This window comes from Sceloporus occidentalis, unplaced genomic scaffold (assembly GCF_023333645.1).
Source record: "Sceloporus occidentalis isolate IW3139 unplaced genomic scaffold, rSceOcc1.0.p SCAF_41, whole genome shotgun sequence".
Taxonomy (NCBI): Eukaryota; Metazoa; Chordata; class Lepidosauria; order Squamata; family Phrynosomatidae; genus Sceloporus; species Sceloporus occidentalis.
The window spans coordinates 6,913,411-7,023,126 of record NW_028317021.1 but is presented as its reverse complement, the minus strand read 5'-3'; the positions used below and the strand labels follow the sequence as shown (position 1 = coordinate 7,023,126).

General features: G+C 47.9%; 1 protein-coding gene across 4 annotated transcripts; it reads right to left on the bottom strand.

The window, feature by feature from the left end:
- Positions 1 to 27,488: 27,488 nt before the first annotated feature.
- Positions 27,489 to 88,875, bottom strand: LOC149290087 (rabphilin-3A-like). 4 transcript variants are annotated; one of them, XM_089489851.1, is made up of 22 exons: positions 88,569 to 88,875; positions 80,410 to 80,486; positions 65,720 to 65,815; positions 65,271 to 65,282; positions 57,829 to 57,972; positions 50,979 to 51,108; positions 49,239 to 49,325; positions 46,206 to 46,362; positions 45,829 to 45,870; positions 41,588 to 41,749; positions 40,904 to 40,996; positions 40,393 to 40,440; positions 38,801 to 39,031; positions 38,469 to 38,548; positions 37,995 to 38,069; positions 35,062 to 35,171; positions 34,382 to 34,508; positions 31,400 to 31,456; positions 30,420 to 30,571; positions 30,021 to 30,102; positions 29,614 to 29,710; positions 27,489 to 28,885 (listed from the first exon to the last, which is right to left on the bottom strand). In XM_089489851.1, exons 3-22 carry the CDS (start codon positions 65,794 to 65,796, stop codon positions 28,755 to 28,757), a joined length of 2,094 nt encoding a protein of 697 aa, XP_089345977.1. In that variant the 5' UTR covers positions 65,797 to 65,815; positions 80,410 to 80,486; positions 88,569 to 88,875; the 3' UTR covers positions 27,489 to 28,754. The 4 variants fall into 4 exon arrangements, with proteins under 4 accessions (XP_089345977.1, XP_089345981.1, XP_089345980.1 ...); XM_089489855.1 differs by lacking the exon at positions 45,829 to 45,870; XM_089489854.1 differs by lacking the exon at positions 65,271 to 65,282.
- Positions 88,876 to 109,716: the final 20,841 nt, after the last annotated feature.

The following is a 109,716-nucleotide window of genomic DNA, read 5'->3' as shown; positions in this document are numbered from 1 at the left end:
TGGTTTCAAGAGAAAGAGGCCTAAGAAGGGACTGAGAGCCACCATGGTAAATGTCAGCTTCTATGCCAGTAAGGTGGCAAATCTGCTCTGGGCTTCAGTCTGAACTTGAAAAGAACTGTTTAAGGTATTGAATCATAACCTCCAAATATGTTAGTTCCTTTCAATCAGTCCTTTAAAGTTTAGACTAAAATCCAGAACGGGTTTGGAGTAAAACTCAGTGCTGGCATGGGAGCCACCAGCCACCTTAGGAAATTGCCCATTGGTGGTTGGCACTTGGACACAGATGGTGCAGCGGGCATGCCAGTCACCTGGCCAGAGTCTCCTTTCCCACTGGACAGAAATGTACAGCATTTCTACTGAAATATAGTTCATTTGTTCCAAAATGGGCATCTGCTTTCCAAGGAGCCGGTGCCCCTATTAGACGCCACATTGGTGAGGGTCATTACTTGCAGTCATGGCCACGGCGGCCAACCAACGTTCTCTTGGCACCATGCCTCCCTGGGCACAGTTGGCTTGGAGAAGCAAAGATGGAGAGGTGCTCCCATAGTATGAACTTTAAATAATCTGAAGGGATATCAAAGGGAAGAAGACCGAGCAAGTTTCTTTTCTGCTGCTCCAGAGTCTAGGACACAGAGCCAAGGATTCAAATGGCAAGAAAAGAGATGCCACCTTGACATGAGGAAGAACGTCTGGACTGTAAAGAACGGTTCGACAGTGGAATAGACCTCTTTGGTGGACCCTCCATCTTTGGAGGTCTTTCAGCAGAAGTTGGATGGCTATGTTTCGGGAGGGCTTCAATGGTGGCATTCCTGCATGGCAAGGGTTGAACTAGATGCCCCTTGAGGCCCCGTCCCTCTCTATTAGATGATTCTGTGCCAGGACAATTGCATTGGATTTTCTAGCGTGGACTCAAAGAACAAACCTATCTGGGGTGGGGTTCTTTTTTAAAAACAAATAATAAAGCAGTCAGACCTAAAGATTCATAAACTATCCAATCCAAGAAATGCCAACACGGAATGACTGAAATTCGATTTGATATATGCAGGGGCAGCCCAGGGAGGGGGCCAGCCTTGGCGCCAGCGGAAGGAAATTCCAAAGGCTGGAAGCAGCCACCAAAAAGGCCCTTCGTCCTCACTAAACAGACATCTAGGAAAAAAGCCCTTTTCAGAGGATCGGAAGACTTAAGGAGGGACAATAGTCTTTCAGATAGTCAGATGGGCATAACTATGATGTTGGCACTCCATTTCAATAGTCGCAATGACAAGGGAGGATTGAAGCCCACAAACTTTTCTTTCCAGAATATTTCTCCTGCAATATTCGAATGCTGGGAGAAACTTGTGTCAAATTCTCACCCATCTGTTAGGTTTCCCAACTGCCAGGACACTTGTTTTTCAGCCTGGTCATGACTATTTGCACCTAGCCTTCTCCTCCGTATCTGGAGGCACGTTTCAAGAGCGTGGCTGGCAGCCAAGGCGAGGCCGGTGCCCGCTGGGAGAGCAGTCTTTGGGCTGAACTTGGCCCCGGCCATTTCCATCTCATCCGATTCCATTTAATTGACCGGCCACCTAACCTCCCTTCTGCAAATGGGATCCGCTTTTAATCGGATCCCCAGAGACACCTGTCTACCCAGACCGGGCAGGATTACCCAGCCCTGTAATGCTCTCACCGTTTGCCCTTTGGCAAAGTGTCACCCAGGGACCTTCCGGCATCCTTAATCGACATTAATTAATTAAGCTCCCAAGAGCCCTTGGCCAAGGAGGCTCATCTCACTCCTGCGGGCAAAGGAGAGATGGAGAGCAGCGGCAGCAGCGGCAAGGGACAGGCCCAAGGGCACACTGGGCACCTGGGGCAGCAAAAGCCAAAGCGGGCATCCTGTGAGAGGAGCAGGCCAGCCATGGCATGGCTCCTGGCAAGGCGGGGAGGGGGGGTTGCCAAGTCCCATGTCAAGGGGCAGGGCCTCTGTGTCAAGGTTTGGCAATTGATTGATCAGTTGATTGATTGACTGATTGATCATTCTCCCAGCCCAGGTTCCCAGGCAACTTGTGTACCTTCAAGGCGTTTCTGACTTATGGTGACCCTATCACTGGGTTTTCTTGGCAAGCTTTGCCCCCAGAAACCTGTCCATTGGCTTCCCCTGAGGCTGAGAGGCTGAGAGAGTGTGACTTGGCCCAGGTCACCCAATCGGTTTCATGGCTGAACGGGGATTCGAACCCTCCTCTCCAGAGTCATAGTCCAAGGCGCACACCATTATGCCATGCTGACTCTGCCCAAGGCAATTTACAACCGATTCTAACAGTGATTCCCAAACTCGGGTCCTCCAGGTGTTTTGGAACTTCATCTTCCAGAAGCCTCCTCCATCTTGGATGACGGTCTGGGATTCTGGGAGCTGCAGTCCAAAACAGCTGGAAGGACACTGTTTGGGAACTGCTGGTTGAAAAGCAAGTGCAACAACAGCCTCACACCAAATTTGTTGTCGTTGTGCCTTCACGTCATTTCCAGCCTGCACCACCCTGAGATGAACCTATCCCAGGGTTTTCCTGGCAAGGTTTGCTCAGAGAGGGGTTGCCCTTGCTTCCCCTGAGGCTGAGAGAGTGTGACTTGCCCAAGGTCACCCAGTGGTTGTTATGGCCGAGCCGGGAATTGAACCCAGGTCTCCAGAGTCGTAGTCCAACACAACCCTTTAAAAACAATTTAAAAGAAGGCAGAGGACAGAAGGGAACATCTTGTTTCAATAGATCCCCGAATTAAAAAGAAACGCACTTGAGAATGAGAATAACGTATGGCCCTTGGTGCCATGCAATCCTGGGAGTTATAGTTGGAATAGATCCGTAGACTTCTCAGCCAGAGAACTATTGTCCCGTGAACTTGTGTTCTCTAGTAGTGATCCATAGTCTGCTAAACTACAAATCCCAGAATTCTATAGGAGGGGGCCATGGCGGTTGCAGTGGTAACCAACTTCAAGGGCCATGAGTGTGAATCCCGATGTAGGCCTTGCTGTTTGTATGTAGGGGACACTGGAGGACATTTCAGACCAACCCAATCATTAGAGTGATGGTTGTTGCCTTTGTCCATATTGACTGCTATTGTTTGAGCAAAGGAGGGATCAAAACCAGAGGAACCTGGAAGATTAATGCCAGAAGCAAGAGGATTAAACGCTTAAAGGGGAAAAGAGTGCAGGGAATGTTGGCCGGCATCGAGGAGAAGGGGTTCCCTTCCCTTTCACAAAAAAGTCCCTTTGGGGTTTTCTTCTGGTCTTCTCATCTTTTTCAGGAAATCCAAGGAGAATCATAAAATTGGAAGGAACCTCCAAGGGTCATCTAGTCTGACCCTCTGCCAAGTAGGGATACACAGCTCATACTCTCCTGAGAAGTGGGTGTTCAACCTCTGTGTAAAAACCCCCGGAGTCTTACAATCAAGAAGATCTTTCCAACGGTTTAGGTAGAATCTCTTTTCCTGTCCGTTGAGTCCACTGGTACATGTTCTGTTCTCTGGAGCAAGGCCAGACAAGCGGGTGCCATCTCCTGCACGGCATCCCTTCAGAGGTTTAAAGATGGCCATCAGACAGCTGCATCTGCACTGTGGAAATGATGCAGTTTGACATTGCTTTAACTGCCATGGCTCAATGCCATGCAATTCTGGGGGTTTGCAGTCTGGTGAGCCATTTCACCTTCTCAGGCAGAGAGCCCTGGTGCCCCACCAAAGGACAAGTCCCAAGATGCCGTCGCATAGAGCCACAGCAGTTAAAGCAGTATCGAGCTGCAACATTTCTGCAGTGTAGATGAGCCTCCATCTTCTCTTCTCCCAGCTAAACATCCCCAGCTGCCTAAGTCAGTCCTCATTATGGCCGTTGGTTTCCAAACCACTGACTGTTTTGCTCGCCCTTGCTTAGCTCTAGTTGGGCAATGCCAGGTTGGACCCCTGGTGACTCCAGTCAAAGGAAGGCATGTGTTGCCAGCCATGGCCAGGAAAGACCCTTCTCCTTCAGAGACCCAGAAGGAGGGCTGCCAAAGGAGACCCCATCCTGAGGAAGGGATGAAGGATCTGGCTCTTTGAACCGTCGAAGGAGAGCCGGTGCCAAGGTCTGGCGGAGGCTTTCCTTCCAGAGATGGTTGGCTGGCATCTGCTTTGATAGAACTTCGGCTGCACACTACAAAGGCAACAATGCAGTGTGCACGCCCAAGATTACCAAAAACCATTTGGTTAAAAAAAACACAAGCTGTGTGGGAAAGACAGCTGTTCACCTGGGGTTGCCATAACTACCATACCACCCTGTGCTGATTTACACCCACTGCCTTCCTCCCAAGTTGGCACCAGAACAGTAGGAGGCATACACACACACACACACACACACACACCTCCCTGTTTACAAGCCCCCAGTGGCACCACTAGAGTTGGCGTGCAGGAGTGGATTTTCCTGTCCACACCTGGAAATACCCGGGGAGTTGAATGAGTAAATGGGCTACCTCCCCTGCCTGCCTGCCTGGCCAAACCCAGAAAGACCTGGGCAGGTGGGTAGGTGGCAAACTGCCCTGCCTTCCCTTTGCGGGAGGGTAGGGAGACGATGCCAATGCTCTACAAGGGGGGCATCCTCTCCCCTTTTGCAGAGGTGCCCTGGCTGGTGGCAACGGGCAGTGATATAGGGCCGAGACGATGAGAAGTGATCGCCCCACTGGGCGTTAACCTGGTGCAATCCTCACCCCTCTCACGCCACTAGTAATGCCCCTGTGAGCCCCATAAGGTGAGAGATGGCACTCGGGTGAGTGAGAGTGGCAAAGGCATCCGCACTGCAAAATTAACACAGGATCCTGCGAGTTGCGTCTTCATAAGTGGACTTGCATGAGACTTGATCCCTAGGATGGATCTCCCTTCTGCTTTAGATGGTCCACTCCATTTGATTGTAACCGATCAGACTTTTAACTGTGAATTTTATTAATTTAAGGTGGGGAGGGTTAGGGGATTTAGTTTAGTTATTATTATTTTATTGTATTTTATCTCTGTTAAAATCCCACCTCGATCCCCAGGGAGAGGTGGGAAAAATATAAATAATAAATTATTATTACTATAATAATGTCAACTTATTAGAATTCATTGTAAAAATAAAGACACACCTCATTATTATTGCATATATCATATTGTTAAAATTAAAGACAAGACGAGACAGTTAGAAAAGATATAAAGACAATAATGCAGATATAAGACTTCAAACAGAAATAATTCCAAGGGCTAAATTTTCAGGACTAATAGAGAATAAAGTTATAGATGCATGCGTCAAAATATGGATAGATGTACAGCTACGTGTAAATAGTGTAAATAAGGATATATAACCTAATGCACCATTAAACCTATGCTAATAATATTAAGCGCATTTAAAAGTCAATAACCTCAAATATAAGAATTAACAGAAAAGAGAGGAAGTGATATTTGAGGATTATATGTTGCGTGTTCGTATGTTATGTTACTGATTTGTTTGTCTTAAAGTATTTAATTAAAGTATTTAAATTACATTTTATGAGTTTACGGATTGTAAAGGTAATCTAGTGATAAATTTGGAAATATTTCTGATATTGATTAATAGAGTTATCAAATCTGATTGTGCAATCAATAATAATAATAATAATAATAATAATAATAATAATAATAATGGACTGGCATGCACAGGAATGAGAATTGCAAAGATGCCCAGTGTCTGTTTTCAGCACGCATCTCTATCTATATTTATATATAAATATAGATATAGTTCTGGAAAGAGTCACTAAAAAATAATAAAAATAGAATAATTAAAAAACAAACAAACCCACACTTAAAATCATCACTTCAAATTATTGAAGCATCATACAAAGTTTCAAAAGCAAGATAAAACATCCCAATAAAAAAGACGTTGGCATATAAGCTCTCCACTCAAAGTGCCATGGCTTTCCTTTAAGAAATCCTGGGATTTGTAGCCTACGAAGAGGTTTCAACTTCTCTGCTCAAGGAAGTAAGAAAGAAAGTTTCTTATTTGGTCTGCTGGGGTTCTGGAGTCCAGGTGAGTGTCACATTATTATTATTATTATTATTATTATTATTATTATTATTATTATGTTTTATTTATATAATGCTGATTTGCACAGCGCTGTACATACACCTTGTTCTGAGTCAAAACCGAGGCCCACTGGGTGAGAGTTTCCCCCAAATAGTCAAAGTCCATCTTGTCTTTCGGGCTGAGATGCAGATCTCCTCATTTTTGTAAGCACACTCGCTTGCATCTATCTGTGCAGAGTCCCTCAGCTTCATCCATAACACATGGTTACAAAAAATCAATGTGCTCCTTAAAGAGAGGGAAGGCAACCCTGGTGAGAGGAGGAGGAGAGAGAAATGATGGCCCTAGTTCGCCGTATGTTTTTATTAATCCTAAAAGCTTCCAATTGTTTCTTCTCAGCTCTCAGGCGCTTAATCGATACGATATAACGGATCGCAGCTTACATGCAGCAGGAGAAGGAAGCATGGCGGCAATAATGCCTCTCTCGCACTTTGTCCGAGCTTCATCCTGCGTAGAGCTATGGAGGTGCACTGATATTCTGCACCAACTGCTTAGTTCTGAATGCATCGCTACCTAATGTCTCCTGGTCGGACCCCCAAAGCCCACCTTAGCCGGCAGCTGCATCGAGCAAAGTTGGTCTGGGTAGCTGCCAATTGATGTGCAAGAAGAATGACCTTCCCAGGAGTCCATCGCAATTCCTTGTTGCAGACTCATTCACCAATGGCTGGAGACTGGAGACATCCTCCACCATTCACCCTGGTCACCAGCAGAACAGACCTCCTCCGTCCTGTGAAGGTGGGCTTGGGAGGGACATATGATCATCCCTACATAGGCTTACTGAACACAGAGCAGGTACGGATCCCTAACTCTCGGTTACAAATCCGTAACTGCAAGGAGATCACAGCAACATAAACATTGCTACATAGTCTTACTGAACATGGAGCAGGTATGGATCCATAATTCTTGGTTACGAATCCGTAACTGCAAGGAAATCACAACAACATAAACATTGCTACATAGTCTTACTGAACATGGAGCGGTTATGAATCTCTAACTCTTGGTTACGAATCCATAATTGCAAGGACATCACTACCACATGAACATCACTACATAGTCTAACTGAACATGGAGCGGTTACGGATCAGTAACCTGTAAGGACAAATGACTACTGTCATTTTCTCCCCACTTTGGGAGAAAACAAATATAGTATTTGTGTGCAGTATTCTCCCTGTATTTGACAAGCTCCCCGGGATGTTTTAGAGGATCTTTCGGTGCAGATAAACACTTGGCTTTTTGCGCACGCACACAAATTCCTGGGGCACAGACAACATTTTCTGTATAGACAAGGTGGGCTTTGGCACCTAAAAAGCCACATGTACCTCCGCATAGGAAAATCCTTCTGAATACTTTGGGACTCTTGAATACTGGAAGACAGTCTTCCCAATGAAGAAACCCAATTGTCAACTAGGAAATGGTTAACAGAGAATAATAATAATAATAATAATAATAATAATAATAATAATAATAATAATGTATTTATATCCTACCTCTCCAACAGGACCGAGGGGGCATACAGAATATTTGTTGCCTCCTTAGCATGCACACAGGCATACGCACCATTTGTGATTGATAAGGAGGCAAAGGCAGACCGAGAGTATGCCATCCTCAGAGATGCCCCGATGCTGCCCATCATGCAAATGGAACATTTTGAGGACCTTGTTTGGCTCAATTATGAGACTAAAATCACCCCAGAATCACACCCAAAGCCTCTCAGACATGCGCAAACATCTGAAAATACCCCCAGCCACCCAAGACAGTCTCCGTATACTGTTTGTTTCCTCCACAACCCTGCCAAAATTGCAGCCAGAAGTGAGGCGGTGCCATTTTGGCTGAACCGCAGAGGGAAAAGTGAGCATTGGGGTTTGTTTGGGAGCAAATGTGGTCCACGCGGGGGCCAGGGTGATCTCCGTTTCCAGCAGAATGGTCTATCTGAGCCACCGTGAGACTCTGCTTTAGGGTTAGCTTTGTTGGTCCCTAAGGTTTCAGCCTGATGTGCCCCAACTGCTGCCGGGTCGAAAAAGTCTTCACGTGTCCTCAAGGGCTCCTGTTGCCTTTGGCCTTCCTCATCCAGAGGGACCGTCTCTCCAAAGGCACATGGATCGCCTCGTGACCAATCGCTGCTCCAATGCCCGGCCCAAAAAAATCAATTAATTTGTTTCTGTCCAAGTGGAGCATCCCTGTGGTTGACCTGACGCAGCCCTCTCAACTCTTCCTCCTCCTCTTCCTGCTCCTCTCTCACCATCCTCCCCAGCCTCCATCATGGCAGCCTGGTTTTACGTGGCTTTCAGCTGATCAATACAGATCTCATTGATAATGACTGGCAATAACCCACAGCCACCACTGGATGCCGTTTAATAAGGTAATCACTCATCACGCCTCGCCTGGCTTTTTTTATTGGGCAGGGAAGATCATATTTCACAGCCAGGACATTCCTCGCAGTACATAACTCTGGTCTATTATTACTTTTGAGGGGGAGTGTGGGTTTCGCAGTAGCCATGGATTCCCTCCGCAGGGAGAGGAGACGAATGAGCCACCTTCGGCACGTCTGAGAAAAACAGGCACACCCCAAAAGAGGGCAGGAATGAGAAGGGCATGCACAAATATCTCTCAAGATGCCAGCCACAGATGATGGCGAAGTGTCACGAATAAACCCTTCCAGAACACGGACACAGAGCCCCAAACCCCCACAAAAAGCTACAAATATATATAGATAAAGGTTGAAAAATGTGTTTCTCGAGAGCTGGGCGACCCTACCAAGAAGAATCCTGGGTGAATGAGAATCTTTGCAACTTGAGGTTTATTCTATGCAAAGTTTACACTATGGAACTGTGGTATCGTAACGTTGGAAAGGGCCCCTCTTGAAGACATTCAGAGAAAGAGACCGCAATGCATCATTGGTTCCTCTGCCAAACTGGGCTAACCCTCAAGAAGTCCCTTCTGATGTTCCATCGAAATTCTATGAAATCTACTCGCCGGTAACTTAAAACCATTAGGCCTGGTCCTCCCTTCTGGAGCAGCAGCGAACAAAGTTGCGCCTTCCTATCTATGGCAGCCCTTGAGATATTTAAAGAGTGTAAATCAGAGAGGCCAAAATAAAGCTGCTTTGGGTCACTTTGGAGGTATGCTGTTCAAATGCTGCATGCGTCCTAAGAGGCCGAAAGCCACGCCAAAGCCATGCTCCAGCCCTAAGGACCGGAGCACAGCTTTAGCGCAACTTCTGGCCGCTTAGGATGTGTGTGCCATTTAAACAGCATACCTCCAAAGTGACCCGAAGCAGCTTTATTTTGGCCCGTCTGTTTAGGCCCATATTTAAGCATCCTCATTCGAAGACCATCCTGTGGAAACCTGAGCCGCACATCACTGATGCCCCTACTACTCTATGTATTTAGTATCTATGCCCCATTATCACCAATCAGTTATTACTTAATGGGCTTAAAAATTGCAATTCGACGGTTTCTCCAAATCTGCGCCTCACATCGCCACTAATTGCCTCCAAACTTATTTGGGGAATCTTAATGAAAATGCAAATGCCGGAGCATTAATCAAACAATTATTTCTTAACCACAAGACAGGCAATGCTCAACCTAATTAAGAAATAAACAAAGTTAATCAGGGAGCCGACAACACCAGTTAATCGTAGGTATGTGGCGTGAAAAGGAATATTACATGATGATTTATTAAAGCGAGAAGGGAGCGCCCCATCTGTTCTCGCACGGTAATGCCAAATTGCGTGCCACGGATTCAAGGGAGCAGAACGCTCACTTGGGTTATTCATAAGACATTTCTCCTTTTTGAGGTTCTGCTGGCCACCCGAGAAGAAAAGGATCACAATCCCAACATTTAGTGGGGTAAGCCCCAGGTTGCGGAAGCAAAGGTAATTTGCATCTCGGTCTCGCCAAAATCCAATATATTGTGTCGTTTAATATAGAATCATAGAATCATAGAGTTGGAAGAGACCGCAAGGGCCATCCAGTCCAACCTCATTCTGCCATGCACGAAATCCAAATCAAAGCATCCCCATTGACAGATGTCCATCCAGCCTCTGTTTAAAGACCTCCAAGGAGGGAGATTCCACTACACTCCAAGGAAGGAGTGTGTTCCACTGTCAAGAAGTTCCTCCTAATTTTGAGGTGGAATCTCTTTTGCTGTAGCTTGCATCCATTGTTCCGGGTCCTAGTCTCTGGAGCAGCAGAAAACAAGCTTGCTCCCACCTCAATGTGACATCTTTTCAAATATTTAAACAGGGCTATCATATCACCTCTTAATCTTATTTTCTCCAGGCTAAACATCCCCAGCTCCCTAAGTCGTTCCTCGTAGGGTATGGCTTCCAGACCCTTCACCATTTTAGTCGCTCGCCTTTGGACATGCTCCAGTTTCTCAACATCCTTTTTAAATTGTGGTGCCCAGAACTGGACACAATATTCCAGGTGGGGCCTGACCAGAGCAGAATATAGTGGCACTATTAGTTCCCTTGATCTAGACACTATACTTCTATTGATGCAGCCTAAAATCGCATTGGCCTTGTTAGCTGCCGCGTCGCACTGTTGACTCATATTCAATTTATGGTCTACTTGGACTCCTAGATCCCTTTCACACGTAGTTTCATTCAGCCAGGTGTCGCCCATCCTATATCTGTGCATTTCATTTTTCCGCCCTAAGTGCAGTATCTTACATTTCTTTGTGTTGAATTTCATTTTGTTAGCTTTGGCCCAGCTTTCTAGTCTATTCAGGTCATTTTGAATTTTGATCCTGTCCTCTGGGGTATTAGCTACTCCCCCTAGTTTGGTGTTATCTGCAAATTTGATAAGTATGCCCCCAATTTTGTCCTCCAAGTCATTGATAAAGACGTTGAATAGCACTGGGCCCAGGACAGAGCCCTGTGGGACCCCACTGGGCACTTCTCTCCAGGATGAAAAGGAGCCATTGTTGAGCACACTTTGGCTTCGGTCAGTCAAACAATTACAAATATGCAAGAGATTGGCATTATTTGAACGCATGGATTCATAAATGGATCTGAGTTATATCAACTCCAAGTAGAGCTGGGAGAACCATGGCCAGTCACTGGAGTTTGGAAAAGATCCATTTTTGCCTTACGGTTCCTAGAATATTCCAGCCAACCTAGACCATGGCGCATTTCTTTCTCATGGCTTATTCTTTGGCCTACAACTTCCATAATCCTCCAACCAACATAGTCTATGGCTCATCTTTTTCATGGCCTATTTTTTGGCCTATCACTCCCAGACTCCCCCAACCCACGTGGCGTATTGCACATTTTTAATGGACTATTCTTTGGTCTACAAATGCCCACAATTCTCCCCAGCCAGTGTGGCCTACATTTCCCAGGATCCCCCCAGCCAGTTGGCAGGGGGATTCTGGGCGTTGTAGGCTTTGGGAGTTGTGGGCCAAACAAATGCCTTTTCCAAACTCTGGTAACATTGAGTAAACGGAGCTCAGCTTCTGAAGCTGCCAGACAATCTTTAAGCTGCCAAGTAATTCCTATTTTGCAGGGGTCTTTTAGCCCTCTGTTCTTCTCTGTAATGGAAATACAGTCGAGACAAGATGGTGGCCAACAAGGCTGGGCCAAGAGCAGCCATGAGCAGGAGCCATTTGAAGACCTCCTGGGGCGACAGCAGAAAAGTAAAGGAAGGCTTGATCCCCGTCCCACCCGTTTGGTTGAATTGCCGTCTCCTTCTCAAGCCACGCACAGACTAGGAACCTGCCGAGGAAAAACCGTCTCTCCTGATTCTTGACGCTTCAGTGATGGTGGATAGTGGCGGATCCCAGAGCCTGCGATTCCAGGATCCCAACGCATGTCCCTTTCCTCTCCTTCTGACACATGTTCAGTGTTTTACACCGTCGGTGCCATGTCTGATCATCTCTCTACGAAAGGAAGCAGAGTGTGTGCACCATGATTCAACGCAATGGAGCGGAATCACCAACCGAGTTCCCATTTCCAAAGGTACAGCCCTCCATCCAGGGGCAGAAATTAATAAAAGCAGAAGTCGATATCTGACCATTTCTTCATGCTCAAACCTTGCCCCACTTTTTTAAATGTTGGCATAGCCTGCCATGGGTCCCAGGGGTGGAAAACCGAACCCTGGAACCCGCCCAACCCTATTATAGCTCCCGTGGTGGCGCTGCCACATTTTGGGTATCAGATTTGGCTTCATGGAAGGGATAGAGAAATGCCCCATCCTCTGTTTTTTCTCAAAGTCTCGATTGGGCTGTGCATGGCCCAAGCATTACAAAACCCCAGTAAGCATGCCAGAAAACCATAGATAGATAGATAGATAGATAGATAGATAGATAGATAGATATCATCAAGGAACAAATAAATTTGAATGCTCCCAGGGTGAAGGGATGACTGAAACTAATCTAAAAATTGGTCAGCTTTGGAAGCACAGCAGCTGTTCTCAGCTTCGCTGGGCGGATTTGCGAGTCCGTCCGTGACAGGTTACGGAGCCCTTGAAAACAGGCTCAGAGGAGCCGAAATGAAGCGAGAAATGACCCCTGCAAGCAATGATTTGATCAGTCCACTCGACCCCATGAAGGCCTGGGCCCAATCCACATCATGGCCTCCTCCCGCCCATTCAAGGGAACCTGGTTTGCCCAAGTGCAGGGACTGATAGGAAACCATGAAAGATTTGCCCTTTCCCAGGTTAGGATGGTGGAAAGAGACACAGAGGTGGAGGGGCAGAAAAGAGTCATCCGGGCATCTTCCACCTCGACCATCCACTGAGGCCTACCGGAGCCAATGCTATCTTGATAGGGGCTTACTAGGGATGGAAATTGCTGTCCAAATTCCTCTTGTCCCAGGGAATAGGCTGACTGTTCTCCCTGCGGGTGAAGTGTGAGAAAGTTAAAATATTTCCGGTCTCTCACACAGAGCAGAGCTCACCCAGTCCAACTAGGAGCAGGAACTGGCAAAGAAAAACTTTGATCGGTCACCATAAGTCAAAAATAGGGTCGCCATAAGTCGGAAATAGGGTTGCCATAATTCAGAAATGACTTGAAGGCACACATCAAAAACCACAAAGCTCGACCCAGGCTAGAGACAGACTCAAGTGCACCCCTGCTGCTTAGCTGCTCCACTTAGTATTGAGGCAATAAAACCATAAAACCATCCAGAACATCAAATTTCAAAGGGACATTCTTGCCCATTCCTTTGTTTGCAAATGAAGCATCTAAAGATGCTCACACCTGGCCTGTGAAGGAGGCACATTTCTTGGCTTGGAAATATAAATTTAAAAGGGGGGGTGGGGGTTGAAAGGAAAAATCTGCATGTTTACCAAACTGCCACGCATGATTGTCTCATCCCTAGCTCTTAGTGATGCAGGTCAGGGCTCTGTGGAAAGGTTAACCCTGATCAATATCTCTTTGCAGTTAATGGGACAGTGGCCGTTCCTTCAGAACGGAAGCGCAGTCTCCCAGTATTGCATAACTCCATCCAATTGATCCATCGCCATTAAATGTTCCATTTTGAGGATTAACCAGGCTTGGTAGGGAATAATTCCCCAAGAATCGTTAACCTAATGAGAGAGAGGCTTTCCATAAACGGCTTAGCCAGGTTGGGGCAGGGAGGGATGGGTTTAATGAATAGCGAGTAAAGTGGGGGGGGGAGAGGGGAAAGTGTCAGAGCTCACCAGCGCCACCATATGGCACACTCTGTCATTGCAAATTCTCTGAGAAGAACCTTCTGGACCAACTCGGATTGGCCATGGGCTCTTCTTGGGCAAGAAAGAGTCAGATGCCTGCCTGTCTCAGGCTGCATCCGCACTGCGCAAACTACAGTTCTCAGAATTCCATCGCATTGAGCCAGGGCACTTAAAGCGGTGTCAAACTGGATTATTTCTGCAGTGCAGATGCAGCCTCAGTGGAACTTTCATTGGTCAAGTCATTCTCTCGGTGCTCTGGTGTGTTGTGTGTTTCCAGTCCTGTTCATTGGACCTGTCCAAAGCTTGGGAAAGTTACCTGACAATGCTGGCCAGGAGGGACTGGGACATGAAATCCACAAAATCTGGAGTGCCAACAGTTTACTCACCCCTGCTAAAGACAAATTCTTCATGCCATAGGATCCTAGAGATGGAAACAACTACAAGGGCTGCCTAGACCGACCCCTGGCCAGGCAGGAACACACCACTGAAGCACTCCTGAGAGATGCCCATCTGTTGCATGATCTCCAACGAAGGGAGGTGTCATGTCTGACCAATGCTCCCCACTCAACCATGGAAACCCAGGGGGTGACCATGGGCAATTCACACTCTCTCAGCCTTGGAGGACGGCAATGTCAAACCCCCTCTAAAAATGTGCCAAGAGAATCCTGTGTACAGGTCCGCCTTGGGATCGCCATAAGTTGGAAACAACCTGAAGACAAGCAGCAACAATAACAGTCCCAAGTAGAATGCCAACTTTCTTTCATATTTTTTTTCTATCCCTAGTGTATGGTTCTAATAAGATTTCAGCCCCATCTTCAGAGAAGGACCCCAAAATCTGCCTGCTCTTCTTGCTTGCTCTCTCTCTCTCCAAAAGGGATCTTCTCCCCCGGAGTTGAAAGGATCCAAAAGCAATCTCCAGCTCCAGCTCAGTGTTCTCAGCCAGGGAAGCGATCAGCTGTTCAGCTTGGCTTAAAACCACCTTTAATGACTAAAGCCAAGGCTTAGATCCTTAATAAGGACAAGCTGGGGGTAAAGCCCTAGCCCTCCCATCTCTGACCATCAATCCGAACAGCGCTCCCATTTAATTATTCCGATGGAAGAGAGATGGAGGAAATGGGATTGCAGATGGCTTAGAGATTTTGCGCAATCCAAAAAGACAGAGACGGAGGCCCTTCCTGAAGGTCACGCAGAACACTCCTCCAAAGCAGAATGAAAGGCAAGGCTGGGACATTCACAGAGGCTGCAGAAAGAGTTTGGTTTGACCCCGCTTTAACTGCCACGGCTCAAGGCTATGGAATTCCGGATTCCTTCCAGGATGCCATAGCCTTGGGCTGTGGCAGTTAAAGCGGTGTCAAACCAGATTATATTCTGCAGTGTGGATGCCTCAAAGGAGGGATGGAGCAGCTTTTGCAGATGGGATGGGCAAAGCTGGGGGGGCCCATTTTATTTCTGGTTTTTTACTTCCTGCTCACTTCCTGCGGCTGAAACAGTTCACAAAAATGGTCCAAGGGGGCACAAATGTGGCAAAAATGCCCCTCTAGGACATTCAGGGAAGGTCCAGAACTTTTTGGAAAGAAAAACAATACCCAGGACCTTGAGGGCCACAAACACAGCCTACATATGGCCAACGGGCCACACTTTTTGCCCACCCTGGTTTATGACAGTCTATTCTCTGATTTCCCAAATAATGGAGTAGTTATAACGTAAGATACAAAAAGAAGGAAGGGAGAGAAGAAAGGGAATGCAGCGGCACCTTTAAGACTAGCTGGTTTTTATTTCAGCATGAGTTTTTGTGGATTTGAACCCACTTTTCCAGATGCAATGCAGAGCGATATTAAAGCCTCTTGTTATTTGTACATTCTCTGAAGGTGCCAGCCACAGAGGCTGGCAAAACATCAGGAATAAGCTCTTCTAGAACATGGCCACATCGCCTGAAAAACCCACAAAAAGATATGGATGCCGGCCATGAAAGCATTCGACTTCACATATTTTATACAGTTGTGGGAGTGGGATAGAAGGTCATTGGATCCTAAAGGATGCAAATAATGTCCCGCAACCTAAATTTTCCCCCAAATGGACAAGATGATACAGGTCTTTCCGATTTTGGCTGTGGCCAGTTAGTGTCGGTGTGAGAAAGCAATCCACTTGCTTTCCAAAAAATCAGTTTGCCGGGGTTCCAAAAGCTCTCTATTGCTTTCTACCCCACTCCTGAAATGGTACAAATGCTCCAGGAGACTAACACGGCTGCTTCTTTGATCAGCAGTAAACCCTGCTGATGCCAATTGGGTTTATTGCCTGGCAAGGGGACATCAAAATCGCAGTCCATATATAACCACCAGCACACAGAGGCATGCACGCTCTCTTGAAATATGAAAGCATAAAACGTTTATCGCCTTCAGAAACCTGGCTGGGGGGGAGGGGGGGGACATTTTTCTGTCGCTCCTTTTTTTACAGCTCGGTCTTTTTCATTTCATTTTTCCCACACACAGAAACACACACACACACAAAACCAACCTCCCATTTGCCTTTTAAAAATTAATACCTAAATTGACTTTGTCCTCACTGGCCCCTCTCTCAGCAAGAAGGCTGGAGGGCTGAATTATTTAATGGACAGTCGAGAGACAGAGGTGGAAAAAAGGGAACCTGTTCTCGTACAGATGTGAGCCAAGGTTTTTTTGCCAGAGAGGCGATGGTGGCGGTGGGTGCCTGGCCCCCCTGTTGTCAAAGGGGGGCTCAGAAGATTTTAAAAAACCCACAAACACACACACACAAATACACACACACCCTTCCTAGAACCATCTGATGCTGAAACACCATTGCTTTCTGAGGAAGACCAAAGAAGAAGGACTGGGGAGGGGGATGATGGGAAGAGAGCATCTTTCCTCCTCAAAGCAGGAAGCAGGGGAGCACGCGATTGGCTGTTGCTGAGCAACGACTGAGAAGTTTCCATCTCCGATGGACCAGATGCAAGAGAGACCCTCTGAAGACAGCTCTGGAGATGGGAAGAACTTTGCTGGCTGCAGCTTCCTTTGCCTCTCCAGCTGTCGGGTGGGACAAGAGACGGGCCCATCGAAATCATTCTCAGTCACTGGTTGCTAGCCCATATATATATATATATATATCTCCCTTTGCCTCTGATTGAACTTTGATCTCAGACTCCATCCTGGAAAGCATGCTTTGTCACATAGGCCTGGAAAAAGCACCTCGGGGCAACATTGGGTTCCGTCTGCATGGCAGCAATGATCCAGGTTGGCACTACTTTAACCGCCATGGCTCGAGGCTACGGAATTGTGGGAACCGCATTTGGCTGTGGCACCAGACAGAGAAAGCTAGATGTCTCACAAAACTACACATCCCAAAATTCCACAGCACTGAGCCATGGCACTGACAGTGGTGGCAACCAGGATTATTTCTGCGGTGTGGATGCAGCCTCAGCCAGCAAGTGCTAAGGCAACAGAAAGGTATCCTTTGAAATTCAGATCTGTTCTTCTGATTTCAGAGGCATAGGTGGCTTTGGGGCTTGTCAGCCATATGGAAATCAAAGGGACAGTTTCATTTAGGATAGCTACATTTTGATAATAATAATAATAATAATAATAATAATAAACTGTTTATTTTTATACCGCTTTTCCTTGAGATCAAAGCGGTATACATCTACAAGAGCTATCACATACAATATAAAAACAGTTAAAAACATTTCAATAGTAATCACAATTATTCAATAAAATTATCTAAAAACAGCTATAAAATATCGATTAATCTAACTGGAAATAAGTTCTCTACAGTGAGTCGGGAGGGTATGCTTGCTGGAAAAGATAAGTTTTTAACACCTTTTTGAAGTCTTCCAGTGTACTGCTGAGGGGGATCTCTTCAGGAAGTGCATTCCAAAGAGTAGGAGCTATCGCTGAGTAAGCTCTTTGATGGGTTGTTACCAGTCGTACCTTAGGGTGTTCGAGTAACAATTTCCCCGATGTTCTCAAAGTGCAGGGCGGATTATGTAGGGAGAGGCGTTCCCTCAAGTAACTCGGGCCCAAGCCATGTAGGGCTTTAAAGGTAATAACCAACACTTTGTACTGGGACTGGAAGCAAATTGGCAGCCAGTGGAGAGATTTTAATACGGGAGTTATATGATCCGATTTAGATGTGCCCGTGACCAGTCTGGCTGCAGCATTTTGAATCAGCTGAAGTTTCCAAACCTAGTACAAAGGTAGCCCCATGTAGAGCGAGTTACAGAAATCCAAACGAGAGGTTACCAGTGCATGTACTACATTTTCTAGGTCTTTTCAATCCAGACAGTTGGCGTATCAGCCGAAGCTGGTACCAAGCACTCTTGCCCATCGCATCTACTTGAGATGATAATTGTAGAGATGGATCCAAGAGTACTCCCAAACTGTGAACTTTGTCCTTTAGGGGAAGTGTAACCCCGTCCAGGACAGGATGACAAATTTCCCTATCAGGATTCGGAGCACCTATCACAAGTACCTCTGTTTTCTCTGGATTCAGCTTGAGTTTGTTTTTCCTCATCCAGCCCATTACTGACCCCAGGCAGGCATCCAGAGGAGAGATGCCATCCTTAGTCACTATCAGTCGGAGCCATAGAGAGGTAGATCTGGGTGTCATCAGCGTACTGATAACACCGAGCTCCATGATTCTGGATGATCTCTCCCAGCGGCTTCATGTAAATGTTAAATAGCATGGGGGACAGGATGGCGCCTTGTGGGACGCCAGATATAAGCTCTCTTTTACGAGAGCAGCTGTCCCCCAGCCTCACCATCTGGAATCTTCCTGAGAGATAGAACCGGAACCACTGGAGCGCAGTGCCCCCGATACCTAAATCTCTCAGGCGTTCCAGGATACTATGGTCGATGGTATCGAAGGCCGCTGAGATGTCCAAGAGCACCAACAGGGTTACACTTCCCCTGTCAGTGGCCAGACGGAGATCATCGACTAAGGAGACCATGGCAGTCTCAACTCCGTAGCCCACCCTGAAGCCAGTTTGAAATGGGTCCAGATAATCAGTGTCATCCAAGACAGCTTGGAGCTGAAAAGCGACTGCCCTCTCGATCACCTTGCCCAAGAATGGTAATAAGGAGACTGGCCTATAATTACACATTAAAAGGGGATCAAGAGAAGGTTTCTTCAAAAGAGGCTTTACCATTGCCTGTTTCAGAGATGATGGAACAGTACCTTCTCGAAGAGATGCATTTATTATTAGATGGAGTGCAGTTTTTATAGCATCTCCTCCCTGAGCGGTCAGCCAAGAAGGGCAAGGGTCAAGAGGGCATGTCATCTTTTTCACACAACCAAGGAGCTTGGCTCCAGGGTTTTGCTTTTTCCTTCTTCTGGACAATTCCACCTCCAGTTTCTAAGGTTCTGCCCCCAAAAGCAGAAAAGGGAGCTATTGACTACCCTGCCCTGTCCATTTTAATAATTTTGACATTATTGTTTTATTGTTATGGTTTACAATTATGATTTATTGGTTATGGTGGGTGGGTCTCTGGGACAATGTGTTTTAATGATTTAATGTTGTTAGCCGCCTCAATCTTAATGGAGAGGCGGGGTATAAATAATATTATTATTATTATTATTATTATTATTATTATTATTATTTGCTCTTTGTCTTTGGTTTTCAATGAAGTCGGGCAGTTGGATTTCCTCTAAAATCCCTCTGAGTTGCAAGCCTCTTTACATTGCTGGCACTTCTGCAAGATTTGGAATCCTAACTTCTGGAGTCAGGTAAGCATTGGCATTTCTTGGCCTTCTTTTTTCCAGGCCTGTGGCACAAGGCCTTGCAACATCTCTATCCAATTTAATCTGCCATTATTTCATTCGCTCTGGTATGAGTGCGAGCGCCTGCTTTGTGGGAATGTTGCAAGCCTGTTGCTGTATCAATAAAAGTAGATTTGGGCCTTGCACGCTGGAGTTCTAGTTGCTGGACCTGGTAACTAGAACTCCAGTTTATAAAAGTGACCCGACTTTTAAACTGACCCAAACCTTTCTCACTGCTCCCTTGCGCTAATAAATTATTTCCCCTATCATCATCCATTGTGAAACAATTTAGGTAACATACCTTCTCTTCTTTCCCCCCCATCAGATTTGCTAGTGTTTCGTGGCAAAACTGTTGAGGCTGTATGAAGTCGAAGGCTTTCATGGCTGGCATCCATAGTTTTTTGTGGGCGAAGCATCAGGACTCTTCTAGAACATCGCCACAGAGCCAGAAAAACCCATAAAAAACTATGTTGAGGCTGTAATTTAGGAAAGGTAAGGAGTATCTTTTGCACCTGGGATTCCCAAACTTTGGTCCTCCAAGTATTTTGGACTTGAGATCCCAGAAGCCCCAGCCAGCTTGGTCAACAGTTCAATCCAATGAAACCTAACCACCCCGTGTTGATGTCTTGAAGACCTACTTCTAAGTTTGGACTAAAACCCAGAATGGATTCGCTGCCTCTGGAAGCCACTAACCATGGCTGGGGGAGCCCAGGGATGTAAATCTTTGTAAATATCCTGATTTTCCCCCTCCTTGCCAAAAAAAACATAATGAAATATGTGCCGTTTTCAAATGTGGTTTGCCATTTGGGAACTTCTTGTTGCTGCTGTTGTTGTTGTTGTTGTTAGAATCATAGAATCGTAGAGTTGGAAGAGACCACTAGGGCCATCCAGTTGTGTGTCTTCAAGTTGTTTCCGACTTTTGGCGACCCTAAGATGAAGCTGGCATGGGGTTTTCTTGGCGGGATTTGTTCAGAGAAGTTTTGCCATTGCCCTCCCCTGAGGCTGAGAGAGTGTGACTTGATCAAGGCCACCCAATGGGTTTCATGGCTGAGCGGGGATTCGAACCCTGGCCTCCAGAATCGTAGTCCAAGACTCAAACCGATACGCCTCATCCAGGAACTATTCTGTGCAAAAATTAATAAATCCATAAATAAATAATCACATGGTGATTTTCTGGGCAGAAAATGTTGCTTTCCGGGCAGGAAATATAATGTTTTGGGTGCAAAATTGTGCATTTTTTGACAGAATGTGTCCAAGGGGTGAAGATTCTCACCCGTCCAGAATATTCCCCATCAGGGTTTCCCAACATTCCCGAATCCTGTTTTTTCACCATTTTTTAAAACGGTGCCCTAGCAGTGCCTCTAGACCCATTCTGGAATTCTTCACGGTGGCAAAACAGGTGTTTCCCTGTCCATGTTCATTGACAAAGTGAAGTGAAGAGCACAGAAATACGTGCAGAATGGTGGCTTTCCTCCAAAGGATCTATGGCTCATATTTCCCCCCTTCTCTTTGTTTTGCAGGGGAAAATACTGCACCTGCAAAGACGCAATGTTTTGCAGCCCTTAACCAGAGATCAACATTGGCATTTCATTCCCCTAAGCCACTCTGCTCCCCAGAGGTCTGCAAAGTGTTCTTCAGAAATCCTGGGATTCGTAGTTTGTTGAGGCACCAGCACTCTCTGACAGGCCAGGCTGAATCCTTCACCAAATCCCAAGATTCCAGAGCATGGAACCATGGCGGTTCAAGCAGTGTCAAACTGCATCAATTCTGCAGTGCAGATGCCGCCAGAGAGCGAAAGATAGAAATATGGCAAACATCAGCATATTTGCTGCACATTTGGTAGTTAACTGGAGACATGGGGGAACAAGACGGCGGCGAGCACATGCTCTTCCGAATATATTTCCAATTGAATCAGCAGAATGTTAATATTCAGTTAATATTCAGGGCCCAGTTAAACCAAAGATGCGCTCGGCCTCCCTCCTGGCCCACACACCTCTCTGTGTTTGCTGCTCACCTTCAACTCCAGCAGCGCTGCTTATAAACGCATATGGAGTCAATTGGAAAATGGGATTTATGAGAGCAGCTGTAGGCTACAGTCTCTGGGGGTAATAACTTATTTTTCTCTGTGCATTGCTTTGAGGTCTCTTCCCCCACAATGCATATATATATATATATATATATATATATATGAAATACAGCCTTCCTATTATATATTCTCCGAGCGCCTGAAAAATTCATGGAGATTTGCTTGGCTATTAAATAACTGTGAGGCTATTTCGCATCCTTGGCGGGGTGGCTCTCTTCCCCCCAAACCCACAGCTTGGGCCATCAAGCACAATTGGAGAAAGGAGAGCATCCATGTGGAGGCATTTCTCTTGGGGAGCCAGCCTCTGCCGCCCACATTTTGCCCCCAGTTCTGGCTGCTGTTTGCTTCTGGGTGCCATCCCAGACCAGCCTGAAAATGGGCTTTCCTTGCCAAGCAGCTGGCCTGTGGTTCTCCTCCTCTCCCCACAGCACCACGCTCCTGCCTTTGCACCTTCTCAGCAAAGAGCAAATCCGTATTGATTTTGGAGGGACCAAAGCTGTAAATTATTGGCCGTGATGAGGAGCTTGGCTGGTTCCAAGATGAGAATCGATCGATGGAGGCAAAGGGCCAAATCTCATTAGTGGGCAAAGCAACCTTTGGAGCAGCAAGTCAAGCGCTGGAGGGAGCTGCTTTCATTTGAGGAGGGAGAACAGCGGCCCCTGCTGGGAAGTAGCTGGAAACGCACCCGCCAGACAATGTGAAGCGGAGGCTTCCAGGCAGACACCAGCTAACCAACAAAGCAATAGCAGCACAGGAGCAAACCCCGAATCTAGAGCCCTAGGATTTGCCGATTCAAACGCTGAGCAGTTGGACTGCAGAGGAGGGAAGGCTCTTTGCTTATGCCTAGAGGCTGCCCTGTTTGTAACTTTACGTTAGATGTTCCTCATCTGATTCCCGGCATGAAAATACAAGTCCAAGGATGAGCTGTGGGAGCCCTAGTCCAAAGGAGGACAATCTTCCAAGCGCCAAAGACCAGGCTCAAATTGAAAACTTGATCTCTCCTATCATGTGCAACTTGGGAAAGGCCTGGATCAGGGAAGAGAATATGGCGTCTCCCACATCTGTATCCAAAGCATTCCTTACTTCCAATGGCAGTACATGAGCATCGTGATGCAAAGCCATATCCCAAGATGTTTTCGGATTACTTGCTGCACTGAGGCCCTGATCTGGCCAAAAAGAAGGAGAAAGTCCCCCTCCCTCACCAAACGTGACTGCATTTGCTGGGAAGGACTGCTGCCGTCTTTGGATGAGTATTGCCATCTACTGTGCAGTCAGAGCATTTCAACCTGATCCTGGTTTTCCTAGTGCAGTCCTGTAATTCATGGGCCATGCCAGCTGGGGGATTTTGGAAGCCGCCCAGAAAAGCAGTTTTGCAAGCCCTAGTTTGATTACAGCAGTTGTGCAGAAATGGATTTTTCCCAACACTTCTCCAAGCTTTTTGGGGGGTGTGTGTGTAAAGGTTGTATCCAACAAATGAAAGTATAAGCAGAGTCACACATATGGGGACTGATATTCACGCAGCAGGGCATTAAAATACAAGGTGAATGTCCACGGCCTTTGCATTTTTGTGCATCGCAATTGCATAATAGACTGTCAGCCATGTGCATGATCTACATCCATGTTGGCATTCAGTATTTTAACTCGTATAACTCTGCTAATGGATATTTCCGTTAGGTTGAGACAATGTAAGCTCTTGGGCCAGTTCATGAACTGCCACCTAAGGATGCACCTTCATTGGAGAAATAATGCCATTTAAGTGTTGCAACACCATCCTAGAGAATCCTGGGACTTGTCATCTTACAAAGTCTTTAGCCTTTTCGGCCAAAGACTGCTGGCGCCTCACCAAACCAATAAATCCCGTGATTCTATAGGACGGAGCCATGGCAGTTAAAGTGGTCCCAAACTGCACTGCGGTTGGCCCTCCACATTTGCAGCTTTGACCTTTGCAGGTTTGATTATTTGCGGTTTTGACTAATATGTTCGCTCTAGGACTCTCTAGGTCCTCCAGCGCAACTCCGCCGGAGGTTGACCATAGAGTTGTGCTGGAGAACCTAGACATTCCTAGAGAAAAGGCTTCTCTAGGCATTTGTAGGTCCTCCATCATGATTCTATGATCACTTTCTGGAAGACGTTGAGCATAGACTTGCATTGGAGGACCTGGACATTCCTAGAGAGGTGTTCCCTTAAGTAAGAAGAGTATTGCTTTTTTATTGGTGTTTTTTCCACGTTCCCGGGGGTCCTTCACCCCAACCCCAGCAAATGTGGAGGGACCTCTGTATTTCCACACCCCTGGCATACATTAAGTTACATAACATACACCGTAATAAGAGGATTCTGGCCAATGTTCTTTGAATATTTTCAAATATTCTTCCCATTCCTATTGGAGTGCTTCAGCCCCACCTGCCTCCTCCTTGTCCAGCTCATTTTAAACCGTATTTACCCTATGGCCTCTGGATGGTCCCAAGTCCAATGTCCATGGCCCATGCGTGCCTGTTCCAGCCATGCCAACGAATGAAAAGAATGCAGACATTGGAAGGAGGTTTGCCCCCTTTGTTCTCACTTTTATTAAGGTATGACATGAAGAAACGGGGGAGTTACACCTGCATGCAGCGGAAGACCAGCTGGGTTTTTGGAGTCTTACTGGTAACATTGGCTGTTAGATAGTTATAAACAGTCAGATAGTTATTTACTTCTGTGAAGTCATTGCATGCTTAACAGAATGCAATTGTCAAGAGGAGGCAAAGACGGGAGGCGGATCGGGGCTGCTGCACCATTCCCGATCCAGACGTGCATGCGTTATTTACAAAGAAAGAAGAAGGAGGAGGAGTTGGAGGTCAAACAGTCACAAATCGCCAAGGGAGGGAGGGAGGAAGGAAGGGGAGAAACTTAGGCTGCATCTGCACTGCTGAAATAATCCATAGAATCACAGTTGGAAAAGACCCCCAAGAAGGGCCATCCAGTCCAACCCCATTCTGCCATGCAGGAACTCTCCATCAAAGCATCCCCGCCGACTGTCATGGCTCAAGGCTATGGAATGCTGGGAATGGTCGCTCCCAGAATTCCATCGCCTTGAGCCATGGCAGCAAAAGTGGCATCAAACCAGGTTATTTCTGCGGTGCAGATGCAGCCCCGGTCTCAAAAAGGGTCAAAGGGTTTCTTTTCTTCTTCTTTTTTTCAGATGAGAACTTTCACACCGAGTTTACAAAACTGTATCGAAAAACAACAAGACTTCTGAGAAAAGAGAGGACTCGCTCCAAGAGAATGCCTCCAATGGACACAGAAGGTGGGGCAGAAAGGAAACATTGAAAAGAGAGAGGCGGTCCTATTGGGGAGCAGGGGCCTCTCCCCCTGCTAGGTCTAGAGGGAGAAATATCCTCAGCCAAGACCCACGACTGGGGAACAGATTTCTCTCCAAAGGTATCTTTTGGGAACCAAAGGGACGGTGGGAACCAAGAGGAAAGGGCAGTTCCGGTGCCCATCCATGCCTGGATCCGTTCTTATCATCCAATGCCAGCCAATGCAATCCCCATTACTCAGAATGCCATGGAGAGAGCCCTGGCAGAATGGAGAGATGTAGCTATGGGAAACCACAATACAGGCATTGCCCCCTCAAATCAGCATCGACCCCCAAGCCATTTTCCTCCCGTCCCCACATTTCTAGCATGACAAGCGCTTCAACCTTCCATGGAGCCTTTAGAAAATAATGTTTGAGGCATCCAAAGAACAGGGCCAGAGAAAGCCAACCCAGCAAACGGAAAGAGTCCCGCGTGCCAATGGTTTCCAGCATCTCTGGGATGCTAAAAAAAATTGGGGTGGGAAGGCAAATGTCACTTGGTGGAGCAGAATTTTTGTGAAGAGGGGTCAACGTTCTCATATTGTGCCCTCCCCCAGCTATGCACCTAAACAGTTTTAAATGTGAAACAGTTTTAAAGTTGAGCGCATGAAACCAACAGTCCAGCCCAGTGACATCAGCTTAAGGATGCTGACTATGCACCATACCTAGGGCCTTTTTAAAACAACCGCAAGTGACACAGAAGTCACTTCCTTCTCTCTCCCTTTTTTTAGACTCCCTGGTCCATTTTAGACCCAGAACAGGCCCTTTTTAAAATAATAAATAAATAAATAAATAAATAAATAAATAAATAAATAGAAGCAAACAATGACGTTTGGGTCACTTCCTGCTCACTTCTTGTTTTTTTTTAAGGCCTGCTCTGGGCCTATAATGGACCAAAGAGTCTCAAAACCATGGTGGAAATGTCCACCACAACATCTAGAAGGGATGGGGGGGGCAACAATTTGGCTCCTGTTGACCCAGAGTGGCACAAAAATCAGCCCTAGGGGGCCGCATGCAAACCACGGGCCTCACTTTGCCCAGCCTGAACTAGTAGATCCTGAGGATACACCAGATCAAGAACTCTACACTGGTATCTTCTTGGCCTAAGTGAGAATAAAGTACTGCTTTGGCTGTTGACCAAATTTCCCAATGGCTTTTTAAAATTAAATCCCAGAAACTTGCTTTCAGCACAAATATATCTAACCTATTTCACAAAGAACCAAGGAGCTGTAATAAAAAACAAAATGGCCCAACAGTTGGGTTGTGCCCTGGACCCAACGGCTGGGTGACAAAAGAAAGGGTTTACTGAGGTTCTGCAGTTGAGCAAAGCACTTAGTCGACTTTTTTCAGCAAGTGGAACAGAAATGGAATTGCAACAAGGCCAAGGTGGGTAAAGAGATTCAAGGTGCTCCACGTCCTTCTTGGAAGCACACCACCGTCATGCAGTCGAGAAGCATAGAGGACTCTCTCATGAAACTTTTACCCAGGACAAGTTGGGCCAGCAAGGCCATCCGTTCATAAAGGTGCCCTTCTCCAAAAACTAGCAGAATTATATCTTGGTTGATGAAGAAGAGGAGAGCTAGGAGGTCATCTGTGGAAACACCACCAGAACAACCAGGAACTTGCTTTACATAGCTACACCTTGGAATAGATCACAGCACCCTGAAGCTGAGGGTGAACCATGATGTTTCATCCATCCATCCATTGGTTTGCTCATCACTCTCCCTCTCTCCATAGTAGTAAGTGCATTTGTGCTGTATGTGGAAGATTCCTAGGTTCAATCTTTGGCATCACCAGTTCCAAAAGCCTCACAGAGAAAGTGATGGGCAAGACCAGAGCTTGGAAGAGTGCCTTTGTTGAACGACAATGCACAGAATCCCCCAGCCAGCATGGGGATTCTGGGAGTCATCATTCAACGAAAGCACTCTTTCGAAGTTCTGGGAAAGAACCTCTCTCTGCCTGAGAACCGGGAAGGATGCAGCCAGTCAAAAGAGAAAGGCCACTGGACCAGAGGAGCAAAGAGCCAGACTGGACTGAGGCATCTTCCTCTGTTTTTCTGAAGTGGGCATTCACCATCTCTGCCCACCTGGGTTGCCCAGTTGAAAGGCACCAGATCAGATGGCTCTTGTAGGAGAATGAACTAAAAATCCTGTGGGCATGGCTTGGTCCCACCATCCAAAGGAATGCATGCATGTTTAAATGCATGTAAGACCTGAAGCCACAGGAAATCCTGAAGGACTTGTCCTGTTTCATGTATGTGGTGGTTAGACTGAGCAGCAAAAACCACATGCCTCTCTGCCTCCAGAAGAAAGGCAAGTACAGTAGTGCGGAAACCTACTGAACCCACACGAGGGACTATTCTTCAGTTCAGTTAGAAGGTAGACATGAAAGGGGTTATGGAAGTGCCATCCCAAGGAAGAAAACCAGACTTAGTTGTTCCCCTCCCCTACTGTTGATATTGGTTTTCTTTCCTAAGTTCCCTCATGTCACCAGGAAGCACTGCCTGGGAGCTATTGGCTGGGATTGAAAGTAGGCTATTTTTCTTGCTACCAAGGTCTAGCTAAAGGAGAGAACTTTGGGGAGACCAACAAGGAAGCCATCTGATCACCCATAGACCAGAGCAGGCCAGGTAATCCTCCCTGACTTTCACTGAATCATCTGTCTCAGGTGTTGCCACCAACCGTTCTACACATGTGGTGGGAAAGGAACACACAGACACCCCGGCCATGTTCCCACTTCATGCCCCTCTGGTCAGTCTGATCACTGGAAGACCTTCCTGAATTTTGGGAGAATGGTGGACCTCCATTTTGTTGAGAGAATCCATAAACAATAGAGTGCAACCCATGGAAAATGCTTCGTAGACACAAAAATAGGCCTTGCCCAACAACAGGTAAGGGCAAGTGGAAGATCACAGTTTGGTTGAGATTGGCCCTGAAACCCATATAGTTGCCGACCAGGAAAAGAAGAAGCTTGGCCTTTGCTGCTTCATGGGTTGAAGTGAGGGGTTATGAAGGACCACATTGATGGGGCCACTCAGCAATGGAAGGTGGCGTTCTCTGAATTACTTCCAACAGCCGAAGGCTAGAGACCCCATGACTGAAAAAGACGGGATGAAGTGATGCTATAAATCGGAAAGATTCCCCGCCCGCCCCCACCCCAAGCGGAAACTGTTCTTTTTGCTTATGACAGCCTAGGCGTTGGTTTCGAAAGACTTGCGTGATCTGGCTGTTGTCGTCGTTTTGATTGGCTGCCCCCATGCTTAAAGCAGCCTGAGTCAAGAACCGTAGCCGTGCATTTTCCATTCGCAATGCTCAAAATATTCTCAAGGTTGCAAAGAGGAGGAGGAGGAGGGCCGGAGTGGGGCCTGAAGGAAGGTCCGCATGCAGAGATGGAAACCAGAAGAGGGGGAATCAGATATTCAAGGACACTTCAAGAACAAATGCCTTTGGCAGATAGGAGAAAGCACACTGGCATCAGTAGGGGAGAAAAGGAGGGTGATCTTTTGCTGCCAAAAAGCAGAGGCCAAACTCATGAAGTTTCAGTGCTGGGCTATTGCTTGAAAAACCTGTACATGAATGCACCCATGGTGGGAGATGGTGGGGGAAATGGGTGATGAAACAAACCATAAAGGAGAATCGGGTCAGATCCTTGGGTGGGAATGGCAAAGGAGGGGGCAGAAGAGAAAAACGCTGCTGCCATGACAGAGGCAGGAGATGGGGGGGGGGGGGGAGTTACCCCCAGGAGTAAAAGAAACATAAATGCGTTGGAAGACGGGATGCTTGGAATTCTACAGGAAAGGAAGTGGAGGATGGCGGACTCGTGGGGCATCTCCTAATCACTAGAGACATGGTTCTCGTTCTGTAAGGCGTGCCAGCGCTCAATTTTCTTATCCTTGTTCTTCAGACACTCGTACCAGTGTTTCAAGCGTTCGCCTTTGGCTGTGATGCCCAGTTGGCAGCCACCTGCAAGAGGACAAAGAGAACACAGAAGGTAGAAGGCGGCTCTCGCTCAGGGTGCGCCTGCAGTGACTGAACATCAGCGGCTGCCGCCCTCGGATCCTCCAGATGTTTGGGACTTTGATTCCCAGAAGTCCCAACTGTGATGGCTAAGGGGGAAAGGATTCTGGGGATGAGAGGATGAAAACTACAATGGTCCATATTGCTAGGTATGGACCTCTTTGTCAATTTCATTCTCAAGGGCCTGAACGAAAACTTTTATCATTTTAGTCCTCACTGAGAGAAAGTTGTTAAAACCAGTGAGGTTTTCAAAGGCTATTTGGAGTGCATGACTTATTCTGTGCAATATATATGCAACTCTCCCCGGATAGATAGATAGATAGATAGATAGATAGATAGATAGATAGATAGATAGATATCCGGGGAGAGTTGCATAGAAACCAGCATTTTCTCGACAGAACAGCAGTTTTCTTTCCCAAAAATGCTGCTTTCTGACGCTTCATTTTCTGCACAGAAAAAAACCTGCATGTATTTTTGTGCAGAAAAAGAACCGAACTGTAAAGAGTCTTGCTTGTTTAGGATTATCCTCACCAGGGTTTCCCAACCCGCAAGAAACCTGTTTTCCAACCATTTCAAATTCTTGTTTAATATTCTTTCCATCCCTACCTGTTGCTTATGAATTGGGCAGCCGCTGCCTGCGAACACGTCCAGACATTGTAAGCATAAGGACTCACCAATATAATCGTTGGATTTGCCAATGTCATAATCCCAAACCGATATATCGAGTGATTTCTTGGCTAGATCGCTGTGCTTGATGTCATAGAAAAATTCCTATCACAAAAATAAAAAGGCAAAGCACTCTTAGGACCTTGGACAATGTGCTTCCAGGATGGGATGGCTGGAGTATTCTCTCACAAGGGGCTAGTTGGCACTTATGTGCATTGTCTGAATTGCGGTGGATTTTCACACATTAGCATTGATGCTTAATTGTCTTCACTTTCCTGCATGAATGTGCATCTGTTCATCTCCCTCTGCCGAAAATGCACAGCTACCTATCCGGATCCCCGGTTCTGACAAAATGTCAGGCCACAGGGTCCACAGAAGGGCCATGCGACAGACAAGAAGAAGCCATGGGACTTACCTCATTGAACTCTGGGTTCAAGGTCTTCTTTTTAATCTGCGTCTTCTGCTTGGCTTTCTTCCCCATGTCAGGTTTCAAGCAACTGAGAAGGAGAAAGGGGGAAAGTGGCTTTGGTACTCAGGTGATTAAAGGTTGCATCCACACTGCAGAAATAAGCCAGTCTGACACCGCTTTGACTGCCACAGCTCAGTGCTATGGAATCTATACCAGACTGCCACGGCTCAGTGCTATGGAATTCTGGGACTTGGAGCGTGTTGTGGCCTCAAGGAAGGAAGGAAGGAAGGAAGCTCCTTGCCAATATTTTGAACCAGAGCCCTTGGGAAATGGACAAGCCCCTCCTGACGCTTCTTTGAGAAAGAGCATTCTGAGCAGAGCTGAGGGACACTTATGTTCACATACATTTTCACAAATGGATCCGAGTAGCCGTTGGCATCCATAGCGGCAAGATGGACACAACGGACAATGCCAACGATGAGACCTCCTTTCTGGGTGTTGTACATGAGCGAGACCAGAATCTTTCCTCGTTCCTCAACATCCCCTCCTTGGTCCATCTGTGGAAGACAGAAGGGGAGATGAGGGACAGACAGAGAGAGTCTGTGATTTGGCCAGAAAAATACACCTACCTTCCAGCTCCAGAGAAATCCTGGTGTGTAGAGGTGGCCCTCCAAGGTCCCATGGAAGGCTAGGGTGGCTGCCATCACCTACCAGGTGCCCAGCCTGGCTTGAGGGTAGAGGTGGACAGTGGTCAGAGTCCAGGGGGCCGTATGAATACCCCGGGAAACCTTGGAGAGCTGCACCCACCACCATCACATCCCTGCCACACCAACATTAAAATGCCACTAATGCCCCCCATTTTGCCAAGTTTGGGGGCTGGTCAATTTTCCCCACACTCCCTAGGGGACATTTGGGCATGTTTTGGGATAAAAATATGACTCCCAGGGGAAACAAAAAGACCCCTGGGCACAGCTTGCAACCTGCAAACTACACTATGGCTACCCTGGTTTAGAGGTCGATTCATACTTTCTTTCCTAACTCTGGGCAGTCCCTTGCCAGAGAGCATGGGTAGGGAATGTGTGCGGCCCTCCAGTTTTGATATATTGATTAACTCCTCCTCCCATCATCCCTGACCAGTGCCCCAGCTGGCTGGAGCTGATGGGAATTTGAATGCACCAACACCCAGAGGCCTGTCAGTCCCTTGGCTCTGTTGTGTCATGTCTGAACCTCACAATCCAGTCAAAGCAACGAAAGGAATATACTGAGCATTATAAGAGAGTGTCAACATGTTAAAAGTACCATCTTTCACATTGCCCTTTGACAGCTTATCCCTGGCCATGGAAAGTCCAACAAGACCCATCGGCAGGAACCGGGTGAGGGCTCACCTCATCTTCGTACAAGGCCATTCCACGTGAGGATCCAGTCGTTCCACCCCGTTTCATCTTGGCATTAGCATGGCATGAAAGGGAGAAAGGGTGTCATTTAATATCACAGAACCTCAGAATGGGAAGGTATCTCAAAGACCATCCAGATCAACCAGGTCAGGGAATCCCCCACAAAAGCAGCCATGAGGTTTTAAAGCAAGAGATTTTAAAAACCTCTTTTTAGAAACCTCCATGGATACAGAGTACACCACCTTCAGAGAGAGTCCTGTTCTATTGTTGAACCACTCTTGCTTCATTTTTACTTACAGCTAATAAAATATCCACCTTGGAACATAATACATTCTACAAAATTTTGTTGAAATCTCAACCAGGGGGAAGTTTAAGAATCCCTGGGGCCATTCAGACTACAATTTAACCCGGTTCCGGATTTGAATTTTGCACGTGAAGTTCATATTGAGCCCGATTCCGTCACAATCCATGTCAAGGCTTGCACAAGGAAATGCCCCTTACCCCGGGGTATCCAGATTCGGGCTAAAATCCGTCTTTTCCCAAAAGACCCGGGTTCCGCGAAATATGAACTTGCCCTTGATCATGTTCGGGGCAAATTCAGGAAGGGATTAGGGTCGGAGGGTGGGCTGAGGGCAGAGCATTCCCTCCCCTGATCCAAGGGGAGGGGGAGGAAGAGGAGGAGGAGGAAAGAGCCGAAGGACTGGAGGCTGAGAGGAGGCAAAAGGGGAAATCAGGATGACTGACGGGGGCTGCAAAGGGCTGTAAGAGGGAGGGGGAGTGGAGAAAGTGATGATGGAGGAGGAGGAGGAGGAGGAGGAGGAAGGAGCCCTGGGAATAAGGGAGCCATGGAGGGCATCCTATAATGGAGCAGGAGGAGGAGGAGGAGGTGGAAGGAGCCAGGGCAGCTTGGGAGGGGAAGGTTGGAAGAAAAGAGGAGGAGGAGGATTGCCCAGGGAAATAGGGCTGGAGGATGTAGGGAAATGGATGCAGCAGAAGCAGCCTCTTTTGACAAGTTATGCGCATGATTTTTTGGGTGACATGTCTGTGTGCTTGCTTGTGCTTTATTTCCTCTTGCTCCTGGATTATTATTATTATTATTATTATTATTAGTGTTATATGCGGATGCTACAGTCAGAATGCCTGTGCTGCATTTCCCTTTTATTCCCAATTGATTCCATGGGTTAAGCATTCCCTTCCCTCATCGGAGGGCAGGGAGAGGAGGAAAGAGCCCAAGGAAAAAGGGGAATCTGGATGCAAAGGGTGACAGGAGGCAAAAGGGAACTGGGCTGCAAAGGGCTGGCCGGGGGGGGGGGAGATGGAGAAAGTGATGGAGGAGGAGGAGGAGGAGGATTGCCCAGGCTGGGGGATGTAGGGAAATGGATGCAGCAGAAGCAGCCTCTTTTGACAATTTATGCGCATGATTTTTTGGGTGCTTGCTTTCCTCTTGCTCCTGGAACTTAAGAGCCATTATTATTATTATTATTATTATTATTATTATTATTATTATTATTAGTGTTATATGCGGAAGCTACAGTCAGAATGCCTGTGCTGCATTTCCCCTTTATTCCCAATTGATTCCATGGGTTAGAGCATTCCCTTCCCTCATCGGAGGGCAGGGAGAGGAGGAAAGAGCCCAAGGAAAAAGGGGAATCTGGATGCAAAGGGTGACAGGAGGCAAAAGGGAACTGGGCTGCAAAGGGCTGGCGGGGGGGGGGGGAGATGGAGAAAGTGATGGAGGAGGAGGAGGAGGAGGATTGCCCAGGCTGGGGGATGTAGGGAAATGGATGCAGCAGAAGCAGCCTCTTTTGACAATTTATGCGCATGATTTTTTGGGTGCTTGCTTTCCTCTTGCTCCTGGAATTTAAGAGCCATTATTATTATTATTATTATTATTATTATTATTATTAGTGTTATATGCGGAAGCTACAGTCAGAATGCCTGTGCTGCATTTCCCTTTTATTCCCAATTGATTCCATGGGTCAGTTGGAACTGACAGGTCACTCTGTCTCAGCCTCAGTGGAAGGCAATGGCAAAGTGTAAGCAGGAGGAAAGGGGTCAGTTCAGGTCAGGTCAAAGGCAGGGCCTGAACGGAGCTCCCATCAGGCACTTTCCTCCCTTTTTTTATTTTTTTAAAATTAATTTTGACAAAATATGCACATGTTTTGTTTTTTCTTGTGGCAGATATATATACAGATAGAACGTGGCTGGCAGGTTGTTCCCTTTCCCTTTCATTTGCTGGCTTCCAGCAAAGAATGTTGCAAATGGGCTAGCCTTTTTTTCCTTTGCGAATCAATCCAAAAATGCGAATGTTACATTTGTTGCTCTTGTCAATTAGGCAACTGGCAAAATGATACATGCTTTTGCAAGGAATTCAGGGGCAGCCCTCAATTGCTTTTAAAAGCAAAAAAGAATGCAAGGCAATTGCATCCTTTTCTGGCAATTCCGAGGTGAGGAATTTATTATTATTATTATTATTATTATTATTATTACATGTGTAAGAGGCAATCTGGGGTGGCAAGGAGTGGGGGATACAGGATGCATTAACTTGCATTTTGGGGTTGAAAATGGGGCCAAGAGATGATCATACCCTGCACTCACCCAAATGCCCCCCCCCCCCCACACACACACAAAAGAGATTTTAAATTGACAAAAGGTGCGCACTTTGGGGCATTTTGTGCATGGCTCTTTAAAAAAAAGGGGGGGAGAACACTTCCGATGCCCCTGCAAACGTCACCTATGACGATTGCTTGATTGACAGCAGGAGCCCTCAAGTTAAACCCGATAAGGCATTCGGTTTAAAATGCTCCTCAATCGTAGTGGGCACTCGCTCACGGAGAGATTCAGGGGAGGGGCATCCGGATCTACCCAGTTCCACCCACATTAACTGGGCCAGTGGGAATGGGGCTTCTGTGGACCCAATCCAACTTAAAGCTGGTTGTGACGGAAGCGACAAGAAGAGATGCAGCGATTTACCGGAATGACTCTTTCCAGGCAGATATTAAAATTCTTTTTCTGATTTGGCTTCACTTTCTTCAGGGCCACTCTGGTCTCGCCAATGAACTCATTGTGGCCGAACTTGTCCTCATCGCACACAGAGATCCTGAAAGGGGAAAGGGACAACCCAAAATCCATATGAGCCTGCCTAAGTTTCAAGATCTTCAGTGGCAGGCTTATGCTCAGTCCCACTGTGATGCCAAAGGTTTGTATGTGAAAATGTTGTTTGATTTATTGACTGTGTATTACAGTAAGAGGTAAGCAGTTGTTCGGAACAGCGAGAGAATGAAATATTTGAGGAGATTTGCACAAGCAGGTGAATAACAGTTGGGAATTCAGTTAGAATTGGAAATTAGTAAGCCTAGGGTTTGAGACAAGTGTAGTTAGAAAAGGCTTTGAGTTAGACTAGGGTTGGAGGAAAAAAAAGAGAGAACTATGCTTCATCTTGGCAATGCAGAATCAAGGCCATTCTGTTTCAAAAAATAAACATCCTGCTCAGCCATGGAAACCCACTGGGTAACCTTGGGCCAGTCACACTCTCTCATCCTCAGGGAAGGCAAAGGCAAACCCTCCTCCGAACAAATGTTGCCAAGATAGGGTTGCCCTAAGTCAAAAATGCCTTCAGGGTACACAGCAGCAGCAGCAACCACAAAACATGCCTTAGCGTCTTTCTCTGCATGTCTTCATCCGTGATGCCGTGATACACCAAGGTCTCGTTCCAAACAGGGTTCCGGGTGTTTCTCAATGTCTTGGTCCTCAGTTTGTTTGACTGCCAAAACACCACCCCCGCAAAGATAAAAGAGTTAAAACAGAGAGTGATACAAATGCCTACATCCAGACATGGATATATTCTATCCCGGGGCGTTTCCACACTGTACAATTACAGCACATTGATACTGCTTTCACTGTCTTGGGATTTGTCACTTGGGGATTGATAGGATTCCTTAGTGTGGTGCTTCTCACACTCAGGATCCAGAGATGTTTGGGACTTCAGCTCCCAGAATTCCTGACCATGGGTCAAACAGCCTGGGATTTCTGGGAGGTGAAGTCTAAAATACCAAAACAACAAAATGTAAGCATCAGGGCTTTTGCATTCACCACTGTTTTGCAATTTCCACTTTCATCAACAGCCAACCCAGGAATGACATGACTGCAATTCCTTGAAGGAGGAAAAAACACAATTTCGCTTAGCCTTGGAGGCTGAAATAGTTCTGACTATCTGCAGGTCTATTGCCGAGAATTTGCTGCCAGTTCTCCTGCAGGAGAGAGCTGCTCTTTGACTCAGCCGGGAGGAAGGGTTGAGTCACCCAGCAGTGCAAGCGCCTTCTTTGGCTATGGTCATCAATTAGACCAGGGGTCGGCAACCCCCGGCCCGCGGGCCATATGCGGCCCGCGGAGGCGGCAAGACCGGCCCCAGCCCGCTCCTGCTGCTGTCGCCACCGCTGCCGAGGCCACCTCCTCCTCCTCCTCCTGGGCAGTGCGCGGGGCTAGGACGGAGGAGCTCGTCCCCTTTGGCCAGCCAGCTATTGGCCAGCTGGCCAAAGGGGACGGGCTCCTCTTGAGCGCGCCACCCGGGAGGAGGAGGAGGAGGAGGACTTCCGCGGGCTCCTTCTCGGCCCATGAGGCCCCAGGCCTCTCCCTCTGGAGGGAGACCTGGGGCCGCAAGGGCCGAAATGGAGCCCTCAGAAGCAGCCTGCCACCTCCGCGGGCTCCCCCCAGGGCCCTTGCGGCCCCAGGCCTCTCCCTCCAGAGGGAGGCCTGGGGCTGCAAGGGCCGAAATGGAGCCCGTGGAAGCGTCCTGCCGCCTCCGCGGGCTCCCCCCAAGGCCCTTGCGGCCCCAAGACTCTCTCTCCGGAGGGAGGCCTGATGGGCCGCAAAGGGGCCCGCGGAAGTGGCCTGCCTGGGCTCCTCCACAGCCCTTGGAGCCCTTTTGGCCAAAGGGAAGAGCCGAAGGGAAGGGCCTGGGATGGGTGCCCAAGCCCTTCCCTTCGGCCTCCCTCCCCTTCGGATGAAAGGGCCCCTTGGAGCCCGTTCGGCCGAAGGGAAGGGCCTGGGACGATTGCCCAAGCCCTTCCCTTCGGCCTCCCTCCCCTTCGGATGAAAGGGCCCCTTGGAGCCCGTTCGGCCGAAGGAAGGGACCGAGGAGGAGAGGGCGGGCACACGCCTCCTCCTCCCCACGGGGCTTCGGTGGAAGCTTTGCCCCCGATGTGCGGCTCCACCCCCCCCCCCCGGCTTCGGCCCCCCAGTTGTCTTGAGGGACAGCAACCCAGCCCCTGGCTCAAAAAGGTTGCCTACCCCTGAATTAGACCATGCTAAAATCTTCAAAGCAAACGGACCTTTAAAGCCTCTAGGAACAATCAGACTTGCTGCCACATGCTTCACCTGCTGCTCACAATGCCACCTGTCTGGCAAGTCCCTCTTGGCTGGCTAGCGGTCCCACTTCCCATCCCAAAAGTGCGGCTTACATGCTTTGGCAAAGCCTGTGAATAATCCAACTCCAAAGATGTTCTCGGAAGGAAGGGAAAGGCTGTGTGTCATTTGTTTTAACTATTAACCCAAAGAGGAAGATATTCTGGATTAATTGACCTAGGTCATGTCTACATGGGCCATTGAAACCAATTTCCCTCTGCCCTCATGGTGCCCAGTCTTCATGATGCAGGGCCAAAATCCCGATTCAAGTGTGGACTGTCTTCACGACAGAAAGCCAGTTCTGCACTAAATTCATCCAATCTCTGCCTTAAAATGAATGAAAAAGGCTTACCTTATGCTCCAGATTTTTCAGGTGAACCCAGAGCACTCCGGTGCAATGCCAAGTGGCTGTCCGCACATGTATCCCATTATGCCAGCCAGGGCCATGGATGAAGTCTCTACCTCTGGATGTCTTGTTTCTGACTTCAGGGGGAGCAACTCATGCTGGCAACACCAGGTGGCACAATGGGATGCATGTGTAGACAGTCACTTGGCATTGCTCCGGAGCACAGAGGTAAAGGGTGGAATGCAAGCCAGCTTCAGGACCAAGATACTCCAGAAGCAACTGAGCCAGTCTAGATGCACCCATAGAATCCAAGGGTGTCTTCTTAAGAGTAGAATACCACCTCCTCTTACTTTCCCCCTTTATCCTCATCTTCCTTCAGTGGCTGCAAACTGCATTCAAAAGGCAAAAATAGTTTGCCCTCAACTTAGCAGGAGAGAGAAAGACAGGATGGAACTGCCCTTCCCAGGAGGCTCAGGCAAAAGCAAACTGATGCGACCTCTCCCAGCTTGTGTTTTTTCTCATTCATAACTTTTGCCATCTTGACCACATTGTTGCTTGTCTACACATGTCCTGGGTTTCAGGTGTGGGAGAGAAGTGGAAGGAGGAAAGAGAATCCAGGAGACGTTCAAAGCAGCCAAGAAAGCGGGAAGGCAGAGGATTAAGTGGGACTGTCCCTGTCAGATTGGGACATTTGGACAATATGTTCATTTTAAGTGAACTAGAACATGGCACTTCCCTGAAGAACTTCATTCCATTCTTCTGATACTGAACTTTGCTTCTTATCAGAGAGAGATGAAGAATGCAAGGAGGCCAAAGAATGGAATCTCATGACCTTACCTTACTGGCGCCCGGCAAAAGATGGAGTTTCACATAAGGATCTGCCAGCCCATTGGAGTCCATTGGTTTCAGGCCCTGGGCAGGAAGAAAAGCAGAATGGATTCATTGATCTCTCCAGCTAGGGGTGAAACTTCCTGAGATAGATGGAGGGCAGGTTGGGAAAAGATGCCAGGAAGATGGATTCAGAGCAGGAGCACTTCCACCCAAAGGGCAACAGTGGATCTCCTGGCCATTCCTGGTTTGTCAGAAGTGACTAGAGATGCTTGGATTTAGTCTGAGACCCATCCCGTTGGCCAATGGTTCTCCACCAGTGGTCCTTCAGTGTTTTGAAGGACTTCATCTCCCAGAATTCTTGATCATTGGTTTTGCTGGCTGGGACCTTTGAAATTTGAAGTTCAAAACTCCAAAGGACCAAAGACTGAGAAGCACTGCTTGAGGCCCGCTCATCTTCCATCTCCCAAAGGTAGGACTCACCTTTGCCTTGATGAGGGTGCAGTGCAAGGAACTGTTGTCCTGGTCATATAAGAGGCTGAACTCCATGGCACCCAGAGTAGCTGCAGAGAGAGGAGACAAGGAGGGTTTTTTTGGGGGGGTAGGCTTGTGTTTAAAGTGGGGTGGGCAACCAGGGACCTATGGATACATGCCACAGCCCTTTTCTGCACCCTCCCAAGCATTCCAGAGCACTCCCTCCTAAAACCCCAATTTTGGGGGGAGTAAGAAAAATCAGCCCTTATCTCCAAAACCACTGCCCAATGTCCCCCAAATGTAGCAGCTTGGCGTAAAGTCAACCTGAAAGAAACACCTACTTGCTTCATCGGAGTCGTAGCTGTTGGCTTCGTCCTCATCCTCCTCTGGAGGAGGCTGTCGGGAGGGTGTCGGTGCGGCCAGTGGGGCAGCGGCTTGGGTATAGGGTGCCACTTGGCGCATGGGCTTCTCTGCCATTGGCGATGAGTAGCCAGAGCTTGGGCGCTCATCCCTGGATGGCCCTGGGGAGGAATAGCCTGGATCCGCCTGAGGGGGAGCCATTGAAAGGCTACCTGTGGGAGCAGAAAAGAAATGGGTTACTATTTCCAAGGGAAATATATTAATATATGTGTATGTGTGTCTACACAGACATATACACCCATGCATACCTACATACATTCCTGTGCTGGTCTATGACCGTAGTAAAGATTTTATTCTATTCTATTCTATATTGATTCTCAGGTCGAAAAACAGCTTTTCTGCAGCCAGGAGAGAAGACCAGCAAGAAAGAAGACCAGGGACCTTATCACACATGGGGGGCGGGGGGGGTTGCATCTCAGATCCGCAGTCACTCCTGTTCTAGCAATGCAAAGCATGATGTTTTTTCACACCAGATCCAGAGTCACTCCTCTCTAGAAATGCGGATTGAGGTTAAAACATGATGTTTTTCCACACCTGGTTGCCTTTATGTTGTCCTTCCGAAGTGAGGGGCAAGCGAAGTCAGTTCGATTCCAAGCAGATCACGTGATGCGGACTCAAGCAAAGGGGAGTGAGTGCACATTGTATTACCACACCAGAGCATACTTTGAGGGTTCAACGATTCGAATCGGCACCCTTGGGCATGCTCAGTGGGGCTCTGGACGCTGTCCTCCTTAGCTGTCATCCTTCATCGGGGTCTAGGAGAAGGCAGGGGATGATGGGATAGCTCGCTGGGGGTCCCTGGGGCCAAGATTGGGATGCAGGAGCAGTCAGGGGATAATGGGTTAGTTCGCTGGGGGTCCCTGGGGCCAGGATCAGGATGCAGGAGCAGTCAGGGGATGATGGGATATGTCGCTGGGGGTCCATGGGGCCAGGATCAGGATGCAGGAGCAGTCAGGGGATGATGGATTGGAGGGAGGCTGAAGGAGGGGAGTAGATCAGGGTCTAGGAGAAGGCAGGGGATGATGGGATTGGTGGCAGGCTGAAGGAGGGGAGCAGATTGGGGTCTAGGAGGATGCAGGAGACGCAGAGGATGATGGGATTGGCTGGTTGGCAGAGAAGAGGAGATGGCATGAAGAAGGAGGAGGGGAATGACGGAGCAGGATGCAGGGGCCAAGGGGGTGGCATCGGAGTGCTTTTCCACACCAGACCAATCCGCAGTGCAATCCAAGGGAGCCTGGAAGCGAATTCTCTGAAATCACTTTTTTCCCGTTTTTACCAAAATGAGAGGTAACTTCAGAAACACTGCTTGAAGCAATTCGCAAGGGGCTCCCATAGAAATCAATGGCGTCTGATAAAACAGTCACTTTATGACATGAAACCGCATCATTGGAAGTGCAATCACTTCGGAAGTGAGCTGAAACTGAGCCACAAAACCACCAAAAAGCTCCGTGTGATATACTCCCAGGCCATGAGATGCAGGAACCCTTATGACAAAATCCAGCAGATATCTTACCTTGTCTTTCTGGGAAGCGGCCAGCTGAGCTGGTACCTTGTCTGCCACCTGCAGAAGGCCCGCCAAAGCCAAGAAAAAACTCCATTAAGCCATTGCTTGTAGCAGAACGAAATCAGTGTATGCTCGAGATGGCCAAAGTTACTCACAGGGGAAAACAGGCAAGCTGGGAGAAGCTGCAGCAGTTTGCTTTTGCCCAAGCCAACTGGGAAGGGCAATTCCATCCCTACCCAGGGCCATGCCGAACAGCACTGTTTTAGCTGCCCATCAGAAATTTAAAAGAGACAGAGTCCAGATAATTTCCTTGAGTAGATCATTCCCAAGTCAAGGTGCTGCCCCAGAGAAAGCCCTGCTACGTGTACTCGCCAACCTAACGTCGTGAATTTTGGGACACACAACAGAAGATCTCAAACTTCTGGCAGGCTCATGTGAGAGGAAGCCATCTTTCAGATCTGCCGGCCCTAAACGTTTCACAAATCCCTCAGGTCTCGCAGTACAAGAAGAGACAACATACCTTGATCAGCCTGCGGGGCAGATGGATTTTGAGCAGAGGCTGGAGAATATGGCCTGGCTGCAGCTGCTTGACCACCACCGGCACGCTTGGGGCCTAAAACAGGAAAAGGAGGGAGAAAAATCAGGAGGAAAAGTCTCTTTTTTTCAAGACAAAACAGCCAACGCATCCCAGCTCGAGGGGCGCATGAAATCCATGGGCACTTCAGAGCTGCAACAACAGATTCAACAAGCATTGCACCTCCCAGAGGTTTTGATTAAGACTGGAAGTCTGGGACTAGGCAGATTTACTCTTTAAGAACCACAGAAGGAGGGGAGAAAAATCTCCGGGGGGGGGGGGGAGAAAGCACACACAAACAAGTGGGTCTGCTACATTTAGGAGGATCAGGAATAAAAATCCAGGGGCATGTAGTACTGCCAACACAGCTGCCTATCCTTCCCCTTGCCAACATCCAAACAGTAGGAGGTGGCACAGCTGGACTCCAGAATCATAGATGGTGCAGAATCAAAAGAAGGAGTCTCTATTGTACTTTAGGCTCCCAGATGTAACTACTTCATTTCTTTCTTATTGCATATTAGTATGCCCTACATGACACACAGTAGCTGGCATAGATGATCACATTTTTTGGAAAAGAAGGGAGCTTGATCCTTCTCTCTCTGTCTCATACACTCTTCCCTCCTTGCTCACCTCCAGGGCTTTGGTGGACTTCACTCTCAGCAACATAATCCCGGCTTTCAGTGCCCTCACCAGCATATTCGCTGCCACTCAATGCCATCCTGGCCTCTGAAGGCTTGCGGCTAACTTGTGGATAATTTCCCCGGCTGGAAGCAGCCGCTGTTGGCTCAGTGCCTGGATGTACATCGAAAGACAAAAAGAAAAACTCAACAGAGGAAACGTTACTTCCCCAACATCGCAGCAAATGCAAATGCCGCAACAGCTGTGTGCCACCTGCAAACCTTTGAAAGCTACACAGCTGGGCAAAGGGGCTCTTGGCCATCTGAATCTCATTTCTGAGCTGTAGTGACACCAGAGAGAGCATTCAGAAATGTGCAAAAGGATACAGGGGAAGATGCTAATCACAGAAGGCAGCAGGACACATCTTTCGAATAGTAAAAGATCAATTCAAGTGACTACAAATAGTCCAAAAGGTCCAAAATTCCCCAGAATGACTGGAGTAATGAATTAAATGGACACAAAACTTTTCATGTTATCTTTGAAAAAGGAATGCTTTCTTTTTGGCATTAAGAAAACACATCCTGGAATCATTCTTGAATGCTTTCAAGAACTAAGGATGGCACATAAATTTTCAGGAATTATTATGAAGATCCAGGAAAAGGACAGCAAGATATAAGACCGCTCCACCTAACATAATTCCAGTACAGTGTGGGACTTCAACTGCAGTGGCTGCATCCTGGGAACAGTGGTTTCAGGAGGTGCTATTGCCCTTTGGGAGAGAATTCCAAATGCCCCTCCCCATACTACAAATCCCAAGATTCCACAGGATGTCATCGTGGCAGTTAAAGGGGAAGCACGGTGCCACAGACATCTCAAGACAGCATTTTCTAGGCAGCTCCGCTACTCCATCCTAACCAAGGCTGAGAGGCAATGTCCCACCCGCCTGAGATTCCCCTGCCCCAAAATGGTTTCTAAAACCAAGCTGGAGACAGACCTAACAGCTGCCTCTTCTGCGATGGTGTCCAAGATCCCGCTGGCACCAGGTTGGTGAGCCAAAGCATCCAACAGCTGGGAGCAAACGGGCAGGAACTAATGAAGCGTCTTGGTCCCTCCTGTCGCCTGTGGAAACTTCACACTCACAGACATCACGCCAGTCCACGTCTTAGCTCCAGGCAGGGAAAGCTAGGCAGCGTTCCACCATTAGAAAGCTCTCGACCTTAGGACATTCCCACACGAGTCTCGCTCTCTCCGCAATCGCAGTAATCAATAAAAATGGAAACGCCAGTTTCAAGGCAGCAGCTGTCGCACCTCTCCCTGGTCACACAACTGGGGCTGCTTCTGCCATCCAGCCTTCTCCCACGCTTCCCCTAAAATCCACCTCTCTGCCCAATGCCCTACTCTGTGTTTTTCATTTTTGATTTTTAATGCTGTTCCAGAGTTATGCTAATGGGATTCAAGCAGAAAAGAAAAGCATAATAGGAAAAAACAATCCAGAACCAGGATGTTTGAGAATAGCAAGGGGGGAATGTGGAGAGGAGGAGAGATGAACACCACAGGGCTGCTAATATTGAAACTGCCGTGGCAGCAACTTTTCACACCGGAGGACTAATGGGACTGCAGTGCAACTGGGAGCCTATTGACAGGTTCCCCACGCCAGTGAATAGGGACGCCGTAACCACACTTTGGAGACACAGCCGCTATGGGGCGGAGGTGACGTTGTGCAATAAGTATCACCAAAGCTGCCATTTTCCAACTTTAATTGTGGTTTAAAAGCCACATGTAGTGGGCTGCAGCCAGACCACATAAATAATCCAGTTTGACACCACTGTAACTGAAACTTTTATCAGCCCAGAAAACCTCCCCCCAGCCCCAGAAACAGGTACTTGGACACAAAAATGTAGTTTCCTATGCAGAACAATTCCTCCACTATATTGTGGGATGTTTGAATACAGGGAAAATGTCGCAGAGCGATAGTTGTTTTCTCTGTTTTAGCAGCTGGGAAAGTGGAGGCTCACAATCAGGCAGGGGACAGTTTTGAGTCCCAACTTCCACAGGTCAGTAGAGATTCTGGTGGAGCTCACAGTCCACATTTTGCCAAAACCGCACACTGAAATAGCAATTCAAGGCAAGTAGCAGGGAGGCTCATCTTCTTTCTATAGTCACTAGGTGTTGAGAGAACCCTTTCCATTACGCAAGTTTCCATTTGTGGTCTCAATTGCATTTCCCCCTGCCTGCTGCTCATTGTGGCAAAATACAGTCGGCCCTTCTTATACACGGATTTTTTATACATGGATTCAAGCATCCACAGTTTGAAAATGTTCCAAAAAGTATAAATTTACTTTGATTTTCCATTTTTTATAAGGGACAGCATTTTGCTATATCATTATATTTAATGGGACTTGAGCATACACGGATTTTGTTATCCACAGGGGATCTTGCAACCAAACCCCAGCGTATAACAAGGGTCCACTGTAATTCCCATTTTACAGGTTGAGCAATGAGACACCAAGAAAGTGATTTCCTCCTTCAAGCTCAAATCTTCTCCTAGGCTCCAGGCCTCCGTTCCTCACTCCCCTGTTCAACATCTCTCAAATATTGCAGTCATAATCATTTCAATAACAACAAATGGGGCCCTTGCAACCAAATGTTGCAGCATGAGGTACTTCTCTTCAGTCAGTGCTTGACAAAGCTATGCCCATCCCCACAGAAGTCCCTTTCCAGAATCTTCTGAAACATTTTCTCCATGGAGCAAACATGTCAAGAGCTTGCGGTATTTATTGCTGTACTTCTTGGCCTTTTTAAAAATTTCTAAATGACATCTTTGTTGACCTAGACTAATTTTTTTGGCAATTCCTGGCATCCGCTGCAACATTTTATTCCCATTAGCAAGTGGGTTTCTTTTTCATTCCGAGACACGTCAGAACAATATGTGCCCTTCTCTTCTCTCTCTCTTTTTATAAGAGTTCACAGTGTTATAATGTATCAGTGAAAAGGCACTTTTGCATTATATATTTAAAACTATAGCTCTAAAAAAAATTAAAATTCAGAGAGGAGAAAATTTGCCCTGAAGGCCATAGGACTATTGCTGTAAACCATGTCCATTTAAAAAATAATAACCTTTGTTAGAGCTCTGCCAAAAAAAAGCCTAAGATTTTCCATTCCCCGAATCAGAGCAAAAGGATGAGCATCCTCAGCTTAGTACTTCTGTTGCTGCAAACTGAGCACAGAGCTCTGCTTTGGTGTCCGAACAAACTACACTTCCCAGAATTCCACAGCATGGGGCCATGAATGTTAAAGTGGTACCCAACTGGATTATTTCTGCAGTACGTATGCAGCCCTATCACCCAAAGGCAATTTTATTCACCCCAGGGGAACAGGAAAGTGGTTGTTCAACATGCCAACGTTGGAATGGAAAGGAGGAATTCTCCACCAAAGGGAATGAAAGTATGGCTTGCCAACTACTAGTGAAAATCTGGGATGCATGTGCATCTTGTCAGCATATACCTGGATCATCTGCCTCTGTAACAAGCAGGCTAATGGCTGTTCTGACAGCATCAATCACCCTATCAACGCCTGACATTCCTGTGGGCACTTGGCAGTTTCGTGTGATTTAGAGAAGGCTCGCAATGTTAATAATGGGACTATCACTCAAAGTTTTGGTTTCACTGAAATCCTTTCCAGACACCCAGAACTTGCTGCCAAATCCTACCCAACAAATTAGGCTGGCCCCCTCTCTCTCCCTGCCTGAGACACAGAAGACTTCTTGCCTATTGGAGAAGACAATACAATTGGCCATCCATATCTACCTATTTTTTATCCAGGGGTTCAAGCATCCATGGCTCAAAAATATATATTCTCTCTCTCTCTCTCTCTCTCTATATATATATATATATATATATATATATGGCAAAAACAAACTTTGATTTTGCCACTTTATATAAGGGACACCATTTTACTATGCCATTGTATTTGATGGGAGTTAAGCATCTATGGATGTTGGTATCCACGGGGGTGCTGGAACCAAACCCCAGCAGATAGCAAGAGCCCCACTATACCAAGCTAGATAAGCACCTGCTCTGATCAGAGTTCAGAAAACGTGGCTTTGGGGGACGATGTCAACACACAGCTGGTTATAGTCCCCAAAAATCCTTTTTCTGAGCTGTCTAGAACATTGCTTGCCACATTTTATGAAACAGGTAGGGAGAATGTCTGAGAAAATCCCATCTTGGAGTCCCCAAAGAAGCCATCCTTACCATAGGATTCCTGTTCCGCAGAGGGAGCGGCTTCAGCTTGGCCTTGGGAAGAAACAAGAAGGAACTCGAGTTATGGGATATTGCTCAGACACCAAAGAGCAAGGATGGAGGGGTTGGAGCCATTTTTCACCCACCAGTAAGGGGGAGGGGTCCAAATGTATCAAAATGGCCTCCCATACCTCCTTGAGGGCTTTGGGGGACAAAACAAATTTGAGGTTTGGAGAAAGAAACAAAATTTGGGGAGCCCTCAGAGTCGCATGTGGGCCACGAGCAACACTTTCCCCACTCCTACCATACAGTTATATATACAGATTGCTGAATGTTACAGTTAATGGCATCTAACCAAAAATAAAACCCAGCATATGCTCTTTGCCTACCATGGTTCTGCTGGCGAGAATACGGCTTTGGGTCCTGAGGAGCCGGTGCCAGTTCACTGGGCACCGTTTGTGGTTTGGCCTTGGTGATGGGCATCGGCTGGGGCAGCATTTGCTTTGGCAAACCTTTGAAGAACCATGCTCCAGAACGTTTCCATACCTTAAAAAAAAAAAAAGGATGCTGAGAATGGCACTCTGGCATAAGGTGCGTGTGAAAGGAATCAGAGCTTGGGGAAGGGATTGTTTGGACTCCAACTCCCAGAATCCTTCTCTAGCTGATCAGTGCACACCTGCGTACAATGCACTCCCATGTGCAATTCCACTTCCACAACTTTGAACTGAACACAGAGATTAAAAGGCCCAATCACTTCTACGGGGGAATGTACACATGCATAGGTCTCCAGTGGGGTGCTACCTTATGTCTATAACCAAAATATATGCCAAAAATACCCCATGCCATAGGTCACAACCTACAGAACCATAGACTAGAACCTTAGAATTGGAAGGGAACCCAATGGGTCCCCCTCCACATGGAAGAAATCATGACTGAAGCCCTCCTAAAAGATGCCCATCTGACTTCTATTTAAAGATCTCTAAAGAAGAGTCCATCAACCTCCATGGAAGCCTGTTCCACTGATGGATAGCCCTTATAGTAAAAAAAAAAAAAAATTAGGAAGAGCAAAACACAACCCAAAACCCAATTCATAGGATCCTGATCAGTAAAGATAATAACAGCAAGACAATCCATTGACAACTAACCAACAGAAGAATGAAATGAGCTTTGGGTCAAAAGCATCTTTCCCAGACATATTATGTTGCTCGTTGCAGTCGGTTTCTCCATCTGTATGCTTGTTGTGTAACCTATGACATAGGTTTTTGGGTCATCACCCCCACCCCCCACCCCATTTCTGTTCTTTGACGTGTGCCTTCAAGTCACTTCCAACTTATGGGGACCCTAAGGCGAACCTCTCCTGGGGCTTTCTTGACAAAATTTGTTCAGAGGGGTTTTGCCCTAGCCATCCTCTGATGAGTTTCCATGGCTGGGCCGGGATTCAAACCCTGGACTGCAGAGTCCATGGAGTTTATCGCACTGCGTTCCTTCCACGCGTTCTGAGAACGGAACGGAAGGAGTAGGGATGAGTGCGGAACGAGTGGGGGACGGATTTTACTGCACGCATCCGTCCCTCATTCGTTCCGTTCCCCCCTCTTCCGTTCTTAATCCGTTCCAGAGGGGGAAATTTTTGAGAACTGTTCTGAACAGTTCTCAAAAAGCGTCCCCTCTGGAACGGAAGGGGCAGGGAAGAGAGGGGGAACGGAACGAGTGAGGGACGGGTGTGTGCGGTAAAATCCGTCCCCCACTCATTTCCGTTTCCTGCTGGGCCGGGCCGAGAACCCGGTGCGATAAACTTCCTAGTCCAGTGATGGATAAATATTTATTATGGTCACAGACCAGCTTAATCCTAGTCCACTGCTCAAACCACAACACCATGCTGGCTCTCAGTTTATTTATTACAATCCTATTTGGATATTACTGATAATCCACACACCTCCTTTCCATATCTGTCGACTTCTTTGGATGGATAGCCTATTCAAAGCCATTTGGGTCACTTGCTGTCCTTCAGGTTGTGGTTTCTAGTGCCTGACACCTTTCCCTTCTGTGTTTTGGTGGTGCCAGCCACCCTCCGCTCTCCCACCCCACCATAGAACCCAACCCTGCACATGTTCCCTTGGCATGCCTTGGATTCCCTTGGCATGAACTTCCTCGGGGCCTGCCATGTACCTTTGAGGCACTGAGGAGGGCCAGTGGGAAGAAGAGGAGGATGGATCCAAGCCAGCTGCCTCTCCTTTACACTGTCCCAGCTTCAAGACAAGGGAGGTTCAGAGGAGGCCTGTGATCACCCAGCAGGGACTGAGGAGGAAACAACCGGCTTCAAAGATCAATGGTCTGCCCAGCTGGAAGTCCAAGCTCCCTCCCTTCTTGCCAAGACAAAGCCATCAAACCAGCCTATATAGAAGCCTTTCTCCATCCATTTCTGGGCACGCTGCCTGGCTGACATGAGGAGGCCGTAACTGTAGGCAGACTCTGTGGCTTGAACATCAATCCCTTTTTTCCTCTCCTCCCCAACCATTTCCCCCCCTTTGCTTTCTGGTTTTATTTACATCTAGGGTGGGAATCATGCCAGCCTCCTTCCATTGTTGAGCTGCAGCGTGCCTCACTGTTCTGGAGTTCCCAGATCTCGATCCCTGACCTCAAGGTCTGACCCATCTTCTCCAGTCCTCAAGACGCTACCTTGAAAGGTATGTACGTAAGCATGTGTGCGTGTGTGTGTGTTTGACTCATTTGGTAGACATTTGGTGTGTGTTATTTGAGCAGCTTGAGAGCCAGCGTGGTGTAGTGGTTTGAGGTTTGGATGGGGACACTGGAGACTAGGGTTCAAATCCCTGTTTGGCCATAGAAATCCATTAGTTGATCTTGGGCAAGTCACAGGCTCTCAGCCGCAGAGGAAGGCAATGGCAACCCTCTCTGAATAAATCTTGCCAAGAAAACCCCCTGATAGGATTGCCTTAGGGTTGCCATCTGTTAGAAACAAAGTTCTTGAAGGTGCACAAGAACAACTACAACAAAGCTCTGTGCAGCTGTGTCTGATGCTCAATGCATGGTGGTTAATGACATTACCAGGACTGTCCTGTGTCATCACTCTTGTGACATTCCCTAGGCCCTCCCCCATGACATCACAAGGCTTCATCCCTAGGTCTCAACTTTGGGCACCAAAATCCCACTGGTCCTATTGGTCACTTTGCCAGTCACATAACAGCCACCCTTTGCTAGATACGGACATTACTGCCAATTCTAATTCCTGCAGACGCAGGTCCATATTTAAAGATGCAAGTCCCCAACAGGATTCCAGACATTGTACCTTAGCAACTGGGGGATTCTGGGCACCATAGTCCCCCAAAGTCCCTGCCCCAAGCTCAGGGCTCAAGCCCTATCCATCCATTCTCGGGGAACAAGTCAGAGCAAACGTTCCGACTGACCTCTCTCTGTTCGCTGCAAATCTTGCACAGCCAGATGGAATGAGGACGGTTGTTGGTGGTCTGGATGCCACATTTGGTACAGACGTTCTGCATCGGAGGGAAAAAAAGTGACTCAGAAGAAGTTCACAGTTTTCACAGAAGCCATGCCAATCATGCCCAGCTCAGACTGCAACCAGGGCACTGGAGCAGATGGGTCTGCTTTGGCCAGCCAGGTGTGCCACGTAGCCCTGGTACACCTAGCCGGACTCTTGGGGGAAGCGGCCACCAGCTTAATTAAGAATGTAATCACTGTGACAAACCCATGGCATGGCGTAAGACGGAAAAAGGAAGACCACCTGCCCGTCTGGGCAAGATATTGCTGGCAGAAGCAGGCAGAGATGTGTTTGCTGTGTTTTGAAGTCTTTGGTGGCCTTTTCAGGCCTGGGCAGAGCTTTGTTTCCAACTTTCCTGCTTGGCAAATAGGCTTGTGCAAGTCAGAAAAAGTGGGGACAAGCATAAAGCCAACAAAAATGACTAAAATCCACACACACGTACACACAAAAAAGTTTTGAGGGCATTACTGGTCATTTTTGGGGGGGGGGGGGTGTGAAAAAATGCCCTCCAAACCTTGGGTGGATGCAAGGCATGGGAAACCTTCAGTGGGGCAAATACAGCTTTGGGCCCCACATGTCGCATATGGGTCCACTTTAGTCAACCCAACTGACATGAAGCTTTATCTCCAGCCTTCAAACAATCAAGCAGTGGGTGGAATCCTGTTATTGAGGGAAATCTGCCCCCCCTAAAAAATCCCACAAGAATCCAACCTTTGAAAAGAAGGAAAAATGCTGAGGGGTTGCACTGCCGCACTTGGCGGAATGCTGAATCAAAACAGAAGATTCAAATCAACACGGCACTGGATTAACACGCAATGCCTTCCCGTACACCCAAGAGATTTCTCAAATATCTGCTTACAAGCCATTAGGCAAAGGCCCTCCACAACGTCAAATAAAAGTTTATGGCTTGCAGGTTCAGCTCGTTTTATTTCTACCTATTGATCCCAGCTGGGGGAATAAACGTCAGCGACTGCAACTTGACAGTGTCTTGGTGAATTGCCCCATGTCTGTTTCTGTTCCCACTGAGGACCTTTAAAGCCTGGTTTCCTCCTGTTCTTGTAGGTTCCCCCCCTCCAAACAGCAAAAATAACAATGAGAAATAAGAGGGGGGAAATAGAAAAACTTACTAACCAAAAGTGCCTTGTTCTCTTCATTGCTCTCCTTCACCCAACATGGAGTGGGAACAGAAGCTGACATGGGGCAATTCACAAAAAGGCTATTTCCGAGGCAATTGCTCCCTAATTTCTGGGATAAAATGGGTTGAACTGTAAAGCCAAAGTGGTTCATTTAAAGGCACTGGTGCCCTTGCTAGCGTTTGGAATGCTTTGGCCACACTGGGCGGCTTGTGGCATTAAAAAAATTGCATTGCAAATAAATTGCATTACAAATAATGCAAGTTACTTCAAAATCTGAGGAGAGGAAACCATGTGTGCCAAAGACGAAGCTGGGTACTAGAGCCTGGAAAAGTCCTACAATGCCCAGAAGCTCCCAGCCAAGGCAAAGAGAGCAGGATTATAGACTCCTGTTGTTGGAAGAGACTCCAAGGGCCATTCAATGCAACCCCATTCTGCCATGCAAGAAGATACTGTCAAATACACAAAGAGTTGGGGGGTATGTGGGAGAGAGGGTGCATCTCGCGGCTTCTCACCTTTTTACAGTCCTCACACACCACACATGCCGAGCCCAGCCGGCCCAACTGTTCTCCACAAAAGATGCAGCGATTCACGCCATCCCCCGCCACGTTCCGGCGCATGTCCTCCAGGCGGTTCATGAGGCGCCTAAGGGAGAGGGCGTACAAAGCATGGGGCATCAGAACAGGCCTAGCAGCAGTTCACAGAGTTCTCCTGCCTCCATTAAAGCTTTTATCTCATCCTATCCCCCAGTCTAAATAAAACCGTCGAGAGACAACATCCAGAAGCATGGGACGAGATTTAATCGGTACACTGATGGCATCCAAATGTACCTCGCTGAGCCTTCAATAATAGCATCTGCTAAGAACAGTCAGCATGGCATCGTGGTTTGACTGTTGGCCTACGACTCTGGAGACTAAGGTTCAAGTCTCCACTCGGCCATAAAACCCACTGCATGATCTTTGGCAAGTCATACACTCTCAGCCTCAGGGGAAGGCAAGGGCAAACCTCCTCGGAACAAACCTGGCTGAGAAAACCCCAGGAGAGGGTCACCATAAGTCGGGAAGACTTTAAGGTACATGACAACAAATGACAAAAGGATAGTGCCTGGAGGACTTCATGGGCTGGATGAGGAAAAACAAAGTGAAACTGGAACCAGTGGAGCAAAATGGAGCTGCTTATTGTCAAGGATCCTAACCAGGGTGTGGAGGTGGCTCAACCAGTCCTGGATGGGATTCCACTCCCCCTGAAAGACTGTGTTTGCAACTTGGGGTTGCCCCTAGATCCGTCCCTCCAAATGGCTGCCCAGATAGATGTAACATCCAGGAGCGCTTACTATCAGCTTTGGTTGTTGTGCCAGGGGTGCCCCTTCTTAAAGCTGTAAGATCTAAAGATGGCAGTGCACAGACTGGTAACCTCAAGGCTGGATGCCTGTGATGTGCTGTACTACCTCTGCACTAAGTTGGGAAACTATTTGCAACTAGTTCCTAACCATATCCTCTCACTGCACAGACTCTTTAAGCAGAGCCTGGACCTGAGATTTGGCAACCCTCTTGGTCACTCTCTTGGAGCCTACCTTGCAATTCTGAGGCAGAGGATACATGCTTTGAGCTCCCCTGAGAAAGCATCGGATTGTTATTTTTAAAAAGGTAATTCTCCGCCCAATCCCTCTGTAGGCCATGATCAGCTTGTATCTGGAAGAAGAGGGCCCTCCAGAGCATGTGCAGAGTGAGTGCCTTTCCTCCCTCCCCATTGTCAGCCTGCAAGCAATGGGCAGGAATTCCATGGAGAGGGCTGCGGAAAGCAGGAGCAGCTGGCAGGCTGTCTCTGCAAAGCAGGAAGGGCTGGAGGCTGTTCAGTCAGAAAGATGCGCCGTTCTTTTTTTAAAAATAATTTCAAAAAAAATTCCAAGGATATAAAAATAGTCCATGCAATAAAAAATAATGTATTATTTATTCTCTTCCAAGGGAATCGAAAGAGAGAGAGGGGGAGAGAGGAGCCTACTGGAGAGGTTTTTCAGAACATCTATCCCGCAGGAAATTTCATACTCTCCTGGCGTGGCGTGACCCAAATCTGACAAAACCATTAAAGCGACACATGTTATTAAAAGAGGCATGAGGCGCCCGCCCCTGGCAGCTTGGGATTTAGAACTGGAAAGAAGGCCCAGTGTGCACTTGGGGCCTTTGTTCATTTTTGTCCAGTCTCCTTCCATAGGGAGGGCCACTCCTTGGGAGCCCATCTCAGCCAGCAAGGTGGGCACTTCAAGACGGGCACTGAATGGGTGTCTTAGGTATATTTCGATATAGATGGACTTGCTTATTTTGCTGTACAGATGGGGGGAAAGGGTGCAAAGGAAAACCAGGTGCAACAAGGAATCGAGCAACACCTCTCACATGTGCATGCACACTCAAAACCCTGCTTTGAGAGGTAAAACGAGTGAGAAGGGACCTCCAAGGGTCATCTACTCTAAGCCCATTCTGCCATGCAGGAAAACACAATCCAAGCACTCCTTGTGACAGATGGCCATCCAGCCTCTGCTCTAAAAAAGGAGGAGACACCATCACCCTCTTACCATCAGGAAGTTCTTCCCAATAGTTTGCTGTGGGTCTTCTGAGCTATGTGGCCATGTTCTGGAAGAATTTATTCCTGACGTTTCACCTGAGTCTGTGACTGGCATCTTCAGAGGGATGCAGGTGAAACGTCAGGAATAAATTCTTCCAGAATGCAGTCGCATAGTCCAAAAACCCCACAGAAAACCCACAGAAAACTTCAACTTCAATGTTTCGGTGGAATCTCTTTTCCTGTAGTTTGCATCTATTGCTCTGGATCCTAGTCTCTGGAGCAGCAGAAAACAAGCTTGCTCCATCCTCAATGTGACATCCTTTCAAATACTTAAACAGGGCTATCATATCCCCTCTTAACCTTCTCTTTTCCAGACTGACCATCCTCAGCTCCCTAAGTGTCTCCTCAAAGGGCTTCGTGGTTTCCAGACCCTTCACCATTTCAGTCGCCCTCCTTTGGACACGCTCCAGTTTCTCAACGTCCTTTTTGAATTGTGGTGCCCAGAACTGGACACAGTGTTATTCCAGGTGAGGCCTGACCAAAGCAGAATAGAGGGGCACAATGACTTCCCTCGATCATGTGCACATGCTTCGGGGAATCAGTTCTAGAACTTGGCAAGCTTCCTATTTATTTGGACCACAACCTGCAGAACCCAACCACCAGCTCTAGTGCTCTCAAATCCATTTCCCTTCCCAGTTACTCTGGGATGTAGAATGAAACACAGGTAGGAGAGGGAAGGCAAAGGGGGGGCTGATAGAAACTCACTCTCCCTAGTCATCCAACAGTCCCAACTGCCCCCCAACACTGGTGCCATGAATCTGCTCTGGATTGTAGCCTGAACTTTAAATCAGCAACGCAAGACACCAGTGGCCCCTTTGCTTCCGTGGCTGGCGCATAACAACAGAACAGTCTAAAAAAGAGGACCGAGACGCCAACAGTTTCCCTTCCTTTTACTCGTTGTCCAGTGCAACAAGCAAAACAAAACCAAAACAACAACTTTGCTATTCAGGTGAGCAGCTGCCACAGTTCCAAGAAGTGCCAGCATCACCCAACCTCTTTGCTCTGGAAGAGTTTTTCCATGGTTAAATATTTATCAACGTAGCACTCAAACGCAATGGAAACGCTGTGCAGAAGGACATTTCAACTTCAGGCGGTATGTCCAGGAAAGGAACTCAATGTTCCACTCTGGTGCTACAACAAACTACAACTCCCAGAATGCCAAAGCATTGAGCCATGGCAATTAAAGGGATGTCAAACCAGATTATTTTTGCAGTAGCAATGCAGTCTTAGAACGGCTGACAGTTCCCAGAATGCTGGCTTTCTTATTCCTGGGATTCTTATTCACACTATGGAACTGCTTTGATGCGCATCTCCGCAAGTTCCGTCGCTCACACGTGCAAGCATTCGAATAAAGATGGAGTGGATTATGCAAATGCATTTGGAACACGTTCAAGGCATGCCGCATTTTACCCTGAGTCTATTTGGGTCAATTCGCGTTGGTTATTCACACTACCAATGATGCGGATCTTTTTTAAAAACTCTGGGAAAAGCCCAGTTTTCAATTACCCCAGATTAAGTGGGGGGTTTGGCAGCCCCCGAAAAACTTAATCAGGTGTGTTCGGGATGCATATGAACAACATAAATTCAACCTGGAATTTATCCTGGATTATTTTCAGTCGGAATAACCCCTAAGGGAGTAATGCGAGGGCTGGGGTCCATCCAACCAAGCTTGGTAAAGGCATTTTTTGGACTCAGTGGCAGACAGTCATTCCAGTATCAATGGAGGGAACATTGTATCCACACCAAGCATGAGTCTCAATTTTTGCAGCATGAACCAAGGTCCTGAATTGCCTCTCTCCAAATGGGCAGAGCATCTTGAAAAGCTCCTTTAAAATTTGGTCTAATACCTGGAGCAGAATCACTGTCCCACAGACATGAGAACAGTCCCAGGATCCCCACATCAGTGTGGCTGATGGGCTCTGACACATTAGATTTTTAGTACCTGAACACGTGGATTCAATCTCACAGCTGCCACAGCTCTAACAATGCCGGGAAGGCAGATGGTTGGGCCAGAAGCACTGGGGATCCTCAGAGCCACTACTGCTTTGCAACTGAATTTCCCCACGCTACTCAATCCATTTGAAAAAGCTGGGATCATCCACCCAATTTTCTTTCCTCTTTTCTTTGGTGGGTCAGCTGCCTTAGGGGTCACATTACTCGGTTATGACATATGACAGCCTCCTAGGTGTGCTTGCAGGACAGAGGAATGGGGCTGGGATGGATGTCCCTAGGGGCCCCCTGCATGTGCAGCCCCCCGGGTGTACATGCAGGACAGAGGAATGGGGCTGGAATGGATGACCCCTAGGGGCCCCTATCATGTACAGCCTCCAAGTGTCCATGCAGGACAGAGGAATGGGGTTGGGATGGATGACCCCTAGGGGCCCCTATCATGTACAGCCTACTAAGTGTCCATGCAGGACAGAGGAATGGGGCTGGGATGGATGACCCCTAGGGGACCCTTGCATGTGCAGCCCCCCGGGTGTGCATGCAGGACAGAGGAATGCGGCTGGGATGGATGACCCTTAGGGGCCCCTTTCATTTGCAGCCTCCTAGGTGTCCATGCAGGACAGAGGAATGGGGCTGGGATGGATGTCCCCTAGGGGCCCCCTGCATGTGCAGCCCCCCGGGTGTACATGCAGGACAGAGGAATGGGGCTGGGATGGATGACCACTAGGGGCCCCTTTCATTTGCAGCCTCCTAGGTGTCCATGCAGGACAGAGGAATGGGGCTGGGATGGATGACCACTAGGGGCCTCTTTCATTTGCAGCCCCCTAGGTGTCCATGCAAGACAGAGGAATGGGGCTGGGATGGATGACCCCCAGGGGCCCCTTTCATTTACAGCCTACTAGGTGTCCATGCAGGACAGAGGAATGGGGCAGCCTCCTTGGTGTCCATGCTGGAAAGAGGAATGGGGCTGGAATGGATGACCCCTGGGGGTTCCTTACATTGGAAGCCTCCTAGGTGTTCAAGCAAGACAAGAGCCACCCCCCTCCCCGGGGGTTGTCCTGGAAGGAAGGCCACTGGAAGGGAATGGGGTCAGAAAGCAGCCCAGCATCATGGGAACTTTGCAATCAGTGACTTTAGCGTTGTATCGCGCTGCTGCCTACCACACCAAACCATTTCGCAACACATTTCGCAAGATAACGGGAGACCATGGCCTGGCTTCCGCTTTTGCCCGCAGTGCCCCAAAAGGGGAGGAATGATGCTTAAACTACGGGAGCGTTGCGCAACGGGCTACCATAGAAATGAATGGCATCTGGAAGAATATCGCGCTATCACATTATTGCACAACGTTGGTGACACTAACATTGCGCGATAGGCAGGAAAAATCGCCAAAAACTCGCGTCTGATAAACTCCATAATAATAATTTGCTACAGCTTCCCATTGCTTAATTCCAAACTCCCACAGCCTTGGGAGGTTGCTCATTTTGAGTCAGCACCCCCTCCATGCTAAAGCAATGGTGCTCTATTGGGCATCCATCTGCATTTCGCATGGGATGTTTACCATTTCTGAAGCTCTGCCATAATATTTGCTATTCCCCAATGCAACATGTTGAGTCCCATTGGCCTAAGATACATGATTGGCCAATGCTGCAAGATCCCTGATAAGACACCTGCCCTGCCCTCTGAACCCCAGAGAGTTTATTGATGCGCTCTGAGGCCATACCCGGTAGCGATGTGGCCATGAAAAGAAAGAAGAAAGAGGATTTTCAAACGAATGTGCAGCCCGTGACAGAGCTGCCGGCTCAATGTGAAATTGCAGAAGAGGGAAATGGGAACTAATCTGAAGCATGCTAATAGAAAAAAGATTGGCAACACACCCACAAAAGAGCCTTCTAGTGAGAAACCCTCGCTCTCTCATTGCCTTCTCCTAGTGAGAAATGGTGCAGTGCAGTAGCTGCTGGAGAGGAAATAAGTCAAGCCAACCGTTTCCTCCCTTATGACTGGCCTGGAGAAAGGAGAACGAGCAGATATTTGAAGCAATATATATATATATATATATATATATATATATGAGGCTCTTTGTAGAAATAAACCGGCCTGCACAACTTACAACCACTACCAGACAGAATGCCACCCACCCAATTCCCAGCATCCCTCCCAGAGGTGGGGTATATGGGATATGTGGGCATTGCATAGGCGGAGAGAAAATAGCCTAAATGGAAGCTAAGAACCTGCCTTGAAGACACACAGCAAAATTTCGCGCTCCCTGAGTTATGCCTCGGTTGCACTACACCACCTCGTTTCAGAATTATGATGCTGCACCACCAAATGCCTAGCGTACATGGATGCACAATGTGCCACGCACATCTAAAGGAAGCTATGCAATCCATGTGCAGAGCCCAAGGGTGCACAGTGCCCACCCTCCAATGGGAAATGATGTGCAATGGCACTCCATGTGTACAATGTCTTTTGTAAGCTTCCACACATTGTCCACGACAACACAACCACATGCATAAGGAAACATACACACGCCTAAGACAATGACAGGATGTCAGATGCAGATGGACTCTGGCATCTCCACTCTCCTCACCAAATTACAAATCCCAGGACTCTGTTGGATGGAGCCATGGCAGGTAAAGTGGTGTCAAGCTACATTATTTCTATAGTGTAGATGCACCCTCTGTTGTGTGCGGGAAGACCTTTCAAAGCTCAATTGTGTTGGCATTGGTGGCCCCATTCCTCCCTGCCTGAAACAATATACATCCAGGGGTCTCTTGTGCCACTCAAGTGTGGTCTCCTTACCCAATGCGCTCTTGCTCCATCTCCTCCATCTTCTCGGCTCTAGCAATGACCCGGTTGATGATCTCCTTCTCTTCATCCGTCAGCTCTTCATTCTTCCGTCCGTGCTCTGGCTGGCTGCCATGGGCTGACCAACCAGCAGGGGCTCTGAAATGGGCACAAAGAGAAGTTCAGAACTCAAGACGGGTAGGATACCCAAAGGGTAACAGGACTGTTGGTGGAAACCAGAGCTTGGAGAAATTCCTTCTCATCTATTCCTGCATGGCAGAATGGGGTTGGTCTGGATAGACCCTGTGGTCTGACTCTACAACTCTATAAGTCTGTCCAAAAAGGAGCTTTCCCAAGACCATCTCTTTCACAGCCCAACCCCAGAATGTTGGAAAGTTCCTTTTTTAGACTAACCGTCCCAAATCCCCTAACTGCTGGAGGAGCTGAAAAGTTGTTCATCCAAAAAGAAATAACCTTTTCAAGGTCTCTCACACAAACACACCACACACACCAACAAAAATGGAGTGAGATAACAAAACCAACTCCCCTTAGTCTCCTTTGGATGGGTGGGGGCTTTGATTCTTGGATGGATTTACCCATCAGGGCTTTAAAGGAAACCCTGGCGGATAAAGCAGTGAGCTGTTCAATGGAGGACATCCGGCTTTTGCCCTTGGTGGTGTATCCATTAAGCAGCCCGCTCGGATTTTCTGTGTCATAAGAAAAGAGAAGACATTACCCTTTTTCAGCTAATTTGTTCGGTTGTGTTTTCAGGGAATGTCAGGGGCACCGGTTGTTTTCCAAGGCCCTGCCACTGACTTTCTGACTCCCTGCCAAATGGGTTCTCCACTGTCTTTTTATGTTTTGAGTTGTTGGTATGATACCAGCTGTCTCCTCCTTCTGCAGGCCCAGATGAAGGAGCTGGCATGATGCAGACAATGCAATGCCTGAGCTGCAACCACAAAGGTAGTTGTGAAAAGGAGAGGGTCTGCAGAGCACAAGCAGGGGCATCACTGAGGGGGGGGGGGCAAACCACACCGGGTGACATCCTAAAACGGGGGGCACCATTGCTCCCCAAACATCTGCTTTTGGGCAGAAATGGGCTGTGGCATTCGCCTGCCTCCCTTGAAAACACTGAAGAGATGGTGTGAGTGAGGCAAGGTTTTTCTTTTTTTAAATAATTTTAAATGTTTAAAAAATAATTCTTTTCAAAATTTTCTTTAAAAACATCACATCTTTCCAAGTTTTCACTTCAGCTCCATGAAACTATGTACATGTCAATACATTTAGACTGGATATATGATATTATCATTAAAAAGTATACTTTTAATTTTGCTGGTTGTTTATGTTACAACTATTGCCCTCGTTCGAGTCTCATTACATTCAGTGATATACGGAAATTACGATTTAGGAGTAACATTAGGACCAAAAACAAACATGACTAAGGAGTCTGTATGGTATGATATGGGAGGAGGACAATGGTGTGTGTGTGTGTGTGTGTGTGTGTGTGTGTGTGTGTGTGTAAAATCAGGAGTTACCGCACTGGATGATGCCAACCCTTGGGACACTGCTGGACACATCCATATAAGTTAGACACCACTTGAACTCCTGTAGCTACCACACAGTCCTGGGATTTGTAGTACAGGGAGGGAGTTATTCTCTGCTCGTGGTTGTTGGCCATGAAATCAACTTTGACTTACGGCAACTCTACTGAGGATGGGGCAAGTTTGTTTTCTGTTGCTCCAGAGAATAGGACACGGAACAATGAATGCAAACTACAGGGAAAGAGATTCCATCTAAACATTAGGGAAAGTTACTGACAGTAAGAGCTGTTCAACAGTGGAAGACGCTGCCTCAAGAATGTGGTGGAGTCTCCTTCTTTGGTGGTTTTTCAACCTAAGCTGGATGGCCACCTGTCGCAGGAAGGCCTTGGATGGCGTCTTCCCACGTGGCAGAAGAGGGTTGGATTGGATGGCCCCTGGGGTCTCTTCCAGCTCTAGCTTTTTATTATTCTTTCTAGCATTGCAGACGCTATGTGAAAATATCCGTTGGGCTTTGAGAAACAGAGTTGAGGCAGTGACCCAGGGAAAGTGAAGCCAGCAAATAGAAGAGTCCGAGGTTTGAACAACTGTCAATGCCTGGCTCTCTGCAATGCTAGAAATGGAAGGACTGGTGGAAAATTTCATGCGGCGAGGGGCAGGATTCTTATTTGTGAGGGCAATGCCCCCCTTTTGCCCCCTTCCCCGTTGTGATACCTGTGATACTTTGCAAAGAACAGTGTCACCCCCTCCCCTGGGTTGAAAACGCCTGCCCTTTGGGCTGAGTCCTAGGAGGCCAAGTTGTCCCTCACCTTTGCCTTTTCCCCCTTGGAGGGTTGCAAGCCAAAGAGAAACTCACCACACGCCAAAGTGCAAAATTACTGTTATTGCTCCAAGCGCATCTCCTTTTAATAAGCCCTTTGTCCTGCAGGATAATAAGCATCTCTTCCGCCAACCCTGAAGCGTCCCCTTGCTTTGCGTTAGGATGACAGCCTATATTTTGCTCAATGTAATGGGGATTAATGCTGCGGGCCAGCCTCTCCTCTAGAGATGCCAAGCATTTTCCCCAAAAAGAAAGAAGGGAGGGTATACTTGCTGGGATGAAAGGGCATCGGAATGAGGGCCGTGGGACATGAGCAGAGTCAGAGGTTCATCTGGGGCCTGCATGTTCTCACTCCCTCCAAAGACTATCCAGAAATGATCTGCATTCCAGGAAACCAAAACACCAGACAGCATCCATTTTTCTTTTTCTTTTAGAAGAAGAGCATAATGGCATAATTCAGCATGCCTCCCCCGGCACCTGGGGCTCTTTTTAAAGCCTGCAGCAGATTTCAACGCTGCAATTTTCTCTGCAATCTGGTTGGAGCATGTCTGTGAAGGGATCAAACACAAGCTCACTTCCGCAGAGCAAGGAGGTAAAGGAGGAGCAAATCGAATCAACAAGAGGAAAGACATGATACTCCAATGGAGCAGGGCAAATCTTGTTAGATGCTTAGGCTTTGGTGGACTAAAACAGGGGCTACGTATCGCAGGAGCCTGGGCAAAGGCATCACCTTTCTGGGAAAGCTTCCACAGTGATATGCATCCATTGGTGAACAGATTTGTTACCGATCCCCTGAAAAGCATAGTGTAGGGTGCATCAAAAAATCAGAAGAAGACTGGGACTTGGAAGGGTGGCTATGAAGGAACTAGACAAGATCTACAAGTGTAAAGCTATATCATTGAATATCAAAGCCAGGATCATCCATACCATGTTGCTTCCCACTTTTATGTATGGTTGTGAAAGCTGGACAGGGAAGAAAGTGGAGAGGAAGAAGATCAACGCATTGGGAAAGTGGTGCTGGAGGAAAGCTCTGCGGATACCATGTGCAGCTAAAGAGACAAAGAACTGGCAAATCAAGCCTGAAGTCTCCCTAGAAGCCAAGATGACTAAATAGAGATGGTCAGACTTTGGCCATATCATGAGATGACATGACTCCATCAAAAAAAGACTATAACATTTGATAAAGTGGAAGGCCGTAGGAAAAGAGGAAGATGGCATTACAGGTGGAGAGATGCAGTCAAGGAAACTGCAGCCTTCAGTCTTCAAGACCTGAACTTCCACAGATGGTTGATGGCCGGGTGACTTCAAGGTCCCTCATTCAGAGGGTTACCACAAATCAATGGCAGTTAATCTTTTTCAGTTATTCTGTCTTAACTTACAGTATATTGTACGCTGCTTGGGGTCCTATATTGGAATAAAACCCAGAATAGAAATCAAATAAATACAAAATATAACTTCGTTGTGCATCCTTCCCCCCCCCCCCAAAAAAAAAAATCATCCAGATAATGCCCTGCCATGACTCTTGCCAACCTTTCCCAATTTAAACCCCTCTGGATGCATCCAACTGCAACTCCCATCATTCCCTTTCAGCAGGGCCCTCAGACCCACTGGCTAGGTTGATGGGAAGTCTCACATTTTGGGAGGGAGCCCGACTGGGGAAGGTAGAGCTAAATCCATCTCATACACTTGCACCCATGCTCCTGGTGACCTCTAGGTATTTTAGACACCTGATCCCAGCATCCCTGACCACTACTAGCTAAGGCTGATGGGAGATGAAGTATCTAGAGGGTACCCAGAGAGAAAAGTCAGAATTTCTTAGTGAGAAAAGAGAGAGAGAGAGAGAGAGAGAGAGGTGCAGCTATCGATTGGGAATTGCAAGCCAAATCCTTTGGCTGCTGTTCAATAGACCAATTCTATTTCATGTCTAATCAGGCCTTCCATAAATCTGCCCCTGGCTCATTCCTGGGGCCTCGGTTTGGATTACCGAAACCGTCGGCACAGCAGGCTGTGCCTTGCAGGCCCGAGAAATTCTGTCCAGTATTTTCTCTCTGCCAATCGATAAACCATCTTTGTTTGGATTCTTTGGTTTATGAGGTTCTCCCTCCTCCCAGCTGTAAAACACACCACTGCGAACATTCCCCAGCCATAACAAAGAGGCTCAGGCAACAGAAGACACCGAACAGGAGATTGGAAGCCATGTCAAAGCCATTGGGGGGCAAGAGAGACCTTTGCCAGAGCCATTTGCCACAACAGGTTTTGTGCCTGGTTTCTAAATACATGCACTAGAGCACTCAGGTGGCTGAAAGAGCATGAGATGGTTATTGCAGCACCAGCATACAATAACTCTGATTAAAGTAGGAGTGGGCAACTGGTGGCCTTGGCCCACTTGCTCTTTTTCGGTGTGGGTCTTCAAATCCATACCAACAAAATCCCTGTTGCACCACTAACTTTTGGGAGCACAGTTGCAGTGTTTGGGAGGAAACGCACCCAAAAAAGCACCACCATTTGGGAAGCACTGGTTGAACATTTCTGAGCTTCTGTGCAGCAACCCTTCCTAAAACACACACACACTAAAATAGTCACAGGGGAAATCTGCACATTTGGAAAATGCGCACAAGTCTACGTTAGTCAAGGGGGAAATGCGCACAAAAACCGCAACCATGTTTGGGAAGGGGAGAAGGGCAATCTTTCTTCAACGAGTAGAGATTCAAGGGCATTATCAACACCCACGGATGTTCTGAGGTTGGCAAGGGATCAAACGCCGTTTTTTACTTTTTCTGCTTTTCTAAGCTGCCAGTTTTTGAGACGAGGTGTTCCAAAGGGTTAAAACTACATCCGCCACAGAGAAGGAGATGGTTGCCTTTCTCTCCTTCCTACCACCCTCACTGGGACATCTGGTGGGAACACAGGAGGCAGGGCCTTCTTGGTGGCTCCTCCCAGGATTTCTAGAACTCCTTTCTTTGGCAAGATCCGCTCTGCCAAAATAATCTGGTTTGACACCACTTTAACTGCCATGCTCAATGCCTGATGCCAAAACAAACTACCATTCCCAGAATTCCATAGCAATGAACCATGTCAGCTAGTGGTGTCAAACCAGATTATTTTGGCAGTGAGCATCTAGTCCTAGATAGATTGGCCTGGTGTCTTCCCTGATATACTTTCAAAGCCAGGTGGAGACCTTTTTGGTCTTGGCAGGCCTTTAAGGCCTCTTTGCACAGGAGGCAAGGGCCTTTCTCATAGGGTTGCCATTTCACGGCAACAGGCGGGATTGGCACACCTTCTGGGGGCAGGCACGGTCCCTTCCCGCCCTCCCCCAGTTCCCGGGTGGCTGCCCAACTCAGGACTACCAGCCCTGCCACCTCCCTTTTAAACTGTGCTGAGCCCAGCAGGGAGTGCAGCAGCAGCAGCAGGGCTGGAGCTGGCAGGGGGCGGGGTCTGCTGGTCTGCCCTGCCCCCTATTGACCAGCCCTCTCAAGGAGCCAGCCCTCTGCTTCCTTATTTGGGCATGCTCCAACTTCCAAGCCGGTGTGGAGGAGCAAGAGAGAGGAGGGACAGGCATCAGGCAGGAAGGAAAGGGGCCTTATTCATGGCTCCCCATGGGGCCATTTTGGGCCTTTTTGGTCTCTGGGGTAGCCTGGCCTGGGGGGGGGGGGGGTAGAACAGGAAAGGACGCTTTCCAAAGTTACCTTGTGCCATGTGACTGTTTGTTTTGTTTGCTAAAGGGGCTTGGATTTGGGAAGTCTCTAGTTTGCAAGGGCACTGGCTGCAGAGACTTCTTAGTATTTGGAATCCAAAAGGGGCTTGCATTTGGGAAGCAGGGACGTAGCCAAGGGGGGGGGGGTTCTTGGGGTCCGGATCCCCCGCTTCCATTAGAAAAATGAATGGTGCGTGCTGCTGCACCGCCGCGCCCAAGCCCCATTATAATGGTGGCACTTAGTCTGGACCCCCCCTTCCTAAAATCCTGGCTATGTCCCTGTGGGAAGTCTAGTTTGCAAGGGCACTTACTGCAGAGACTTCTTCTATTTGGAATCCAAAAGGAGCTTGCATTTGGGAAGTCTAGTTTGCAAGGGCACTGGCAAACCACCTTGACATGTTCAATATGCATAGCCATGTTAACCCATGTTCAGTGTTGAACCCAAAGGGTTTGGTTATGGAATAAGCCTCTGAAATATGCAAGAGATTGCCATGTTAAATAAAGCCATATTAAATGCCCAAATGTGCTGTCATGTGTGTTTTGGAATGGGGGGGGGTTGTTTGGCCAGAAAGGTAAGTACATTTCTGCCATCTGTCTAGGAATAATGCCAAAATGCCCTCCATTTTGATCATGCCTAAGAAACATGCATTTATATGAACATTGTTTAAAAAAAATCATCAAATTTTTTCGCGTGTCCTCCATTTTAAAAAGTGTGTCCTACATTTGAAAATGTTGTCCTACATTTGTCCCGGTTTGGAGGTCCTGACTTATGGCAACCCTACTTTCTCATCAAGCCTGGGGTCTTGGCTTGTTGCTCCCAAACAAGCCAGGATGTGCGAACCACAAACAAATCCTGACTGATGATCATGGCTTGCAATGGATGTGACAAACCAAGATTTCAAATCCTTACCATCGTGTGTGAATGTAGATCTATTCTAACTGGGACTAAAATAGGCCATTGAGTTTATTGAACAAGCCATCAATGACAGCCCCAATTCTTATTGGACTGCCACTCCCATCATCCCCAACCATTGCTTTTCCTGGATAGGGCTTTTAAAAATATCTCTCTTTTATGCAGTCAGAGAAACCTTGCAGCCCACCAGATGCTGTTGGACTCCAGCTCCCATCCATACTCCCCACTGACTTTTCTGTCTAGGGCTGATGTGATCTGCAGTCCAACAAGAGCCAGGGGGTGCACAAGTTGCCCCCATATTTGGTCTCCTTCTGATACAGCATCTACTCCAGGGGTGGGAATTGTGAGCCCTTCAAAACTCCAACTCCCAGCAGCCTCAGCCAACACAGCCAACCTTCAGGAATGCTGGCAGTTGCAGTCTACCGGAAGGTGTCACAACCCCGTCCCAGCTCTACTTGAACAGAACAGGCAACAGACCAGAGGAAGACTTACTGTTCTTTTCCACTTTGGAGCAGCATGCAAAAAAAAAAAAAGGAGAAGAACGAGTCAGTGACAAGAATTCATGACATCCAAAGAAGGTTGTTGCAATAAATGGAAAAGAGGAAAGCAAGGAAGAGTAAACAGGGACATTTGTGTCCTTTTTTTCTTGACAGAAAGCAGGCAGTCCAGCAAATGTGGAGAGCTAAAATTACAAAAATAATGCTACGGAGCCACTCCAGGGCAACTCCACTCCATCCCTGGTCTAGGAAGAACCTGAGTTGCATTTCACCACCCATTCTATAATATGGGTTGTGAGTGTCTGTGTTTTTCCCCATCCATGGGGAGACCCTGGAACCAAACCCCCATTGATGGGAAGGGTCCACTCTGTGTATGTGTGGGTGTCCTATGTATTTTCCTCTCTGGCCAAGGTAGGCAAACCCAAAGTCCCAAATCCATCTTACCCGCCTCGAAGGGCCATCTGTCGGTCGTTCTGATACATCCACTGACTGGTGCTGTTGCCAACCACCGTGTCTGTCATGGCCGACCGTCGGGACTACCTGAAAGACCAAAAGATGACTAGAGTTTGTGAGTCACAAGGGAGAAAAGGAGAAAAAGAGAAGAGGAAGGGAAAAGAGGGACAGATTTGGGGGAAAGACTGGCTCACTTGCCATTCCATGTCCATTCTTCCAGTTTGGAGAAATGGGGGCCAAGATCCTGCCTCAAGGAGACAGAGCATCACTCGTGGAGTTTTCCCTCACTTGCGCTAGCTACTCTGCCATCTCACAGCTCTGTGACCTCGCACAACCCAAGTCCCAATGCATGGCCAGGCCATCAACATCCAAAATACAACAGTCACAATGGCACCCATGTGGAACTCCACCTCCACTACCTGTGACTGAATGTAGCTGGTATACATCAGCCAAAAACGTCTGTCGACTCGCATAAGGGAACTGATGTCCAGGGGGGCAGGGGGATTTGCAATTGTAGCAATAGGGCCACGACTGTAAACATTAATACTTTGTTACACAGGTGTACATCTAGCTGACCCATTCATAACTGCTCAACTGCCAGCCACAACTGCTCATAAACAAATACAGGAATACCCTGCATTTGGTAACTATAATGCAATGAGCAAGCAGACAGCCTTCTATTGAAACAATGGTTACTTTTCTAGAATCATAGAATCATAGAGTTGGAAGAGACCACAAGGGCCATCCAGTCCAACCCCCTGCCATGCAGGAAATCCAAATCAAAGCATCCCCAACAGATGGCCATCTAGCCTCTGCTTAAAGACCTCCAAGGAAGGAGACTCCACTACACTCCGGGGGAGTTTGTTCCACTGTCGAACAGCCCTTACTGTCAGGAAGTTCTTCCTAATGTTGAGGTGGAATCTCTTTTCCTGTAGCTTGCATCCATTGTTCCGGGTCCTGTTCTCTGGAGCAGCAGAAAACAAGTTTGCTCCCTCCTCAATGTGACATCCTTTCAAATATTTAAACAGGGCTATCATATCACCTCTTAACCTTCTCTTCTCCAGGCTAAACATCCCCAGCTCCCTGAGTCGTTCCTCATAGGGCATGGTTTCCAGACCTTTCACCATTTTAGTCGCCCTCCTCTGGACACGCTCCAGTTTCTCAATGTCCTTTTTGAATTGTGGTGCCCAGAACTGGACACAATATTCCAGGTGGGGCCTGACCAGAGCAGAATACAGTGGCACTATTACTTCTCTTGATCTAGACACTATACTTTTATTGATGCAGCCTAGAATTGCATTGGCCTTTTTAGCTGCTGCATCACACTGTTGACTCATGTTCAACTTGTGGTCTACTTGGACTCCTAGATCTCTTTCACATGTACTTTCATTCAGCAATGTGTCCCCCATCCTATATCTGTGCATTTCATTTTTCTGCCCTAAGTGCAGTACCTTACATTTCTCTGTGTTGAATTTCATTTTGTTAGCTTTGGCCCAGCTTTCTAGTCTATTCAGATCATTTTGAATGTTGGTCCTGTCCTCTGGAGTATTAACTATTCCTCCTAATTTGGTGTCATCTGCAAATTTGATAAGTGTGCTCCCAATTCTGTCATCCAGGTCATTGATAAAGATGTTGAATAACACTGGGCCCAGGACAGAGCCCTGTGGGACCCCACTGGTCACTTCCATCCAGGATGAAAAAGAGCCATTGTTGAGCACCCTTTGGGTTCGGCCGGTCAACCAATTACAGATCCATTTAACAGTTACTTTGTCTAGCCCACATTTTACAAGCTTGTTTACAAGAATATCATGGGAAACCTTGTCAAAGGCCTTACTGAAATCAAGATATACTATATCCACAGCATTCTAGCAAATTGTCATGCCCTTGTTCACAGATGTTGACAGAACCAAGATGGCTGACAGCACAGACTGAAACAAAATACAGCTAAAAAAAAATTTCATAACGAAGTTATCATACCAAAGTCCCGTAGAGGGAATGACAGCCATTCGTAAAGATGGTTTGGCGACGCTTAGCAATCCATTCTTCTCCGAAGCACCCTAAATAACTTGCTGTCTTCAGCAAAAGACGACAGGTTGGCAATCTGCTTGGGACTTCCGCCTTTGCAAATGGCCTCATGTGCACAAAAATGAATGGATCTTTCACCCTAGGGGCTGCCGTGACTTTACAACTTACAGGCATTTGTTGTGCAATGGGTGAGTGACTGATGCGCCATGGCCCAATAAGCAATGGGTGCTGATGCACATCGGGAATGCTCCCTGACACACATCCAGAGACTGGCTAGGAAGTGCCAGCTCACAACAGGAGTGGCCAGAGTGCATCTGAAGGGCCTGGTGCACACTAGAGCCCTCTTGCTGGTGCCCAGATACAGTATGCATCTTCACAAGTCACTAACAGGGCTCCGTTTCTGCAACATAGCTACAAATGTGTACAGTTACAACACGCAGATGGTGAGGTGGGCTCTCAGCCAACAATACTCATTCAAGTGGGAGGCAGTAGGAAAAGAGGAAAACCACATTGCCAATGGGTTGACTGAATCAAGGAAGCCACGGCCACCCTGAGCTTTCCAGACCTCAGCAAGGCTATTAATAACAGGACCTCTTGGAGGTCTTGCTCTCACCGTGTCACCAGGAGGCAAAGCTGACTTGACAGTGGACCCTGGAACCAGAGGGCCAGGGGAGCACAAACCTGCCCCAAGACTACGGGTGGAAACTGAACCCTTCCTGAAATGATTTGGCCAAATTCCATAGCATTTACCAGGGCAGTTAAAGTGGTGTCAGACCAGATAATTATTACTATTATTATGCAGTTTACATCACAGTCTATGTTCTGTAACTTTACGAATTTCTAGCTGCATCAAAGAAATGCAACCAAACCCTGGATGCTGCAGCTACAGTACAGAATTAATATGGTTTGATATTGCTTTAACTGCCCTGGCACAATGCTCGGGAGTTCTGGGACATGTAGTTTGCTGGGAATAGTGAGCCTTCTCTGTCAGAGCGCTCTGGTGCCACAACAAACTACAAACTCCAGAATTCCATAGGCACAGGCAGCCCTGGGTTAACGCAGACATTACAAAATGACTCATTTCAGATTCATGCACACATATGACCATTTACAAAGAGGCAAGTCTCAAGCAAAATGCCCTCACCGTCATGATTATTTTTGCCCTTCCCCTTCTGATGCCAAGCTTAAGGCAATAGCCATAATCCTGCACTTCTGGTCCCTCTACAGCACAAGCTCACACGGCGACATCATTGATAAATTCTTTGCCAAGAAAGTTGGGCTTTGATCGCTCAAGAAACGCTGCCAAGGTTTCTCTGAGTATCTCGTTTCAAGGAGATGAAAAATCCCCTCCAAGGGAGATGCTGTTTTCTTTTTGTTTGCCCAGTTTTGCCTCTATTTTCCCCACAACTCCAGGCACGTGGTCCTGATCCACCCTCACCCCTGGGCAAGGGCCAGCCACAGCTTGGCATAAGTCACAGCCAAGGAGTACGATGCAAAGACTGTGATGACTGGGGAAGGAACGCTTCTCAGGCTACAAATCCAAGTATCCCCCACTTCCCGTGGATACCAAAATCGATGGATATTCAAGTCCCATTATATACAGTGGCACAGAACAATGGTGTCCCATATCTCAAGTGGCAAAATCAAGGTTGTGTTTTTTGTAATTTATATCTTTTTAAATTATTTTCAAACTGTGGATGCTTGAATCTGTGGATAAAAAAATCAGTGGATACGGAGGGCTGACTGTACTTTTAAGGCCAATGAATCTAATCATGCACCAAAGCCATCCACAGCAGTGTGGTGAGAAGGTGAGGCCCATCCTGAGACTGTTCTGTTATGGATGGCTTCAGCCTATCATGCATCCTCAGTCCAAACAGTTCTTCCCTGGGACTGCAGCTCCCAGAATCCCCCAGGAATTGGGGGGAGGATTCAGAGAGCTGGAATCCAGGGAGGGGAGGGTGAACTTTTCCAAGCTCTGATTGCAAAATGTAGGCTGTGTCTCTATACTGTATAAGCTGTCCCTATAGAAGGGGTTGCCATAAATCGACAGGCAACTTGAAGCCCATATGCACATGCATACAAACACACACAAAAGTGGGACAGTGTGGCTTGGAAGGTGGCAGGGAAAGGGAAACCAGAGGGTGTTCCTGAGCTCTGAGTTCCTCAATGGATCTTCCCAGAGTTGGAAGACAACTGCAATGCAGCTTTCTTAAATATTGAACAGGCTGGCTGATGCAACTCCGGGGGCTAATGCCAAAGCCCAGGGGCCGCTGAGTTGTCCTCCCATTAGGCTGACAAAAGGCCCCAAATGCAGGGAATACGGTTGCAGAATGTGCCAGGTGCCCAGGGCAGGAAGGAGGTGAGAGAGAAACCAAAAAGAAGACCAAAGTCTGTCCGGGGATTTGCTGCGCACTTCTAGGCCTGAAGGAGGCTGAAGGGACAGACCAAGCTTTTTGGCCACCTGAAGCAGAGCAGCAAAGGGTGTTTCCAGCACCCACCCCCAATCCATGCCAAGCGGGAGCCAGTACCAAATGCCAGCCCAGCAATTTGGGCACTGGGGGCAAAAAGCAAGCTCAGCATCAATGGGTGCAGCGAATCCACTCTGGGTTGTAGTCCAAATCAAAGAGGAGCACCAAATGCTCTGCTCTGCTTTCTACCCCTGCCTGTGGTCTCTTTAATTTTTCCCCAGAACTTGAAGTGATTCAGGAAGAGTGCCCATGCCAATGGAGGCAGGGAACCCACTATTTGTTCTAGTCTGCACTTTAAGGGGGCCATCTAAGTTGACCGGAACCTAGTTAGAGGCTTAGGGTCGGGTCCCGTTAGGGAGCAACTTTCCAGTTCAGACCACAGTCCGGAGTGAGCCAGTCCCAGTTTGCCTTTAGGGGCTTTCCAAATGTAGTATCTGCTTTTTCTTGCTTTTGAACCCTGGAAGGGATGGGGGGCAGGTGGTGGGAAGCATGGGCCAAATGTTGCCCCCTCGAGGACAGAGCCAGGCTATGCCCGCCATTCTGCTACTGTCTGCAGGTCTGGATTTGTAGCCCTCGGAGTCAGAACTGCAACAAAAGGTTGCTCCCATCTCCTCTCCAGATGAGGGGTCCTGGGGCTTTTCGGGGCCTCTGACCATCAGCTGCAGCCTCCTGGGGGGAAGGAATGAGGTTGGCCAAAAGGGAGATCCAGATCCACTGGCAGATCTCTGGGGAGCTTCTAACAGATCAGAAGAGATGGCAGACTCCCGCAGGAGCAGCCCAGAACAACTTGGCATTTGAGGGTCTGCAAAACAGCAAAAGTATTCCATGAAGGGTTTTGAGTGTTCACTTCTGTGGCTGGGGGGGGAAAATTCTCAGCCAAAAAAAAGAGAGGTCTGCCAGGGCTTTGGAGGGTTGGTGGACATTGTCAGGGCTACACTGGCCCTTTCCAAGTGCCACTTTATTATTGCCATCTTGGTGAAAATGAAGAGGCCTTGTTGGGGAGGCTGGGAGTTGGCGCCCAACACTTTCCCCAGCTCTGCCTCTAGCAGCTTGCCTGTCCCATTCCCTGTACGTTTTTTCCATCTCTGTATTCCAAGTGTGTGTGTGGGGGGGGGGGGGGGGGACTCAGAGATGCTTCACATGGCATTAGAGGGGGTAGATTCTGAATCGTAAATAGTACCCCCCCCCCCCCCCCCCGTTTTTCCTTTGCTTCTCCTACCAGCTGTTATCACCAGCTTCCTGCCCTCCGGCTCCCAATTAGCAATTTCATCAGTCCTTGTCTCGCATGTCCATCTCTGAATAAAGGCTTTTCCCATTCACGCCAAGGATTTCAGGCCTATCGGTGCAGCATCTCTCTTGTAATGATGCTCCAGCTGCATTATCAAGGCCTTACATCCCAATTAAAACCCAGCGCAATCATGCTTTCTTCCTCCCTCCCTTTCCTCCTGGCGACTGGCACCGTGGCACAGTGTGGCATTTTCTGACAAGCCACAGATGTAGAAATGGAAATACTGAGCTCATAGCTCCAGAAAACACACCTGCCAGGCAGGACTGGGTGGCTGAACCTGTTGACACCTTTCATCATTTCTATTTAGTGGGGAAAAGCGTCAGGAAATGGCCCTGCTCATTTGGACATTAGAGGCTGGCATTTTGGGCATGCCCACAGACCAGTGAGGGCTACCCTGTCAGTGGAGCAGAAAATCCACTCTGGAATTTGCATAGATTGAAGCAGCCCTATTAGCACCACAAAATACTTCTCTACTACGATTCAGAAACAAATTACCCCTGCCAAAGGCGCTCCTTGACTGTTTGGTGCCGTTCCATCTGCCTAGCTTTCTGTCCTCACCAGGGTGGCTTTTGCACTGCAGAATTCATGCAGTTTGTCACTGCTTTAACTGCCATGGCTCAATGCTATGGAATCTAGGGATTTGTAGTTTGGTGAGCAATTCATCCTTCTCTGTCAGAGAGCTCCGGTGCCACAACAAACTACACATCCCAGGATTCCATAGGATAGAGCCATGGCAGTTAAAGTGGTGTCAATCTGGATTCGTTCTGCAGTGTGGCAGCAGCCTAATCCTCAGCAATCATTGGGATCTGCCCTTTGGCCCCAAGACCCTCTTTTTTTGATAGGGGGAAAAAGGAGAAATTATTCCAAATGAGAATCATAGAATCATAGAATTGTAGAGTTGGAAGAGACTGCAAAGGCCATCCTGTCCAACCCTCTGCCATGCAGGAAATCACAATCAAAGCATCCCCGACAGATGGCCATCCAGCCTCTGTTTGAAGACCTATAAGGAAGGAGACTCCACTACACTGTGAGGGAGTGTGTTCCACTGTCGAACAGCCCTTACTGTCAGGAAGTTCCTCTTAATGTTGAGCTGGAATCTCTTTTCCTGTAGCTTGCATCCATTGTTCCGGGTCCTAGTCTCTGGAGCAGCAGAAAACAAGCTTGCACCCTCCTCAATATGACATCCCTTCAAACATTTAAACAGGGCTATCATATCACCTCTTAACCTTCTCTTCTCCAGGCTAAACATCCCCAGATCCCTGAGTCATTCCTCATAGGACATGGTTTCCAGACCCTTCACCATTTTAGTTGCCCTCTGTTGGACACATGGCTCCAGTTTCTCAATGTCCTTTTTGAATTGTGGTACCCAGAACAGGACACAGTATTCCAGGTGGGGCCTGACCAAAAGCAGAATAGAGTGGCACTATTACTTCCCTTGATCCAGACACTATACTTCTATTGATGCAGCCTAAAATCACATTGGCCTTGTTAGCTGTCGCATTGCACTGTTAACTCATGTTCAAGTTATGGTCTACTTGGACTCCTAGATCCCTTTCACATGTAGTCTAGTTCAGCCAGGTGTCCCCCATCCTATATCTGTGCATTTCATTTTTCCATCCTAAGTGCAGTACCTTACATTTCTCCGTATTGAATTTCATTTTGTTAGCTTTGACCCAGTTTTCTAGTCTGTTCAGGTCATTTTCAATCTTGATCCTGTCCTCTGGGGTATTAGCTACTCCTCTTAATTTGGTGTCATCTTGCCTACTGGGAAGGAAGCATTCACATCGCCAGTTTCACCCTTCTGGCCCACTAGGGATGTGGCCATAAACCTGTGTGTCCCCATGTGCCACCGTGAAAACTCACTTCCCTAGAGAATGACCAACTCTGCCACCACAGAGAAAGGCAGGCATTCCTGTTTTTCTGGATCACCCTTCAGAAAGACTAAGGGCTTGGTTCCATGGACAAATGACCGCACATTACCCCGGGGCTTATTGCATGCTGTTTATGTGATGCAGGGCCAAAACCCAAAATTGGGTGTGGAGTATCTTCACAATGCCCACATCCGATTCGGGACTTCAATTTAAAGAATTGACCTTTTGCTGCAGATTTTCAGTTCTGTCCATAGCGATAATGACATCTGCCTTCACTTGCAGTCCCTGCAGGATGCCTGGCATAGGTCAAAACAAAGGAGCATATCACATGGAGCTTTTTGGTGGTTTTGTGGCTCAGTTTCAGCTCACTTCCGAAGTGATTGCACTTCCAATGATGCGGTTTCATGTCATAAAGTGACTGTTTTATCAGATGCCATTGATTTCTATGGGAGCCCCTTGCGAATTGCTTCAGCAGTGTTTCTGAAGTCACCCCTCATTTTGGTAAAAACGGGAAAAAAGTGATTTCAGAGAATTCGCTTCCAGGCTCCCTTGGATTGCACTGCGGATTGGTCTGGTGTGGAAAAGCACTCCGATGCCACCCCCTTGGCCCCTGCATCCTGCTCCGCCATTCCCCTCCTCCTCCTTCATGCCATCTCCTCTTCTCTGCCAACCAGCCAATCCCATCATCCCCTGCGTTTCCTGCATCCTCCTAGACCCCGATCTGCTCCCCTCCATCAGCCTGCCACCAATCCCATCATCCCTTGCCTTCTCCTAGACCCTGATCTACTCCCCTCCTTCAGCCTCCCTCCAATCCCATCATCCCCTGCCTTCTCCTAGACCCCGATCTGCTACCCTCCTTCACCCTGACACCAATCCCATCATCCCCTACCTTCTCCTAGACTCCAATCTGCTCCACTCCTTCACCCTGACACCTAACCCATCATCCTCTGACTGCTCCTGCATCCCCTTGTCACCCCCTCTGCCACCTAACCCTGTCTCTTATCGCAAAACACATTCACACAAATGCACACACACACACATTCACGCAAATCCCAATCCCGGCTCCAGCAACCCCCAGCGACCTATCCCATCATCCCCTGACTGCTCCTGCATCCTGATCCTGGCCCCAGGGACTCCCAGTGACCTATCCCATCATCCCCTGACTGCTCCTGCATCCTGATCCTGGCCCCAGGGATTCCCAGCGACCTATCCCATCATCCCCTGACTACTCCTGCATTCTAATCCTGACCCCAGGGACCCCCAGCGACCTATCCCATCATCCCCTGACTGCTCCTGCATCCTGATCCTGGCCCCAGGGACCTACAGCGAGCTATCCCATCATCCCCTGCCTTCTCCTGAATCCTGATCCTGGCCCCAGGGACCCCCCACGACCTATCCCCTCATCCCCTGCTTTCTCCTAGACCCCGATGAAGGATGACAGCTAAGGAGGGGGCAGGGAAGGAGGACAGCGTCCAGAGCCCCACTGAGCATGTGCAAGGGTGCCAATTTGAATCGTTGACCCCTCAAAGTATGCTCTGGTGTGGTAATACAATGTGCACTCACTCCCCTTTGCTTGAGTCCACATCACGTGACTTGCTTGGAATCGAACTGACTTTGCTTGCCCGTCACTTCGGAAGGACAACAGAAAGGCAACCAGGTGTGGAAAAACATCATGTTTTAACCTCAATCCGCATTGCTAGAGAGGAGTGACTCTGGATCTGGTGTGGAAAAACATCACGCTTTGCATTGCTAGAACAGGAGTGACTGCGGATATGAGCTGCAACCCCCCCCCCCCATGTGGTCCAAAGCTCTCAGTGTCAAGAGCATGGCTGGGCACCTTTGTTCTGGCCTCAGCGTTGGTGCCAGGTGACAAACAGGGAGAGTGTGAACTCACTGTTCACTGCAAAATACAAAAGCACACAGCAAAGGAGAACAGGTAAAGGAGGGATTCAGAGCCAGAATACTCTGGGGGCACCTGGGAATATTCTGGCAAGTGAAGACAAGCCCCTAGACTGACCCATTGTCCTCTCGCTTCCTTTCAACCTCCAGCCTGGCACTCCAGATTGAACCCACCTGCACCTATACCCCACCTGAAACAAAGTGCAATTACAAACACATAAAGTAGCCTCAGGTTGCATTACATTGAGGGATGGCCAGCCACCTTCATCTGCTAAGAAAAGAAATAAAGGAGGACCACTTTCTAGCAAGCTGGCACTTCTCTTTAATGTGGAACTAAATGTTGGAAGAGAGACCTCCAACTCATCCACTGGAGGGTTGGCATGGCAGATATTCATATATTGCAAGAACAGAGCAACTAATAATAGACATTATGGCTGGATGGAGAAACAATTTATAGGTGACTTGATATTGTACATGACAGTACAGTGACATATTTTTGTAAGCATATTATTAATTTGGAGGGGATTGGGGGGTAGGGATTAATTTATTTGCTTTCTGAGGACTCAGATGTAAAACATTGGGAATAACCAGTTATTTGTAATTGATTCATTTCCCCCTCCAACTAAATTACAGTATGATGCTGTCAGACACTGTCACTTCTTTTGTGGGGTAACTAACCTTTTGTTACTTCTACAGCATGTACTCCTGATACCATCTGAACTGCCATGGCATCATCCTATGAAAAACTGGGATTTGTAGTTGGGAGGACTTAGTATTCTGTGCCAGTGCCAGAGAACTCTAGTGCTGTGATTCAGGAGAGTGGACTAAAACTCTCTAGCAGAGAATTCAGCATCCCCATCTTCAAACTACAAACCCCAGGATCCTCTATGACAGGGCCATAACAGTTCAAATATGAAACAAGATGTATGAGAGCAGAGGTGTTCTGTACCATAGGCCAGTGACCCTCCTCGGCAGTCAGATTTATTGTAAGAATCATTCAAGTAATTACTTTAGTTATTATCGAGAAAATAGAATGGTAACTGTTGCTTTAAAAAGTATTGCAGTACCTACCTACTTTTTGGGAGACCTCTGTGCTATAACTGGAATGAATTACAGTTAAGATTCTTGGGTCTGCCTCAGACCCTTCTGAACAGGAACTGCCAGGATTTGAACTGAGGATCCTTGCCATGCAAGGTAAGTGCTCAGCTGGAGTTTTACAGCCCTCTCCCCTCTTACTGTGCAAATGCCAGTTTCCATTTCTCTATGGCTCCCGGTCCTTCCTTCCTTCCTTCCTTCCTTCCTTCCTTCCTTCCTTCCTTCCAATTTAGACTAGAAACCACCCGGGGCAGAGACCTGACACTTTCCGCTTATGTAACCCACAGAGCATGAGATCCGTCTGCCATGTGGAAAGGCATGGCAGCAGCAAAGCCCTCCAGGAACATCCATCCCTTTCCATGTGGCCAGGGCTTCCACATGACAAATGGGTGCTCCATGTTACATGGAGAGCGGCCATGGGGAGGAAACTTACCCCATGGATCCAGCTACATTCTTAGGAAGAGATGCATCACTAGGGGGGTGCAGGGGGTTCAGACCTCACCGGGTGACACCTCGGAGGTGGTATACTCCATGGGACTGCTGGGCAAGCAAGAAAGGGCATCGCTTCCCTTTCTCAGTTGCCCAGCAGCCTTGCCAGACAAGCTGTCCAGAGGCCATAGCACCAATCTCTCAGCACTGGGCATTGCTGGAGGGGGGCAGTGCCTATGTTTCAGAGACTGGCATGATTGCTGGGCAAGCAGCAGTGCCAGACCTTGAACAGTGGTTTGGCCAGTGGCCTCAGGGCCACCCCGCTCAGCAGTGGTTTGGCCAGGTGGCAGGTGACTGGCTGGGGGCAGGCAAGCAAGGCAGTGGGAGGGAGAGAGGGCACAACAGGGCAGGGCAGGGCAGGGCAGGGCAGTCCAACCCACCCATCTGTAGCCCTTTCTAGGCACTAGGTGACACAAACTGCAGTGATGCTCCTGCTTAGGAAAGTTTCTGAAGTTCAGGATACAAAACATGCATGCTAGTTACATGTCAAATGCTCTCCTAAGTGCCATCTCTGCCAAGCAAAGGAAGGGCACAAGAGTGCAGTTAGCAGCACTGAAGTGGAGAGGTGGAGAGGGCCAACCCTCCCAACCCTTCTCCCCCTACAGCTTTCATCCCTATAGCCCAGCTCTACATCTGAAGGCGTAAGACACATCCTTTGGACTAAAGGAAGAGATGGAGTGCGAACATTCAGTTGTCGCATCAAACATTCCCTGCAAATGCATGCCAGGGAGCCAAAGCTCACCAGTGCTTCTTCTTGGGCAAAAGAACCACCTCCCAAGTCTGTAGCGTTCGCAGTCAAACCCAATCCTTCCTCTGCTTTGCCTCCTGAGGGGTGCTGCAGAGATTTCTTCTACTAGATGGGGAAATGTTCTTGTTTTGCTAGCATTAAAAGGCCAGAATGTCATTGCAAAGGAACTATATAACAAAGGACTGGGTGTGCTACTCAGAGGAACACAAAGCATGGCAGCTTATTTTTGAAAAGGAATGTGTTCCTATGGAACTGATTGTTAAAGTGTGAGGGTGTTTAAGCACTTTGTTGTTACCAAGTGACTTGTTATATTACTACTTGTATGTTGATGGAGGGTGGGACGCTTTAGGGTTGACAAAAGGACAGCAGAAAACTTGGGAAATCGCCCCAGTTATACAAGGGATGCCATTTTACTACCCCACTGTATACAATGGGAGTTGAGCATATGTTTCCCGTATTTCCACCACCCAGACATGTTCTGAAGACATTGTTATCTGGGCGAATACATGGGCCAAGATCCTGGATCAGAGGCTATGATACACAACTTCACAATGGCAGAGGTACATCACCAACGCACTAGGCAACTGGACTAGTGAGCGGCCTGCTTGCACAATGGCCACACAAGCCCAATGGCGTCACTACATCACTGTTCCCCTCCTGAGAACACCAATGTTATGCCAGTTCAACCTTGTGCGACTGTAATTTGGTGTACGCTAACATAACCACCTCACAAGGATGCCAGTGGGGGTTCCTTGTACAGAAATCTCTCAACTACTTCTTACAGAAAGCTCCCCTAGAACATGAGATGTGCAAATACCAGAATAAACCTATGCAAAAACCTCGCTGCCATATTACCCTTCCCAAATGAGTATCTCAAGTGTTCGGAAACCCTTTCCTCAGCAGAGAACAATGAATATTTATTTTCCCATTTTTAGTCTGTGGTCCACCAAACAGGTTCACAGGGCAGCAGCTCAATTCTAACCTGGGATGCTTGGATTTACTATATCTGAACCACAGCTTCAAGGGCAGATCCCTATGCTAGGACCCATCTTAAATCCTTGGCCAGGGCAAAGCACAGATCTCAGTGGTGCTCTTTCCAGAGATGGAGCACAACCATTCTATGAACAACTGGTCGATTCTCACTTTGGCCAGCATCTGGCTGCCAACTTAGGGAAAATTCCCTTACGCCAACAGTTCTCCATTCTAGGAGGTTGCTGGGATGCTAACCCAAGTTGCACAAATAGCATCACTATTGTGTGACAGGTAGATGCATGGCATTGCTACCTGTTCTGGTGTCAGTTGTGCAATAACGCAATCCAGTACAAGTCTGGCATAGTGTACATCCCACATATCTATGTCAGTGTGAATTCACACTAACAGAAAAGCGTTGTTGTTTTTTTTTTGCCTCCCTCTGGAATCACTATCTTGGGATTTAACAGAGCCCCAGACCAAATAATGGCCTTACTCTCCCCTATTGATTTGGCCTTATTGAGCCTCCCTTATCAGGAATTTTGAAATATTCCAAATGCCCAAACTTTTTCCTTGTCTGGCTGAGAGCATGACACTTGTGCTTTCGGACGGTTCAGTGTGTCCGAAATTCATTTCATGCACAAGGTTATTAAAAATATCATATAACATTACGTTCAGGTGTATGTGAAATGTAAAGGAATTATGTTCTTAGACTTGGGTCCCATCGCCAAGATTTCTTGTTATGTATCTTCATGCAAATACAAGTATTCCAAAAGAAATTTTGTTTAATTCAAAATGCAAAACACTTCTGCTCATTATTTCAGATAAGGAAAACTTGACCTGTGGTTCCAGAGAACTCAAAAATTCATATGCTCTTGTCCTACTCCAGCCGGTCCTATTGCAAGTATTCCCCACCTCTGAGGTTTGCTTTTTACTCATGAACAATTCGGCTGTTGCTTCTGCTTTCCCCCCTCCCAAAAAAAATTGGCCTCCTCTTTGCAGTGCCAGAGTTATATAAAGCCTTCCGCCGAGGCAGTTCCCTTCACGCAAGGAAAACTGCAGCGGTTTGGGCCTGTCACATCCAATCACTCATAACTTTTACGACTACACACACACACACACAGACACACACCATCACCTTTTGCATCACACCAAGCAGCCCGGCCCTACTGTACTGAAAGCGCATCCGCTGCCACTATAGCCTCTCCATGGCAACAGGATTTTGCCCCTCCAGAAAGATAACTAAACCAGCGAACCACTAAATGCCAGAGAAAGCTGGACTGAGAACCAGGGGAGACGATAAAAATAACCCACGGCCGGCGTAAAGACATCCAACCGACCACAATGTGAAAACCCAAAGAGAGTGTTTAAAGACCTGCGGGGTGGAATCGTGTCAGCAGCCATGACAATCGGCTAAAAGGGAGTCCACTTGCACTCTTCGCTGCCTCCTTTGCCTCCTCCCTCTGCACCAATTTTGAATTTGTCAATGCAGCCAGCAAACCTTGGCCTCTTGCTTCCTGATCCAGATCATATGTGGGGTTCCTTGGGAAGACGATCAGGATTCTCAATCGAAAGGAAGGAAAACTGTGAGATCAGATCTGGCAGGATCTCTTGCTTCTTAACCAGAACCCACGTCCTCTCTGCTCACAACCTTTGAGATGTAGGGAGATGGGGGAAATTTTAATGTAGTTGCTTGCAAGGGTGTCCTCTTTCTATGGGTCCAGCCAGGCATGGACATGTGGACCTGAACATTTAACACACACACACACCACCACCACCACCACCACCACCACCAGGTTTAATAGACAGATTAACATCCCAAATCCTACCTGGAGAGGCAGTTTCCTTGAGCGTTTCCTTCCTCCCCAACCCTCCTTAAACCATCTCCAAAATCAGTCCCAGGAACCTAAAAGTTAAAAACAAAGTAGACTTCAGAGTACTTCCAGGAGCATTTTGGGACCATGTGAAGCTAACAATGGGGTGCAGTGACCCACTGCAGGGTACACAGGTGCAAATCACCCCCCAGGTTACGTTCTTGGGCGAGAGCTGCTTCTCATGCCCCATGTGTGAACTGTCTTAGTTTATCACCCATAATTTTCTTAATGGTGTGTGTGAATGATACACTTCTCCCCACCAGCACTTTCCGCGTCTGACTTTACTCTGATCTCCCACAACCAGGTACATTTGAAACCTGAAGGAATATGTTCCATGCCTCTGTGGAAGTGGAGCACAATTCCCAAAGGCACACGCCTCACAAAAGCCATTCGTCACCAAGGTGCTGCACAACTGTTGGGGGTTTTCCACAACACACACTGGGAGACAGAACTCCCTTTTGGGACGCCTTAAGCTTTGTCATGGGCCACAGATGCCAGACCAAGGGAACAGCCCAATGAAATGCAGCACGGAAAATAATGTCCACTCTTCTTACATAGCCCTCTGTGCATTTTGTGAGTCCCCCCCCCACACACACAGTTGCAATGCACAAGGGAAGGCCTGTGTATAAGGCAGATCCAGGACATTTTTGGGATGCAAGAAGCAGAAGATCCACAGGCAAGTGGCAACTTCAGGGGTGGACAATTTGCAGTCCCTGGAATATTGTTGAATCTCCCATCAGACCTCACCAATGTAGCCAGTGGGGGGAGATGATGGGAGATGCAATCCACCAATATTGGACATTGTTCTCCTGCAGCTGCTTTTGGTTACAATAGGGCTTGTGTAGGAGAACGTTGTCATGGATCTAGCCCTGTGGCATACATCCTTCTATTTCCAATACAGTACCCTTAACAATCCCCAGTATGCAAGGCCACCTCACTTTGAGCTGCAGTATAGCCATCTTTTGTATGAGACATGACACATTGGAACCATTTTTGCTTCCTTTTTCTAAAAAAAGTGTCCAATTTTCTATTTCTCTTGAATGCAAAATAAGCCGGAAACTGTGCCGCTCATGCCAGGTGGATCCACAGAAATAGGATGGCTGAAGTGAAGAGCGCGATATGACAGCTGGCATACAGAAGATGTTTTTTAAAAACATGCTAATGTATTCAGATCTTCTGGTTTTGCTCAATTTATTCCATTCACTTCCTCCGTGGTAATCAAGATTCCCAAACGTGAATGAATCCAGACTGTTCTTCCACACTGTCTTCAGTTTTATGGATCTAGCTCAAACATTTATACTTCGCCTTTCGAGTGGTGGCAAACACGGGCATTGGCAAACTACCACCAAAGGACTCTCGAGCATCAATATCATGCTATTGTTCATATCATTAAAAGGTAGTGTGTGTCCCCCCCCCTGCAGAAAATATGGTCAATAATCCCTAAATAAGGGTTAGGAATTGTGCAGCCCTATGGATGTAGTGGGACTGCAACTCCCATCAGCCCCTAGTCAGCACAGCCAATGCTGAAGAATGTGGAGAGCTATAATCCAGCAACATCCGGAGAGTCCTTGTTTTCCTAAAGAGAAAGCAAAACAGCTGGCAAGACTAGATTTCCTTCTTAAAGGGAGTATTCTCCCTCCTTTCCCCGTAAAAATCTGAAAAGGTCTTGAGTTGCCTGACCAAAAGGAACGGAGGATGGGATGAGGGTGGGTTTCTCCTGGGCACTGGGATAGGATTCTCCCGGGCCCTGAAATCTCAGCGCCAAAGTCTAAGGTGGAGGGCCATCCCCTTGCGACGTCATGGGGCAAAGGCCCAGCAATGTCGTTCACTACGATATGGGCATTCAGCATCAACCAGAGTTGCACAGAGCCTCCCGGTTGACTCAACAAACACCAAGTCCAAAAAACAAGAATATAGAGGCACATACTTTCACTCTCAGTCTGAGATTCCTCTCTGCCATTGTGAGGACCAGAGAAAAGGAGGCCGGCCCAAAGACGCCAGGCCAGGCCTAATGACCTGGGAACTCCAATCTTGTCTCATCCATTTCAAACCTGGCTTACAATTTAGACCCTGATTTGGACACCTTTACAGTCCCACAGCCACCAGGTGGGAGGGGAGGCATGAAGGTACAACCTCACACACTCACACACAAACACCGCCAGCCCACCTTGCCATTGATCTCACCCCAACACTGCACATACCCTGCCCAGACACCTATTGATTCCGTGGGGGAGGTTTTGCAAGGATATATTTACAAGGGTCTCCATTCCTTGGCTCCTTCTTGGCCTCGTCTGCCCACCCTCAGGCCAACGTGGCTCAAACTCTCCAGCTACAGGTCTTGTGGTCATTGTATGCCTTCAGAGTCCAGCTACAAAGCCATTGTAGCTTTGCATCCTTCTCATAAAAAGATGGAGATTTCCCACTGACCTCCATCAGAAACAGAAGGTAGGGTGGCTAGGGCTACTTGATCCAGTCAAGTCTTCTGCCCTTCTTGGAGGGGTTGTCATGAGTTTTTCCGCACGGGCTCTTGGCTAATCTCCGTTCAGTGCCATGCTGTTGCCAGGAACACATTTTTAAATACAATAATCCTGCCTCCACTGACAACGTCCGCAACGGTAAAGGAGACAGGCTGCTTTCAGCAATGGAAAGATGAATGAAGGATGATACTCACGCGCACATAGGAATATCAGAAGTTGCTTTCTACTGAATCCGGCCACTTTTTCCTTTACCCCAATATTGTCAGCTCTGACTAGCAGCTAGGGTTCCAGGCAGGATCCTTTCATAGCCCTGCTCAAAGATGCCACTGGGCACTGGGCTGGAGCCTTTTTGCTTCAGATGTCTGCCCAGGACTGTCCGCTGTGACTGGCAGCTAAACCTCTCCAAGGTTCCAAGTGAGATTCTTTCCTCAATCTCTCTGGAGATCCCTGGTCCTCCCTAGGGGTCTCCCTTCCAAGAACTAACCAGGCCTGACCCTGCTTAGCTTCCAAAATTAGACAAGACTGGGGCGTTCAAGGTAGGATGGCAGTGCCCCCTTACCACCCATGTGGCAGAATACATGGAGGATGAGGGAGAGGGTTGTTCCAAAATGAACGTCCATCCAGGTATCAACCAGACCTGGCCCTGCTTAGTTTCGGGTGACGCCTTCAGTCTCTGCCCTAGCCAGATACACTGATATGGGAGGCTTTGTTAAAGTTCATGCAGGAATGAGACAAAAATACTCTGCACATATCCAGGAGGGCATGATGATACCTTCCAGGGATGGACCTTGAAGCAAGGGACAAGGCCTTCCCCTACTGAAGCATTGCTGCCACTTGAGAAAATGAGAATGTGCCCAAGTAACCACTGGGTGGGCAGCTGTCCATGAAGTTTGTCCAAATGTTGGGAGACAAGCGTTGGATCATTCCAGCAGGGAAGCCAGACTTGCAAACATAACCTCTCTGCTTAGCTGCCACTGAAGCAAATGAGGATTGCCTCAGGTGAATAGGTGGGGGAAACTCTTTTCAAACTACCGGAATGGTGATTGCCTGGTTCCATTATACTCATGCGCAAAGGACATTTTGCTTCTACAGAACCATCCAATGCTATACATCACAGTGGGCAAAGTGTGGCCCCCAAGGCCACTTCTAAAATCAAGCCCCCCCAAAAAAATCTCCCCAAAAGACAGGTGGAGACACAATGAGGGTCCTTCAAGGGCTCAGGCAGGGTCAATGCGGACTACCAACCCATGGCAGTTGCCTCTCCCTGTTGTACACTAGTGTGACCTGCGCATGGGAAATTCATAATGCATTAAGCAGCCCAATAAGTAGACGTTCTTCTGGACCCCTATGATGTGCTGACCTCTCTGCAATTAATATTTCAGTCATCAACACCAGCACACAGACATTTCTTTGCTGGGTCAAGCCAACTTGCACCCTGCGTTGTTTCCAACAGTGGTCACCCGTATGTCTGTGGCTGAACCGCTGGCCTTCTGGGCAGCTGAAAGGGCGGGCAAGAATGTGAATCTGCTCAGAGACATTGCTCCCTTCAGCATCGCAAAGACGAGACTTCATCCTGCGCCACAGCTGATCATTGCGACAATTGGTCCATTTTGAACCAAGACTGCAGTACCTAAAGGTTTAAGTCTCTCCTAAGGCCTAGTTCGTGACAGGAAGCACTTTAGGGTTTCAGCTAAAAACATTCTGGTAGTTTGGAACCCACCCCTTTTCCCTTTGGCCCCACTCCTCTCAGGATGTGGCCCTTCTCCAAAATTCAGTAAGTTCCTTAAGGCGGAAAGAGGTTCCCCACCTTCCTTCTGGTCCGTGGGCACAGTGGGTTTGATGGGGTTGGGCGCCAATTCAGGTGGCTTGAAACTGTGGCAAGCCAGCCCTGTTGCGTTTCGGGCAGCTCTCCAACTCATGCTGAGTGGAGGGAGGGAGGAAGGTCTGCCCCAAAGTCCACCTTGGGTGGTACAGCTGCAGATATTGGCAGAGCAGCCCATGGGGGACAGGCACACCCAAGGGTGCTTCAAGGTGGGCCAACAATGCTCAACAATGCATACCCTCCAACACATCACAGGTTAAAACCAGGACACATGTGGCCAAAAGGAGGCAGAGATTATGAATGAGGAAGAAGAACACACAAGCTAGAAGAGGCTGCAGTGGCTTGCTTTTGCCTGAGCCAACTGGGAAGAGTAAGATCCTGCTCCCTCCTCTCTTCTCCCTTCTGCTACTGAGTTAATGGAGTGTCCACTCCTTTTGCATTTTCAACTCAGTCTGCAGCCATTGAGGTAAGCTGAGGAAAAAAGAGGAAGTGGAAGGAAGAGTAAAGAAAAACAGGGACATTTTATAAGCAACAGGAAAAGTGGGATGACATAATATTAATCCCTACCACATTGGGACAGCTGGAACTCAGAAGGGGAGCTCAATCAGGTGCCTGCAGAAATACTACCTCAGGATCCCCATTCAAGGCCTGGTGCTTTTGGGGGTAAAGTCCTCTTTTTCTTTTTTGGTCTGGTTTCTGCCACCCTCAAAGGCCGCCACTTACCAGGCTCCTCACCCACTTTGCAGGTGGGTCGAGCCCACTCTTCGAAGCCCTCTCTTCCCCAACTTGACAGCCATTTCACACTGTGCCATCACGTCATCTTGTCCCATCCATCAGATGCCTAGCCCACGGCGCTGTAGAATGATCAAGAAGCCTTCTGGATGCATTTTCAGACATCAGGGTAACCCCAGCTCCTTCTACTAAGGGCCGGGACACGGGAATGAAGGGCTGAGGAACATTCCCATAGACAGTCCCCCGAAATACAAGAAAAGACAACGTCGACCAACCTCATGAAAGAGGGAAAAGTTAAGTAATGTGAGTAGTAACGGTGCAAAGAAAATAAGAACGCTGCTGGGTCAAAAACTATTATTTGGACCCATCGAAGGAATGGTAAGCCAACACTTGTATAAACCTCGTTGATTCAAAGGGGCTACGCTAGTCAGGACCAGCACTTGGATTTTGGCCCCCATGTCTGCAAGACCTAAGTGGGCACTAGGATTGAATAAGCAACACCCCAATGCCATGTATCCTCAACCGACACAGGAATGGGCCCACTTGGTATGGTTGCCAGCTTTGGAGGTTGGCATTGAAGCTCCTAGTCCTCAATGCCAACATGAACGCTGCCACTCAGAGAGTTTCCCAAGCACCGCCAACTGCTAGGGAGCACAGCCGATCCAGCTACCATACCTAAACTGCCATTTTCAGAAGAGGGAGAAGTTGCAAGTCCTTTTATTGCATGGTCCTTCTCCATGTTACCTGAGAGCCTAAGAACTGGGTTGCAGGACCAAACCAGGGCTCAGAATGGAGAGAGGTGCCTTGTTTGGACTACAATGCCCAGAATCTGCCCCTGCTCTGCTGAAGAGCCACCAAGTCCATTACGTGTTCCCATCCAAGAATGGATTATCAGTCACTTCAATGAAAGCTAACACAAGCTGGGCATCGGAATGACAACACAGTTTGTCCTAAGTACGGAGGTACGCCCTGAACTTGGAAGCTCCCTTCTTGGTAACTGTGGCTCTATAAAGACCCATCAATGGCTCCCTCTTTCATCAAATTGTCTCCACTTTTGCAAAAAAAAAAAAAAAGTCCCCTTAGCAATAAGCCAGGCTTCTGGAGCTGGCAACTCTGGGCAGTGGAGAGGCACAAAGAGGGTGCCGGACCCCCACCCTCCCGCATCCCACCCCGATGGTTAGTCCTCCCCTAGATCGCACCCAAAGCCAGCTTGGTTGCTACACCACACGGTCTGGAAGCCGGGTGGGCCACTTGTGGCCCACATGCGGCTTGTCATCCAAATCTCGTGGCCTACCGGACAACCTCAACTGGAAACAAATGGAGAATTTGGGGGGGGGGACTTTTAGACCCAAATGGTCCCAAATACCTGGGTGGGGGACAATTTCATCACATTTTTGTTTCTTCTCTAAGCTGTTTTAGGGCCTTTTTTCAACAGAGACCAGGAAGTGCTGGTTCTTTGCTGCTTCCCTGCCTGGAATCTTTTGCGGCTCAGAGCTGGAGTAGACCGATTCAATCCAATGTTGCCCCACAAGTGGATTGCCCCACAAATGCAGCCAAACCCAACTGGTCTACTCAAGTAGAGGCTCACAAGTGGAGTCAGTCCATGCAGTTTCATTTCCTCTTAGACCAGAAGGCCGAAGAGGGGGACGGGGAACATGACTGAGGCTGCTGAGGAGGTCTGTAGCAGAGGTGGGAACCCATTCCAGATCTATTTGTAGACCCCACACACAACCTTTCCTGAGCTCCACAGACACACACAGACACACACACACAGTACAATGCCCCATTGTACTCTTATTCTCAAATTTCTCGTCTTCTTCCCCAACTACGGGTGCATCTACATTGTCAAAATAATGCAGTTTGATACCCCTTCTTTGGGCAGAGGCGGCTCGAGAGCGTGTAAAACTATACATCCCAGGATTCCATAGGATGGAGCTACAGTGGGGTCAAACTGCATTATTTCGACAGTCTAGACGCACCCTTCCCACTGCTCCAAAGACAAAGAGTCCTGTGACACTCTCAAGGCTCCATGGTTTTTGTTGTGGCCACATGAAAGAAGCCCACCACGTGCACAAAAAACAGTCTTCTTCAACCTGGTGCTCGCTAGAGGTGTTGGGGCAGATGAAAATTGTAGTCCAACACCTCTGAAGAGAGCCTGATCTCCTTAGGTTGGGGGAAAGGCTGGGCAAAGCGAGCCCAACACCTCATCTCTGAACAGTCTTTTCTTGAACACAGTGCCACAGCCATTTGGTTCGGAAGCCCAGCCTCACCAGCAAACAGACACAGAAGGTGTGGAGAGGGGGATGAACATGCTGATGGGATTTGCACTCCAGCAAGACCCTTTGTCCGAGTCTTCTCCAGCTGGAGGTGTTGGAGTGCAAACCCCATTGCCCCTAGCCCATTGGGAGTGAGGGGAGATGCAGTCCAGCACCTCAGGTAGAGGGCCCCAAACTGGAGGAGGCCAGTCTCCTTCACCCAGTGTATCATCACCAACCTCAAGCTGAGGCTTTCTGCACAGACAGAGGGTTAGACTAGATTACCTTTGGTATCCCTTCCAAAACTAGGATGCCATGATTCTTCCCATCATTACTACCAGCTACATTTTCAAAAACGTAACAAAGATGCCATGGAGCGTACCTCCCAGCACACCAGTTTCAGCAAGCTGGGGGTGTCATACCAAAGGGAATTTTCATCCAGATGTGCAAGATGGCATCTCCCCATGCTGGGAACTGAACCAGGCTTGGCAGTGCCCTCTCCAAATGCCAGACCCTCTCCCCATAGCTGGGCTTCAGGCGGCAACAGGATGAAGGGGCCCAAGGGGGACATTTCAGCCCCTGAAAACTCCCTAGCTGGTGCCGTATGTATGCCAACCAAATGCCACTGAGTCCACTGGCTTCTGTGATCAGATGATAGGGTGGGTGGCATATTTCTTTGATGAGCCAGCTCTTGAGCAGATAAAAGACAAGGGGAAACCCCATCCCTATTCAGCCCTCCACCTTGGCTTGTAGGCCGCCTTTCCTTTCTTATGGGGCCCATGGCCATCGTGGACCCGCCACAGAAAACCAGCACACCATGCCACTTACCTCAAAGCCGGAGGGACTCGTCACAGGCAACCTGCAGAGCCCAGTTCTCCCACAGATGCTCTGCGGGAGCCCACAGCCGTGTCCTGGGGTGCCCTTTGCGCCCCAGTCGGGTTTGGAAAGCACCCCCCAAAAGGATCCAGCAAGGAAGGCAGAAAGCCCAAGAGCCAGAGAGGAAGAGAGGATGGCAGGAGCAATGAAAGCCAAGCCAGCTCTCTCTGCTACATTTCTAGCCAAGCGACAACAATGTGCAGCAAAGAGGAGGGGGGAAAGAGAGCAGGAGAGCGCATGGATGCGCGTGGCTGCTGTCACTGGCCCTGTCTCAGTGCAGCTGTGGAACACTCTCCCTCCTCCTCCCTCCCTCCCTCCCTTGCCATGCGCAAGCCTTCTGGGTTCATCGCAAGAGGCCGATCAATACCCGCTCTTCTCCGCCTGGTGGGCAATGCTCCCTGCTGCTCAGAGCTCTGCCAAAGGAGATGGCTGGCATGGGGAAGAGGGTGGGGGTGGTGGTGGAAAGGAAGACCCAGCCTCTCTCAGGGGATAGAAGAGCACAGCCAGCAGCTCAAGGCAGATCACCATCAAGCCACATGGCAGTCCCCTGACCCACAGGCTCAACAACAACACGTTTCCGGTGGCAAGCCTCACAGGAACAGGCATGGACATGTATTCACCCCACATCCAAATCCTGATCCCTCTGCTTCTCAAGGTACATGGGAATCGGATGTACTGAACAGACAGATGCACTGACTCCCATGTAGGGAGCCCATGATGCGCAGTACATGATGTGCAGTGCCCTCACAGGGAAAGACAAGCCTATACATTCATCTCAAATGCAATGATCCAAAGCCTGGTCTCTCCACTTCTCAACATACATAGGAATCAGGTATATCAAACAGACTCCTATGTAGGGAGTGCCTGATGCACGGTGCATGATGTGCAGTTCTTTCACAGGGAAGGCCATGTACATGCATTCACCCCACACACAATGATCCAAAGCCTGGTTTCTCCACTTCTCAACGTACATGGGAATCGCCAAGTTTGGAGTGTTCCACCTGAGGCCTACAAATCCCAGAATCCCCCATACAGCATGGTTGGGGGGTACACACTCCTATTTCCAGGCTCTGTGGAGATTCAAATTGAAACATGGGCGTTTATCAGACGAGGTTTCTGCAGGGGCTTCTGCAGATTGGGCCATTCGGACTGACATGATAACAAGAATTTATTTTCATACCTGGTCGCTGTTATGTGACCCTTCCAGACTGACGGGGAATCGAATTGAAGGAAGTCACGTGATGCGGATTCAGGGAGAGCGGAGTGAGTGCAAATGGTAGTTCCACACCGGTGCAGACCATGGGAGATTCAATGATTCGAATTGGGACCCTTGCGCATGCCTAGTGGAGCCCTGAAGGCATCCTGAACCTTTGTACTTCCGGGGGCAAGAAGGGAGCCTGCCTCCACTTTCATGCGAATGTTAGCCTCACGTCAATGACACCTGTCATTCAGTTGCCTTCTCGTAGGTTGCATCCACACTGGGAAGATAATTCAGTTTAACTCCAGTTTAACTGTCCTGGCTCAGTGCTATGGAATTCTGGGGGTTCTCTCCTTCCCTTTGTAGCAGTTGCCATTCCCTCCCCTAGAATGAGGGGAGAATGAGGAGGAGGAGGAGAGGAAAGAGCCGAAGGAAAAATGCAAAAGAGGGAAATCTGACACAGTCTAAAGCAGGGGTAGGCAACCTGCGGCCCGCGGGCCGGATGCGGCCCGGCGAGACCTTGGGACCGGCCCCAGCCCGGTCCTGCCGCCAATTGCAGCCGGGGCCTTTGGGGGGCAATTGTCTATAGAAGCCTCAGAAACATGCATTTATATTAACATTTTTTAAAAAACTAGCAATTTTTTTTGCGTGTCCTCCATTTTTTTTTTTTAAAAAAAGTGTCTTCCATTTGAAAATTTTGTCCTACATTTGTCCTGGTTTATGTATATATTTATTTTTTAAAAAAATTATTTAATTATTTATTTTTTGGCTTCGGCCCCCCAGTTGTCTGAGGGACAGCAACCCGGCCCCCGGCTCAAAAAGATTGCCTACCCCTGGTCTAAAGGACTGCTTCAGGTTATGGCCGGCTCTCCTTCGTTGGAGGTTTTAAAAAGGGGGTGACTGACAGGGGTCATTTCAGGGCAGGTCAGGGGAGCACAGCAAAGCAGGGACCTTTCCCTTTGGTTTTTATTTTTTTTAAATTATTTTTCTCTGGCAATGCAATATTTTTTGCCATGGATAGATCTATATTTAGATGGAATGTGGCTAGCTGCTTGGAATCAATTGCTGCAATGCAATCCAAAGGAATGTTTCAATCCGAATGTTAAAAATGTTTCTCTGTCCAATTCTCTAAGGAAATTGGGGGAGAGCCTAGGGCAGTGATGGTGAACCTTTTCGAGGCCGAGTGCCCAAACTGCAACCCAGAACCCACTTATTTATTGCAAAGTGCCATGTCCCTCTGGCTTTCTAGTAGCAAACACTGGCAAACTGTGCTGGGACGATGACACATGTGTCCACAGAGAGGGCTCTGAGTGCCACTTCTGGCACGCGTGCCATAGGTTCGCCATCACTGGCCTAGGGAAAGGGAAAAAATTCATCCTTTTCTGGCATTCCGAGGTGAGGAATTATTATTATTGTTATTATTACTATTATTATTACCTGTGTATGAGGCATTCTGGGGTGGCAAGGGAGTGGGAGGCAGGATACAGAGATGGCACTAGCTTGCATTTTGAGATTGAGCACGGGGCCAAGGGCAGACCCAAATGACCACAACACAAGCACACACACACCCCAGAGATTTTTAATCTGATGACAGAATCTGCGCATTCTGGCGTCTGGCTCTAAAAAAAGGAGGGGAATGCCCCAATGAGTGCTGCAAACGTCACCTCCTGGAATTTAAGAGCCTTTATTATTGTTGTTGTTGTTATTATTAGTGTTATATGCCTGCGCTGCATTTCCCTTTTATTCCCAAATGATTCCATGGGTCTACTTTAGTTGAAACTGACAGGTCACTCTCTCTCAGCCTCAGTGACCTGTCAGCAGGAGGAAAGGGGTCAGTTCAGGTCAGGCCAAAGGCAGGGCATGAACGGAGCTCCCATCAGGCACCTTCCCCCCCCCTTTGTGTGTGTGTGTGTGTGTGTGTGTGTGTGTGTCTGTCTGTATGTATGTATGTATGAGTGTGTGTGTGTGTGTATGTGAAATAGATGAGAATGACAGGAGGATAGATGTAAATATAGATGTGGCTGAAATATGTGTGTGTGTGAGACAGAGGGAGAGAGAGAGAGAGAGGCAGGCAGGGAGAAAGCACTTGCTGGCCAGCTCCAGTGGGGAAGGAGAGGGAAGGAGAGAGAGAGAGCCCTGATGGAGCCATGATCGCTCCCCAGCCCCGGGGGAAGCAAATGGGGCAACTTGCAGCAGGGCATCATGGGAGATTTGCAACCCGGGGGTCTTTGCAATGGTGGTCAGGAGAACAAGCAAACTGGGATTCCACACCAGACCAATTCACAGTGAGATCGTACAGAGAATCCCGTCAATCCCCTTATTTAGCGGACTCGCCAAAATGCACCAAAATGAGGCGCCAGTTCAGAAGTCCCTCGGAAGCCCCGCAGATGGGGCTCCCATTGAAATCAACAAGGTATGGAAATACATTCTGGATAACACGTCAATGCGAATTGCCCAATCCACAGAAGCCCCAGATCTGGGCTGCAGAAACCCTGTCTGATAAACGCCATGGACATGGCACACCTCATTCTGTCAAGCACCATCTGAATGCATGGCACTCAATTAATATTCCGTAATGGGAATAACTGGGCAACGGCATGCCCAAATCAAGTTGGCCAGGCAGGCCTGATGCCAAGGCCCACCAAGACCCATGGCATAGAGCATAGGAAACAACAGAGCCTGAGCCAGCACAGGAACCGTATGATATTCCTCCTCCACTATTATCAAAAGCCATACATACACATAACTCTCAAAGTAGTTGCAAAGTTGTCGTTCCACTACCGGCAAAGGAATGGTGTCCATTCTTCAGTTCCACTCGGAATGTCACTCAGCTGCACATTTGTGATCATCACACCAGCTGCACCAAAGCAAACGGGCAGGTAGTCCTCCAGCTTGCATTAATATTCAGCCGGCACCGGCCCGGCGGGTGTTTCCGTCTGTTCTCTCCTCTCCATGAACAAGGTGTCTGAAATGACTTGGCAATGCCCGCCATAATAGAGGGTATTCCTACCACATCCATCTTTGCCAGACCCAAGAAAAAGGAGGACATGGAGGGAGAGATTGGACTCTCCATCATTCCTTCCTCTTTGCCTTTTCTCCCAGCGGTTGGAAAGAGCATCTTTGCCTCTCATTGGTTGTATGGTTGTGCCGTCAAGGCATTTCTGACTTATGGCAACCCTATCATGAGGTTTTCTTGGCAAGGTTTGTTCAGAGGAGGTTTGCCATTGCCTTCCCCTGAGGCTGAAAGTGTGCGACTTGCCCAAGGTCACCCAGTGGGGTTCCATGGCTGTGCCAGGAGTCGAACCCTGGCCCCCAGAGACACAGTCCAATGCTCAAACCACTATGCTGGAGTTTTTTCTCATTGGTTTTGGGAGAAACATGAGGAGTTAATATAGTCAACCTTGCAAGAGGATGGTATTTATTGGCTTCATCAGGGCCTGCCCTAGCTCTGTTTCACCGCTGCAGTTTGAGGCCCTTGTTTCGATGGACATTTTTCAAGCTTGGTTCCTTTGCCTTATTCAAACCAGTGGCCTGCTGCTATCATAGGATCTTGGAGCAGCGTCCAAATGAATGCCATTTAAACAGTGGAAGAGGGCTCAGAATGCAAAAGGCAGGTAAACCAAACCCAAAATGCATAAAACAAGTCGGCCAGTTTCAAATGATCGCTTACAGAGGAAAGCCATTCAGAAAAACAGGCAGGTTTTGAAAGGACTCCAAAGGCTGGAATCAAAAGACATGCTTTTATGTGCAGCGATAATTTTGCCGTAGTAACGAAACCATGGTTCTCTACTGGATACGAAAGCTGCAGAAATGGCCAATGCCTATTCCTGCAGGCAGAAAGCCACTTACAAAAACCTATGTCCCAAACAGGATCCTGGCCATTATAAGCAATGGGAATGAATTATAGGGCTGGAAAGAAAAAGAGAATAATGTCTCAAGGTCTTGCTTTTCCTTTCTGGTGGATATGGATAAGAATGTAAGACAAGCCTGGCTGGATCCCACCAAGGGCTCGCCACAATGCCGCCCCATTGCCATAGCAACTAGCCGGAAGTTTCTGGAACCTCGCTAAGTGCCAGGGCCCTCCTCCTCTGCCCTTTGCCCACAGCGCCAGACACTGAGCCAAGGCAGTTAAAGCGGTATCAAACTGGATGATTTCGGCAATAAATTTAGGGGTGGGGGCGTCAGGGTCAGCATCTTCGATCGCTCCTCTCAAGTTCGGACTAGCACCCAGAGCGGACGAGGAAGTGGCCTCTACATCAGCGCTTCCATGCTTTTTCTCTACATGGCGACGAGAAATTCAGTTTTTCCATGAGCATGAGAAAGTCAGGCCTCCATGTTTTCTACTCATATGAGGACAAGAAATTCAGTCTATCTATGAGGAGCAGAAAGTCGGGCCTCCATGCTTTTGCTTCATATGAGGACCAGAAATGTGGTTTTCCCATGAGGACTAGAAAGTCATACATCATGTTTTCTCTTCACATGAGCAATAGAAAGTCCATTTTTCTATGAGCACTAGAAAGTTGTTCCCCCATGTTTTCCCTTCACATGAGAACTGCAAACTCCATTTCTCCATGAGGACTAGGAAGTCGGTCATGCTTTCCCTTCACATGAGGACTAACAAATCAATTTTTCCATAAGGGCTATCAAGTTGTGCCTCCATGTTTTTTCCCTCACATGAGAACTAGAAAGTTGTGTCTCCATGTTTTTTCCTCACATGAGGACTACCAAGTCCATTTCTCCATGAGGAGTATCAAATTGTGCCTTCATGTTTTTTCCTCACATGAGGACTAGAAAGTCCATTTCTCCATGAGGACTTTAAAGTTGTTCCTCCACGTTTTTTCCTCACATGAGAACTACCAAGTCCATTTTTCCATTTGGACTAGAAAGCCATTCATGTTTTCCTCTTCACTTGAGAGCTACAAAGTCCATTTCCTCATGAGGACTAGAAAGTCAGGCCTCTATGCTTTCTCTTCACATGGGAACAAGAAATCCCATTTTCCAGAAAGCCATGTCTCTATGTTTGTCTTCACATGAAGACGAGAAATCCAGTTTCCCCCTGAGGGCCAGAAAGTCAGGCCTCTATGCTTTCTTTTCACATGAGGACGAGAAAATCAAACAATTTGGTTTTCCTACAAGGACCGGAAAGTTGTGCCTCCATACTTTCTCTTCACATGAGGACAAGAAAGTTGCTTTTTTTTTCTCATCAAAGAGGAATGGAGGAGATTGATGTTCAGAAAGCGCGAGCACTTTTGTTGGTGTGTGTGTGTGTGAAACTCTGCACCTTGCTGCGGTTGGTGCCCAGGCCATTGGGGCCCTTGATTCTGCCAACCTCCCAGGGCCCAAGTGTGCACTTCTGGCACTGTCTCTGGCCAAGATCTGAGGACCCATGGCTGCCTCGACAAGGCTGGCATTTCTTTTTGAAGTGCCACTTTCCAAGGGGGCCTGCTTGGCACCTCCTCTGAGGCACAGGCATGAGCTTCCCTGATGTCAATTAGACCGAGGCAGTGCGCTATTTTCAGGAGACTTAACCTAGAAAAGGATTTGGCATCCCTTTCATGAGCCAGAGGAGACGGGGAGAAGGGGAAGGAAAAACAGCTTTCTTCACATCTTCTTTACGCCCCCCTCCAAAAAACCAAAAAACACCTCTCATCTCCCCATGATGACAGAGAAGGTGGATCCATTGCCTTCCTGATGGGTTCTTTTTTTGCAAGAAGAAAGCATCCATTATGTGCATCAAGAACTGGGCCATCTCCCCCACCACCACCCTCTCTCTTTCCTTTTCTCCCTGGCACTGCCAATTCACCCACCTGCTCTGCTTCAGCTGCCATTTTCTCCTGGTCCTTGAACCATTGGATTTGGAGGGTTAGTTGGACAATGGCACCATGCACTTCAATGCTCAGAAATACTCCTTGGGGGATTAGAAATCTCAGCATCCCTTCACCTATGTCCATGCTCGCTGGGGGTTTCTGGGGGCTCATCCGCACTGCAGAAATAAAACAGTTTGAAATCACTTTGGCTGCCATGGTTCAATGCTATGGAATGTGCTAGCAGCCTAGGAGTTTGCTGGTGTTGTTTTTCCCCATACAGTCCAATAAGTCATCCTCTAAAAGCTTCCTTTCCTCTCAGCCACCCTCCCTCCCACAATCCTACATTTAGACAAAATGCTTCCCTGTCAATCCTCTTACTTCAATGTTTTCCCCTAATTCATCCTCTATTTTCATTTATGGTAATCATATCTTCCACTCATCATTTCTCTAAAATCTCACTTGATCTGACAGGGGTTTAAACCTGCTATTGCTCTGACACATATAACTGATAAATGGTTTCCATATGGCCGCAAAAAATGCTCTTTTCTTTCTCCCCTCTCTAACCTCACTTTGCATGTTAATTTTGCCATTCTAGCGATGGCCCATATTCTAAAGGTTCCGTTTTCTTTTTCTGTACTTTGATAACCTCCACTCTTACGGCACAGAACAAAAAGAATACGAGGTGTTTATTTGGTTGATTCTCATTTCCATTTTCAAATAGAGAGAGAAGAACGAACGTCCCTCTGAAGTGGATTTTCCCCCCTGTTATCCAGCGCCTCCTCCTTTTTTGAGACCTATGGGCCATATGTGGCCCCAGCCTTTTGGTGGCCATGGGCTCCATCCCGTAAAAATCAGAAACCACACAATACCTTCGTCAAAAGATTTAGACCTCGTCTGCACTGCAAAAATAATACAACTTGATCCCACTTTAACTGCGAGGGCTCCCTCCTACGCAATCCTGGCATTTGTCATTTTGTGACTTCTTTAGTCTTCTCGGGGAGAGAGCCCCAGTGCCACAACTAACCATAGCATGGCGCCACAGCAGTTAAAGTGCTGTCAAAGTGCATTAATTCTGCAGTGCGGCCGCAGCCTCTGCTTCCACGTTGCAACATTTTGCTGCAGGTCCTACTTGTCGCTCCCTTATTACATAAGGCTGTCACCAAGAGAGATTTTCTCTCCCTCTTTCTTGCTCAAAAAAACTTCGCTGGCATCCATCCTTTTAATTTAGCAAATGTAACCGTATTTGCACTTGAAGCTGCCCAAGCAACTGCAAGGAAAAGGATGGGGTCAGTTCATTCCCTTCCCGGCTGAGTCTTCTTTTTTGTTTCAAGTCTTGCAACCCGGCGCATCTTCAGGTGCCCTGCTGAATGCTTTGAACGGCTTCAGGCTCATTAAAAACCCGAAACAAATATTCCTTTTAGGAGGGTTGCCATTCTTGGTCTCCTTGCTTTTCAACATGACACTTTCATCTTTTGATTTATTTAGGAAAGGGCCTAGGCAGCCAAGAAGCCTCAGCTTCAAAGCAAGCATTCCCTCTGGACCTGGGATAACCTGCTATCCCCTCCCCCAAAATATAATAACCCAATTTTGCAGGGTTTGGGTAGGGAAAATCTCCCCGTACCACTAAGGTTGGGGACCAAAAGGAGGGCAAGAGGAAAGGGCTGCATTTTGAACAGCCCTTGGACTAGTTCCTTTTGGACCTGCAACACCCAGAATCTCCGTCAACCTGGCCAATGGCCATATCATCCAATTGCCTAATGCATTCCAGCATACCACCAAGAGTTGTCCTTGCCACCTAGGGGAGGTTTGCCCAGCTCAGTGGGCAAAACCCAGCTCTCTGACCAAGGCATCTACATAGCTCACAAGTCAACAAATCCTAGGGTCCCTTTGCCCGACAGTGTTCAAGCTCCCTAGCAGAGAATTCAACATTCCCCCAACAAACGACAAATCCCAGGAGCCCACAGCAGTAAAAGTGGAATGAAGCTGCTAGGGTTGTGAAGTGGGGGCACACTGCAGTCCTGACCCAAACCCTGGCCTGAAACATGGGAGAGGGAGCCTGCTAAATCTCAGGCAAGTGTCCAGCCCTCATGGTTCTGTTGCAAGCAAAGGTGGCTTTCAATAGGGCCATTGGTCTGATTCAACAGGAGCGATGGCAGCTTATAGACTGGGCCACATCAGGGCCTCATTGGGCTCAGGGCTGCTGTTTCCCAGCTCCACCAGGAGATCTCAGGGAGAGGTCCTTCCCTCTCCAAATCCATCTTCATTGGCCAATATCTGACTTATAAATAAATGGTTATGTAACTATCTCCGCTCTTAGTCGGAGACATCTTAACTTTCCTACCTAACCAGTGCAATCCACAGAGCCCACAAGGTAGAAACCTGACCAGCTGTTGCAGCCATAAATCACTTCATTTCCACCTTTCCTTTCCTGACATGTTCTCTCTCTTTGTCCCCTTCTCTTTTTGTCCTTGAGTACTTATCATCGCTTCCAGCAAAAGTCAGAGATGCCGGGAGCATAATTGTAAGAGCCGCTCGGCTGGCCTGGGCTGTTGATCCAGTGACTCAACGGCTTTAATGCTGAGCAAACTTTGCATCTGCCTTCCACTTGGCACAGTCAAACAGCCAGTGCGCCTCAAAGGCGGGCATTTCTAATCCGGGGGAAGGGAACTGAACATAATCATGGATGCATTTTAAGTAATTAAAAAAAGATGGGAAGGCCCGGCTCATAAATCAGACAGGCACTCGGCAGCTGGGATTAAACCCTTGCTGCCAAAAGACCAAGGCTGTATCTGCACTGCAGATTAGTTCACTTTGACACTGCTTTAACTGCCCTAGCACCATGCTGTGGAATCCTGGGAGTTGTCATTTGTTGGGGCACCAGAGCTCTCTGACACAGAAGTCTTCATAAAACTATAATGCCCAGGATTCCATCGCATGGCGCCATGGCAGTTAAAGCAGTGTCCAAGTGCATTCCTTCTGCAGTAGGGATGCATGCAGCCCAAGAGAAAAACCCAGGCCAAGAGTTTCATGGGATGGAGAAGAGCTGAAGGCAGAAATGTGGAAAAGGTTCCTTTTTTGGACTTCAGCTCCCAGAATCCCCCAGGACTGGGGAATTCTGGAAACTCTAGGCCCCAAAATAGGGTGTTTCTAACTAGATGTCAAACAGGTTAATCATCCACCCCTCCTCCATTCAGGTTGGCTGGACACCCCTTTCTGCCTAAAGGCAGGTATTTGGGGAGCAATGGTGTCCCCCTTCTTAGGGTGGCACCTGGTGCTATTGGCACCCCCTGCGCCCCCTCCTTGTGGCCTCTGTTCCCTTGGTGAACCAGGCACTATGTGGGGCCTCATCCTTTTCTGTCCCACAACCACATGCAGGCTTGTCCATTTTGTGTCACAACCTTTCTGTGGGCTTTCAGGCTCCCTTATCACATGTGGGCTCTACCTTTTGAATCCCAACCACTTTTGTGGCCCACGATCACATGTGGGCCAATAACGTTTTTGTGGCCTGTAGCCTGCATGTGCCCGAGAAAGGGATTTTTTCCCCAACCGTGTACGGTTCACGAACACAGTCTGATAGTGGATTGGATTCAGTAGTTTATTTAGGGACACAGTGCCAAGTGGACTCTGGCTTGGAAGCCTCATGTTTCATCTTGACAAGTCACCATTCATATAGAACTCAGTGGACAGGCCCTTTGAAACCTGTCCATGATATGCAGCCCAATCCTTTTTTGGCCTTCTGTATACTTACCAGTTTCTCCAATGGAACTGTCATTTGCCGTTTGTTTTTTTACTCAAACACACAGTTTGCGATTCCACTGATACTGGTCACTCAGTGCTGGACACAGCCATCTTTCCTTGACTGTGCCCCATGCAGAGACCTGGCAGAGAAAACCCTGCTAAGCCCTATTTGCAATGATATCCCGCTCTGCATTGCGCCAAGATTTCCAAGCTTTTCTCTCTGATCTCAAGGATGAGTGATACACATGATCCTCAGGTGGCTAAATTTAAGAACTGCTACCCAGCTCCCTTACCTGGGCCACTGAGGGCACATGGCATATACCGTGCCCGGTGCTGTCCATAAGCTACAGGGAGGCAGCTTGCCTTTGGGCCAGTGCACACTCATTCATCACCCAGGGTGGGTTATCGAGAAACTCTCCCCACGAATTAGATAAGCACTGCAAGAAAGAAGGATTTATCGTTGCAGCAAGAGGAGAGGCCTCAGTGGACTGTTAATGCCAACTGGTTGCTACTCTTCAGAGGACTTCTGCTTTAAAAAAGCTCCAAGGAAGAGAGGTTCCAAGGAAGTTGTTATAAGAAGTTGTCCAACGCTTGTTAGAGAAAAAAAAGGTCTTGCTAATGTTTTGGTGACATCTCGTTTTGACATTTAAATTTGTTGCTTTGTGTGCTAGTCTCTGGAGCAGCAGAAGACAAGCTGGCTCCATCTTCAACATGGTGGCCTTTCACAAGTTTAAAGATCTTTGTTGCAGGAGGCTTCTTGAAAAGGCCATGCTTTCCATAGCAAGGAGTTTACTCCAGAAGTTGGGAGATTGTAGAGAAGAACAGAGGACCTCCAAGCAAGCTGGCAATGCCAGGTTGATGGCGACGTGGCAAGAGGCCAGCCCTCAGTGAGTCTCATGTCTCGACCTTTGTCTTCTTCTGAGCACAACTTCATTGCAGTTTGACGTGACTGAAGCACCCAGCTTGCTTGCTGGCCATGTCCTCCTTTTGCCTTCAAGTGTGATAACATTTCTTCTTGGTCTAGACCTTTCGGAGAGAAAAATGAGACATCCACTCACAAATACATTAACACCTAGACAGGAGAGGTTGTCCAAATTGATCAGAGGAGGAAGCCTGCCAGTATATTTCCCCTCCCCCCCCCCAAAAAAAAGGAGGGGGAAGCAAGCCAACTTTCCACCAAACGCTTTTTATTTTTAACGTGCGAGTGACTCAAGAACACATTACATTCCTCCTTCGGCGCATTTTAAGGAAGGATCCCTGTTTAAAGGGGGGAAACTGCTTTAATTGGCAGGCGCCTCATTAAGTCTGTGATGGAAAAGAGTCACTGAAAGTGCTGTCCATGCAGCAGAAGGAAGAAGGAAAGGGAAGATCAGCTCCAGTTTCTCAACATGTCAAAAGAAAGCTCTTGTTTCTGGGGAAAGACGCAGATCCAGTGAAAAGTGGTGTTGTTGCTGCTGCTGTGTGCCTTCAAGTCATTTGCAACTTAGGGCAACACTGCAAGATGTGTTCAGAGGGGATTTGCCATTACCTTCCCCTGAAGCTGAGAGTGTGAGACTTGTCCATGGTCACCCAGTGACCTATGCCATGCTAGCTCTCCCTCTCCAAAGTACCTCAACTTTATGGAAAGGTTGGGGGCCTTCTCTCTGTCTTTCTTTGCTATTCAGTTCATGCCCTAAAATAGGCACATATTCCAGTTGTCCCAGTTTGGCAAGGACAGCCCCAATTAATCCTCTGCCACCTCATTCTTTTTGGCTGCTCTTAAAATGTCCCGGTTTCTTTCTCCTCCTTCCTCCTTCCCCCTCAACTTACTCAACTGCTGCAAACTGAGTTCAAAGAGCAAAAGGAGTTTGCAGCCAGTTAATTCAGCTAAAGGGAGAGGAGACCAGAGGGCAGAACCTCGCCCTTCCCAGCAGGCTCAAGCAAAAGCAAACTGCGGCACCTTCTCCTAGCATCCCTGATCTTCCTCCTTCATACCTTTTGCTCTCTTCCCCACACTCTGATGTTGTTTAGCAGCGTGTGTCCCAATTTTCATCTGCAAAACGTCGGAGGGTATGAGATGGTTGCTATGGAAATTCCTGCCGATCCTGGCCTGATGTGCAGCAAAGGCTGCCACAAGGTACCTCCTGAGGGCAAAGCAGCCGCCACAGATGTTCCCAGGCTTTTGCCAGCCAGTCAAGGGAGAAATGCAACAGTTTGGCCCAGAAAGGAGAAATTCAACTTATTCTCATAGGAGGAGGAAAGAGTTCTTTCTTCCCACTTTCAACTCAATCCTCATAGAGAGCACCACATTGCCTGCATGGAGAAACTGAAGTGGTGAAAGTTCCCCCTTTCTTGGTTTTCCTCAAACAAAATGGCAGACAACCAGAATGCAAAGAGGTCTACCCCAAAAATAGCACACGTGTGTGGCATCGCTGAAATACAATTGATTGATTGATTGATCGATTTTCTACCCTGGTCTTGTTCTGCATGGCATAGTGGTCTGAGTATGACTCTGAAGACCAGGGTTTGAATCCTGGCTCAGCTACAGAACCCTCCCTGGGCAAGTCGTACTCTCTCAGCCTCAGAGGATGGCAATGGCAAACTCCCTTGGAGGAAACCCTGCCAAGAAAACCCATTTTAGGGTCGATATAGGTCAGAAGCAACCTGAAGGCCCACAACAAAAATCCTTGGGGTTCTGTGCTGAATTGGCCAACCACTGTCTGGACAGTTTGCTTCAGAACCAGGGACTGGGCCCTGCATCATCCAGACTGGGATTGTGAGAAGGGCATAGTATTTGGCCTGTGCAGATAAGGCTTGTATAGGAATTGCTGAGGTGCACTGGGACATTCTTTGCCATTCACTCACAGGGTTGCTTATCACCTGTGTTACATAGTTAAGTAAAGTTATGTAAACTAGGGGATTCCAGCCAAATTCTAAACAGCTAAAAAGGTTCCTCTCCCCGAGGGAGCAAATCCTCTCTTCCTCTTAATGGCACACCAAACCACACCGTGACGGATTAAACCCCAAAACCAAACTTCCCAGTAGGTGAAGTTAATAGGAAACCACAATTGTAATTAAAAAGCTTCCAATAACAGTTTGGTTGCGGCTCAGAGGAGAGAAAATGCACAGAAATCTACCCAAGAAATTGGACTGGACTCTTTGGATGAAATAAATATGTTCTACCTCACTGCTGCTCGCATGCTGCTGTTGCTGCTGGCTATTTCAAGAAATGGAGGAGTTCTCAAACTTGGGGGCCAGATGGGCCATTCCGGTTGCCTATAGCCAGAGCTGAGAAGGATTTTTGGTGCTGTCGCTTAATCGAAGAGGACAGCTCCATCCACTTTCTAAGGCCACCTCACTGCAGGCTGGTTTGCTGACTCTCTGGACGGGTCAGCAAAAAGATGAATGAGAGAGCCAAAGAGAAAGAAACGTATGGGGCTCAAGATGTCAATGGGGAGCCCTTTTCATTGCCTATGCTGGGAAGTGATGCCTAACAGCCAATTCCTTGGGGCAGTTGTGATTATTCCTTGAACTCAAATCTTGGAAGAGAGGAACTTCAATGAAGCCGCCTTACTCAGAGCCAGAAGATGGGTGCAAAGCAGAGCGGAGGGTGAGTTGTGCAAGAAATCATTCAGCGCTTGTCAATTCTATCATGCTGAGCAGGAGATATGCAAAAAGTCTTTTCTTCTTGCCTGGTGCTGAAGTGGAGAATCTGCACCTGCACCTTCCCCCCACAGAAGACCCATGAAACCTGGAGACTTGGGGCCAGGCCTGGAGATCTGGCAACCCTCTGCTCTGCTCTGGGGCCAACAACAAACTCCAGTTCCCAGAATTCCATAGCATTCAGTCAGGGCAGTTAAAACCTCACAAGCTGGCTGAGAAAAACAGTGACTCGTGTTAGCCTGTGTCTGCTTTGCAAGGTGGGTGCGGGGAGGGAGAGAGGCTTTTGCATACGTGCGCCGGCTCAATTGCCAAGCCATTTAATTGGCTTTCGTAATTGCCTCTTTGCCAGTCTGCCCGCTGGGAACGCATGTACAATGGAGCACGCTGCAGGAGCAAAGCCTGCTCAGCTTTGACAAAGAGCTAGAATGAGACAGAGACAGAGAGACCCTCCCCACACAGTCACTTTACCTGCACTGCAGAAATAATCTGGTTTAACACCACTTTAACAGCCCTGGCTCCATGCTATGAAATTCTGGGAACTGGAGTTCGTTGTGGCACCAGAGTTTGCTTTGGCATGGAGCCAGGGCAGTTAAAGTGGCATCAAATCAGACTATTTCTGCAGTGCAGATGCAGCCAGTATTGCAGGAAGGTCAGCATCCTGCTCCACCTTACCAATGCGGAAGAATGGCCAAGCTGAGAGAGGCTGCCGAAGTTTGCTTCGGCCTGAGCCTCCTGGGAAGGGAAAGAGCCTGGCCCTTCTTCTCCGCTCCTCCCTACTGAACACACTGAGTGCAAACTCCATTGCTATTTCGGATTTCCTTTGCAGCCATTCAAGAAAGCTGAGGCCAAAGAGGGAAAGCAGGAGGAGGCAAGAAAAACTGGGACATTTTAAAAGCCATGGAGAAAGTGGGATAGCAAAGGATTAAGCAGGACTGTCTCTGCCAAACTGAAGAGTATGGTAGTGGTGCCTGGTCAGGAGTATCCTAGGGCCAAATTTCAGAGACCTGGGATACCTCCTGATGATGTTACGGAGGGAAGACCGAAGTTCTACCATTATGCAGCAGACATCAAGGAATAACCAGAATGGTAAAGAGCATGGCATGCAATCATTTTCAATCCATCCCTTTATTTCTTCTTTATTTCTTGGAATGGGTGTTTCTTATTTTTCATGCTCTGTGCAAAATTGCACCCAGTGCTTAAGGGGTCATCCTCAATGGGTCCCCTCACTTCCAGTGACATCCCAAGGGGTCTTCCATAAGTCTCAGGGTTGGGCCCTGAAACCTTAGAGTCTGTGACCCATACTCTCCAACAAAAAAACCAGGACAGCAGTGGCCAAGCAACATCAGAGTACGGCCAAGAAGTTCTGAAAGAAGAACAACATCCAAGACAAGAGAGGCTGCAGCAGTTTGCTCTTGTCTCAGCCTCCCAGGAAAGGAAAAGACTGTGTATCTTCCTCTCCTCTCCCGCCGGCTGAGTTAACTAAGTGCAAACTACTCTCCCCCTTGGAACTCAGTTTACAGCCATTGAAGGAAGCAGAGAAAAAGGGGGTGAAGTGGGAGGAGGAGAGGGGAAACAAGGACATTTTAAAAGCAGATGAAAAAGTGGGATGACAGAGGAGCAAACAGGGCTGTCCCGGAACAGTTGGAGGGTATGCTGACCTGGCAACCCTGCTCACTCCGCCTTTCCCTATCACCACCTAGTAAAGACAAGCTTTGGCCTGCAATAGGCCTTGCACTATGTTTGCAACCAGTGTTTATCTGCTGGGTGCAAAGCCATTTTGCACCCAGGCTCAAGTCTTGCACAGTGAAATCTCAAGGGCGTAAGCCAATCGATCTATGTGCCAGTGGTGGATGGCTTGGCTTTGAAATGTCCTTCTCGTCTTCTGGATCTATGGATGTGTCAGTGCCAAGTTCAACAGGCCAAGGCAGAACCAGCACGTATGGCGGGGAGAAAGAAACAGGGGCATCGCCATGACAACTGAGGCACTGCCACTCCGTCGCAGGGTACTGACAGAAGCTGAGATGAAGGGATTGAAAGGGCAGAGGAGGGAGAGAGGAAGGAGGTAGGCAGGCTTCTCCCCAGCCATAAATCACTGCATTTTCTAATCAGGCGAAAGGCACAGGGTACAAAGGAAACCTCAAGACTGCGGCAATCATTAAAGAGATGCCAACAGTGTCCACAGTTAGCAGGGCAGGCCTCAATGCAAAGAAACACAGCTGCCTAACCATGCTACTGCCCTGGGGCCAGATTATATCCCTAAGTAGTTAGAAGGATAGATAGGATGCACCTGGCAATGACAACGCCTATGCTGAAGCCAAGCTTGGGAAAGTGTCTTTGGGGGACTACAACAGCCAGCATCCCCCAACCAGCCAGCCCAGTCCCTTGAGGCCATCACTACAGCCAGGCTTTGCCGTACTTTGACAGTGTCAAAAATGTAGCGGATGGTTAGATGTGGCCCCTTCTGAAGGCAAACAGCCTTTCTTGGCATCTCTGTTGCACTGAGCCTTGTTCTGTAGCCAAAGGTGGAGAATGACCTTGGTTGGACTACAATTCCCAGAATCTCCCTAGCCAACATGGCCAGTGGTCATGTTGACAGGATGGAGGGGTATGGGAGCTGTAGTCCAGCAAGGCACTTTTCTAAGCAACTGTCTGGAGTTTCGTGAGTCACGTTGTTTGTATAGCAAGGTGGAGTATAAAATTCTCGGGGGGTCATGGAGAAGGGAAGAGAGGCAGACTGTAGCAGAGAGGGCCCGTTCTTACCTGGAGAGTCCTTAACGGCTCAGGTGAAGCGGGCTGTACAATAACTAGAGCGCTGCTGGCAAAAGACTCGACTCTTATCTGACAAGACACGTCACAGGACTTCACTTAAAGTCTATCGAGTGGCAATAAATGCAGCAAAGTCTTTCTTTTCTGCATCTATTGCGTCTGCGAAGTCTCGCCCGGCAGAGCTTTTCAAGGTGGTTAGGAAGTTAACTCAGACTCCTTCCACCTTGAATCCGTTATTACAACCTACGGAGGCCTGCTGTGATATTTTCAATGATTACTTTGCAGATAAAATCTCTCGGATAAGGGCCAACTTAAACGCCAGCCTTAACACAGAAATGTCTAGAGGTGTCCAGCGACTCTGTTAATGAGATTAATTTGGATCAGTTTCAGTCTTTGAGTACTGATGACATAGACAAGCTGCTTGCTAAGGTCAAAAAGACCACCTGCCCTCTTGACCCCTACCCTTCATGGTTGGCCATCCAGGGAGGGGAGGCAACTATGAATTTGTTAAGATTTATAATTAATGCCCCCCTAAGGGAAGGCAGTTTTCCAGCCAGTTTAAAACTGGCTTTGGTTAAACCTATTCTTCAAAAGCCTTCCCTTGATCTCCTGGAGAAATATATCGGCCAGTATCTCTTCTTCCTTTTTTGGGCAAGGTGATCGAGAGGGCGATTGTCAACCAACTCCAAGCAGTCTTGGATGAGACAGATTATCTTGATCCATTTCAAACTGGCTTCAAGTTGGGATACGGAGTCGAGACCGCCTTGGTCGATGATCTCTGTCTGTGTATTGACAGGAAAAGTGTGGCCCTGTTGGTGCTCTTGGACCTCTCAGCGGCCTTCAATACCATCAGCCATGGTATCCTTCTGGAACGCCTGAGGGGGTTAGGAATCGGGGGCACTGCTTTGAAGTGGTTCCGGTCCTGTCTCTCAGGTAGGTTCCAGATGGTGTCGCTTGGGGACAGTTGTTCGGCCAAGAGGGAGCTCAAATCGGGTGTCCCTCAAGGCACGATGCTGTCTCCAGTGCTATTTAACATTTACATGAAGCCCCTGGGTGAGATCATCCGGAGAAATGGGGCGGGGTGTTATCAATATGCCGATGACACCCAAATTTGCTTCTCCATGTCTTGGACCACTTCGGTGACCAAGGATGGCATCTCCCCTCTGAATGACTGTCTGAGATCAGTAATGAATTGGATGAGGGAAAATAGACTTAAACTGAATCCAAATAAAACGTAGGTACTCGCTATAGGCAATCCTAAACGGAGAATGGTGATAAGCTCTCCAGTTCTGGACAGGGTCACACTTCCCCTAAAGGACTGTGTTCATAGCTTGGGGGTATTCCTGGACTCGTCGCTTCAGCTGTCATCTCAGGTGGATGCGATGGCCAGGAGTGCCTGTTATCAGCTTCGGCTGATACGCCAGCTACGACCCTTCCTGGAACAGGAAAACCTAGAAACGGTTGTACATTCACTGGTAACCTCTCGTCTCAATTTCTGCAATGAGCTCTACCTGGGGGAAGCCTCATGCCTCGTTCGGAAGCTGCAACTGGTCCAAAATATGGCAGCCAGATTGGTTACAGGGAGTTCTAAATTTGATTCTATAACACCTATTTTAAAATCCCCACACTGGCTGCTTATTAGCTTCTGCATGGCTTGGGTCCAGCTTACCTGAGGGAACGCCTCCTCCCATATAATTCTTCCTGCACTCTCAGGTCCACTGGGAAGAATCTTTTCCAGTCCAAGAAAACCAGACTGGTATCAACTTCCCAGAGGACGTTTTCTGCTGCCGCTCCAAAAGTCTGGAATGACCTGCCAGAGGAGATCCGCCATATAATATCTTTGGAGGCCTTTAAAAAGGCAATAAAAACGGATCTCTTCCGGCAGGCCTTCCCAAATTGGCCTCCTCAGAATGTTTGCTCTCCAGTTGAGAATTATTGTTTTTAATGATATTTTAAGGTGGGAGGGAGATAGGGAATTGGATTTTATATGCTTTGCTATGTTTTTTACTTGTGATTTGCTATGTTCTATTTTTATTGTTCTTATGTTTGTTGTTACCCGCCTTGATCCAAAACAGGGAGAGGCGAGATACAAACAAACAAATAAATAAATAAACTTATTATTATTATTATAGTGAGCTGGGTCTCTGCCACCAGACAGATGGGTCTTAGAGTCCTTGTTAGCACCATGGGCAAACATTATCTGCTGCCCAGTGGCGTGGAAGAGCGAACTTGTATCAGGGACCTGCTTGGATGCTTTTTACAATCACTTGGCCTTTGAGGCTAGGGAAAGACGTGAAGGTTGAGAACGGAGGGAGGAAGGAATTGCTAGCTCACTTGCACCGTTCTCATGGCCATTAGAGGGGCGATGGGTCACGATGTGCACTTTGATTTTTTCTTTGGTTTGGCACTGTGTAACCTTTGGGAATCCATCTTCCATTTGCCATCTGCTGCATCATTTATCATGAAGGAAGCTTATGCTACAGCAGTAACTCTGAGGGAGGAGTGAAAATTGGAGGAAGGAACATCAACAATCCAAGCTATGCAGATGACATCATACTACTAGCAGAAAACTAAAGCCTGGAACTATTACTAAAGAAAGTGTTAAGGCAGGCTCAATGTTGACCATGAAGAAAACAAAAATAATGGCCGCTTTAGATGATGAGGAAATTGAAATGGATAAAGGTTTCCCATACCTTGGAACAACCACTGATCAGAGCAGAGGTTGCAGTCAAGAAATCAGACTAGGACTGGAGAGGGCAGCCATGAAAGAATTCACATCGAGAGATAACAGACTTTCAGATAGTCTGGACCTAAACTGTACTCCTGGCCTTCTTAAACTGTGGTGCCCCACTCTAAGGGGAAAGGAGGAGAGTTGGACCCCAAGTTGCTAGAAGTAGCTCTTTGCAGGTTGGTTGTAATGGTCTTCCAAGTCAGCTCCAACTTAGGGAAATCCTATTGTATTTTAACTGTACAGTTTTTTAACGTTGCGAGCCGTCCTGTGTCCCAGTTTTGGGAAAAGGGCGGGATATAAATAAATAACAACATCTCCTTACCTGGCCCTTTAAACACAGACCTTTAACCTCCAGCCCCGGAACAAGCTGTGTTTGTACTCCAAGTATTCGGCACCACAGACAGAGCTCTTGCTGGTAGATCAGGCCCTATACCGGATCCAGAGGTGCCCTTGTTGTGATTTAAAGTGAACCAAAGCACAGCCATATTAGATGAACCTCTGCCAGGAACCTCAAACTAGAAGGAAAGCCTTGTCCTGCTTAGGGAACAAGGTAGTTGCTGATTCTTACCAGGTACATGATTTCCAGAGCCTCTGTCACTTTCTGTTACTGTTTCCGAACCCCTTGCCAGCCCATGTTTCCTAACACTTGCAACACGAAGGGACTCGCCATTGCTGGCTGATGCCAAAGATACTTTTAACTGGAGTTCTACAAAGGATGAAATCATGGGAAAGCTGAAATGTATGTGCACACTCTGGAGTGCATCAAATCAACCCGGGGCGAGAGTAGGCATTTTCTAATCTAATCAATAAAGTGCTTCTTCTTCGTTCTTGGTCCAGATGGCTTGACTGTACTGTTCTTGAGGGAAGAGGAAACTCTTTGGCCAAAAAAACCTTTCCCACCGATTCAGCAGTATAGGCAGAGTTTCTGTGTGACAGATTTCAGATCCCAGCTCCCACCATTGTGGGTTTCCATGGCTGACCAGGGATTCAAACACTACTACTGAGGTTTTAAAAAGTGGTAAACATGGGAGAGCTCTCTCTGGAGTAGCACTGGGGAAAGAGCTTTAAAAAAAAAAAGGGGGGGGGGCAGGAACACTGTAATTCCTATGTAGCCTTGGGGGGAGCATAAGTTACCGATCTGAGCAGCACTGGACATGTACACATCCATTCCCCTGAAGTATAAATCCCCCATCCCAGTCTCTCCGATATTCTGATCCC

Bases quoted from the DNA above. Each gene is read 5' to 3' on its own strand.
- LOC149290087 (XM_089489851.1), bottom strand. From the start codon at position 65,796: ATGACAGACACGGTGGTTGGCAACAGCACCAGTCAGTGGATGTATCAG. The intron at 31,457-34,381 runs GTAAATCGCTGC...GCTAATGCCAAG, and splicing joins GCCTGGAAAGAGTCATTCCG to ATGAAACGGGGTGGAACGAC. The intron at 28,886-29,613 runs GTGAGTCCTTAT...GTCCTCTTGCAG, and splicing joins CAAATCCAACGATTATATTG to GTGGCTGCCAACTGGGCATC.